The sequence below is a fragment of the Elgaria multicarinata genome, chromosome 11, assembly GCF_023053635.1.
Source record: "Elgaria multicarinata webbii isolate HBS135686 ecotype San Diego chromosome 11, rElgMul1.1.pri, whole genome shotgun sequence".
Classification (NCBI taxonomy): Eukaryota; Metazoa; Chordata; class Lepidosauria; order Squamata; family Anguidae; genus Elgaria; species Elgaria multicarinata.
Window position 1 is genome coordinate 42,563,098 of NC_086181.1, and position 116,952 is coordinate 42,680,049.

At 42.3% G+C, this 116,952-nt stretch overlaps 5 protein-coding genes and 1 gene segment (V, D, J or C); 2 read left to right on the plus strand and 4 right to left on the minus strand.

Moving 5' to 3' along the window:
* Positions 1-7,467: 7,467 nt before the first annotated feature.
* On the minus strand, positions 7,468-14,045 carry LOC134405969 (vomeronasal type-2 receptor 26-like). Its single transcript, XM_063137202.1, has 4 exons — positions 13,245-14,045; positions 10,911-11,132; positions 9,162-9,288; positions 7,468-8,387 (listed from the first exon to the last, which is right to left on the minus strand). Exons 1-4 carry the CDS (start codon positions 14,043-14,045, stop codon positions 7,468-7,470), a joined length of 2,070 nt encoding a protein of 689 aa, XP_062993272.1.
* Positions 14,046-34,632: 20,587 nt separating this feature from the next.
* LOC134405970 (vomeronasal type-2 receptor 26-like) lies at positions 34,633-45,458 on the minus strand. Its single transcript, XM_063137203.1, has 4 exons — positions 45,379-45,458; positions 44,402-44,693; positions 40,453-40,579; positions 34,633-35,534 (listed from the first exon to the last, which is right to left on the minus strand). Exons 1-4 carry the CDS (start codon positions 45,456-45,458, stop codon positions 34,633-34,635), a joined length of 1,401 nt encoding a protein of 466 aa, XP_062993273.1.
* A 21,388-nt stretch (positions 45,459-66,846) lies between these two features.
* Positions 66,847-71,442, minus strand: LOC134405971 (vomeronasal type-2 receptor 26-like). The gene is made up of 4 exons (XM_063137204.1): positions 70,639-71,442; positions 69,569-69,796; positions 68,569-68,695; positions 66,847-67,754 (listed from the first exon to the last, which is right to left on the minus strand). The coding sequence occupies exons 1-4, from the start codon at positions 71,440-71,442 to the stop codon at positions 66,847-66,849; spliced, it is 2,067 nt and encodes a 688-aa protein (XP_062993274.1).
* A 17,728-nt stretch (positions 71,443-89,170) lies between these two features.
* LOC134405972 (vomeronasal type-2 receptor 26-like) lies at positions 89,171-93,764 on the minus strand. The gene is made up of 4 exons (XM_063137205.1): positions 92,961-93,764; positions 91,844-92,071; positions 90,893-91,019; positions 89,171-90,078 (listed from the first exon to the last, which is right to left on the minus strand). The coding sequence occupies exons 1-4, from the start codon at positions 93,762-93,764 to the stop codon at positions 89,171-89,173; spliced, it is 2,067 nt and encodes a 688-aa protein (XP_062993275.1).
* An 11,703-nt stretch (positions 93,765-105,467) lies between these two features.
* LOC134405973 (Ig heavy chain V region 3-like) lies at positions 105,468-105,995 on the plus strand. The segment is given in 2 exon segments: positions 105,468-105,546; positions 105,634-105,995. Coding segments are annotated over 2 exon segments (405 nt in total).
* A 1,481-nt stretch (positions 105,996-107,476) lies between these two features.
* On the plus strand, positions 107,477-114,552 carry LOC134405974 (uncharacterized). Its single transcript, XM_063137207.1, has 4 exons — positions 107,477-107,516; positions 107,795-108,108; positions 113,968-114,085; positions 114,173-114,552. The coding sequence occupies exons 1-4, from the start codon at positions 107,477-107,479 to the stop codon at positions 114,550-114,552; spliced, it is 852 nt and encodes a 283-aa protein (XP_062993277.1).
* Positions 114,553-116,952: the final 2,400 nt, after the last annotated feature.

The following is a 116,952-nucleotide window of genomic DNA, read 5'->3' on the forward strand; positions in this document are numbered from 1 at the left end:
TATTATATTATTGTTATTATTATTCTGATGACCCAACACTAGGGTGACCATATGAAAAGGAGGAAAGGGCTCCTGTATCTTTAACAGTTGCATTGAAAACGAAATTTCAGCAAGTGTCATTTGTATATATGGGGAACCTGGTGAAATTTCCTCTTCATCACACCAGTTAAAGCTGCAGGTGCCCTGCCCTCTTTTAAATCTGGTCTCTTTAGTATAGCTCCTGCACCTTTAACTGTTGTGATGAAGAGGGAATTTCACCAGGTTCTCCATATATACAAATGACATCTGCTCAAATTCCCTTTTCTATGCAACTGTTAAAGATACAGGAGCCCTGTCCTCCTTTTCATATGGTCACCCTACCCAGCACAGTGACCATTGCTTGCCACCAGAAAATGTAACTCAATTCACAACTCATTTAGGAATAAAATGAGGAGAGGGAGAGAGAAGCTGTTACAGTGAACTTGTGTTCAAATGCCTCAGCAATGCATTCCTTCGGTGTCCTCATGCAACCCACAATCTTTCACACTCAAGTTGTGGGCATGCATGCACACCCAGCCAATTTGCAATGTGGGGATGACAATATGATCATAACTACAATGGAAAAAAAAACATTGTTCCGGAAATCAATTTCCGCATATTACAGTTGGAGAACCAGTTGGTGTGGAACATGAGAAGGATGGTACTGTTGCCCTGATGTCCTTCTTGTGGGTTTCCCACAGGTAGATGATTGATTCCTGTGTAAACAGAATGCAGGACTAGATGGGTCTTTGGTCTGATCCAGCATGACTCTTAAACACTGAGTCTGCTATGGCTCCATTAGCGAACACCCAGCAGACAACTCTTTCTTTCTTTAATGAACAACAACCATCATATGGAATGATCTGTATTAAGGCCATTGCACAGGGACTGCTGTTTGCTACAATTTGAACAAATAGCCTTCATTCTATTAATATTTATAAGACTAAGGGATTATAATGTTGGGATGAAATCCAACGTTTTTACCACCTCTACGATAAACTATAGAAGGGCTCTTATGTAATAATAATAGTACTACTGGTGGTAGTAGTAGCAATAACAACAACGTGCTCCACACAAATGCTCTTTGAGAATTGTATTTCCTGCTAAAATATTGTGTCCAATGCTAGTGTAATGTAAGCCTCACTCATTTTAAAGGGTCTGCTGAAAGTAAGACTAACAACCTTTGAAATTCAATGGTGCCAAAGTTCCCATGACATGAGAAGGGGAGGGGGAAAGAACCCCTTACATTGGAAGATCAAAGCCTGGTTCCTGAGAAGGGTGTTTCTTGAAGGAAATGTCATGGAAGATAAAAAGGACCTGTGAGGAGATCCCACCAATGAGAAGTCCCCCTGGCTGAAACCATTCATGTGGCACAGGGAGGGGATCAATTTTAGGGCAAGTCTTTCTCCCTGCTTTGCATTCCGTTAGAGGAAGTAGAAGCAGCAGCGTCCTCAACATCATCACCATTTGAGGCAAGAACTTTTCTCTGGAAAGCTGAGTCTTATTGCTGGTATGAGCTTCATCTAAGCAAGCAACAGTAGATGGCAGCCAGCTCTGCCAATACACTACATAAAGGGAAGAGTTGTCTTTATCATATTATTATCTGTTGACATCCATCTTCAACAACAAGAACAAATGGCTTGAATGATTTACAAGTTGAAAAGGGGGGGAGGGGCATTGTAAGAGTTCGACCTGATGAGGTCCTGCCCTACCTCTTGCTCCTCATCCCAGTTCTAAGTGACATGAGTGGAGGGTTTATAATAGCTTTCCAACTTACTTCATATAATTGCAGGGGAGATAATTACCTCTGCAAAGTTTGAGCTCCAAGAGGCACCAAAGTAAACATGTTCCCCTCTTCCGCCACTTTGTGAGGCTACAAGTGAAAAATGGTTTCAAGGGGGTAACCATGAGTAAATATGAGTCAGAGAGCAAAGCCCTGGTGGGAGATAGGGGACTATTATTATTATTATTATTATTATTATTATTTATTTATATAGCACCATCAATGTACATGGTGCTGTACAGAGTAAAACAGTAAATAGCAAGACCCTGCCGACATCTTTGGCCTAAAACTAGCAATTATCCATTTGAACTGCTTCTCTTTTGCTTCTAGTATGATCATTATAGCAGTAATTCTTCCTTCCTTCCTTCCTTTTCCTTCCTTCCTTCCTCTTTGCTGGCAATAAGTTTATTGATTCCTGTAACATCATGTTTTGCCCCCTATGGGGGTGGAGGCGGGGATTCCAACCAGGAATTCTGCACGGGGGGGGGGGGGAGTATAACCTCCCAATGCCACAGTCCTGGTTTGAACTGCTCTCCCCAACCCCACTCCTACATTTAGTTATTTATTTGCAATATTTATATTATACCAGTGTGGTATAGTGGCTAAAATGTTGGACTGGGAGTCGGGAGATCTGGGTTCTAGTCCCCACACAGCCATGGAAATCCACTGGGTGACTTTGGGCCAGTCACAGACTCTCATGCAAACCTACCTCACAGGGTTGTTGTTGTGAGGATAAAATGGAGAGGAGGAGGATTATGTATGCCACCTTGGGTTCCTTGGAGAAAAAGAGGTGGTATATAAATGTAAATATACTGCTCCCCTTTCAAATTTCAGAGTGGTGTACAAGATAAGATAAGATAAAAAGATAATAAAAGAACTTAAAATAGTTTTTTTTAAAAAAATCAAAATGAAAAGTGAACCGTGAACCGTGGCTGGTCATTAAGGAAAGGCTTCCTGCAACAATCATGTTTTCAGGAGGCACAAAACGAATACAATGTTGGCGCCTGCCTGACCTCCAGAGGCAGGGAATTCCATAGGATGGGGGCCACCAAACTGAAGGCTCTTCCCCTGGTGGACTCCAATCAGGTAATAGGTCTATGTGGAACCACGTGGAAATGCCCTCAGATGACCTCAGTGACTGGGCAGGTTGGTAGGGGAGAAGGTGCTCTCTTAGGCATCCTGGTCTCAAGTTGTTTAGTTTTTTGTACACTAGTACAAGAACCTTAAACCTGGCCCGGTAGCGAATAGGCAGCCAGTGCAGTTCCCTCAGCAGAGGAGTTACATGCTGGAAACAGGCAGCTCTGGACAGTAGCCGAACTGCAGTATTCTGCACTAGCTCCAGCTTCCGGAGCAGCTTCAAGGGCAGCCCCATATAGAGCACATTGCAGTAATCCAATCTTGAGGATTGAGCCTATACCACCATGGCAAAGGTATCCCTGTCCAGGAGAGGCTGTAGCTGGTGAACCACTTGAACCTTGAGCAACAGAGATGGACCTAAGAGTACCCCCAAACTACAAACCTGATCTTCAAAATCAAAGATTTTGATTTTGTATTGATTTTGTTTTGTAGTTCTCAAGTGTTCTGGAAGAGTGTTCCAGGCGTTGTATTGTATTGTTTATGTACTTAGGATTCATACTTTCAAATGGGACTGGAAGTAAACTCTTCTAATTTTATACCTTGTATCTGTCCATACCTCATGAGCATTTTATGCAAGGAGTAAAACAGGCTGTTATTTGTAACAGCATTTTATCAGCTACTGACAACAAAAGAAACTGGGGAAAATGTTTTGTCTGACACTCAGTTTGTTGGTCTTTAACATTGGGGAAATATATAATTAAAGGCCTACTATAGAGGTCCATCTTTAGAAATAATATTTGCACATGGAAACGTTTTAATATTCACATTCACTTGATAGTGATTCCTGTATATTTTCCAAATTGTGATAGTGTTGACTTTTGAATGTTTACTTTTAAACCACCCCCATATGTCTCATAATGGTTCTATTCTAGAGATGTTGCACAATCTGAATTTAGTCAAATTTCGTGTTTTTTTTAAAATGCCCTTAGTCTCACCTACCTCTCATAGAACATTTTTAGAATGTCTTTAAGGATGTTTTTAACAATGAATTCAGTTTTATGTATTTTATCATTTATTGTTGTTCCCCGCCTCGATCAGAGAGGTGGGTAAGAAATAAAATTATTATTATTATTATTATTATTATTATTATTATTATTATTATTATTATTATTCCAAATAACAAAGAGCTCTCACCATGTCACTCCACTTCTGAAATCTCTTCATTGGCTTCCAATTCACTCCAGAATCCAATATAAACTTCTCCTGCTGACCTTCAAAGCTCTTCACGGTCTAGCTCCCGCCTATCTCTCCTCTCTCATCTCACACTATCGCCCCGCTCGTGCTCTCAGCTCCTCTGATGCCATGCTTCTCGCCTGCCAAAGGACCTCCACTTCCCTTACACGGCTTCGTCCTTTTTCTTCTGCTGCCCCTTACGCCTGGAACGCTCTTCCAGAACACTTGAGAACTACAAACTCAATCACTGCTTTTAAAACTCAGCTAAAAACTTTTCTTTTCCCTATAGCCTTCAAATATTGAGTTTGTTCTGACTCTATACTGTTAGCTTCACCCTACCCAGTGCCTGTTTACACTTCCCTGTGCCTGTTTGCATTCTCCTTCCCTCTTTATTGTTTACTACAACTTATTAGATTGTAAGCCTATGCGGCAGGATCTTGCTATTTACTGTGTAATCTGTACAGCACCATGTACATTGATGGTGCTATATAAATAAATTATTATTATTATTATTATTATTATTATTATTATTATTATTATATTTATTTGTATTCCACCTTTTGCCCAATGCTGGGCCTCAAGGCAGCCTTACAAAGTTTAAAATATACATGGGAGGGGGAGGGAAACAAAACCATAAACAGTTAAAAAAATACACAACAAAATTATAAGACATTAACATAGGTGGAGGGCTGGATTATTCTCCAAAGGCCTGCTGGAACAAACAAGATTTAGCCTGCTTCCGAAAGCCCATCAAGGAGGGATCCAGCCTAGCTTCCCCAGGAAGAGAGTTCCAGAGCACCGGAGCAGCCACCAAGAAGGCCCTTTATTACAAATTTATTACAGTCTAAGGCCCTTTCTACACCTAAAGTTTATCCCAGGAAAATCTAGGGACCCTCCCTGCCTGCTCCCAGGATCCCCTGTGTGTCATTTCAATGCACAGGGATGATCCCAGGGAAAAAGGCAGGTGTAGAAACAGCCAAAGTAGCATGCACAAGGCTGAGAAAGTGATTGGGTTCAGCCAAGTCAATGTGATCTCTCTTGGAGCATCCTGTGACTCATATGAACAATTATTTGTAATCAGACTGAGTTCAGAAGATGTGGGAGGAGAGGCTCTGGTTCTTTACCATGACAATTTATTCAGCTTCTTAGAAGGGAGTTCCCTGAAGGAAACTTCATTAAACATATTCGTGATCTGAGAAGACATCCCACCAATGAGGAGGCCACCAAGCTAGTACCACTCCTGTGGAACTGGGAAGGGCTCATTTGTGGGGCATTTCATAGTATCTCCTTCCCACACCATAAGTTTCAGAAGAAACAGAAAGTCCAGGAGCCACAGCTTCCTGATGGTAATGTTTCTCTCTAGACACGCTCTCCTGTCTTCATCCACAGGCTATATTAGATGGTACTGGACCACACTATTACACCTCTAAATATAACTGCCTTACTTTGGGCATCAATGACATTTCGTTTAGTGTAGGAAGCATACATACTGAGTACTGGTTGAGACTGCAAACACTCTAATTTCAAGTTTGGGTGTTTAGATGGAAAAGGGGAAATGGTCAGCAATGAATCTGAGAGATCCGTGCCCCTAATCCAAGCTCTCAATGGGAAAAAAATATGCATTTCTAACCACTTTCAGGCTTGCTTGTTTATTACTTTATGGGAAAGCCTTTGGAGGTTTGACCCGGTGAATAGATTATAGTTATTTGAATAATTCAATGGGGAGCTTGCTAGTTCTTCAGCACTGCCTTGGTGCTGGATTTCATAGCAAACATATTGGGGTCCCCCCCCCATATCTGACCAAGAGCCCCCTCTGCTTCAGGTGTCACAAAGTGCCGGATAGTTAAAGTATCCACATAGCAGGCAAACAGCAAAAGGAAAACGGGGACATGAACTTGCACTAATCTAAATCCTGGAGTTGAAGTCACTGGCAAACTCCAGTTTTCTCAAGGGAATGTGAGTAAGAGGCGAGGATAAACCTTGATATTTTCTTAAGCGATGAATAACATCTGGTCTCAGACGTAAATGTTGTGTTACCATCACGTGTAAACAATTATCACAGGTCAGCAAATGTTTCAGTAGGAAATTACCCAGAAACATAGACATGATCATCAGTTTTCTTTACAAAAGAAGGATTTCTATGAAAATGATAGGGTTTGTTTAACTTGAGAGTCAGGTTATACAAGAAGGACCAAATGTCTAATTGCCCAAAGACCTTGATATGTTCAGGACCATGTCTTTTACTGGTCAGGTAATAACAAGTTCCAGATTTTAGCTAAAATGTTTATTTTCCTTTTCTTTTACACAACAACTAATAAGTTCCTGGGGGATGATCATCAAGTATGGTCAAATTTGTTTATTATTGGAGTGGAATACATAAGTTTGCAAAATTCACTGAACATATAATACACTGGGTTTTCTTTCAATGAGGGTTTCCCTCTGGAATGTGGTTGTCTGATGCAGAAACATCAAAACACAGTGAATCTGTATGGCTGACCTGCAATGTCACTGGTTTTTGTGCTGGTTACTAATGGAGCTGGATTTGCCAGCCACCAAATAAAGAGCTGGAATAGGTAGCGGGGATACTACAGTAGTTCCCGCTTTTATACTAAGTATGGCTCAGCCTTCCAGAACAGGATCTCTATCTCTGATGATGCTTTGCAACAGTGAATGTTATCTCCAGCTGAGCTCCCTGACAGCTGCAGATACAGCCACATATTACTGTGCCAGGGGAACACAGTGACACATGAAAAGTAGAAGTAAATATACTTTAAATGAACAATTAGTTGATCTGTGAGCTCTCCCTCCAAAGCACAGCTCTAATATCACTCAAACAGGAATATGCCGTTTTATACTAATTCTTTTAAAAATCTTAGAATACTAGAGTTGGAAGGGGCCTAAAAGGCCATTGAATCCAACCCCCTGCTCAATGCAGGAATCCACCTTAAAGCATGCCTGACAGATGGCTGTCCAGCTGCCTCTTAAATGCCTCTCATGTGGAAGAGCCCACTACCTCCCAAGGTCATTGGTTCTATTGTCATACTACTCTAAAAGTCAGAATTTTTTTCCTGATGTCCAGCCAGAATCTGGCTTCCTGGAACTTGAGCACACCATCCTGTGTCCTGCACTCTGGGATGATCAAGAAGAGATCCTGGCTCTCCTCAGTGGGGTCACTCATTTGCACATTTTTAATTTATTTACTTATTTTGTTAATTTCCATACCTTCCAATAGCTCAAGCTCTTTGGGCTGTTCACAACACAAAACAATTCAGTGGACAGGATTGGCAGGAATGCTGTCCTGATCCAGCTAATAGAATGGGCCTACTCCCTCCCTTCCAGAAGACAAATAAACGTAATCAGATTTTTAGATTTCTGTAGTTTTTCCTCCTTATTAGCTGCTCTTTGTTGTTCAAGTCAGGCTTAATCAGAATAATATAGCATTTTGGGGGAAAGATACATCCAAGTATCCCAGCACTTGAGGCTAAGATAGAGAAGATCTCCACAGCTACCATGTATTTCCCCTTGGTGCTCAGGTAGGTGGGAACAAAAGACAACCAAACGCTGCAAAACACCAGCATGCTGAAGGTGATGAACTTGGCTTCATTAAAACTGTCCGGCAACTTCCTAGCAAGGAAAGCCACGGAGAAGCTGATGATGGCCAGAAGTCCCATATAGCCCAGAACAAAATAAAACATGATGACAGACCCTTCGTTGCATTCAGCGATGGCCTCTACAGTCACTGAATGCATGTCAAAATCTGGGAATGGGGAAGAGGTTGCCAGCCACACACAACAAATACCTGTTTGGATAAGAGCACATGAAAGAACGATGGAGTTGGACAGTCTTTTTCCCACCCACTTCCTCATGCTGGACCCAGGATGGGTGGCCATGAAAGCCACAACCACCGTGATGGTCTTAGCCATCACAGAAGAAACAGCCACTGAAAAGATGATGCCAAAAGTTGGTTGTCGTAGAAGGCAGGTCACTTTCCCCGGTTGTCCAAGGAATAGCAAGGAAGAGAGGAAGCAGAGCAGGAGGGAGATGAGGAGAATATAGGTGAGGTCCCGGTTGTTGGCTTTGACTATGGGAGTATCTTTGTGCTTAATAAAAATTCCCAGCACCAATGCTGTGCTGAGGGCAAAAAAAATAGCAACTGAGGCTAAAGCACTCCCTAAAGCTTCTACATAGGACAGAAAAATTATAGTTTTTGAAATACATTGATCGTGGTTCTTGTTTGGATACTGATCATCTCCACATTTGAAGCAGTCATCCGTATCTGGGTGGGAAAAAGGGAAGAGGTTTCATTTCACTTGAAATGTACATGTTCATCAGGGGCAATGCCATTACTGCCTTTGAGGTTGGGATTGGCTCATGTTAACTGTTACCTTCTGAGTTCCCTTTGTGGATTCGACCTTGTTAAAGGCACTATAAACTATGGTGTAGTTTATCCCTGTTACTCATTACAGCAGTAATTGTATTAGTTGGATTCAATGTTTATCTTCTAAACTGGGTTTAACACATTTGAAACTCGTTTAAAATCATATATCATATTATGTACATTTTTTTATATCACCTTTCACAGATAGAAGAACATTCGTGAACCTTTCCTTTGCCATTCCTACACTTGCGCTATCTATCTGTACTCTACATTTGTAGCCTGGCCTTCCTTCCACTTCCTATATGTGTCCCCACCCCTTTTTTTTTCCAGGTCATCTCTAAACTTTTTGTGGAGCCACATTGATTCAGGCACAATGGCAAGCCAAATTTCAACAAACCACACCATGGCTTTGCAGTACATGTGAACCAGGACTGAGATATTTATGGCACCTTTTGGAATTTCTCGTTTCCCAATTCTGTCAACAGGTAAAAACAATACATCTATGCATACTGACATTATTTCATTTCTAGAGATCTGCTTCCCTGAAATCATCATTAGGGTGATACAGACCACTGCCTGGCTAAAAGGATACATGAAAATCAAAATAAATTAATACATCCTAAGTAATCAGCTGTATAAAAGCTGTATGCTGGGATGCATCATGTCACCTACCCTTTTGGTATGAAATCTTCCCTTCTGGGCATGTAACGCAATCATAGCAGCAGAATTTTTCCCCTTCCTTACTTTTTTTCTGTTTTCCAGCCTGGCAGGAAGCAGTACACACAGAGAGGGGACACACCTGTCCATGAGCAGGGAAAGATTTGTGTTGTTTGTTTGTTTTTAAGTCAATGGATTTAGGAAAAAAGAACAGGTGATAATTTGAGAGTTATGGATGGAGGACCTGGTGCATTCAGAATTTTACCAGTATTTTCCTGAGCATACCAGGTATTATTTATTTATTTATTTGAAACATTTATATCCCACCCTATATCATAAAGATCTCAGAGTGGCATACAGATAAAAACATACAGTATAAAACAATAAATATACACAGTTAAAAAATTAAACCATGATCCAAGTTAAAACAATATATCATTTTGTTTGTATCGTTTTTGGAGTCAATTGCTTGTCTCAGGCTAATTCAGAAAAATAGAATTGTTCTACTCAGCTGAGTGCTTCATTCCATACAAAATGGAATGGCGAACTAAAAGCAAATAATCCAGTTCATAGACCAATTTTCGTCCACAGTTCCAAGTTATCTGGCTTCTTCAGTGTCCTAAGAAACTTTAACCAGACCTAGTAAACATTTTTGTGAACCGCCCAGAGAGCTCCGGCTATTGGGCAGTATAGAAATGTAATAAATAAATAAATAAATAAATAAATAAATAAATAAATAAATAAATAAAAATACTATTTTCCAGTTCTCAAAAAAACACATCTAATTGTTTTCAAATGATGTGGAAAAATGCAGATAATTGGCACTTCAATTTTATATTTCTATGACTGTGTTCAGATGACATGCTAAGCCAGGGTGGTTAAGCATTTTGAGCTAAAGATTATGGCCATACTAGGGTGACCAACTGTCAGGATTTCCCGGGATTTGTCCTGGTTTTTGTTCTTCCCATGGTGTCAGGGGGGATTTTCTATAATTTTCAATAATGTCCTGGAATGACACACCTTCCTCTTTAAGGCTGCCATTAGCATGGCAGGAGGGAATGACATGCTTTCTTGAGGCACATCATTCCCCCACCCCGAGCTCCAATTGAGGTCTTAAAGGGGAAAGTGGGTCATTCCTGGACATTATAGAAAAGGCCCCAATTGGAGTGGATGGTGGTGATGCAGAATGAAATCCTTTCCCCTCCTCCACTCCAATCGGGTTCTTTAAGGTGGCGGGGGAATAACGTACTTTCTGCAAGACTCAGAAAGCTGCTTCCCAACACACACACTAGGTGTCCTCTTTTTTGGTTTCCCAAATATGGTCACCCTAGGCCATACGAACTATTCCTAAATATGGTGGCTATATAACCATGGTTTAAACACCCTAACTAACATTTGCTGCAAATGGGTTAGTGGCCCAACCATGGCTTAGGCTTTAGCTAGACCTAAGATTTGTCCCGGGATCGTCCCAGGGTCATCCCTGTTCATGTAAATGACACACAGGATATCCTGGGGGCATGCAGGGATGACCCCGGGACAATAAACCTTAGGTCTAGCTAGTGTGTTCTCTAAAGAGGCCTTGTTTTAAATATGACACCAACTTGGTGCAGGAATAATTTCAGAGCCATGTACATTGATGGTGCTATATAAATGAATAATAATAATAATAATAATAATAATAATAATAATAATAATAATAATAGAGCCCAACCTGCCCCCACCCACCACCCCACTGCCATGACAAGTTCAATTTATAATCCACACCTGTTTAAAACGCCTGTTCCACACAATCATATAATCAGCAATGAAGAATCCTTGTCCTTCACTTGCATCCAACCTTCCAATTTTCACTTTTTGGAAAGATTTGTTTGGAAACATAACCATGTTCATTATATCAAATCCAGCTGCCATTTCTCCGTTTTCATTAAAGGACACTGTTTCTCCAGCTGAGTTGTTAAATGAAATGCCTTGAAGAAATGGGTGGAGCTAGTTGAAAGGGAAAAGGAAGGGGGAACTCTCTATTTTTGAGACTCCATGCCTAAATATAAACATACAGTTCCCTGCTAATCCAGTTTTATCCAAGTTCAGCTGGCAAACACACAGCATGAGAATGCATTGCTCACCGTGTTATTTTAATGTTTGATGCATAATTAAATTAATTTGTTTTTATAAGTTTTTTAAAAATAATATCCTTTAGTTAAAGTATTTCCAAGGCAATTTACATCGGATCATATTGTACTTTATTTTAAATGGTTTTTAAAAGTATTTTTACACCACACTCTTCAAGTGGCTCACATAAAATCAATATGATTTTATTGACTCAGCCACAGAGTCTAAATGACCTGACATAAATGGGAAACGGCATGAGGAAACTCAGGCAACATTTCTTAAAGTTAGACTTATCAGTCAATAGCAGAGAACATAAAAATGAAGCAATTAAAATGATCACAGCAACAGAGAATATATATATTAGAAATTAAAAACATGAAGGGGTTAAAAGGTCTTCACCTTCAGGCTAAACAAAATTAATCAAGTGAACTTCCCTGGCGGGAACTGCCTAATATTGTACTCTTTGAGTGCAATCCGATGCATGTTATTAAGTGGAGGAAATTAAATGCTGAGAGTTGTAGGCCTTTTTTTCTGTCTAGACATATGTAGGACTTAACCCTTAGATGGAAAGAGATTAGACAAAGTCAATGAGTATAAGGCAGTTGCTAGATGAGGCCTTAGTGCGTTGTGTGAGGCCCAGTCTCCCTCCTGTGCATCCAGATGATGCACAGGGGATTCTGGGGTCAGGCCGGGCTAAGACCTCCCTTCACCCGGGATAAGTGGATTCGCTTATGGACCGGCTTTTCCGCAGCCCCAGCCTGAGGCCGGGGCTGCAGAAACTCTAGTGACTTCCATGGCTTTTCCCGGCTGCTCGCTTACTTGCGAGTAGCTGGGAGATGCCACGGACTGGGCGCAGCGCTCCATAGGACTGCTGTGCCCATCAGGCCAGGGCGAAATCATGGGGGGGAAATGGGGGCCGGGGGAAAGACCAACCCGGCAGGAGAGAGGGGGGAGAAGAGCGGGCATGGGCATGGGCATCGGGGACGGGGGGCAGTGGGAGAAGAGCGGGCATGGGCATGGGCATCGGGGATGGGGGCAGGGGGAGAAGAGCGGGCACGGGCACGGGCATTGGGGATGGGCAGAGAAGAGCGGGCATGGGCACGGGCCTGGCAAGTGGGGGCGGGAAGAAGAATGGGCATGGGCCTGGCAAGCGTGGGGGAGAAGATCGGGGACGGGCCTGGCGGACGGGGGGAGGACGGGCGAGCGAGCGGGCAGGGGGGGCATCAGGCAATGTTGGGGGGAAGCAGGGGCAGGGGAAGCAGGGGGGCCTTTATTTTTTTAAAAAAAATCTTAACTGGTGGGGCGGTGGCGCTCCTGCGCACATGGCCCTTTAACTTGAAAAAAAATGGCGGATGCGACGGGGCTTTCCCTTGCCCCGTCCCGTCTTACGTGTGGAAAGGGGCAATGGCGTGCACTAGCTGTAGCACACCATCGCCCCGACTCCCGGCCGGATTATCGGGTAGGTCTAGCAAGGCCCTAAGTCTATCAAAGGCTAAGAACATAAGAAGGGCCGTGTTGGATCAGACCAAGGGGCCATCAAATTCAGCATTCTATACACCCAGTGGACAACCAGCTGCCCACAGGAAACTCACAAGCAGGACATAAGTGCAAATCATCATGATGGCAATACGTTACCTCGACTATCAGAAGTGATATGACTATGTACACCAGTTTCTGGCGAACTGGAGTGAAAGCACGCTATCGCCTGCTATCACTGATGCTGCTTAAACTTCTAGTAACAGAGCAGAAACAGTGAACACCCCCAAAATGTGAAGCTGTGTCCTTTAGAGGGAATGAACCCCTGGGCAAAACATGTTGATTAGCACCTCCCTGGACAGACCACTCAGCAACCCAACTGGCCAACAGTACTTTCATCTTGTTGGAATAGAGCTTGGATTCACTTATTTTTATAGGAGAAAGTTGGGTGTTGTGGCAACTTGTACAAGAAATATTCATGAAAAGAAAACCATTTAATTATGAAGACATTACCTGCCAGGGCTGGAGATCTTGAAGTTCAAATCTCTTGCCATTCATTACTGCTCTGTGTTTGGATCTAGATGAATACATGGTCTGTAAAGCATGTGCCACAGCATAGACGGCATTATAGATACTGTAACTGTGGCCAGTCATGCGCATTTCAAAAACAGCTCCAGGAAGAGTATCCAGCTTCTCCTCCCCAGTACATGAGTTATCAACTTTTGCTGGAACCTTAGGATTTGGAAATGAACAGTTGAATGCCTGCTCCCAGAAGTCCTTGACAAAACCATCTCCTTGTATACTGTAAAATCTCAAATTCTGAAGATATGCCTGGAACTCTGGAGGTTCATTTGAATGAACAGCAAAGAAAATTGTTCCCTCAAATATTTCAAAATCCCAACCCTGTATCATACCAGTTACTGCAAAATCAATCTGGGCTGTCATGACCCATACCTTTCCAACAGATGTGTTTTCCCTATATTCAGGATCTGCTATAACAATTAAAGCGATAAGCCACATAACAGTCATAGTTTCTCCATAGACAACACATGTTCTAGCTTTCTCATCCATGAAAGGCAGATAAATACGTTGGGCCTTAATACTAAGTTCATCAATGGCATGAAAATGGCCTTGGTTTGGGATTCTTTCTATGAAAGCTGAACAAATTCGGTTCTTCGAAAGCAGTGATTCCATGACCTGCAAGAAATGATCTCCACTGCCATCATCCACAACCAGGAGCCCAACCCAGGTCCATCCAAAATGACGAAGTAACCAAATAATCCCCATATATTGAAGGTTTTCATTTGTGACCATGCGATAAAAGGAAGGGAACTGTGTTACCCCACTCTCTTCAGGGGCAAATGAGCCATATGTAAGCTAAAAGGAAATGTACACATATTATAGAGATACATTAAGAATGAATGTATGACTGTAAATTTATTTGGTGAGGTAACATCCACCATCAGTTAAAAGTAGTGTACTAAATGTCAAGACCTAACGTTTGAAATGTGGTTGCAGTCTCTGGGGATCAGTTATGGGCAATAATTTCCTAGATATCCCTGAGTCTACCCTGAGTTTTCTGATCTTCTAACACTCTGAACCTGTTATCCATTTATATATATTTGGCTATATTTATGATTCATGAATTTCTACTCCCCCATGAAAAAATCTTACCTGTGGAATCTTGTAGAGACTTAAGATGTCCGCCATGTGGAAGGAGATATCAGAAGCAACTCCCCCGATAATAGACATTAGATTTTTCAGGGTGCCACATGCATAGTTGGGGACAAAGGTCTGTGATTTAAAAAGCAGATCGAGTGTTGTTTGATATATCATCCTCTCATCGTAGTAGCTGTCATAGATGTGGAAACCAAGTGTGATATTTGCCAAGATTTTGAGATCCTTGTTGACTTTATTTACTGCGAACACCAAGGCCAAGGTATGCTGGTAGAACTTTGTCACCATGCTGCAAATAGAGTTTTACACTTCTTTCACAATTGCAAGTATTATCTCATTTAAAAATTGCATCTGGCACTGTATAAATTCAGCACATTTTTTTAAAAAAAATGGTGGTGAGGTGTCACCTTCCAAAATTGGGGAGGGGGACCTCTCATTACAAGAGGAAAAGATCTTGATAGATGTTAAACGTTACTTTTGGGGGGGGGAATCATTACTGAATGAGAAAGAGGGGTGGCTTAAGCCAAACTGCATGGGAGTTTTCTGTGTTTAAGGTCCTGGTTACTAAAGTAACATAACCCTTGAAGGAAGGAAGGAAGGAAGGAAGGAAGGAAGGAAGGAGGGAAGGAAGGAAGGAAGGAAGGAAGGACACAAGTTTACTGCTTACATTATGTGATAATTCAGGTGAGCAGTTTTTGCATTTTTTCCCTGTTTTTTTGGTACATGAGGAAAATGTGTGCCTAAACACTTCTAGTGTTTCAATCATAGATCTCACTTGACTTTTCAGAAATAATTTCACAATTATAAGTAACATTGAGATGTGGGACAGTCAGAAGCAATGTTTCATTTCACTATTTCTCTTAAACAATTAGCAGATGTTTTGTGATTTCAGGCACTTAAAGCACTTCACATTTATTGTCTCAGTAATGTTTTGAGGGAATCATAATCATAATAATGGAAAAACAGGTGTGGACACCTTCATGAAAGTGCAAAACTCATCTATAACAGAACACAGGTAGATCAACGTCTGCCAGAAACTGACATCATTTTGAGCATTATCCTGATGACACAACTCAGTGACCGTTGCTTGCCACCAGAAAATGTAACTTAAATCCGCAACTCATTTAGAAATAGAATGAGTAGACAGAGAGAAGCTTTTACAGTGAACTTGTCTTCAAATGACTTGTCTTCAAATGCCTCCCTCGGTGTCCTCATGCAACCCACAATTTTTCACTCTCAAGTTGTGTGCATACATGAACACCCAGCCCATGTGCAATGTGGGGATGATGATATGATCGTAAATACAATGAGAAATCATTGTTCTGGTAAACAATTTCCACATATTACAAATGGGAAACCGGTTGGTGTGGAACATGAGCAGGAGTATGCTGTTGTCCTCATGTCCTTCTTGTGGGTTTTCCACAGGTAGGTGATTGGTTCCTGTGTAAACAGCATACAGGACTAGATGGGCCTTTGGTCTGATCCAGCATGACTCTTAAACACTGAGTCTGCTATGGCTTCATTAGCCAACCCACAGCACAGAACACAAAACCCATGCCAACCAGATCATTGTGGTCACTATGGAAAGATCTGTATTAAGGTTATTGTACATGGACTGCTGTTTGCTACAGTTTGGACAAATAGCCTTCATTTTATTAATATTTATAAGATTCACGGTTTATAATGTTGGGATGAAATTCAACATTTTTACCACATCTACCATAAACTACAGAAGTGCTTTTTAATAATAAAGATAATAATAATAATAATAATAATAATAATAATAACAACAATAATAGAAGTACTAGTAGTAGCAACAACAACGTGCCCCACACAAATGCTCTTTGAGAATTGTATTTCCTGCTAAAATATTATGTCCAATGCTAGTGTAATGTAAGCCTCACTGATTTTAAAGGGTCTACTCAAAGTAAGACTAACAACCTTTGAAATTCAAAGGTGCCAAAGTTCCCATGACATGAGAAGGGGGAGGGAATCCCTTACATTGGAAGATCAAAGCCTGGTTCCTGAGAAGGGTGTTCCTTGAAGGAAATGTCATAGAAGATAAAAAGGACCTGTGAGGAGATCCCACCAATGAGAAGCCCCCCTGGCTGAAACCATTCATGTGGCACAGGGAGGGGATCAATTTTAGGGCAAGTCTTTCTCCCTGCTTTGCATGCCATGAGAGGAAGTAGAAGCAGCAGCGTCCTCAACATCATCACCATTTGAGGCAAGAACTTTTCTCTGGAAAGCAGGGTCTTATTGCTGGTATGAGCTTCATCTAAGCAAGCAACAGTAGATGGCAGCCAGCTCTGCCAGGACACTACATAAAGAGAAGAGTTGTCTTTATCATATTATTATCTGTTGACATCCATCATCAACAACAAGAACAAATGGCTTGATTGATTTACAAGTCGAAAGGGGGGGGGGGCACTATAAGAGTTCAACCTGGCCAAGCCCTGCCCTACCTCTTGCTCCTCATCCCAGTTCTCAGTGATATGAGTGGAGGGTTTATAATCACTTTCCAACTTGCTTGTGGGTTGTCATGCAGAATCTGTTACTTTAGATAATTGCAGGGGAGATAATTACCTCTGCAAAGTTTGAGCTCCATGTGGCACCACAGCAACCATGTTCCAAACTGAGTAAACAGGAAATAATGAGCTAGGCCCTAGGGGGTGGGGAGGTGGAACTAGATAGACAGAATATTGATAGACAGAAGATCGATAGACAGAGGATCGAACTCTTCTCAATCCTCCCACAGTGCAGGACACGGAATAACGGGCTCAAGATAAAGGAAGCCAGAGTCCAGCTGGACATCAGGAAAAACTTCCTGACTGTTAGAGCAGTATGCCAATGGAATCAGTTACCTAGGGAGGTTGTGGGCTCTCCCACACTAGAGGCCTTCAAGAGGCAGCTGGACAACCATCTGTCAGGGATGCTTTAGGGTGGATTCCTGCATTGAGCAGGGGGTTGGACTCGATGGCCTTGTAGGCCCCTTCCAGCTCTGCTATTCTATGATTCTATGATTCTAAGACATTGTTGGCTTAAAACTAGTAGTTATCCATTTGAACTGCTTCTCCTTTGCCTCCATTATAATAATGATGATAACAGTAACTCTTCCTTCCTTTATTTCTTTCTCTTTGCTGGCTATTACTTTATTGGTTCCTGTACCATCATGTTTTGCCCCCTATGGGGGTGGGGATTTCAACCAGGAATTCTGCATGGGGGGAAAGTGTTAACCCCCCACCCCAATGCCACAGTCATGATTTGAACTGCTCTCCCCATCCCCACTCCCAAGTACATGTCAAGGTCAAAAAAATCAATGATATTTACATTGTATTGTTAATTCTGCACTTTCAAATGAAATAGGCTGTTATCTGTAACAGGATTTTGCTCCAAAAAGTATCCTAATGCTATGATTTATTTACTTATTTTCCTCTCTGAAGTGCAGCTGCTCCTCATGGGATCAAAAATTATGAAGCCTGGAGAAATTCCCCAGTTTGACATAGGCAGACTAATTTTCTGATAGCATTGAATCTTACACTTTTAGCTGGGTCTAAAGCCCTTCTAGAAAAGCCTGGAATTACAGATGGGTGAATACTCCTTCTTCCCATCCATGCCACACACCACTCACCTGATCCACCTGTCCACCCCTGCCTGCCTCATGTTGTGAGCTGCCAGGCAGTCTGCAGCTCACAACATGAGGTGTGCAGCATCCTATTCCCTTGCTGAGCTGCTGTTTTGGCAGGGAAAATGGTGGCTGGACCTTTTCATAAAGGTCAAAACATGTGGGAGAAGCCCTGGAGGTTGACCATGTACTGTAAAAGACCTGCAAACTTCTGTGAGTAAACAAGCATGTTTGTGCAATAAAAGCCTCATGTAGAAATGATCTCTCTGTGTATGTTTTTGTGCATTTCATTTATTAAATTTCTATACAGCTGAATAGCCAAAGTTCACTGAGTGATTTGCAAAGATAGTGTGACAGTAAAATTGCACATTTCCCCATGGACGCTGCTTAATTTTTTTCTATGAAAGCACAGGTCTCTCACCATTTGCCCACTTGAAGATGCTAGCATTTAACTTTGTATGGTTGCAAATGTATTAAGCATTTGCTATGTGTGGGATGCTTTCGAAACACAGGAGCCAGGCACAAAGGAAACATTTCTAAGGGAATATAGAGGACCATGGGTTGCCCTTTCTTCTTGAGCCTTTGTACATAATGGTTGGTGCACACAATAAACATGGGGCTGGAGCTTAGTGTGACAGTGAATTTATGCATTTTCTCCATTTACACTGGTGGCTCAGCTGCTTTAATGTGTCCCAAAAATCCACCAGGCCATGGAGTTTATTAATTTTCAATGTATGGTCCTCCATAACCTGGGCTTTCATTCCTCAGCCTAATGTATTTGTATTATTCAGCCCATTTTGGATTGAGAAACTCTTGCCAGATTCCTGCCCTTTGATGATTCCACTCCTCTTATGAACATACTTCAATTTTGTTCAACCCTCCTCTCTCTTTCTCCCTCTCTGTATTGTGTGTGTGTGTGTGTGTGTTTCTTTGTTTCTTTCATCCCAGTCTATCCAACACAATATTGTAGTGAACCTGGCTCTTCCAGCATAAAATACAGAGCTGACAAAGTTACTCAGGTTAACTGGTGGAGAGTTGGAGAACCAACAGCACCTCAATCGGAATTACGTAGATAATTTATACTTCATCTTATCATAACATCTTTGCTCCTCAACTCCTTAGACTGTTATCTAGTTAACAAAGAAATAGGAGAAAACCACACAGATAATTTAATACTTTTGACTTAATACTTTTAATAGTTGCTGCCTGTTGTTCAACTTGGGTCTCAGCAGGATAATGTAGCATTTAGGAGAAAAGATGCAAACCAATAATCCAGCACTGGAGCACAGGATGGAGAAGATCTCCACAGCCACCATGTATTTTCCTCTTGTGCTCAAGTAAGTTGGAATGAAGGAGACCCACACACTACAGAACACCAACATGCTGAAAGTAATGAACTTGGCTTCATTGAAACTGTCAGGTAACTTACGGGCCAAGTGTGTGGCCCGTAAGTTTTACGTGTGTGAAATTCCCTCTTCATCAAAACAGTTAAAGCTACACTAGCTATAGTAGAGTGGCGAGATACAAAAGAGGGCAGGGATTCTGCAGCTTTAACTGTGTTGATGAAGAGAGAATGTCACCCTCTTCAATTGACAACTGCTGAAATTCCCTTTTCTACATTACAGTTAAAGATACAGGAGCCCTGTCCTCCTTTTCATATGGTCACCCTACAGGTGACCACCTGCCCACAAAATCTGGGACAGGAAAGGTGCCCTCCCTGCCCAGGACTTCTTAGCTAAAATCTGGAGATCCTCTAGATGTCAAGGGCTGATCAATGTGAATGACCCCAAATAGGAAGTTTGAGAACCTGAGTTTGAAGGATATGGATCTTGTGTTTGTTTTTGTTTTGAAGAAAAGAGAAAAGAGCATGCCTTATGTACTCTCCCACGTAACTGCCCTCAAAGGTAGGAAAATAGGACAGGCCTCTCTTGCAAACTGATGTCACTACAAATGTCCTGATGACTGCCCCACCCCAGTGGCATCATGTAGAAGATAAAAACATGAGGGGCAGAGTAGATCCTTGTGGCTCCACCTAGTGAGAGAGTGCCTTCTCCCCTATCAACCAGCTCAGTCCCTGACATCATCTGAAGGCATGCTCCCGGTGGTTCCACCTGGACCTACAGTCCTATTGGAGTCCACCAGGAGAAAAGCCTTCAGTTTGTTGGAACCTTCCTATGGAATTCTCTGCCTCTGGAGTTCAGGCAGGCACCAACTTTGTATTCCTTCTGGCATTTCCTGTTAATCCTGTTGTTCCAGGAAGATTTCCCTTAATGATCAGCTGCGGAGGGTTTTGTACTATGTTTCTTTTTAAAAAAAATGTATTCTAATTAGGGGTGTGATCCGCTCCGATTAGGAGCGTAGAAGCAGTAGCGGATTGGCCTGCTCCGCCTTACCCAGAGGCAGAGTAGGAGCGGACCACGGACCCCTAGAAGCAAGGCGAAGAGAAGCGACCATTTTTCGGAGCTCCTAGTTCAGGCGGAGCGCTCCGGTCGCCATCTTGAAAACATTTCGCCATAGGATTGCATTGCGGCAAATAATCGCGGATAACTACGTTCTTTTTGAAGCTATCATTCTGGAAATTCTTGTGCTCAGAGAGTCGTGGATGGGGGTCATTTTGAGACCACTCTCACCTCTCTGCGTCGTGCGGGTCGTGTGCTATATTGTTTTGAAAATCGGGTCAACTGCACGGCTCAAACGGCGTTTTCGGCTTTTCGCCCATAGGATTGCATTGAGGGAAAGACTCGGGCATAACTGGGTTGGTTTTTAAGCTATCGTTCTGAAAATTCTTGTGCACAGAGAGTCGTGGATGGGGGTCATTTTGAGACTACTCTCAACTTTCTGCGTCGTGCGGGTCGCGCGCTAGAAGTTTTTTAAAAATCGGTGGGAAAAATACCTTTTTCAAAGGGCTGAGGGGCAGAGTCAGCTCCCGGTCATGATCACATGATCCCAAAGTTAGAGGAGGGCATAGGCAAAACGGGTAACTTGGGATTCTGGGAAACTTCTCTTTCTTCATCTGAACGGGCTTTTCCCAGTGTTTTTTAACACAGTAGCCCCACCAAATGCACAAACACAACCTGAAATCATATACTAAGCCAAGAATAAGAGATAGAAACACAGCACTGCTCCCCACCCTAACTTTGGGGAACAACTGAAAAGATGTGGTGCAAGGGGATGAGCTCCCCTAGGGCATCTCATCGTGGACGTGCCCCCACTCTCTCCTGCACTGGAAGGCCATTAGAGCCTTCCAAAGAGAGTAAAACGGTGGAGCAATGCCTATCATGAGTCGAAGTGAGCGTTTACTTCTTAGTGGTGGAGCGATGCCTGTTATGAGTTGAAGTGAGCGTTTACTTCTTAATCTCAGAGCTGTTGGTGGCTGTCTTGAGTTGAACTGGCAGCTGCTTCCCCCTCCCCCGGGCACGTCCCCCTATTGCTGGTAAAAGACAGATATAGCCTTTTTTTAAAAAATCTTCTTGCTGTTTATTGAGCAACACTGCTGCTTTTAATTCCACCCCTCCTTTGTTTATTTATTGATTTATTCCATTTTATATGCATTACTGTCTTATCCTTGGCTCACTTCCTTATGCCCCCAGAAATGCCAGCTGCATGCCTGCCTGCCTTCCCTCCCTCCTCCCCTGCCCACCTCGCAGGGATGTTGTGTGTGTGTGGCTTTGACTCAGGGGAGAAGTCCTTCCTGCGCTCACTTGGAGTTTTGGAAGTTCCAAATTTTGCAGGTTTAAGCCCCGCCAAAAAACAGGGGATGATGGGACTGCCTTGAGTCTCGGCGTGCGTATGTATCCCTGGATAAGCTGTCATGGTGGTGAGTTTGAGGGGTTTTTTTAACGTGCAAAATTGACGGAGCTATGGAAAGGGGTGTTGAATTTTCATAAATTCCCCCAAAATCAGGGGATGATGGGACTGCCTTGAGTCTCGGCGTCCGTATGTATCCCTGGATAAGCTTTCATGGTGGCGTTGAGGTTTCTAACGTGCAAATTGACGGAGCTATGGAAAGGGGTGTGGGGTGCCCGATTTTCAAAAATTCCCCAAAAATCAGGGGATGATGGGATTGCTTTGAAACTTGGCGTGCGTGTGTATACCCCCATGAGGTGTCATGGTGCCAAATGTGAGGTTTCTAACTTGAACAGAAAAAAAGTTGTATAATTTTTTAGCTTTCAATACAAGCCTATGGGGGGGGCAACGGAGCTCCGGATCCGGATCCGGAGCTCCGAGCGGAGCAGAGCGGAAGTGGGCGGAGCGGGGGCGGGGCGGAGCAGCCCGATCCGGGAAATGGCGGATCTGCAAGTGAAGCGGAGCGGGGGGGTCCGTGCACACCCCTAATTCTAATATGTTTTTCTTTTGTTTTTATTATTTCATTCTTTTTGTTCACCACTCTGAAATTCTTTGATGGGGAGCAGCGTATCCATATTATTAATTAATTAATTAATTAATTAATTAAATAACCCTCAGCATATGTTGAATAGCATGGGAAATGTATTAAAGACCTAAGGGACCCCATAATACAATGTGTAACACCACATGTTCTCTAGATCCCTACCAATCATGCCTTAATGGAGGTAAGCATTGGGAAATTGAGTAATTATTCAGGGTAGGTGAGAGAGTTAAAGTAGCCTATGTTCAGAAAAAAAGGAACAATTTTTTTAAAAGTCTGGGAATATTAAAAATGAAAGAAGAAAGTTGTCTAGCATTGGAATCCTATAACTCTTAAATGGGGAGTAAGGCCAACTGAATTCAGGGAACTTACTTTTGAGTATCACATAGTACTCTGTTAACCAAAATGATAAACATGGTAAATAAATCTGAATTAGTACAGAAAAGAGAATAATCACAAAATGCTGAACCCATCGATCAGAAATAAGAAACAACATATTGAAATATTAGTGTGGCAGAGTTTATTGAGAGTATTGTCTATACTTTTTAAGAAACCCAAAGTTCTCAAAGGCATGAAATGCATAATCAATCCGCATATAGGTAATTACATACAGATGCATCTGTATTACTTAGTCCAACATTTCAGGTGAAAGGAAGGTGGTGATCTTGACAGGAGTATAACACATTTTCTTTTGTAGCTGTAGGAATCAATGTTAACAATCCACCAGGCCATAGAGATTGTTATTTTTCAATGTAGGGCACTGCGTAAACTAGGCTATCAATCCTCATCATAAGACATTTCTATTACTCAGGGGGTTTTTTGCATTGTGAACCTCTTGCCAGATTCCTGCTCTTTGATAGTGCTACTCCACCTTTCAACATACTTCAATTCTGTTGGAGAACCAGCAGCACCTCGATGGGAATTATGTAGACACACAGATCATTTAATACTTCCGTCTCATTAGTTGTACTCTGTCATTCAACTCGGGTCTCAGAAGGATAATGTAGCATTTAGGGGAAAAGATGCAAACTAATAATCCAGCAGTGGAGCACAAGATGGAGAAGATCTCCACAGCCACCATGTATTTTCCTCTTGTGCTCAAGTAAGTTGGAATGAAGGAGACCCACACACTACAAAACACCAACATGCTGAAAGTAATGAACTTGGCTTCATTGAAACTGTCAGGTAACTTTCGGGCCAAGAAAGCCACAATGAAGCTGGTGATGGCCAAGAGACCCATGTAGCCAAAGACACAATAAAACAGGACAACTGACCCTTCATTACATTGCACAATAATGTCTTCAGTTCCTGAATGCATGTCTACATCAGGGAATGGGGGAGAGGTTGCCAGCCACAGGGTGCAAATGTTTGCTTGGAAAAGAGAGCCAGAAAGGACAATAAAGTTGGCCAATCCTTTTCCTACCCATTTTCTCATCTTGGATCCTGGCCTGGTAGCCACGAAAGCTACAACCACAGTGATGGTTTTGGCCAACACAGAAGAAACAGCCACTGAAAAGATGAGGCCAAAAGTTGGTTGTTGGAGAAGGCAGGTGACTCTTCCTGGCTGGCCAAGGAATAGCAAAGAAGAAATGAAAGAAAGCAGGAGAGAGATGAGGAGAGTGTAAGTGAGGTCTCGGTTGTTGGCTTTGACGATGGGGGTGTCGCTGTGCATAATAAAAGTTCCAAGCACCCAGGCTGTGATCAGAGAAAATGAAATAGCAACTGAAGTTAAACTGACCCCTAAAGGTTCTTCATAAGATAGAAAAGTTATAGCCTTAGGAATGCATTGATCTTTGTTCTTGCTTGCATATTGATGATCTGGACATTTGATACATTCATCCATGTCTAAAAAATGGGAAGAGTCACCATATCAGTACCATTTGAACTTATGGACCATTCTGACTCTTTCTCCCAGTCAAATCTTGTTGTGTATGTTAATTTCAGACATCTTGTTCCAAACGTACGGATTAACATGTGAAAATGCATTTTAATATTCCTTCGCTTATGCTAATCCTTCCACTACTGCTCAAGCATAAGAGTACATTTATTGGATCCCAAAGATCCACAGTGTGTTTGTGGCTCCAGTATGAATAATAATAATAATAATAATAATAATAATAATAATAATAATAATAATAATACTATAGGTACGGAAGCTTCTGTTTGCCATAAAGGATTAAATTTTACTAATCTTACTTGCGGGCCAATACTGGTACTGCAATTGAGCCTACTATCAGTTTTATATTACTAGCTTGTACTATTCTTCTGATTGTGGTGTGATGGAGTATGGATATGCTATTATGTTATTATGTTAATATGTTATTTTGCCACTTTTATTTGTTTGCGAATGGCCTAGTTGGCTAACAAGCAATAAAGATTCATTCATTCATTCATTCATTCAATACTATAGTGTATGTTTAGGATGTTTATGGAAAACTATTCACCTTTTTTCTGTTGCTATTCCCCACAACTAGTGAGATTTGCCAAAGCAAAGCAGGCACAGTCATTGAGCTGAGGGGAAATTATATATTGCACCGAACATGTATTCACTAAGGGTGTGCACTACACACCAGAAAGATCTGGTAACTGTGAACATCCATAGAGCATTCAATCTTCCAGAGTGGCTGCTTTCAAACCCATCAAATTATTTCTGAGAGGAGGCAAACCCAGTCAGGGCTACTAAGGTCTCTGAAATTATCCAACTGTTTTTTCAGGCATCAGTGGGGTGGGTGGGTGAGAGAGAGAGCATGTGTGTGTGTCTCAATTGAATATCTCAATATTTGGAAGATGCTGAGTGGGGTGAGGGGTAGTTTTGATATTGACATCTGTGGCTTACCAATTTATTCTGACAACTGTGGCTTGCCAATTGATATTGACAACTGTGGCTTACCAATTAGGAATTGCCACAGCACTGTCTGTGACTGTGTTCTCCTTTACCACAGTATTTGGGGGGAGCTGGAAACACTAACTGGCTGCAGGTTCTGGCCATGGGGGCGGGGAGCATGTTTCTGCTTGGACTCATAGAAGTCAAACACCTACAGTGTGAAAGTACTGCTGGTCTGACTGAGATTGTGAGTGAGTGAGTAAGCTGCTTCACCTCAGGCAGGCAGGCTCTTCCTTTCAGTTAAATTACTACTCCTATTGGTTGGCTGGGCTTCCAGTGCAGGGGGGTGGGCTCTGTCCAATAGTTTTGGAGGGCTCCAGGTTGGAGAAGGCTGGAGTAGAATTGGACACATTTTCTCTGTTTTATGGGCAAGCGAGAATGAATGGACCTATGAACATAGGTTAATAGTTGTTGCTATTATCCATTCATATTCATTGACTCTGTTACTGAGCACATCATCAGAGACCTTTTAGTATTGCCCTAGTGCCTTGTCTCTATGTCCCTGCACCCCCGGAAGACTGAGGATCAGGTAGGATGAACAACATGCCATTTCTACATGCTGAGCTCTAATCCAAAGAATCAGCATGAGGAACTCTCACCTGGTATTCCAGGTATACATTCAAGTGTGTGACCTCCAGTACATTTTATACTTTTTATACTGTATTTTGTAATTGTGCTTTTAACCTGTTGGTTGTTTTATTGTGGTTTTAATTTTTGTGAACCGCCCAGAGAGCTTCGGCTATTGGGCGGTATAAAAATGTAATAAATAAATAAATAAATAAATAAATTTCCAATCACCTAATCACTAACTTAATCAAGCAGCTTATGGTACCTCCTGAATTGGCCAAGACAAAGTCCTGCGGAGAAAATAATTCCATACATCAGACATTGGCTGCGTTCAGAAGGCACCTTAAACCATGGCTTTAACCACAGTAGTTTAGCCAGAAAGTCAGGCCATGTTCAGAAGACACCCTAAACCATGGCTTTAATCAAGGGGACTAGGGCCATAGCTAGACCTAAGGTTTATCCTGGGATCATCCAGATTCGCCCCTGCCTGAGCACTGGATCCCCTGTGGGTCACCTAGATGAACAGGTTTGACCCCTGGACGATCCAGGGATAAACCTTAGGTCTAGCTATGGCATAAGGGTGGGGGTGGAGAGTACTATTTAACCAACCGATTTTGTCTGAAATCTTCCCCTCAGGGCATGAAACACAATCATAGCAGCAAAACGTCTCCCCTTCCTTTCTTTTCTTCTCATTACCAGGTTGGCAGTATGGATTGCAGAGAGAAAGTGGAACCACCTATGCAGATAAATGAAAGGAGTCATGTTAGGACAGTTCTATGAATATAGGTTTGTGTCTTTCCATTTCTCAAATCACAACTATGGTAAACATTGAGAGGCATTTGGCGATGTCATGTTGCATCGAGGTGGGAGGGTTCCCCAAGCATAGCACAAACCATCCATACCTGGTTGAAACTTCTGTGCCACACAATAAGGCCCTCATTAAAGATGAACTGTTTTCCTTCTGGAACATTGGGATCCACCCTTCCAACTTTTACTCTCTGGAAAGAGTTGTTTGGAAATGTGACCAAATTCATGATGTCAAATCCACCTATCATTTCTCTTTTGTAATTAAAGGACAGTGTTTCTCCAGCTGAGTTGTTAAATGAAATGCCCTGAAGAAATGAATGGAGCTTATTGAAAGAGAGAAGGGCACAAAGAGAATTATGAGAATTATATTTAATCTTTCCTTACTGGTATTGTTCATGTAGTTTCATATGGCAAAACATCACTCTGAACATCAAGACCTAAATTACTATCACAGTTCAATCATATAAATAAATTTAAGCCCACAACACATCAATGAGAATAATAAATTTCATTCATCAGTTATACTTGGAGAACAAACCTAGATGAATTCTGTCTATGTATGACAGAACTCAATGTCATATCCTAGGGGCCTACAAGGCCATCAGTTGAACTCGATGACCTTGTAGCCCCCTTCCAACTCTGCTAATCTCTGCTATTCTCTCTCTCTCTCTCTCTCCCTCTCTCCTATTTATCTCTTCATGGAATTAAAACATTCTTTTGTGGAGAAATTACCTGCCAAGGCTGCATATGTTGAGGGTCAAGTATTTTACCCATCACTGTTGCTCTGTGGTTGGATCTGAATGAGATCAGGGCATGCAAAGCATGAGCCACAGCATAGACAGCATTATAGATGCTGTAGCTGTGGCCAGTCATTGGGATCTCAAACTGAGGCCCAGGAAGATTCTCCAGTTTCTCCTCTCCAGTACACAACTCGTCAACCTGTTTTATCATTCCTGGATTTGGGAATGAACAGCCAAATGCTTGTTCCCAGAAGTCCTTGAGAAATCCATCTCCTTGAGTCCAATAAGGTTTTATCATGTGAAGAAAGTCTCCGAATTCAAGAAGGTCTGTCGTGTGAATTGCAAAAGAAAGGGCACCTTGGAACATCTCAAGATCCCAATCCCTTTGAAAGCCTGTTAATATAAAATCCATCTGGGTTGTAGTAATCCACACCTTTCTCAGTGACGAATTTTCCTGATTTAAAGGATCTCTTACAAACATAAGCATTCTCAGCCATGCAATTGTCAAAGATTCTCCATAGATGATAACTGTAGTGTCATTATTATTTGTGAAAGATACAGAAAGTTTTGAAATTATTTCCAAAACTTCCCTGAACTTATCCAGATGGGCTAATTGTGGGATTACTCGTCTGAAAGCTAAGCAGATTCCATTTTTCAAAAACAATGACTCCAGAGCCTGTGAGAAATATTCACCACTGTTATTATCTACAGCAAGGATCCCAACCCATGTCCATCCAAAATGTTGAAGTATCCAGATTATCCCAGCATACTGGATGTCATCATTTGGGACCATGTGGTAAATGGAAGTGGTCTGTATTGTGCCTCTCCCCTCTGGGGCACTTGAGCTGTATGTGAGCTAAATGGAGATGTTTTAGAGATGAGTTTGAATAAATCAAGTCTCAATGTGTACATGCTCATTGATGCAACTGGCATTTTTTAAAGTCTTAAGACATGGGGCTCATCAACACCAAGCAGGATACTCCACTATGAAAGCAGCATGAAAGTGGTATTTAAATAGCAACAGCCACACTGCTGCTTTATAGCGGTATTGAAGTGCACTTACAACTGTTGGGGCCCGTGACACATACCATATACTGCTTACATACCACTTTCATAGTGTTATATCTTTCTTGGGGTAAATGCGTCATGGCCCCCAACAATTGTCAGTCCACTTCAGTATAACTATTAAGCAATAGTTTAGACATTGCAGTGTACTTTAATGTCACTGCAGTGTTTACACAGTAGTGTGGCTCCTGCCTTTTATATACAACTTTCATACTGCTATCATAGTGGAATATCCTGCTTGGTGTAGATGAGCAGTTTCAAATGGCGCATGGTACAAACTCCTTCCTGAAACTCAATAGATATTTTCTCTGTTTTGTGTGTGAATATCAACAAAACAGAACTGGGGGGGGGGGGGAGAAAACATTGTGAAAACGAAAACAATAACAGCCATAAATTTACGTATATAGGGCTACCTTCATTTTCAGTCATGTATACCATTCATTAAAAAGTGGAGAGTGAGTTATAAACAGGTTTCTAGAAAAGCAGACAAGATAGCCAAGTTTTTATCCACTTGCAAGTTATAATATATATTAATATAATATAATAACTATTCAAAAGTTGATAGTGTTATTAGTTCCTCGACCCATTGTGTTATTGGATGGTGTGGATTTGTCCTTCCGATATGATTGTGTAAGTCTTTTAGCTGTCATAAGGACTCTGAAGATCCATCTGTGGTGACCAGGTGTTAACTTCCAAGAAGCTGGTAGGTAATTTAGGAGGACAGGCACATTGTTCCATATTATAGATGATTCAGTACAAAGTTCACCTTTATTATAACCTCCTCCCCAAAAGGGGCAACCATGGGACATTGCCAAAACATATGAGTTAAAGAAGCATTAGATGCATTACATCTCCAACAATTGTGCAAGTTAGACAAAAACTTATTGAAAAGGCCTTGTGGAGTCCAATAAATCTGAAACATTTTTTTTTATTTTTTTGGCTGAATAAGGCGTAACCTGAGATCCATAGAAGCTTCAGATACAGATGCTAGGGCAACTGTCCATCATTTAGGAAAGACAGGGCATTCCAATTCTCTATTCCAACCCAGTCTTAAACTTTGGGTATCATTTTTACTTACTGCTACTAAATACTTAGAGATAGATAGATAGATAGATAGATAGATAGATAGATAGATAGATAGATAGATAGATAGGTCGGTCGGTCATGGATCAACATGTCAGTTCAGCTGCTGAAAGTGTTTCTAACAGTGCTGGAGGCTCCAAAGCTGTAAAAGAAGCTGGACCAAACCTAGATTCCAGCAGTTGCAAGTGTTGACATTGATCTATAAGCAGGTAAATTATATTTAACACACAAGTCTGAAAAGGAGAAATCATCTGAGCCTATTAATTGATCCAAGTAAAAATCATCTTATCCATCCACGTCCTCCACAGAAATGCTTTCCTTCCAATTCTTAAATATGGATTTCCCCATATAGTCAATTTTGCATGAGAGAATGGATCAAAATATAATTCATGTGATATGATGTGCCACATCTCTCTGACAGGCAAAATTGTAAGAGGGGGGTTACTTGTTCTGAAATGGCAAGAACCAAATGCTATCCATTTGGGAAGAGGTTCTAACCATAATTTTTCCAGAACTGACCATGGTAGCAGTTCTGAGGGAGCAGAAGGAGTAAAAAAAACTTCGTACAAGCCAATAGGTAAGCCCGATGGTACAAAGCTAGGTCTGGAAAACCAAACCCAGCTTCTTTAATTGGAAGCTGCATCTTTTTAAAAGACATTCAAGGTGGGGAAGAACCCCAGAAGAATTACAAAACAAAGCTTTACATTGTTGAAAGTATTTGCCAGGTATAAGTAAAGGAATGAGGTATGCGGTTCATCTTAAGTGTGTTGACTTTACCCCACAGACTCAACTTTCATGGTGCCCATCTTTCTATATCTTGTGTAATTTCACTAATCAGTTTATTTAAGTTTATTCTGATCCATTGAGATATATCTCTTGGAATCAGTATTCCCAGATATGTATTAAATCAGGGCACCTAATAGGAAATAGATATTGATCTTGCTAAGCTGGTTTTTAATTGTTTCAATCTCATGAAAACCACCCAGAGAGCTTCTGCTATGAGGTTTTAAGGAAATCATCATCATCATCATCATTATCATCATCATCATCATCATCATCATCTGAATAGGGGCCAATTATTTTCATATTGTTCATAAATGATCTGGAATTAAGGAGTGAGCAGTGAAGTGTCCAGGCTTGCCAATGATATCAAATTATTTAGGGTGGTGAGGGATAAAAAAGTTGGGTTGTGAGTAGCTCTAAAAGTATGGTAACCATATGAAAAGGAGGACAGGGCTCCGGTATCTTTAACGGTTGCATAGAAAAGGGAATTTCAGCAGGAGTCATTTGTATGACTGAACAAGGAAGTGATCTTGGGATCGTGGTTGACAGCTCAGTGAAAATATTGATCGACCCAGTGTGTGGCTGCTTTAAAAAAAAAGCAAACTCCATATTTCACAGAATTAGGAAAGGAATTGTGAATAAAACTGCAGAGATCATACAATCTATGATGCAGCCGACACTGCCCCAACAAAAACACAAGAGTACACTTCTGAAGTCCCATAGTCTCCAGCAAAATTCTTCTAACATTCTTGCTTCTGGGGAAAAAGAATTAATACAGGGATCTGAACACTGGAACATTCTTAAAGCAATTGAAACATGCTGATAAAATATTCCGAGTAATTGGAGAGGTTAGAATTGTCAGTCACAAAACTTCACCTTCTCCTCACCCTCACTGCCCTCCCCCAATCTGTTCCTTCTATCGTGGACTTGGGCCAAAATGTATCAAATTTTGCAGACACACTAGCTATATCTTTGTGTCCCTCTGAATCAGTATCAATTCATCCTACTTCAGAGGAGCCCCACTTTGACTTGGACACATACACACAGACACCCTACCTGTGGAATCTTGTAGAAACCCAAGAGATCTTCCATACGAGAAGAAGTTACAGAACCAAGTCCCCCAATGACAGCGATCAGCTTTTTCTGGGTGTCACATGTGTAGTTGGGGACAAATCGATGTGATTTGAAGAGCAAGTCCAGAGTGGTACGATAGGTGATCCTTTCATCATAGTAGCTGTCATAGATGTGGAACCCAAGTGTGTCATTGGGCAAGATCAGGGGATCCTGGTTGATCTCCTTCACAGCAAATGCCAAGGCCAGGGCGTGCTGGTAGAATTTTGTCACCATGCTGCCGACAGAGTTAATTTTCAACTTCAAAAGGACATTCTACAATGCCTGAAATAATTCTATTGTAATACCAATAATTTCTGTCTCTACCTGATTTATCATTATTATTATTCTGCCAAGTAAAGAGAGAGACAGAGAGAGATAAAATTTGATCAATATTTTCAGAGCACTACCAGAATTGAATGGAATTTACCAGAATCATTTCGCCCTGCAAGAACCTGTAGGTGCAGATCATTGCTATTTGGCAGAATGTAATTAAATTTATCAGAGTGCTACCCTGTTATGGGAGAATTAAGTCTTCCAAATTTCAGATGAATGAATAGATACACATGAATAGGTGCAATACCAGTAATTCCTATCTCTAACTGATTTAGATTGTATGACGTTATCATCATCATCATCAAAGTTTATTATTAATTTTTTTTATCTAGTAAACACTTCTATAGACCAAATACAATTTATTGTGTATCAGAATGAAAACCTTTAGATCTAGGGATGTTTTGAAGGGCTTGACCTTCAGGCCAGATTCCTGGGCATGTCGACCATGCTCCTTCCCACCAATACATCCCAGAGATTGGCAGGTGATGATTGCAAATAAATAAACAAAACAAAATTATAAATCCACAGTTATTTGTGATCCATGGGGGAAGAGAACACGCACTTACTCTATAATATTAAACACCTTTAGAGAAGGGTGATCCTTGAAGAATTCTTCACTGAACACGTAATTCATTTGGGAAGTCATCCCGCCAATAAGGAGGCCACCTGGCTGAAACCACTCATGAGGAATAGAGAAGGAATCACTTGTAGGGCATTTCAAACTATGTACTTTGCAGGTGATGGCAGGCAGCTGAAACAAGGTCAGCAATATCCTCAGCATCTGGGTAACAAAACCTCTCCGTAGACCAATTCTCCAATTATCATCCAGGTGAGCTCCCTGACTTAACAAGTCACATTGGTTGGGGGGGGGAGAGAGAGATGGAGGGGGTGTCAGAAACATCAGACAGATCTTTTTCTGTTTCTCGCCTCTATTCCCATCTCTTTTAGGCACTAGGGTTTACTCATAACCATTTTCAGGCTTTTTTGTTTATTGCTCCTTCTGGGAAACCCTTGGAGCTTTGTCCAGGTGAGCAAATTACTGTGATTTGAATAACGCCAAGGAGTAACAATTAGTTATTCAGAGGTTTTGCCTTCATTGTGTCTATTCATAGCAAGCGTATTCCTCCCTCCTCCCATGTCTGGACTCCAGTCATGTCTGCTCCTTGTGATGCAATAAATGGCAAGTGGTTGAACTATTCCCATAGGAAGCAAACAGTTGGGCTCAGCGATGATTGGGATGCAGAACTTTACTGGATCCTGAAATCAGGCCTTTTGTGACAATGGCCGTGTCTACACCAGCCATTCATTCGGGGATTATATCAAAGTTGTCCCTACCGGGCCACAAGACATTTACCTACTACCAAGGTGATCCCAGGGTGACCACCCAGTTATTCAGGAATATTGCTGACTGGATTTGTAGCAGCTTAACCGGCTCCCTCACTACAATCCTAAAGTCCGCAGCTGCTTTGACACCCAACCTTTGCAAAGCTCTTGCTGTTTAGTGTGAGTTCCTGAGACAGCAAACAGCCAATCCACTGTCATCACCGAGTGTTTCTTTTTTTCTTCTTTTTTTACACAAACCAATCAATGTGCAGGACCACTTTGTGACCACATGGAGAGTGTTCAACCTGTTCTTCATGGGGTTGCCCTCCCTCTGAAGGAGCAGGTTCATAGCTTGGGGGTTCTCCTAGAACCATGTCTATCACTTGAAGCCCAGGTGGCCTCAGTGGCATGGAGTGCCTTCTACCAACTTCGGTTGGTGGCCAAGCTACACCCCTATTTGGACAAGGATAACCTAGCTTCAGTTGTCCACGCACTTCGTAACCTCCAAATTAGATTACTGCAATGCACTCTACGTGGGGCTGCCTTTGAAGATGGTTCGGAAGCTGCAGCTTGTGCAAAATGCAGCATCCGGATTGATTACCGGAACCAGAAGTTTGAACATATAAGACCATTTCTGGCCCGCTTGCATTGGCTGCCTATACATTTCCAAGCCCAATTCAAAGTGCTGGTTTTAACCTATAAAGCCTTTCATGGCTTGGGACCATCATACCTGATGGAACGCCTCTCCCAACATGAACCTACCTGTACACTACCCTCAACGTCTAAGTGCCCACTCCGAAAGAAGCTTGGAGGAAGGCAACAAGGGAGAGGGCCTTTTCAGTGGTGGTCCCCCAATTTTGGAATAATCTCCCTGAAGAGGTTCGCCTGGCACCAACATTGTTACCTTTTCAGTGGCAGCTCAAGACTTTTCTCTTCTCCCAGACAGTTAACAACATATTATGAGTTTTTAACGTACCCCAAAATAGTTGTTTTAAATGGATATTGTGGCTTTTATGCTTTTGTTGGTTTTAAATTTTTATATATTTGTTTTTAATGCTCACTGTTTTTAACTTTTGTAAACCACCAAGAGAGCTTCAGCAATATCCTGTTTGGTCTAGATGAGGCCATTGTAAAGAAATGTGAACATAAGTACAGGAAATAGAATTATGACAAAATGCTGAATAGATGTCTACCCATTGAACAGAAATATGAAACAAAATGTTGAAATAGCAGTGAGGCAGAGTTTATTGAGAGTGTTGTCTTGACTTTTTAAGAAACCCAAATCCCCGAAGGGTGCAAAATACATAATCCATTAGAATATAGGAAATTTCATACATATGTATCTAGTTAACAAAGTAATAGGGGGGGAAACCACACAGTTCATTTTTGCATTGTGAACCTCTTGCCAAATTCTTGCTCTTTGATAATGCTACTCCACCTATGAACATACTTCAATTCTGTTGGAGAACCAGCAGCACCTCGATGGGAATTATGTAGGTAATCAAACAGATCATTTAATACTTCCGTCTCATTAGTTGTACTCTGTCATTCAACTCAGGTCTCAGAAGGATAATGTAGCACTTAGGGGAAAAGATGCAAACCAATAATCCAGCACTGGAGCACAAGATGGAGAAGATCTCCACAGCCACCATGTATTTTCCTCTTGTGCTCAAGTAAGTTGGAATGAAGGAGATCCACACACTACAGAACACCAACATGCTGAAAGTAATGAACTTGGCTTCATTGAAACTGTCAGGTAACTTTCGGGCCAAGAAAGCCACAATGAAGCTGGTGATGGCCAAGAGGCCCATGTAGCCAAAGACACAATAAAACAGGACAACTGACCCTTCATTACATTGGAGAATGATTTCTTCAATTCCTGACTGCATGTCTACATCAGGGAATGGAGGAAAGGATGCCAGCCACACGATGCAAATGGTTGCTTGAGAAAGAGAGCAAGAAAGGACAAGAAAGTTGGCCAATCCTTTTCCTACCCACTTTCTCATGTTGGATCCTGGCCTGGTAGCCACGAAAGCTACAACCACAGTGATGGTTTTGGCCAACACAGAAGAAACAGCCACTGAAAAGATGAGGCCAAAAGTTGGTTGTCGGAGAAGGCAGGTGACTCTTCCTGGTTGGCCAAGGAATAGCAAAGAAGAGATGAAAGAAAGCAGGAGGGAGATGAGGAGAGTGTAAGTGAGGTCTCGGTTGTTGGCTTTGACGATGGGGGTGTCACTGTGCATAATAAAAGTTCCAAGCACCCAGGCTGTGATCAGAGAGAATAAAATAGCAACCAAAGTTAAACTGACCCCTAAAGATTCTTCATAAGATAGAAACGTAATAGCCTTAGGAATGCATTGAACTTGGTTCTTGCTTGCATATTGATGATCTGGACATTTGAAACAGTCATCCACATCTAAAAAATGGAAAGAGTCCCCATATTAGTATCACTTCAACTTATGGACCAGTCTCACCTTTCCTCCCAATCAGATCTTGTTGTGTATGCTAAGTTCAGCCATCTGGTTCCAAACATATGGATTACCATGTGAAAATGCATTTTAATATTCCTTCCATTATACTTATACTTACCACTACTGTTCAGGCTTGAGAGTATATTTCTTGGGTCCCAAAGAGCCACAGTGTCTGTGTGCCTCCAGTATCACAAAAATAAAAAATGTGGCTTTATTGTAGACTAGCCAATATGCTCGGTGTTGCTTGGATCCATGAATAATGTTTCTAACATTTATTTGATGAAGAATAAATAATATTTTTTCTACAACTTATTCATCTTTAGGTTCGTTGCTTCTTTTTAGTTTGGTTGACTTAGGGCCTTGCTAGACGAGGCCTTAGCGCGCTTTGTGGGCCGGTTTCCCTGCTGTGCGTCCAGATGACGCACAGGGGAATCCGGCACCAGGCCGCACTGAGGCCTCCTTTAACGCGCCATAAGCAAAGTCGCTTATGGCGCGCCTTTTTCACAGCCCCGGCCTCAGGCTGGGGCTGAGAAACGTCTAGGAAGGTCCGTGGCTTTTTGCGGCTACTCGCTTACTCGTGAGTAGCCACGAAAAGCCACGGATCTGGCACAGCGCTCATACGAGCGCTGTGCCCATCGTGCCGGGGGGGTGATCCAGGGGGGAGATGGGGGAGGGAAGGCCGGACCGGCAGGAGAGGGGATGGCGGAGGGCGACGAATGGGAGACAGAGAGGGAGGACGGGGGCGACGAACAGGAGACGGCGAGGGAGGACGGGGGCGACGAACAGGAGATGGCGAGGGAGGATGGGGGCGATGAACGGGAGACGGCGAGGGAGGACGGGGCGACGAACAGGAGACGGCGAGGGAGGACGGGGGGGTGATGAACAGGAGACGGCGAGGGAGGACGGGGGTGATGAACAGGAGACAGCGAGGGAGGACAGGGGGCGACGAACGGGAAACGGCGAGGGAGGACGGGGGGTGACGAACGGGAGATGGCGATGGAGGACGGATGGGGGGGGTTAACTAAAAAAAACCTTACCTTCTCCGGAGTCTTCGGGCCGCACGTGGCCCCTTTAAACTAAAAAAAAAAAAGGCGGACGCTGCAGGGCTTGCGTCATCCCTGCGCGTCCGGCGTCTGGAAGCTGAGGCGGCACGCGCTAACGTTCGCACGCCGTGGCCCCGCCTCCCTGCCGGCTTATCCCGGCAGGTCTAGCAAAGCCCTTAGTAAATTGTTTTGTTAGAATAAATTGGAAATTGTGGAAATAAGAAATGTATTTTAAATCAGAGTTTCATGATAAACAAAAAAAAGTTTTATCTGAAATGCTAACACTTCCCATCATGCCTTGACTGGAGCAGCTGTCTAAAAACTTCAAAAACAATCAGGACACACAACACCCTTTCTACCAGCTGAAAAAGAAGCAAACCTTAGAATATGTTTTCAAAGTATACCCAGTATTGCCCAGATATCTAAATAACCTATAGTAAGGAAGTGGATCTCAGTGGATGCAGGGAACTGTTGTATGCATGTGCTCTAAAGTTCTTATTATGAAATAAAGGAAAGCACCCAGAACATAGAATACTTTACTATATGATATCTACATTCAACAGATTTTGGCAAGGCCACTGGTGACTTGTGCCTTTTATGTGATATTCCTGTGCCCTGAAGACACACCCTGGCACCTTTTAATTTTACTCTTTTTTTAGTTAAATAGTCAAGCCACCACCTGATGGTGCTGGTGGCATTATGCCACTGCTATGGAGCCACATAGCGGATAAAGCAATTTTCAATATGTTCTGCTCAAGAAATTTGATTTATGGATTGTAGGGTGACCACATGAAAAGGAGGACAGGGCTCCTGTATCTTTAAGAGTTGTATTGAAAAGGGAATTTCAGGAGGTGTCATTTGTATATATGGAGAACCTGGTGAAATTCCTTCTTCATCATAACAGTTAAAGCTGCAGGTGCCCTGCCCTCTTTTAAGTCTGGTCACTCTAGTATAGCTCCTGCACCTTTAACTGTTGTGATGAAGAGGGGATTTCACCAGGTTCTCCATATATACAAATGACACCTCCTGAAATTCCCTTTTCAATACAACTGTTAAAGATACAGGAGCCCTGTCCTCCTTTTCATATGGTCACCCTAATGGATTGCCCTGAAGGAATAATAGCAGTTTATACTGGTCATGGACCATGAGTCATAGTTTGGTGGCAAGAGAAGACTCATGAGAGTACCCTAAGATGTATGTAGATATATGTCTGCCTGGTGCACACATCTTACTGTGCAGCCTGGTACTAAGCCTCTGAGTTAACATTAAAACAAATTGAATTCATTTCTTTTCCCCCCATCTCTTAGCCTCATGACACCCCTGCAAGGTAAGCTGGTCCTAGCCCTGTGAGGTAACTTTAAAACAAATTCAATTAGCTTAGTTCATGTCTCCAGGCACTCTCCCTTCAGGCCCAGGATGGCGATCGACTTCCAGATGATGGCTGCCAAAGCCTGATAAATCTTCCCTCCCACCTGGGAGTTGTAGGCATAAGCCTAAGTCCCTGAATAACATGTTACTCTTTGAACACTGTCTGAGACGTGGTGTGGAGAGCCGGCCATCTTAGTTGTGGCACCCTGCTTATGGATTTCTTTTTCCCTGGCAGGCTTGCCTAGTGACTGCATTTATGGCTTTTCAGTTCCAAGTGATATCATCATCTTCATCCAAAGCCTGCACTGAAGCCCCCTACCTTCCCCCCTTTATCGGCTCTGTTTCTGGGCATGCACAGAGTGCCTCCCCTTCCTCTCTCCTTCTTAAGGGCAAAGCCTATGCACTTGCTTCCCCCAGATTCTGAGAAAACAGTGATATCAGGTCAGGGTGCCTTTGAGCATGTCCAGAGTTTGGCCTCTGAAAGACATGCTGTTGTATCTAGTTATGATTTAAAAAAACACACATGGCAGGACGAACCACAAATGGATGCAGCTCATTTATGCGGGTTGTTTCCTTTTATGTGGAATTGGGTTGACTGCTCAAGACTGACTTTAGGAATCACAATGGCCACCAAAGGCCAGTAAATCTGGCCTCCCACCCAAGGCATGCTGGGAGTTGTAGGCATAAACCTAGGTTTTTATTAAATTCCTTAAAAATACTTCAAACCCCAAAATTCATGTTTTTAGAATTTTTCTGATCCATGTACATGAAGACCTGTCTCGGTGAAAAGTATTAAGGCAGTACCACACGTGGAAGTGGGTAAACACTTCCGGACATACACAACACACACATACTTTCCGCTTTATAGATAGAGATCATACTTCAGGATGTTCATGGAAACCTGTTTCCCTTTTACTGTATATCTCTACCCCACGACGAGTGAGATTTGCCAAAGCCAAGCAGAGACGGTGTTGGAGCACAGAGAAATACCTACATTGCACTGAACATGTATTCACCCTATATGTACACTCGTTCCAATGGTCATTTTGATCCATCACTCCTTTCTCCAACATCCTAGTTAGCAGCAGTACATTTTTGAGCAATTATTCAAGAAATTTATTTTTACCACAGTTTGTTAATCAAGGAGCTTCAATACAGAAACAGCTGTATAAAGATCACACTATTCTGTCACATGTTCATTATTGATAATGAATGGTTTTTGAAGGGCCTCTCTATGAACTTATGTAGACTCCATTACATGTGAATCACTGTGGAAACATAGAGATCAATAAACTGTGTTCAGTGCACTGAAATTATACATGCATTGAACATTATGTTTTCACATATACGAGGGAATTTGGAGAAATCCCTTTAGGGGTGAAGATTGATGGTTTTTCCTATGCTCTCTCCCCAAGTCTTCAGTACTGTGTGGTACTGCCTTGTCTCTAAGTCCCTGCACCCCCGGAAGGCTGAGGATCAGGTAGGATGAACAACGTGCCATTTCTACATGCTGAGCTCTAATCCAAAGTATCAGTATGAGGAACTCTCACCTGGTATATCAGGTATACATTAAAGTGTGACACCTCCAGGACATGCAAATTCAATTCCCATCACCTAATCACTAACTTAATCAAGCAGCAGAAGGTACCTCCCGAATTGGGCAATCCAAAGTCTCGAGGAGGAAATAATTCCATACATCAGACATTGCAACTACAGATAAGCACATTAACACTGACTATTGAACCTAAAAGAGAACATTAGTTGTAATAGCACAGTTCTCAGAAAATGGAGCAGTTTTCCAACGGGTAATCTGGCGGTGAGGAGAGACACCCTCCAAAAGTCAGAGTGGAGACTCAGCGGAGCTCCACCCCAAATTTCAGAGATAAGCAGACACCCTCTGCACACCTTTACTATGTCAAAATATCTTCACTGAAATTAAACATTCTTTTGTGGAGAGTTTACCTGCCAAGACTGCATATCTTGAAAGTCAACCATTTGACCATTTTACTCTGCGGCTTGATCTGGATGAGATCATGGCATGCAAAGCATAATCCACAACACAGAGAGCATCACAGATTTCGTAACTGGGTCTAGTCAAGACCATCTCGGACTGAGGCCCAGCAAGATGCTCCAGCCTCTCCTCTCCAGGACACATTCCATCCACCTTTCTCACCACCCCTGGATCAGGGAATAAACGGTCAAATGCTTACTCCCAGAAGTACCTGAGAAATAATTCTCCTTGAGTCCAGGAAGACTTCAACCCTTCTCTCCAGGATCATCAAGGTCGTGATTGAAACCTGAGTTGCATGTGCTTACCACGAGAAAATAGAGAAAGATACCACGCACCACTCCACCCTGTGTGCTTTAACTGAGGTTTTGTCTGGCCCTCAATAAAAGTCCCAGTCAAAACTGAATGACTTGGGGTGGGGGTGGAGAGTACCATTTAACCTACCGATTTTGTCTGAAATCTTCCCCTCAGGGCATGGAACACAACCATAGCAGCAAAACGGCTCCCCTTCCCTTTTTTTCTTCTCATTCCCTGGCTGGCAGTATGGACTGCAGAGAGAAAGTGGAACCACCTATGCAGATAAATGAAAGCAGTTATGTTAGGAGAAATGTACACATTTGGGTTTGTGTCATTCCATTTCTCAAAACACAACTATGGTAAACATTGAGAGGAATGTGGCGATGTCATGTTGCATCGAGGTGGGAGGGTTCCCCAAGCCTACTACGCAATCCATACCTGGTTAAAACTTGTGTGCCACACAATAAGACCCTCATTAAAGATGAATTGTTTTCCTTCAGGAACACTGAGATCCACCCTTCCAACTTTTACTCTCTCGAAGGAGTTGTTTGGAAATGTGACCAAGTTCATGATGTCAAAACCACCTATCATTTCTCGTTCATAATTAAAGGACACTGTTTCTCCAGCTGAGTTGTTAAATGAAATACCTTGAAGAAATGAGTGGAGCTTATTGAAAGAGAAAAGGGTGCAAAGAGAATTATGTGGTAAATAAAACACATTTAATCTTTCTTTATTGGTGTTGTTCATGTAGCTTCATCTGACAAAACATCACTCTGAAAATCAGGGCCAAAATTATTATCCCAGTTCAATCATATGAAGAAAGGTAAACCCACAACACATCAGTGAGTATACAACTTCATTTGTCAGTTAAACTAGGAGAAGACACCTAGATGAATTTTGGCTATGTATTTATCTCTTTACTGAATTAAACCATTCTTTTGTGGAGAAATTACCTGCCAAGGCTGCATATGTTGAGGGTCAAGTATTTTACCCATCACTGTTGCTCTGCGGTTGGATCTGAATGAGATCAGGGCATGCAAAGCATGAGCCACAGCATAGACAGCATTATAGATGCTGTAGCTGTGGCCAGTCATTGGGATCTCAAACTGAGGCCCAGGAAGATTTTCCAGCTTCTCCTCTCCAGTACACATCCCGTCAACCTTTTTTTTCATTCCTGGATTTGGGAATGAACAGCCAAATGCTTGTTCCCAGAAGTCCTTGAGAAATCCATCTCCTTGAGTCCGATAAGGTTTTATCATGTGCAGAAAGTCTCTGAATTCAAGAAGGTCTGTTGCGTGAATTGTAAAAGAAAGGGCACCTTGGAACATCTCAAGATCCCAATCCCTTTGAAAGCCTGTTAATATAAAATCCATCTGGGTTGTAGTAATCCACACCTTTCTCAATGATGAGTTTTCCTGATTTGCAGGATCTCTTACTAACATAAGAGTTCTCAGCCATGCAATTGTCAAAGATTCTCCATAGATGATAACTGTAGTGACATTATTATTTGTGAATGATATCGAAACTTTTGAAATCATTTCCAAAAGTTCACCGAATTTATCCAGACGGGCTAATTGTGAGATTACTCGTGTGAAAGCTAAACAGATTCCATTTTTTGAGAGCAATGACTCCAGAGCCTGTGAGAAATATTCACCACTGTTATTATCTACAGCAAGGATCCCAACCCATGTCCATCCAAAATGTTGAAGTATCCAGATTAGTCCAGCATACTGGATGTTATCATTTGGGACCATTCGGTAAATGGAAGTGGTCTGTATTGTGTTACTCCACTCTGGGACACTTGAGCTGTATGTGAGCTAAATGGAGATGTTTTAGAGATGAGTTTGAATAAGTCAAGTCTCAATGTGTACATGCTCATTGATGCAATTGGCATTTGTTAAAGTCTTAAGACATGGGGCTCATCAACACCAAGCAGAATATACCATTATAAAAGCAGCGTGAAAATGGTATTTAAATGGCAGCTGCCACAGTATTGCTTTATAGCAGTATTGAAGTGCATCGACAACTGTTGGGGCCCGTTGACACATACCATAAACCGCTTGCATACCACTTTCAAAGTGTTATTTCCTGCTTGGCGTAGATGTGTCATGGGCTCCAACAGTTCTCAGTGCACTTCAGTACCACTATAAAGCAGTAGTGTGTTTCCTGCCTTTTATATACTGCTTTCATACCGCTTTCACAATGGAATACCCTGCTTGGTGTAGATGAGCCCACATTCTTGAAAATGATAAATACTCATCGTCTGAGCCTATTAATTAATCCAAAGTTAAAAATAAAAATCTTATCCATTCTTGTCCCCCACAGAAATGCTTTCTCCAATTCTTAAATTTGGATTTCCCCATGTAGTCAATTTTGAATGAGAGAATGGATCAAACTATAATTCATGTGATATGATGTGCCACATCTCTCTGGCAGCCAAAATTGTAAGAAGGGGGTTACTTATTCTGATATGGCAAGAACCAAATGCTATCCATTTGGGAAGAGGTTCTAACCATAATTTTTCCAGAACTGACCATGGTAGCAGTTCTGAGGGAGCAGAAGGAGTAAAAAAAACTTCATACAAGCCAATAGGTAAGCCCGATGGTACAAAGCTAGGTCTGAAAAACCAAACCCAGCTTCTTTAATTGGAAGCTGCATCTTTTTAAAAGACATTCAAGGTGGGGAAGAACCCCAGAAGAATTACAAAACAAAGCTTTACATTGTTGAAAGTATTTGCCAGGTATAAGTAAAGGAATGAGGTATACAGTTCATCTTAAGTGTGTTGACTTTACCCCACAGACTCAACTTTCATGGTGCCCATCTTTCTATATCTTGTGTAATTTCACTAAACAGTTTATTTAAGTTTATTCTAATCCATTGAGATATATCTCTTGGAATCAGTATTCACAGATATGTATTAAATCAGGGCACCTAATAAGAAATAGATATTGATCTTGCTAAGCTGATTTTTAATTGTTTCAATCTCATGAAAACCACCCAGAGAGCTTCTGCTATGAGGTTTTAAGGAAATCATCATCATCATCATCATCATCATCATCATCATCTGAATAGGGGCCAATTATTTTCATATTGTTCATAAATGATCTGGAATTAAAGAGTGAGCAGTGAAGTGTCCAGGCTTGCCAATGATATCAAATTATTTAGGGTGGTGAGGGATAAAAAAAGTTGAGTTGTGAGTAGCTCTAAAAGTATGGTGACCATATGAAAAGGAGGACAGGGCTCCTGTATCTTTAACAGTTGCATAGAAAAGGGAATTTCAGCAGGAGTCATTTGTATATATGAAGAACCTGGTGAAATTTCCTCTTCATCACCACAGTTAAAGCTGTAGGTGCCCTTCCCTCTTTTTAATCTGGTCACTCTAGTATAGCTCCTGCATCTTTAACTGTTGTGATGAAGAGTGTATTTCACCAGGTTTTCCATATATACAAATGAGACCTGCTGAAATTCCCTTTTGTATGCAACTGCTATTTATTTATTTATTTATTTAATTAATTACATTTATATACCGCCCCACAGCCGAAGCTCTCCGGGCGGTTTACAACAGTTAAAAATAGTAAACATTAAAAGTATACAATTTTTTTTTTAAAAAAAAGACTGCTTTAAAAAAAAGCAAACTCCATATTCCACAGAATTAGGAAAGGAATTGTGAATAAAACTGCAGAGATCATACAATCTATGATGCAGCCAACACTGCCCCAACCAAAACACAAGACTACACTACTGAAGTCCCATAGTCTCCAGCAAAATTCTTCTAACATTCTTGCTTCTGGGAAAAAGAATTAATACAGGGATCTGAACACTGGAACATTCTTAAAGCAATTGAAACATGCTGATAAAATATTCAGAGTAATTGGAGAGGTTAGAACTGTCAGTCACAAAACTACACCACCTCTTCTCCCTCACTGCCCTCCCCCAATCTGTTCCTTCTATCGTGGACTCTAGGCTGAAATGTATCAAATTTTGCAGACACACTAGCTCTATCTTTGTGTCCCTCTGAATCCATGAATCAGTTTCAATTCATCCTACTTCAGAGGAGCCCCACTTTGACTTGGACACACGCACACAGACACCCTACCTGTGGAATCTTGTAGAAACCCAAGAGATCTTCCATACGAGAAGAAGTTACAGAACCAAGTCCCCCAATGACAGCTATCAGCTTTTTCTGGGTGTCACATGTGTAGTTGGGGACAAATCGATGTGATTTGAAGAGCAGGTCCAGAGTGGTACGATAGGTGATCCTTTCATCATAGTAGCTGTCATAGATGTGGAACCCAAGTGTGTCATTGGGCAAGATCAGGGGATCCTGGTTGATCTCATTCACAGCAAATGCCAAGGCCAGGGCGTGCTGGTAGAATTTTGTCACCATGCTGCCAACAGAGTTAATTTTCACCTTCAAGAGGACATTCTACAATGCCTGAATTAATTCTACTGCAATACCAATAATTTCTGTCTCTATCTGATTTATTATTATTATTATTATTATTAATCTACCAAGTAATGAGAGAAACAGAGAGAGATAAAATTTGATCAATATTTTCAGAGCACTACCAGAATTGGATGGAATTTACCAGAATCATTTCGCCCTGCAAGAACCTGTAGGTGCAGCTCATTGCTATTTGGCAGAATGTAATTAAATTTGTCAGAGTGCTACCCTGTTATGGGAGAATTAAGTCTTCCAAATTTCAGATGAATGAATAGATACACATGAATAGGTGCAATACCAGTAATTCCTGTCTCTAACTGATTTAGATTGTATGACGTTATCATCGTCATTGTCATCATCATAGTTTATTATTGATTTTTTTTTATCTAGTAAACACTTCTATAGACCAAATACAATTTATTGTGTATCAGAATGAAAACCTTTAGATCTAGGGATGTTTTGAAGGGCTTGACCTTCAGGCCAGATTCCTGGGCACGTCAGGCCATGCTCCTTCCCACCAATACATCCCAGAGATTGGCAGGTGATGATTGCAAATAAATAAACAAAACGAAATAATATATAAATCCACAGTCATTTGCAATCCACGGGGGAAGAGAACACGCACTTACTCTATAATATCGAACACCTTTAGAGAAGGGTGATCCTTGAAAAATTGTTCACTGATCACGTAATTCATTTGGGAAGTCATCCCGCCAATAAGGAGGCCACCTGGCTGAAACCACTCATGAGGAATAGAGAAGGAATCACTTGTAGGGCATTTCATACTATGTACTTTGCAGGGGATGGCAGGCAGCTGAAACAAGGTCAGCAGTATCCACAGCATCCAGGTAACAAAACCTCTATGTAGATCGATTCTCCAATTCTCATCCAGGTGAGCTCCCTGACATAACAAGTCACATTGGTTGGGGGAGGAAGAGAGAGAGGGAAGGTTTACTTATAACTACTTTCAGGCTTGTTTGTTTCATGCTCAATACGACCTTGTGGGAAACCCTTGGAGCTTTGTCCAGGTGAGAAGATTACTGTGATTTGAATAATGCCAAGGAGTAACAATTAGTTATTCATTGCTTTTGTCTTCATTGTCTCTATTCACAGCAAGTGTATTGCTTCCTGCCCCCATTTCTGAACTCCAGTCATGTTTGCTCCTTGTGATGCAATAAATGGCAAGTAGTTGAACTATTCCCAAAGGGAGCAAACACCAAACAAGTAGTTGGGCTCAGCGATGATTGGGATGCAGAACTTTACTAGATCCTGAAATCAGGCCATTTGTGACAATGGCCGTGTCTACACCAGCCATTCTTTCAAGGATTATATTAAAGTTTTCCCTACTGAGCCACATGGCGTTTACCTACTCCCAAGGTGATCTCAGGGTGACCACTAAGTTGTTCAGGAATATTGCTGACTGGATTTGTAGCAGGTTTTTGTTGGGTTGTGTTTATACTCTTTCCTCACCCGAGAGGAAGGAGTCAGTGGATTCAAGGTTACTCCCTCACGCTGCTGTAAAGATAAGTTCTTACACCAAGTAGGTTAAAAGGAGTATAGCTTTACTTTTTCAGTATTGGCAATAGAACAACATACAATTCATTTCATTGCATATTCAGATTGCATTCTTCTTCCTTTCTTCTGAGAACTTTTAAACAATCTTTCCTACCAGCAATTAGTCTCTGGGAATTTCAGTTTTCAGACCTTTTGCTTTGAAGCTTTCCTCCTGTGCCAGCCAAACAAGTGGTATCAGCAACCTTCCTTCCAACTCCTTTTCTGCATCAATGTTCCTTTCATCAATTCTTTTCTTCCTTCCGACCCCTTCCTTCCAACTGTTTAAGACACTCCTTTTTTAAACTGTTAGCAAACTGACATCAATTAACTCAGGTGTTTCTTGCCTTCATTACGACACCTGCCTAATTTGCTGCTGCTTTTCTCTACTTTCAATCTTTAACTACACCCATTCTTTGTAAAATATACATTTGATTATTTAAACAATTTCAAAATATCAACAGTTTTCTGGCTCCCTCGCTACAATCCTGAAGTACGCAGCTGATGTGACACACAAACACCCTTTGCAAAGCTCTTGCTGTTTAGTGTGAGTTCCTGACATAGCAAACAGCCAATCCGCTGTCATCGCTGAGTGTTTCTTTTTTTTACACAAACCTATCAATGTGCAGGACAACATTCTGACTGGATGCAGGGTGTTCAACCTGTTTTGGATGGGGTTGCCCTCCCTCTGAAGGAGCAGGTTCATAGCTTGGGGGTTCTCCTAGAACCATGTCTGTCACTTGAAGCCCAGGTGGCCTCTGTGGCACGGAGTGTCTTCTACCAGCTTCAGTTGGTGACCCAACTACGCCCCTATCTGGACAGGGATAACCTGGCTTCAGTTGTCTACGCTCTGGTAACCTCCAAATTAGATTACTGAAATGTGCTCTAGGTGGGGCTGCCTTTGAAGATGGCTCAGAAGCTGCAGCTTATGCAAAATGCAGCAGCCAGATTGATAACCAAAACCAGAAAGTTCGGACATATAAGACCGACTCTGGCCCACTTGCATTGGCTGCCTATATGTTTCCGAGCCCAATTCAAGGTGCTGGTTTTGACCGATAAAGCCCTACATGGCTTGGGACTGCAATACCTGATGGAACGCCTCTCCCAACATAAGCCTACCCGTACACTACCCTCAACATCGAAGGTCCTCCTCCGAGTGCCTACTCTGAAGGAAGCTCGGAGGAAGGCAACAAGGGAGAGGGTCTTTTCAGTGGTGGCCCCCCAATTTTGGAATGATTTCCCTGACGAGGCTCACCTTGCACCAACATTGTTATCTTTTCGGTGCCAGCTCAAGATTTTTCTCTTCTCCAGGCAGTTAACAACATATGTTGAGCTTTTAACTGACCCCAGAATAGTTGTTTTAAATTGATATTGTTGTTTTTATGTTTTTGTTGGTTTTAAATTTTTGTATATTTGTTTTTAATGCTCACTCTGACTTAACAAGTAGGCATGTGCTCCGCTCCGATTAGGAGGGGAGAAGCAGTAGCGGATTGGCCTGCTCCGCCTTACCCAGAGGTTAAGATTGATGGCTTTTCCTATGCTCTCTCCCCCAGTCTTCATTTCACTTCCCGCTGTGATGCCAACTCAATTTGCAGTGGTTTGGGCCGGTTCATGGATTTTCTGGGAATTTAGTGCATTTGAGTCAGGGGAGGTTCTGCAATTTGTGCAAATTTCTGAGCAATTTGGGCAAATTCCTGCCAAACTTGCACAATCACAGTGAATACACATGGTTTGCACATCTGTCTTGCAAAACTTCAGTCAGACTAGACACATGGTCTCTGTTTTATGGTAAGTAAAATGAATGGACCTATGAACATAGGTTAATATTTGTTGCTATTGTTATTCTTTAACGAATCCAGATTGACTTTGCTGAAATGTAAAGCTTTTAAATTTCAAAAGGAAACTATGAAGTAGCCATTATACAGCAAGCGAAGTGTCACGTACGCGAGAGTGTCTCCTTGGCGTCTCCTTGTATCTGTCTTATCTAACAAAACAAGAGCCTCGGCTCCAGTGCAAGTTAGCTTACAGTAGAGCAAGGGATTGTTTAACAAGATTAGCTATGCTCCGACGTTACGTTCTGATTGGTTAATGCTGCTACTGGGCACTGCCCCTTGCGGGCTTCAAATGCTGTACTGAATTCCCTGTTTCTCTGTCTGACTGCTCGCCTTTCAAGAGACTCAGATCTTGATTATAATCCATAAAGCACTTTTGAACCCTCTGTCGCTGGAAGTGTGGAGTCATGCTTAGGGGCTGATTGGATCTCATCCCTACGGTGAAGAACCATTTATCTAACACTATTATCCATTCACATCCATTGATTCTGTTATTGAGGAGCTCATCATTACTGTATTTTTAGTACAAGTTAAAGGAAGCCAGATTCCAGCTGGACATCAGGAAAAACTTCCTGACTGTTAGAGCAGTGCGACAATGGAATCCGTTACCTAGGGAGGTTGTGGGCTCTCCCACACTAGAGGCCTTCAAGAGGCAGCTGGACAAGCATCTGTCGGGGATGCTTTAGGGTGGATTCCTGCATTGAGCAGGGGGTTGGACTCGATGGCCTTGTAGGCCCCTTCCAACTCTGCTATTCTATGATTCTATGATTCTACTGCCCTAGTGCCTTGTCTCTAAGTCCCTGCATCCCCGGAAGGCTGAGGATCAGGTAGGATGAACAACATGCCATTTCTACATGCTGAGCTCTAATCCAATGTATCAGCATGAGGAACTCTCACCTGGTATTCCAGGTATACATTAAAGTAAATGCAAACTCAATTCCAATCACCAAATCACTAACTTAATCAAGCAGCTGAAGGTACCTTCCGAATTGGGCAATCCAAAGTCCTGAGGAGGAAATAATTCCATACATCAGGCATTGCTACAACAGATAAGCACATTAACAGTGACTGTTGAACCTAAAAGAGAACATTAGTTATAATAGCACAGTTCTCAGAAAACGGAGGTGGCCCAGTTGTGTCCCTATCTGGACAAGGATAATCTGGCTTCAGTTGTCTATGCTCTAGTAACCTACAGGTTAGATTACTGCAATGCACTCTATGTGGGGCTGCCGTTTGTACAAATTGTGGTTGCTAGATTGATCATGGGGACTAGAAGGTTTGAACAGATAATTCTGACTCTGGTCCACTTGCATTGGCTGCCTGTATGGGCTCATCTACACCAAGCAGAATATTCCACTATGAAAGTGGTATGATATATAAAAGGCAGGAGCCACACTACTGCTTTATGGCAGTATTGAAGTGCATTGAGTGTTATATCCTGCATGGTGTAGATGTGTCATGGGCCCCAACAGTGTTCTCTTTTCCCAGGCATTTAGAAATATGGTTTGAGCTTTACTGATCCCGGTTATGTTTTAGGTTCGGCTGACAGCTTAAAGTTTTTTAGAGTTGTGGTTTTGTGTGTGTGTGTGTGTGTGTTGCATGTTCTTTATTGTTTTTAATGTTGTATGTCATTTTAATTGTTTTATTCTCATTTAAACCACCCAGAGAGCTTTGGCTATGGGATGGTACAGAAAATAAATCTTCATCATCATTGTCACCATCATCTGTAGAGGGGCCATGTTTTTCAACTCATTCATAAATTATCTGGAATTAGATCTGAACTATTTTGTGGGAGATAAACTAAGCAATGAGCCACATTGAAGTACGAACATTGTTTTTCCCTTGCTTTTAGCTCTTTACTTTGTTTTTACTCAGTGTTAAATTTCTAAGACTATTTATTATTATCTTATATTTTGTATTTTCATACATTGTTGTAAACCACCTACAGAACATCATCTATGGGGCAGTATAGAAATCCAATAAAAGCAATAAATAAATAAATAGAAAATGACATTGCTATCTGAGTTATTGAGTGGTGTAACCATTATGTTTTTACCATTGGAGCTAAGAAGCTGATCTGTATAACCTGATATTATTATTATTATTATTATTATTATTATTATTATTATTATTATTATTATTATTATATAATATAAAAGACACTGTTACTAGTGTTTCTGTACAAGCTTTCAAATATGGAGCAACATGGCAGGCCTCAACAAACCCTTTACCTTCCCAACCACAAAATGCAGGAAAAGAAAAACCAAAATCATTCATTTATTACTTTTCCTTATTATTTGAGCCCTGCTGTTCAACTCTGGCCTCAGCAAAATGATGAAGCATTTAGGGAAAAAGATACAAGCCAGTAACCCAGCACTAGACAATAGGATGCAGAAGATCTCCACAGCCACCACGCCTTTTCCTCGTGAGCTAAGGTACGCTGGAACAAAGGAGACCCACACACTACAAAACACCAACATACTGAAGGTAATCAACTTGGCTTCATTAAAACTATCTGGTAATTTCCGGGTGACGAATGCCACAATGAAGCTGATGATGGCTAAGAGGCCCATGTAGCTCAGGACACAGTAAAACATGGCAATGGAGCCTTCATTACATTGGATAATGATTTCTTCAGTTCCTGAGTGCAGGTCGAACTGAGGGAATGGAGGAAAGGTTGAAAGCCACACAATACAAATATTGGTTTGAATAAGGGAACACCAAATGAGAATGGAATAAGTCAGTCTTTTCCCCACCCATTTCTTCTTTCTAGACCCTGGCTTTGTGGCTAGGAATGCTAGAGTCACAATGCTGCTTTTTGCCAAGACACAAGAAACGGCCACTGAGAAGATGATGCCAAAAGTTGGTTGTCGGAGAGGACAAGTCACTTTCCCAGGTTGGCCAAGAAATAGTAGAGAAGAGAGGAAACAGAGCAGGAGGGAGATGAGGAGGATGTAGGTGAGGTCCCGGTTATTGGCTTTGACTATGGGGGTACCTTTGTGCTTAATAAAAATTCCTAACACCGAAGCTGTGATCATGGATAATGAAACAGCAACAAAGGCTAAAGTGATCCCTAAAAGTTCGTCATAAGAGAGAAATGTGACATTTTTCTGGATGCATCTATCTCTGCTCTGGCTTGGATATTGATCTTCTGGGCATGTGAAGCAATCATCCATATCTATCAGATAGAAAGAGATCAAATGTCAGTGCCAATTCAAGTGTCACAAACTGGCCGCTTTCACTTTGTCTTCCATTGGGAGACATATGAATAGACTTCAAACAAGTATGTTTAACTCTCCATCCTATCTAAATCTCTTTGCCATCATTCCATCTTTGTGAACCACCCAGAGAGCTTCAGCTATTGGGTGGTATAGAAATGCAATAAATAAATAAATAAATCTTGTGTGACCTCTCCCTCCATTCCCATTCCACTGCTGTCTCAATGGTGTTAACCACTTGAGCTGCTTACACAACTTAAATGCTTTTCTTTAATGGATATTTCTTTTAAAAAAAATTAACCAAAGCTTTATATTAATCAATCTTTCCATATTTTCAAGTCAAATACATACTTTTTATCTAAGCCTTGGTTTGTGCTTTTTAGCTAATTTCTCTCCCATCTAGTCACATAGTCAGACCCACTCACATCGTGTACCATGACTGTACAGATGTCAGTATTGTACAGGATTACACCTGCATGTATGTGTGTGCATATAACTATAGATATGTGGCAAGAATTCTTATAACTATGAACACATGAATAAATGGGTTCATTCATTCATTTCCCACATTTAAAAATATATATATGCTTAACCTGGCTAGCAAAATTATGTGCAAACCATGACAAACACCACTTGTAAATGGTCATCTGACAACAGCATGCCTGGTTGCGGGGGGGAATGGAACAATACATAACCTGCATACCTGTCTCATTTGAAATTTTTCCTTTGGGACATGGAACACAATCATAACAGCAAAACATTTCCCCTTCCTTCACTTTCTTCTGATTTCCAAGATGGCAGTATTCATTACATAAAGAAATGGGGACAACCTATCCAGAGACAAGAAATGTGTTTAAATAGGAGAATAAGGTTGCAGATGTGTTTCCAAGCAGGATGGAAAAGAAACGCATTGTTCCCTTCCTAGCACCTGATAAGCCCTGTGAGCTGGAGGAGGAACCAGAGTGCTGGGGAAAGTGTGAAAGCAGGCAGCAAAGCAGACAGGGAGTTATAGAATCGTAGGATCATACAATAGCAGAGTAGGAAGGAGCCTATAAGGCCATTGAGTCCAACGGCCTGCTCAATGCAGGAGGTTGGACTCGTTGACCTTATAGGCCTCTTTCAACTCTACTGGTGGCAACCCTAATGGCACTTTTCCCAAGGCCTGCACAAACCTGGCAGTGCCACTTGTTTTAGGTACACCAACCTTATTTTCAAATCTGATAAGTCATCTTGCAGTCAGGCCAGGCAGCAAAGGAAATGCTATGCTTTCAACTGACCCATCTGATAAAATCCTTCATGAAAAGTCAAAAATATGCACCTGGTTAAAACCGCTGTGCCACAGAATCATCTCTTCATTAATTATTAATTCCTTCCCTACAGGAGCACTGGGATCCACCCTTCCAACTTTCACTCTCTGGAAGGATTTGTTCGGAAATGTGACCAGATTTGTGATGTCAAATCCACCTTCAATTTCTCTTCTGTCATTAAAGGACACTGTTTCTCCAGCTGAGTTGTTAAATGAAATTCCTTGAAGAAATGGGTGCAGCTAATTGAAAGAGAAGAAGCATACAGAGCTTGAAGAGAGGAAAATAATTTGGGGGATAACAATATAATAGAGACTTTGGGCTCATCTACACCAAGCAGGATATTCTATTATGAAAGTGGTATGAAAGCGGTACATAAAAGGCAGGAGCCACACTACTGCTTGATAGCGGTATTGAAGTGCATTGACAACTGTTGGGGCCCATTGACAAATTGCATATACCATTTTCATACCACTCTCATAGTGTTATATCCTGCTTGTTGTAGATGTGTCATGGGCCCAACAGTTGTCAATGCACTTCAGCACCACTATAAAGCAGTAGTGTGGCTCCTGCCTTTTCTATACCGCCTTCATATCACTTTCATAGTGGAATATCCTGCTTGGTGTTGATGAGCTCTTTGTTTTACCTTACTTATATTGTTTATGGCCTAATCTACACCAAGCAGGATATTGCACTATGAAAGTGACATGAAAGCAGTATATAAAAGGCAGGAGACACACTACTGTTTTATAGAGGTATTGAAGTGCACTGACAACTGTGGGACCCATTGACACATACCATATACCGCTTTCATGCTGCAATATCCTGTTTTGTGTGGCTCCTGCCTTATATGCCGCTTTCATAATGCAATATCCTCCTTGGCATAGATTAAGCCTATGGTCTGATCTACACCAAGCAGGATATTCCACTATGAAAGCAGTATGAAAGTGGTATATAAAAGGCAGGAGCCACACTACTGCTTTGTAGCAGTATTGAAGTGCACTATAGGATCTACACTACTGCCTTATATAGCAGTATTGAAGTGCACTGACAACTGTTGGGGCCCCTTGGAACATAGCATATACCACTTTCATAGTGCAATATCCTGCTTGGTGTAGAGTAGGCCTATGTCTCTCCATCAAACAAAGAGTAAGTCAGAACTTTGGAATTTAAAATTATTTTCAGGTTCCAGTTCAAGAAAGAAATGTAAACACAAAGAATTGTGCCCACAACTAAGATCTCTGCATCAGGTATTGGTGCAGAAAAAAATGCTGTTTGTAGTCTCACCTTGAACTAACATGCTCACAAAAAGAAAGAATGAAGTGTTGAGACACTACCTGCCAAGGCTCCATATCTTGAAAGTCAACCATTTTACTCCTTGCCATTGCTCTGTGCCTGGATCTAGATGAGAACATGGCATGCAAAGCATGAGCCACAGCATAGACTGCATTGTAGACACTGTAGCTGTGGCCAGTCATGAGCATCTCAAAATGAGTTGCAGGAAGACTCTCCAGCCTCTCCTCCATAGTACATGTCCTATCAACATTTTCCAGCCCCCCTGGATCAGGAAATGTACAGTCAAATGCTTGCTCCCAGAAGTCCTTGAGAAAGCCATCCCTCTTGGTCCAATAAGGCTTTAGCATATGAAGAAAGTCTCTGAAGGCTAGAAGATCCATTGAGTGAATGGTAAATGCTATGGCACCTTGGAATAACTCAAGATCCCATCCTTTCTGAGTGCCCAATAATGTGAAATCCATTTGGGTTGTCGTAATCCACACCTTTCTAAATTGTGACTTGTTCTTATTTTCAGGATCTCTGGGTAATATAAGTGTACTTATCCATGAAGTTGTCAAGGGTTTTCCATAGATGATAAATGTATTGACTTTATTATATGTGAATGTTATTGAAATTTTTGAGAGTGTATTAAATAGTTCAGAAAACTTGTCTATTTGGACTAGTTGTGGGATTGTTTGTGTGAAGGCTGAACAGATTCCATTCTGGGTAAGCAATGGCTTCAGAGACTGTAGGAAATATTCCCCACTGTTACTATCAACAGCAAGGATTCCAACCCATGTCCATCCAAAATGCTGAAGTAACTGGATAATCCCAGTGTATTGAAGGGCTTCATTTGGGACCATGTGGTAAAAGGACTTGATCTGTATCATGTTTCTCTCCTCTGGAGTAATTGAGCCATATGTGATCTAAATGGAAATCAAATATTTTGAAATTGATTAGAATGAATGGTGACCGTTTGCCATGATAGTCATGCCTTGCCGGGGGGCGGGGGGGATACTACAGCTTATAGTTTTTTGGAAAACAACAGCAACATCAAATAATTGTTTTGAAATTTGGCAGTGTAGGAGAAAGTTTTGAGAAAATTGTATAGATTCCCATATATTAATTTTGCATGTATGAGTTTTTATTTGTCCTTCATCTACAAAAAAAATAGCTCTAGAAATTTAATCTATTAAGTATAAAATTATTCCAAAATCCATGTTTTATTGGGCCAATTTAAATGGGAATGTACAATGTCACCAAATATTGATTGGTAACTTGGATCAATATAAAATGTGTCTTTTATTTATTATTTGGACACGTCTTGCTTTAATTCTGCCTTCTACTGAACTTTTCCAAATCACTCTGATTCTGTATTAGCTTTGGTATTCAGCTGAATCCAGTGCATACCCCTAATGAAGCAAACTAAATGGAATAAATTCTCTGACATACAGATTGATTGATTGATTACATTTTTATACCACCTAATAGCCGAAGCTCTCTGGGCAGTTCACAAAAATTAAAACCATAATAAAACAACCAACAATTTAAAATCACAAATACAAAATACAGTATGAAAAGCACAACCAGGATAAAACCACGCAGCAAAAATTAATATAAGATTAAAATACAGAGTTAGAACAGTAAAATTTAATTTTAAGTTAAAATTAAGTGTTAAAATACTGAGAGAATAAAAAGGTCTTCAGCTGGCGACGAAAGGAGTACAGTGTAGGTGCTACCCTGTTTCCCCGAAAGTAAGACATCCCCCGAAAATAAGACCTACTTCCAGTTTTGCCTCTCGCTGTAATATAAGGCATCCCCCCGAAAATAAGACCTTTTTTTTTGTTCAACAATAAATGTGTACCGTATTCTTCTTCATGGAAAAATAAGACATCCCCTGAAAATAAGACCTAGCACATCTTTGGCAGCAAAAATTAATATAAGACATTGTCTTATTTTCGGGGAAACACGGTAGGCGGACCTCTCTGGGGAGCTCATTCCACAGCCGGGGTGCCACAGCAGAGAAAGCCCTCCTCCTAGTAGCCACCTGCTTCACTTCCTTTGGCAGAGGCTCACAGAGAAGAGCCCCTGTAGATGATCTTAAGGTCCAGGCAGGTACATATGGGAGGAGGCATTCCTTTAAATAACCTGGCCCCAAACCATTTAGGGCTTTGAATGTCAATACCAGTATTTTGAACTGGGCCCGGACCTGGACTGGCAGCCAATGAAGTTGTAAAAGGACTGGCATAATATGGTCTCGCCGGCCAGTCCCTGTTAGTAAATGGGCTGCCCTGTTTTGTACCAGCTGAAGTTTCCGGACCGTTTTCAAAGGCAGCCCCATGTATAATGCATTGCAGTAATCCAAACAAGAGGTTATCAGAGCATGGATAACTGTAGCTAGGCTATCTCTGTCCAGATAAGTGTGTAGTTGGTATATCAACCTAAGCTGATAAAAGGTGCTCGTTGCCACTAAGTTTACCTGTGCCTCAAGTGACAGTTCTGGATGCAAGAGCACCCCCAAACTACGGACCCGATCCTTTAGGGAGAGTGCAACCCCGTCCAGGACAGGGCAAACATCACCTCGCCGGACAGATGAACCACCCACTAACAGTACCTCTGTCTTGTCTGGATTGAGTCTCAATTTATTAGCCCTCATCCAGTCCATTATCATGCCCAGGCACTGGTTCAGAACAGCCACTGCCTCACCTGGGTTTGATGAAAAGGAAAGGTGGAGCTGCGTATCATCCGCATATTGATAACACCTCAGTCCACATCTCCGGATGACCTCCCCCAGTGGCTTCATGTATATGTTGAACAGCATAGGGGATAAAATATAGCCCTGTGGAACCCCATGGCTTAGGAGCCATGTCACAGAGCAATAATCCCCCAGCACCACCTTCTGGAATCGGCCATCCAAGTAGGAGTGGAACCACTGCAACGCAGTACCTCCAACTCCCAGCTCAGACAACCTATCCAGAAGGATACCATGGTCGATGGTATTGAAAGCCACTGAGAGGTCCAGGAGAACCAACAGGGTCGCACTCCCCCTGTCTCTCTCCCGGCAGAGGTCATCCCACAGGGCGACCAAGGCAGTTTCCATTCCAAAACCAGGCCTGAAAACCGATTGAAATGGATCTAGATAATTCGTTTCATTCAAGAGTGCCTGGAGTTGTCCTGCAACCACCCGCTCAATCACCTTGTGCAATCACATGAGATGGTGTGTCCAGTGGAATTTCCTCATGCTCTCAAATCATAATTCCATTTCTGAAATGGATTTTTTTTTTGTTCCTCCAGGCATACCATTCCCTCCCTTTGAACCATGAAATCACTCACAGTGACAGAGACACAAAAAGAAGACTAATTTCCTTATTCCCCTACCTGTGGAATCTTGTAGAAACCTAAAATATCTGCCATACAAGAAGATGTATCAGAGACAAATCCCCCAATGATGGCTATGAGTTTTTTCTCAGTGTCACATTTGTAGTTAGGGACAAACCAATGTGATTTGAAGAGCAGGTCCAGAGTGGTCCAATAGGTCATTCTTTCATCATAGTAGCTGTCATAGATGTGGAACCCGAGAGATATATTAGTCAAGGTCTCGGGATCCTGGTTAATCTCATTCACAGCAAATGCCAAGGCCAGGGCGTGCTGGTATAATTTTGTCACCATGCTGCCGACAGAGTTAATTTACAACTTCAAAAGGAAATTCTACAATAGCTGAGTTAATTCTGTAGCAATACAAGTAAGAGCTTATTTTTTGTTTTTGTTTTTAGTGGTACAATAGAGCATCCTTTAATTGTGGTAGCTGTCATAGATGTGAAACCCAAAAGTGATTTTCAGCAAGATCTGGAAATTCTTGTTAATCTCATTCGCAGCAAACACCAAGCTTGGATATTTGGTAGAATTTTGTTACCACATTTTAAACAGAAATATTTTACTTTTTCAAACTGCTGGTAGATCCAGGCCCGTTTACGTAATCCCAGTCCCAGCCATGCTAATTGAAATTGGAATTGGTAATGAAGTCATACAATACAGCCAATGTAAGGCTCTGCCCAATATATTCTCGCAAGTATATATTTTTGTCATGAAGCAGCAGCCACCACAGTTATTGCAATGTCATCATTGTGTTTTGTTTTGTTTTGAAAAAAAAAAATTTTTTTTTACAATACATGAATTTAATATATATAACAATACTGGTTATTTCTATCTCTACCTGATTTAGATTGTAAGCAACTTCTTTTACTCGTTAATGATTTTTTTTTCCAAGCTGATAATCAGTTCGCCATTTACTACACAAATAATGTAGAATACATTCAAATACTTCCATTTGGATTCTGCATAGTCTACTATTCTACAGACACACACACACACGCACAAACACTGAAACAGTGAAGGAGAGAGGGTGAAAAGGGAGAAAGACTGCTTTATTTGTTAAGCTAATGGACCTAAGATTGCACAGAAATATTGGGGGTGGGATTAGTTTGGCTCACATTTGAATGCAAACCTACCTAATTTTGAACTTTCACACCAGAACAAAAGCCATAACTTGGTTATCCTTTTTTGAATTTTACGTTGACATTCTTCCATCACAACTGCATGCAAATAATGTTTATTTTATTATTATTATTATTATTATTAAACTTTATTGCATATTAGCCGCATGGGCCATTCGCAAACAGATGAGACAATAACATACCCGCCGCGAGCTTGCCACTAGCCAGCAAAAGTGCTACAAAAAAGAAAGTTAATAGGATAACAGTAATCCAGGTTATAATTATAATGTTAACCAACATATAATATTGGTTATTGGAGTTTAATCGTTTGAGTCAATCAATAGTTTCCGGACCTCCATCTCCCGGTATACAAACTTGGCAGTCCTAAATGATGTATCATAGTCTGTACCAACCAAAAGTATTTGAACTACACCTTTAGATGACATGAAGTTAAACCTGGGAATTAAAGGCTCAAGGTAATGTTTCCTCAGCTCCGGATACCTTGGGCACTCAACTAGGAGATGAATCATATCCTCAGCTTTAGGGCAGCCTGCTGGGCAATCTACATTGGCGCTAGGGTGGTTTTTATAGCGCGCCTTCACCTCCATCAGCTGGAGTGAATTTAACCTGCCCCGAGTAAATAGCCATCTCAGCTCTTGTGGCATTCCAGAAGTTAAATATAGGGGAGCCTTTCCCAGAGCAGTAATGATACTTTTATAGTGCCCATTTGAGCGGCTCACTTCGACCGCTGCCATAGATGTCTGAATATCACAGTCATACAGCCTTCTAGAAATCTTATCCTAATGTTTATATTAATGTCGATGCAACAAAGATAGTCTGCTAAGTATCCTGGTCTCAATTTGTCCTGGTCCCAACATAACTGTGCAGGTGACTTGATACATGCAGCCAGTGCAGTTCTTTTAACACAGATGTTATGTGAGCATAGCTTCTGCATTCCGCTCTTGCTGCAGGTTCTCAATCACACACAAGGGCAGCGCTACATAATACTACATAGAGTGTGTCATAGTAGTTTATTCATGAAGTTGCCAGTGCATGGATCACCATGGCTAGGTTATTTCTATTCAAGAAATGGGTGAAGTTTCATCAAAAGCATAAATGTTCTATCATTTTTCTCCATTCAAACTTGTGTTTTGTTTTTGTTTCTTTGCAGATAGTATAAAATGTTTTCACTTGAATCACCTTAATTTTCCCTAGATCCTCTCCAGTGGATGTACCACACACAGATTGCATGCACCTACTCTTATGAAAACTCACTGCAATTTGGAAAAAAGAATTGCTTTCCCCATAATCCAAACTAGAAAGCTTTCCATAAAGGAGAAAATAAAAGGTCATTTTTATTGTTAAATTAGTAGCATTCACAGTGATTGGGCTAAGACTAGATCTTTGAGCATCTTGTCACCCCTATAAGCAATTCTTTATGAGCTGGCTAAAGTTCAGAGGGTGCAACATGGAAGAAATCCATACATAGGAATCTCAAACCGCTTCTGAGAAGGATGCTCCATAAATAATATTTCATCAAAACCATAAACGATCTGAGAAGCCATTCCACCAATGACAAGGCCACCAGGTTGGTACCACTCATGTGGAACAGGGAAGGGAGCAGTCCAGGGACATTTCATAGTATCTGTTTTGTGCACCATGGTTGGTAGCAGAATTTGGAACACCAAAAGCAATGACATCCTGGCAGCAATGCTTCTCTCTAGACAGGCTCTGGTGTGTTCATCCACAAGAACTGCCAGAGGTAAACAGGATACATTGGATAGCATCTCACTCTGCCAATACGTATCCTAAGAGAAATTTATCCGCCATACATTCAGCCTCAACGGGGATACAAATGAATGTCTTGAATAACAGCTGAGTAGGTCAATATTTTGAGTCTGAGTGTTAAGACAAAAAAAAAATGTGTAGGATGTCAGAAATGAAAGAGACAGAGCCCTGCCTATCCCTTGCCCTCACTCTGAGAACACCATGTTATGGGGGTTACTTATAGTCGCTTTCAGGCTTACTTGTTTATTGCTTTCTACTGCCTTTTGGAAAGCCTTTGGACCTTTCTGCATGTGAGATAATTATACTTATTTGAATAATTCCAAGGGGAAATAATTCGTTCTTCAGCATTTTGTTGCAGTGAGTGGAGGCAAGCAATAATGACACGACACAAAGAATTGGGTTTAAATAGGGCCACATTTATTAAGTGATCTACAAGGGGGAAATCCTAAAAGGAGGGCATCCTGCATAAGGCCATTTAGAAGGCCTGTGTCAGGTTCTGTCCTGCAGCACCACCTGGTGGCCACAGTGCACCTTGCCGGCCGCAGAGTAGTTGGAGGATCCAGGCTCATATCATCAAGCCCTCACAGGTGGGCTGATGCAGACCAGCTGGGAGCAGCCAGGAAAGGGCTATATAAGAACTGCATTTCCACTCCAGCTTTGCCACAGCAACATGGTCTCCTGTGCCTGTTGCAGCCTGTTTCTGACATCCTGCAATTCCAGACCTTGCCTTGCTTGACCTTCTGTTTCTCCTGACCATGCCATTTGCCTCTGGCCCTGCCTGAACTCTGTTTGCCTCTGGACTCCCAAACTTGCTTGCCTCTGGCCCTGCCTGGACTCCGGTTGCTGGTTCAACCACCATCCATCCCAGTCCTGGTGTTCCTGCTCTGAGGCCTTGCCACCCATGCCCTGGACCCTGACAGCCTGTTCCTAAATTGTGTGAGCCATTTACTATCCATGGGTTAGTGCCTGGCACTTCATCATCCCATAGGCTTACTCCTTTTGGGGTAGGGAGTAGAGCTCTGCACGGACCCCCGAATCCAATCTGGATCCCAATCTGCAACTTCTGGATTGGGTCTGATCTGCCCTGCACTGTGGTTCACTCCACTCTGTGGTGGGGCTCCAGATCTGGATCGGAGCTCCTTGTTTCCCCCTCCCATAGACTTGCATTAAAATCAAATGCCTATAACTGTTTTACTTTTAAAGTTAGAAACCTCAAAATTGGAACCATGAGGACTTATCCATGTATCCACATTCATGGCCAGTTTGAAGCAAATCTGAGCATCCAGTGATTTTGGTGAATATGTAAAAATCCACCAACCCATTTTCAGAAATGCCAATATCTCCATCATTTTTCCAGATACAAACTTTAAAATGGGCACCATCTCAGCTTCAACCTAGATCCACATTCATGCCACGTTTCAAGGAAATCCAAGCATGCCCTGATTTTTAGCGATTTTTAAAACTTTTTAACCCTCCACCCTAACCCCAATTAACAAACCTTTCTACATCTCCATCACTTTTAATGTGAGAAATCTCAAAATCAGCACCATGAGAGCTTATCCACGTATCCACATTTATGGGCAGTTTGGATCAAATCTGAGCATCCACTGATTTTAAGGGAATATTTCAAAATCCCGCACCCCATTTTCAAAAATGCAAATAGCTCTGACATTTTTTACAGATACAACTGGGCAGCAATGCCTTTTTCATTATGAGGAATGACTAATATTAATAATGTATTTCTTATTTGGGGAAATGGTTGCTGTTGCTGCCCCCCCTCCTCCAGTTTCCTACCCCCTTGTCCATCTTTGTATGTAACCCTGCCCCCTCTGGATCTGTGACAATTTGAGGCTGGGTGACGTCCCCTGCGGCCAGAACTCGCATGGGGGATCAGGAGCGTGTGCCCCTGGCAATGTATTCCCAACAGGGCAGGGAGTACTGAGGGAGTATGTGGGTTGCTGTTTGGCCAGTATATGGCCACTGTCTGCCCTCTCCCCAAAGCCTGGCCTGGTGGGTGCCATGAACTGTAACCACAGGTCCTAGTCCCTGACATCCCACTCTAAGGAGTGATCAAAAGCAGGCATTCTGCGAAAGGACTCGTCGTATGTGAGCCACGCTCCGCCCTCATACGTGGTCTCTACTCAATATATTAAGTCAAGGTACTTGATGTGTATGTATCTCCTCTTTGGGAAACATTGTTGTATTGATCCCATCCATATCAGGAAGCCTGGGAGCCGGTTGGCCCATTTCTGGGCCACCTTCCTTCTCCTCAATCTCTCAGCCTCTTTACCCCCATTTTTATCTTTTTCATTGCTCTCCAGTTCCCTGAAGAGCAAGGAAAAAACATCTATATATTCACCTCACAAAATCTCTTCCTTTGTAGTGGGCAATAGGTGATAACCCAGTGGGGATGAGGTGCTTCCTTTAGATATGGCATGTCTATACACCCCTGCATGTGGGTCTTTGATTCTGTTCCCTGGCTCAAGGGCTTTTGCCACTGACAAGCCTTTAGGACCTTGCCAGACTGCTGCACAGACCACTCCTACTGTATGTTGCTGACCTGACATATCCCTTGGGGCCTGTAGTGGGCTTACTGCATCACCGGCATTGTTGGGGCAGCTTCTGCTGCTGCCCCTGTAGTCTCCTTGGGTTGTGACTGTGATGGCTCAGCCTGAGGGACAGGTGGTGTATTGCCCCCATATGGGCATCCCCTGGGCACTGGAATTGTCCCCAGGTGGGGTGTAAGTAACCTGGGGTATCTGTACCTGCTGCTGAACACCCACTGGTGTGATACTTGTTTGTGCTTGTGGCATTGCCTGAGAAGCACGGATACTACCCCCATGGTGTAAATGGACCCACATACTGTAAAGGAATTGGTGGATTACCTACTCTTCCTTCACCCTGCCCCTGAGACGTACCTTGACCGATGTTGGCTATGAGGGGGACTGATGTTGGATTTGTTGCAGGGGCGCTTCAGCTCTGTGATGCATCATCTGCTGGCATGGTGTCTGGGGTATTTTGTTCCAATCCTGGGCATTGTTGCTGGTCCGACATACTGCTGGAGGAGGCCTCTACAGCATCTAAACTTAGCAGAGAGAGACTGCCATACTAGGTTATCCTGTACTTGTTTCCTTGTTTGGTGTCTGCCTCTGCCCCTTTTTGCCTGTTGAATTGGGGTGGGTACATGCCACCTGTCAGTGTCTTTGAAATGTACACATTTTTCCAAGCATGTTTGAGTGCATCATTTTTCAAAAGTATGCATTCTTAATGAACATTTTTCCCAGATGTGCAATTCCCTTCTCTTCCCATTGGTTTTATCTTGAGATTTTATTAGAATGCACATCTTGGAAGGGACATTAGAATGCACATCTTCTTTTGCATACTGCCATGTGCATTGGTGGTGCAATATTAATAAAGTAATGGGGGGAAGAAGAAGAAGAAGAAGAAGAAGAAGAAGAAGAAGAAGAAGAAGAAGAAGAAGAAGAAGAAGAAGAAGAAGAAGAAGAAGGAGTGTACAATTATCAAATTCATTTGTTTCCTTTGTGAATCTTTTCACAAACTTTAGTATCTATCTCTCTATCCATCCGCTGAGCACCTTGTGGCACCATTATGGTGATTGCTAATTCCTGAGGCACCTGGTGGGGTTCGATTGGGGGCCCAAGCTTGAAGGATGACCATCAGCTCAGGCACAGCCCCAACTGGAGTCCACAGGCACCTGCACTTGCCCAACTCAGTGTGTGCCAAGACAGGCAAACATGGCAGTCCCCATTGCTCCAATAAGCTGACTTGGACTTTTCCATAAACTACGATTTTGTGCGAGAGGGGAGGTGTAAAGTGACCCATTTATGAAAAATACAAACAAAAATGATCTACACACACACACACACACACACACATATATATATATATATATGTTGTCCTAGTCCTCCAAAGCATTCAACGGCAGTTTGGACTATACCAGATTTAAAGTTCAGGCAGGTTATGTGTGGGTCTTTTCCTTTCCTTTTCGTTTGTTAGAATTGATTCCAGTGAAATTTGACATTGTGGGTGGATGAATAGGAAGGAGAACTATCAGTTTATCTATTTCTTCCTTTACATATTCTGAGTGGAGGGAAGCATTTACAGAATTATATGTCTGAGCAGTAGTTATGCACATATTCTGATGCACACGTTCTGATGTTTCACTGGCTTCCTGTATGTGGAGTCCCACAAAGAGAGGACACAATATAAAAAGTTCTGAACTTTTTGTAAACTGCCTTGGTTGATTCCAAAAAAGGCAGTTTAGAAGTACAATCACTCAGTCAAACAAGAAAACAGTATGACTATAGCCCTAAGCATCCTGGCTTGGAAGTACCGTTGATCTTAGTGGAACTTCTTTCTGAGTAACATACTTAAGACTGGACATAAACCACACCGACAGTCTTGCTTAACATATATAGTTTTAAATGTCCATTCTGAAAAAAAAAAGCTATGTTCTGATGTTGGGAGAATTTACCATTTATCCCTATTCCCTGTTTTCTGTTCTTTAGCTAGTTGCTGATCTATAAGAGACCCTTTCCTCTAACTCTATGACTGCTAGATTTGCTCAAGCGTCTTTGGTGAAGGACTTCATTAAAACCTTTTCAAGGATATCCAACAACCTCTTTGCTAACCCAAGTATGTTCCTTCACCTAGAAGAACATGTGGCAGATCACTGCAACTCTCACACCATTGCTACAACATTCATCAGTAGAAATAAGGCATTTTGGGGATTTGAATAAATGGATTTATAATCATCATCATCATCATCATCATCCTCTAAGTGATTGCTCATGAAAGTGCAGCTGCAACTCTGTGTAGTAATATCTCCTAGTCAATTAGGAAGGGCTGGTGTAGGTTTGTGCTCTATGAAAAAATAGGTCTATCTAAATCACTATAAGTAAACCAGTTGTCTATAGTTGGATTAAAATCTTCTAACCATCTAAACACAACAAGGAAATTTTGAAAACTAAATAAAAATACAAATGAAAGTCAAACATATTCCCCGAAGAGGGAGAGGAAAGGAACTAATGGGAGAAATTATGCTAATTTTATACTTCAAGGTAAGTATCAAAATAAAACTAAACTAAACTAAATAGGGGAAATGGAGCCCAGTAAATCAATAATCCAGCAGGAGTGAGTGCTTAAGCCTACTGAGCACTTGCGTAAAGGTCTCAATAACTGAGCTCATTAAATAAATGGATGATTAGAGCTATAGGAAAAATTATTATGAACGAAGCGTCACTCATTATGCAATCACATGTTGTAGTCTACATTTTATTCACGCAAATGCAAGTTTTGTTAAATACAGTGGTGGCCAAAATTGTGGACACTTTTTGAAATTTTCATGATTTTCCAATTTGCTTGCTTAAAGAAAATGTTTCGTTTCGTGAAGTTCAAATGTTTATATATCAATTGAAAGACCTGATTCACATAAGACAACAATCCTGCTTCTTTTCCTGGGTCTCCAATCAACTCTTTTCTTTGGTGCCATGGCTCTATTTATTTATTTATTTATTTAAGGATTTTTATGCCGCCATTCAGCCAAAAAAGGCTCTCATGGCGGCTTACAAAAGTATTTCTTGACAGTCCCTGCCCACAGGCTTACAATCTAAAAGACATGACACAAAAGGAAAGGGGATTGGGAGGGAGGAGGAGGAGGGGGGAAAGGAAAGCAAATTCAGGCACTACAATCTTAGTTGGAAAGTTCAGCAGTTACAGTTGACAGCAGGAGGGAGGGGGCTCTCAGCTGGAGCTGGACCCAGGCACGGTGGAGAGGTGCCCGGCTGCTGCTTCCTCCCTCACTGGTGGCCTCTGCAGAGACAGTTGGTAGCAGGAGTATGATGTACTTATGTACACTTTTAATTTGAGATATACTTTCAGTATTCACACAACCTCCAATTGCACTTCACTTACAGAACAAACAGCAAAACTCGCTTTTCCCAACTTGAAACATGATGTATCACAGCTACTGCCATGTGATTGGTCCCCAGAATAAAGACTGTGATTGGCCAGTAGGGTTTGCAATTCCAATCCTCTTCTTTGCTCAATCACACCTGTGTTTGCTTTTAGACTAAAGTAAGCATAACCATTTTTGTTCTGTGGATATTTGCATTCTGTTTTTTGTATTGAATTCAGCATTAAACTCTCTTTCAATTGATATATAAACATTTGAAAATCATGAAACAGAACATTTTCTATAAGCATGCAATGTTGCAAAGTTGCAAAACATGAAAATGTCAATGTGTCCACAATTATATAAAGATATATTCTTGTTATTTATTAAAATGTTGGATTCCTGCCCTATCTCACTGAGATCTCAGGACAGCATGCAGATAAGAACAGAGTTGCCAATAAGGAGATCTGAAAGAGCATAGCTAAAAGCATAGAAAAAGCTGGTCAGCCTTAAATGAAAGTGGAGAGGTGTGACATCAAAGAGGGACTTCTGCATGCATGTAGAGATGTCTCTTCCCAGTCCCAACATATGGGAACAGCTTGAGGATATTCAGTGTGAGTGATCATGTGAGATGAATGATGCATTGCTATGCCAGGAAATGTAAGACATACTTATGATTGCTGACTCATTGAAATGTTCAACTGGATTACTTTCAATAAGTGTTAATTTCTAAAATTCTTTCTCCTTAGAACTTGCTCGTTGTTCAGGTGAGGCTTCATCACAATAATATAGCATTTGGGGGAAAAGATACATAACAGTAACCCAGCACTGGAGGCTAAGATAGAGAAGACCTCCACAGCCACCATGTACTTCCCCTTGGTGCTCAGGTAGGTGGGAACAAAAGACAACCAAACACTACAAAACATCAACATGCTGAAAGTGATAAACTTGGCTTCGTTAAAAGTGTCTGGCAACTTCCTGGCAAGGAAAGCCACCGTGAAGCTGATGATGGACAAAAGTCCCATATAGCCCAGAACTAGATAAAACATTGTGACAGATCCTTCATTACATTCTGCTATGAGCTCTTTGGTTAGTGACTGCATGTCAACATCTGGAAATGGGGGAGAAGTCCCTAGCCAAACTACACAAATGCCAGTTTGAATGAGTGTGGAAGACAAGACGGTGGAGTTGGCCAGTCTTTTCCCCAGCCATTTCCTCATCCTGGAACCTGGTTTGATGGCCATGAAAGCTACCACCACTGTGATGGTTTTGGCCAACACACAAGAAACAGCCAGAGAGAAGATGATGCCAAACGCAGGTTGCCGGAGAAAGCAGGTCACCTTCTTAGGTCGTCCAAGGAAGAGCAAAGAAGAGAGGAAGCAGAGCAGGAGGGAGATGAGGAGAGTGTAGGTGAGGTCCCGGTTGTTGGCTTTGACTAAGGGTGTATGTTTGTGCTTAATAAATGTTCTAAGCACCAAAAGTGTAACAAGGGACAAAAAAATGTTCACTGAAACCAAGCTGATCCCTAAAGGTTCTTGGAAAGATAGAAAGCTTATAATTTTGGGAACACATCGATCTCTGTCCTTGTTTGGATATTGGTCTTCTGGGCATTTGAAACAATCATCCATATCTGAAAAACAGAAGCAGTTTCCATCTTAGTACAAGATTACATAGGGCTGATTGATTCTCAGTACTGTCGTTGATATGGGAGCAGGGCAGCAGCAACTCAACCTGCTGCCACCACCACCCAAATATTGGAGGTTTGCCTAATGTGGGGGAAGGGACAAAAGTGAGCAAAATTTAGTTCCCTCTTTCACAGTACTCTTCAGCCATGGTATCGGTGCGAAAAATGGCCACAATGGGGGTGGGGGGGGAGGTAGGAAAATCAGAAGATTTGGTTGGAGAATCAGCTAGCCTTAAAAATGAAGTAGTCAACATTCCCCCCTTTGATAGTGAAGGTTTTCCTACCCCTTTAAGTCACTGCATGGGTCTTCTTAGCATTCTGACCCCGTTGCCTTTGTAAATATGGGCAGAATCATTGTGTGCCATTATATTAAATCATTGTATTACAGTGGCAATTGGCCTAATCTTCTTCCTCATTTTCCTGATTCACTACTGAACTCTGGTATAATTTTAATGGGACTGGATGATACAGATTACCAGTTTACCAATTATTGCTGGCAAACTGTGGTATGTTATAAGTTATGAAGGAGTATTTGGTCCATTACATCACCATGTATTCAGTGTCATTATGTACTTTGTCACAAAGTGGCATTGGAATGAGTCATATCTTGGTGGATTCAGAACATTCCAGTTTACTCATTAGATGACCCCAGATTGAATTGTAGCACAGCAGAGTCAGAAGTTTTCAGCTGTTGTTCTGGTCTTGTTTGTCTGGCTTCCTGAGTAGTTTTCCCTCTAGGCCTTCCATGATAACCACCTACCTTTCTGGTTTGAAATCTTCCCTTCAGGACATGGAGAACACTCATAGCAGCAAAATTTCACCCCTTCCTTATTTTTCTTGTGATAACCAGGGTTGCAGAAGTCATTACACAAAGAAACGGGCAGGACCTAACATCAAATATTAGAGAAACAATACATTACAACAGAAACAATAAGCATCTCTTTTACTATTTTTATTATCAGCTGATCTACTAAGAAAACAATGACATGGAATAATAAACATCATGGCACATGGAATAGAAGTGCTTATGATACCCATTAAACTTGGGTATTCAAAAAAAAATGTCCTGGGCTCAGAATTCTTTCATTCTTACCGTATGTCATTTGCACGAGGCAACAATTGGTGGTTCTCAGTGATTTTGCAACAACAAACAAACAAAACAAATAAAACCAAGTCTATCCAACAAGACCGAAGTCTGCCCACCCTTGTCTTGCTCCATGAAGGAAGGGATGGCTACTACCAATGGGCCCTTCAAACATGGTGAGTAATAAATTAATGCCATACATTTCAACCCAGACCTATCAAGGTTTAACCAAAACATGGGAAAATGTCACCAAGGCCTTAGCTAGACCTAAGGATTATCCCAGGCAAATAGAGGGGTCATTCCTGCCTGCTCCCAGGATCCACTGTGTGTCATTTAGATGCACAGGGATTATTCTGGGACAATCCCGGGATGTAGGACAGTGTCTAGCAATGGCCATAGTTATATTTGTACAGGAAACACAAGTTGGTTTTGAACTGTTTGCAGGAGTAATGATAGTTAGCTTCCCAAACTGGTGTTTTTAAGGAACTTAATAAACACTGAAAGATCCAAGAGTTGCCTATCTGAATAATACACACCCTGTTATTACCCATCAGGCCAAGTATTTTTCATTTGAGAATAGTCTGGCCAGGCTAAGAAGCAAAGCAGCAAAAGGAGATTTCTGGCTCTCAGACGAATCCAAAGATTACTATTCTTAGTGTACACCCAGAAACCAGACCTGCTTAAAATGTCTGTGCCACAAAATCACATCTTCATTAATGATGTATTTTCTTCCTTCAAGAGCACTGGGATCCACTCTTCCAACTTTCACTCTCTGGAAGGAGTTGTTTGGGAATGTGACCATGTTTGTGATGTCAAATCCACCTTCAATCTCCCTCTTATCATTGAAGGATACTGTTTCTCCCACTGAGTTGTTGAATGAAAGGCCTTGAAGAAATGAGTGGAGCTAATTGAAAGGGGAACAGAAGCAACAGGATAACATATTGAATTCTTAGAGTTCCCATTTCCAATTGTCGTTCTGTGTGGTTGTCCTTTAATTTAAACCCATCCTGTATAAACTGCAATTTCATGCCTAGTGGTTGAACTCTGAATATGTACAATTATACATGGGAGAGAAGATTGATTTCTCATATGAATGAAAGCCTTAGGACACCACTCCCCTCCATAAAAGAACAGCAAGATCAAGGCTATAGGATACTCAGAGATCTGCAGGAGCCATGGACTATTGCAATGAATGTGCAAAAAGAAATAAAGGAAAATAGAAGGTGAAGGGGAAAATGTGTAAAGAATCCCAAAGATATTATTTATTGCATTTGTATACCGTCCCATAGCCAAAGCTTTCTGGGTGGTTCCCATAAGATAAAACACTTAAAAACAATATAAAAAGATTAAAAACCACAAAAACAAGTAAAATAGACATACAGACCCAGGGTCATTTCATATTGCTAAATGCCTGGGAAAAGAGAAAAGTCTTGACCTGGCACCGAAAAGATGGCAATGTTGGCACCAATGTTGGCATCAGGGAGATTCTTACACAGTTGGGGGACCACCACAGAGAAGGCCCTCTCTCTTGTTGCCACCCCCCGAGCTTCCCTTGGAGTAGGCACCCAGAGGAGGACCTTAGATGTTGAACATAATGTTCAGGTAGGTTCATGTTGGGAAAGGCATTCCGTCAGGTATTGTGGTCCCAAGCCGTGTAAGCCTTTATAGATATATTAAAATTAAAATCCAAACTGAATTTTGCCCCATTTTGAGAAAACAAATAGTATTTCTTTGTTGAGACATTACCTTCCATGGCTTGAAATTGAGCAGTTTGAGTCTTTTACTTCCCACTGTTCCTCTGTGTTTCAGTCCAGAGGAGTGCATGGCATGCAGAGCATGTGCCACAACATAGACAGCATTGTAGATACTGTAGCTGTGGCCACTTGTGCGCATTTCAAAAACAGCTGAAGGAAGGCTTTCTAGCTCCTCCAGCCCAGTGCAGGTTCTGCTACCACTTGTTAAGCCATTGGAATTTGGAACTTTACATTTGAATGCCTTCCCCCAGAAGTACTTGCTAAATCCATCTCCTTGTGCCAATGAAGGTTTTATTATATGAAGGAATTTCTCAAACTCTGGAAGCTCATTTGTGTGAATCATGAAGGATAAGGCACCTTGGAAAGCTTCCATATTTGAACCATGTTGTACTTCCATTAATGCAAACTCTATCTGGGCTGTCATAATCCACACCTTTCCAAAAGTCATGCTTTCCATATCATTAGAATCTTCTACAGGTATTAAATTGTTCAGCCATTGAAGGGTTAAAGTGTCTCCATAGAGTAGAAATGTATTGGCTTTGCTCTCTGTGAATTGTTTGTGAAACTCTGAAATCAGTCTGGCAATTGCATTCCAGGTGTTCTCGAGACGTTGTTTTTGTGGCATTCTTTGTGTGAAGGCTGAACAGATCTTTTCCTTAGAAAGCAAGGGCTCCAAGGCTTCTAGAAAATGGTCCCCACTGTCATCGTCCACAGCAATTAGCCCAACCCACATCCAACCAAAATGCTTAAGCAATTTAATAATCCCTATGTGCTGACTGGCTTCATTCGGGGCCATCTGGTAAAAGGCAGGGAACTGCATTGTATCTCTCTCCATTGGGGCAAATGAGCCATAGGTGAGCTAAAGCAAAAGGTAAAGGTGTGGTAGAGGTGGGTCTGTTGGCCTGCCTGAGTATGCATGCTTGGCTATGCAATTAATATTTGTCCTCACACTCTGGAATAAAGACTTAAGGCCATATGTAGAATGAATAAATAACCATGTTTATTGGAACTGTTTGTTGTGTATTTGTTCAGTCGCTTCCTACTCTTCGTGACTTCATGGACCAGCCCATGCCAGAGATTTCTGTCGGCCGTTGCCACCCCTAGCTCCCCCAAGGTCAAGTCCGTAGTAGCATTTTGACCATCTTCCGACCTGGGAGTCCCATCCGATGGTATAACGACATATCTCTGGTTGTACTGATCCATTTAGTTTTCATGGCAAGAATACTGGGGTGGGTTGCCATTACCTTCCGCAGGGATCATATTTAGTCTGACCTCTCTACCATGACCTTCCCGTCTTGGTTGTTCCTTCACGGTTTAGCTCATGGCATCCTTGAGGTGCTCAAGCTCCAGCACAAAGACAAGGTAACGATCTCCTTTGCTGGAGTTCTGCTCATTTCAAATCACTACAGTTCCAATGATTTGAAATGAGCAGAACTTTCCTAAAATGCACTGCATTCCCAAATCCAACGGTGTGAGCTTCTTGAACACTTAACATGAGAGCTACTACCCAGGGAACCCAGGGTACTTTGACTCTCTACTTTAACAAGGTCAAGAACACCTAGAGCGGATCTACACATGAGTGGATAAACCACTTATAAACATTTTAATGGTGTTTTCTGTCTTATTCTGCCACATGACGCTTCGCTTTTACCGTCTTATTGCTTACCCTTCCTGTTGTATTATTTTATGATGTTATTCTTATAAGTCGTAGTATGATCTGTTATGTGCCCGACTGTATCATTCCTAATAGTTCTTTCTTTTTTATTTTTTAAAAGCCAATCAGCTTCCTAGGGGCGTGTTCCTTTTCTTTCCGTGCCCAAAGTTGCAGCCGTTTTTTCAGTCTCGCCTTGTGTTCCTCTTTGCAGCCACAACCTCCCTCCCCCTTCCATGTATGGGCATTGTTCTATATGTGTTTACTCAGAAGTAAGACTTTCTCTGTTCAATGGGCTTTCCTCAAAGGTAAGCCAGCATGTGATGTTAGCAGTTGGAATCAATGGGATTTACTTTTCAGTAAGGGAAAGGGCATACCTGTAGTTCATGGACTTGAAAATGCAAGCAAGCAGGGAGGGAGACTCCAGGCAGGGTTAGTGGATTTACTTTACTCAAAACTAAATCCCATTGATTTCAACTGCTAACATCACATGCTGCCCCTTGGTCTGTGCTTAGGAAAAGGGTGCAGAAAGAGAAGAAATCTTTCCAGCCCCCCTTCTCTCGGTTTCTCTCCCCTCCAAGCACAGACCAAGGGGCAGCAGCTCATATTAGCAGTTGAAATCAATGGGATTTACTTTTGAGGAAATCCCATTGATCCCTCCCTCCCTCCCTCCATGGCTTCAGCTTAGGAAAAGCTCCCAGGTGTGGAAAGAGGGAAAATCTTTCCTCCACCACCCTATCTCTAGGAGGAGGGACAATGGAAGAAAAGAGGAAGTGGGAGGAAAAATAAGCAGATGGGGACTTGAGTAAACAACGATAAAAAATACATTGTGTGGCCCAGATCAGCAGATATCTACGGACAACACAACGGTAAGAAACGTATTAATAAATACTGTATATGTGCCCGGGGACATTTAAGAGAGCCTTTTTGGCTGAGGTGCGGGATAAAAATACTCAAAATAATAAATATCTGTGTAGATACGCTCCTAGTCAAAAAGAACTGACTGGCCAGTCCATGTTTTCCTTCTTGTTTACCTAAAGGTTTTCCAAGAGTGTACCTGCAAGCTTTCCTTCAACCCAGCAGGGGAACAAGCTCAGGCAAAGCTTTATGGTAGCACCTTTTCCATATCACTTCTGGCTAGGTAGCTGTGGTCAATGGTTGGGAAAGTGGACCTTCCTAATCAAGCTGCCTCAGCATGCCCATCAGCTCTGGATGCCCAGCCAGAATCTACCAGATGTAGTGGCCAATAAGTTAAAGCAAATCAGCCAAATGACAATTACACACCTCTAACTCCCCCCCTCCCCGCGAAAAGCATTCTCAATGGTCATTTCTAGCAACGACCCCTTAAATTTTACTGCTCAGCCTCAACCAACACCACCAGTGGTGTTGGAGTGGCTAATCCAACACCATTCGATCCTTATGGTGGTGTTGGGGTGGGGAGAGAGATGCCAATGTGGCAAAACACAGAAGTAAAGGAGCGGAGCTTCTATTTTCAGAGAGGCTATATGATTCTTCCCGAAATACACAGCATCTCAGTGTCTGCGGATCATTTGATCCTGTGTTTCACCCTAGAAAGGGCTGGACAAGTACGAATCCGCCTCCTGCAAGCTACATGTTTGGCAGCCTACATTGAAGTTAGGTACTTCTAGACACAGCATGGTCTTAGGGATAGGGATGTCGTGGGTTCCCAACTGAGTCTGGGAGTCCGACAGACTTGCCTACATACCCCTGTCAATGAAAATGTCAACTATGAGTGTGGCTGGGGAAAAGCAGACAAACTCCATCGGAGGCAGAAGTAGAAAAAGAATTGAAAATAAAACTGCTAGTATCATACTGCCTTTTTACAAATCTACAGTGTGACCACACTTAGAATACTGCATGGCTCTTCTTATTTTAATTCCCTCCAGGTGTTTGGAGGACATTCGTGGACCCATGCTCTGAGTGCCCACGTGGTCCAATAAATGCTAATCAGCCATCCGCCTCCATTGTGCACCACAATGGAGGCTCAGGAAATTATGCATTTCCCCCATTGAGTTTTGTGAACTGCCCAGAATGGTATTGGGTGGTACAGAAATGTAATCAATCAATCAATTATGCAAAAGTAAAGGTGTGGATGCAGATGGTGGTCTAACGTCCACTTGAGCCAGGAGTGGAACTTGCATAAAGGAGCCGGTTCCTCAGCTCTAGGAACTTTTTATCCTGGTTTTATCCTGGTTTTGATACTGTATTTTGTATTTGTGTTTTTAACCTGTTGGTAGTTTTATTATGGTTTTAATTTTTGTGAACCGCCCAGAGAGCTTCTGCTATTGTGAGGTATAAAAATGTAATAAATAGATAGATAGATAGATAGATAGATAGATAGATAGATAGATAGATAAATAAACTTTACCAATGCTTGGCTCACTGTTACAAGCTGAGCCAAGTCCATCAAAGGAATCCATTGGTTCCCGAAAGGATCCAGATTTCCCTGAGATGGACAAAACTACTCAGTATATGCTGAGAAATAGTTGAGATTGGATGCAGACTATGCATGCACCCAACACTTCTAATTATTTTCAGAATGAACAATGAACAGAAGTGTCGTTCATTAGGTAGCCATCCAGTCTCTCAGGTTCTTCATAGTTGGGTATAATGAACACATGGGCTTCAACCACCAACTCAACTAATTATGAATTTCATCACCACCACTAATCAAAACCCAGATCACCATGCACAGATCTCACCTGTAGGATCTTGTACAGACATAAGATGTCTCCCATGTGGAATGTAATATCAGAACCAAGCAACCTCACCTCCCCCCAATGACAGTGATTAGGTCATTCTGGGTGCCACATACATGCTTTGAAGAGCAAGTTCAGAACAGTATGTTAAAAACATAAGGGTCCATCTAGTCCAGCACTCTGTTCACACAGTGGCCAACCAGCTGTTGGCCAGGGACCAACAAAGCAGGACATTGTGCAACAGCACCCTCCCACCCATGTTCTCCAGCAACTGGTCCACACAGACTTACTGCCTCAAATACTGGAGATACCACACAACTATCAGGGCTAGTAGCTGTTGATAACCTTCACCTCCAGGAATTTATCTAACCCCCTTTTAAAGCCATCCAGATTGGTGGCCATCACTACATCCTGTGGTAGTGAGTTCCATAATTGAACTATGCAATGTGTGAAGAAGTCCTTCCTCTTATTTGTGCTGAATCTCTGACCAATCAGCTTCATGGGTTGACTTCGGGTTCCAGTATTTTCAGAGAGGGAGAAAAATGCTTGGAGAGATCCCTTTGGAGCTCTTCACAATCCTTTTGTGTTTTAACAACCTTAAATAATTTGGTGTCGTTGGCAAACTTGGCCAATTCACTGATCACTCCTAATTCCAGTTCATTTATGAACAAGTTGAAAACAGTTCGTCCCAATACCGATCCCTGTGGAACCCTCTGTTTACTTCCCCCCATGTTCTTCATGTCATAAAAGCTGTCATAAATGTGATACCCGACTGTGACATTAGGCAAGATCTTGGGATCCTTGTTAATTTCATTTGTGGCAAAGGCAAGAGAAAATGGTATTACATATGCAATTTGTGAAGAAAAACAACAAAACCCACATACTCATGTTTAAACCTGACCTGTGGGATCTTGTAGAGATGGAGGATCTCTGCCATGTGAAACGAAACATCGGAGCCAAGCCCTCCGATAACAGAGATTAAAGTCTTCCTGGCACCACATGTGTAATTGGGGATCATTCTCTGTGCTTTGAAGAGCAAGTCCAGAACACTGTGGTAGGTCATCTTTACATCGTAGTAGCTGTCATAAATGTGGTACCCAAGTGTGACATTAGGCAAGACCTTGGGATCCAAGTTGATTTCATTTGTGGCAAATGTCAAGGCCAGGAGGTGCTGGTAGAGCTTTGTTACCATGCTGCAATTAATGGTTCATACTCTTTATTGTATCATTTGGTTGTTTTAAACTGTTTTCATTAGCTGAGTAAAATGGCATGCTTTCCCCCTCCTTTGTCCCTGAAGGTTTCAGGCTTAATTCATGGTGTTATCTCCTCTCCGCATTATATGGATAATGCATTAAAACACTGACAGTTGAGAGGCAGCTACATACATAGGAGAGGGGAAATGGGGTGCTGCAACATGAGGTTTTTAATGCACAATCACCTTGCCTCATTGGGCTCATCTACACCAAGCAGAATATTCCACTATGAACATACTGCGTTCATACCACATGAAATCGTTATATAAAAGGCGGGAGCCGCACTACTGCTTCATAGCAGTATTGAAGTGCACTGACAACTGTAGGCACCCATGCCACATACCATAAAATACTTTCAAACCACTGTTATATCCTGCTTTGTGTAGATGTGTCATGGTCCCCAACAGTTGTCAGAGCACTTCAATACCACTATAAAACAGTAGTGTGTCTCCTGGCTTTTATATACCACTTTCATACCGTTTACATAGTGCAATATCTTGCTTGGTGTAGATGAGCTTTCTGTCAGACCTTTATGAGGGAGAGTCCAGATGAAGTCATCATCCACTTGAAATCCTTCCTTCAATATCTTCCCATCCATTCTTGCATCTTTATTCTCACTATGGTAAGAATAGTGTTAAGGGAGGGAAGATAGAGTAGCTGGACAATGCTTGGACCCCCACCCACCCCATCCTCATGCCACCTTCATTATTTCTCTCCAAACCTTCAGTTCTGAATTTGGACAACTTCACAGCAAATAAATGAAGATATGGAAATGTCTCAAGATCTTTATCACTACCTCATAGATAGAGACACATATCATGGCACAATGTAATGTCACAGTCCGCAGGACAAATATTACCATTCTGTGGGGTCATCTACCCCAAACAGGATATTCCACTATGGAAGCAGTATGAAAGCAGTACATAAAAGGTAGAAGCCACTCTACTGTTTTAAAGTAGTACTAGGGGCCCATAAGACATATACGATATACCACTTTCATACTGCTTTTATAGTGTTATATCCGTCTTGGTGTAGATGTGTCGTGGGCCCCAATAGTTGTCAGTGCACTTCTGTACCACTATAAAGCAGTAGTGTGGCTCCTGCCTTTTATATACTGCTTTCATACTGCTTTCATAGCGGAATATCCTGTTTGGTGTAGATAAGCCCTTTATTGCTCTAGAAATAGATCTGCCTGTCCTTCAGGACTTGGCACCCACAGCTTCACACTCATACAAGGTTAAAGACATAGGCCAAAGAAACACAGTTTGCAATTACACTAACATTGCAGATTTTTCAATCACATTGAATGGTGTTTTCTCTCTGCCTGATTGCAACATCCTCTCTCCATTACTAATATTGCAAAGGATTTTAGATGCAGCTAAGCACACAAAATCCAAGCAACGGGGGTGTGGGGGGAGAGAAAGGGAGGGAGGGGAGAAAGGGGGGAGGGGATTTTTTTACCTTGAAATTTCAGTGATATGACATGAAGGATGTTCCTTGAAAGGAAATTTGGGAGAAATGCTAGGGAGCTGAGAAGTAATCCCACCGATGAGGAGATCCCCTGGCTTGTATGATTCATGTAGACTGTGGAGGCCATCATTCATGCGGCAGTTCATACTAGGCACTTGGCATACCCCATGGGGCCAGAGAAGGAGCAGCATCAGTAATTGCAACATTCTCCCAAGACACAGATTCACCTTTGGCTGCAGCATCAGTCAGAGTTTAACAGGCTGTCTTGGATGGTGGCTTAGTCTGCCCATAACCATCAAAAGGGAAACTCAGCCTCCCATCTCTTTGACATCAGCAAGGATAAAAAGTACCAGCAGAGACAGTCTATACATGAAAATGAAACTGGTCATAGCAGTGGGAATGAAATTGTATCGGATATCAAACTGCCATAGCTTCACCCAACTCTTGCCCGTTTTGACGGTTCTCGATGCCACAGAATGGTTTTATAATCTTTTCCAAATTCCCTTATTGATTGTTTTCTAATGCCCTCTAAAAATGCCCTTAAGCATGGCACGAGTTCACCTATTACAATGATTTAGTTAATTACAGGTTGAGATAATTCTGCTCAGGGCCAATTTCTGCTCTGCGCACATTGATACCAAAATTGTTTGTCAGATCGGACTACAATTCTCCCCTGCTCTTTAGCTCAGTATTCCGTGACCTGGTGGTGTGTATGTGTGTGTGGCTAGAATATCCAACCTCCCCTGTTGTGAATGATGGGGATTGTAGTCCAGAATACATGGTGTATACCATGTGGGACAGGCTGCCTATGGAATGTCTTCTAATTCTCCCTCTGCAGGAGATTGAGTTGAATAGAAGATGGGTTCAACAGATAGGTTCCATATTACCATTGTCCATGTTTCCACCAACAGGGAAATCAGACCCTAAAACAAAGCCATCAGGTTGGCAGAATAGACTGTGAAATACTAAATCCTGATATGAAGCTACTTGACTCCCAGCAGTTTTCTCAAAGAGATGAGAGCCAAGAATTTATGCAAGGGTCAAGAGGAGAGATAACCCATGATAGTACCTTTAGTTGTACCCAGGATTTGGGGCAACTTGCAAGGGTACTTTGTTCTACTTCAAGGCAAAGAACACTCTGGCCTTAGCTAGACCTAAGGATTATCCCAGGCAAATGGAGCGGTCATCCCTGCCTGCTCCCGGGATCCCCTGTGTGTCATTTGGATGCACAGGGATGACCCCGGGATGACCCCAGGATATAGGCCTGGTTTAGCTATGCCCCCAGTGGGAAGCCTGGGAGAGTTGTTTGGAGGAGAGATCATTGGGCTTGAGGACATTAAGGTCTGAATGATAGAAAGATATTTAACATTAATGTATGGGGCAAGGGGTGGTGAGTTAAAATGCTTCTTTTAAAACAAATGCATTTTTAGTGAGCAAACATCTGTCTATGGAAAGTCTTCTAATGCTCCCTCTGCAGGAGATTTAGAAGAATAGCAAAAACCATTTCGCTGTCTATATGGGGAACATGGGTGGGAGCACCCATGTCCTGCTTGTGAGTCCCTGGTTTTATTTATTTATTTATTTATTACATTTCTATACCGCCCAATAGCCGGAGCTCTCTGGGCGGTTCACAAAACCGGAGTTCACAAAACTCTGGTTGACAGCTGGTTGATGTCTTTGTGAACAGAATAGAGTGCTGGGCTAGATGGACCCTTGGTCTGATCCAGCATGGGTCTTCTTATGTTCTTACACTGTGAGTTGCATATTTCAAGAAGGAATGTGGAAGCAAACTTTAAAAACTTCTAACAACCTCTTTATATTTGATAGATTACTGGAGGAAGGAGTCATGTAAATCATGCTTCATGTACATTTGCATGGAGGCCTTACAAATTTAGGATTCTCATTTTCTCCCAAGTTGTAGTCTGGGGTATTTTGTAGACAGGTGGGGTATAAATTGAATTAATCATCATCATTGTCATCATCTTTTTATTGTCATTATGAAGTTCTTGCTGCTCTTGTTTTCTTTGATGGCTGTTTCAAACTGTAAGGAGATGTTCTGTGGAAGGTTCAAACATATTGGCTTGGATAATCCACAGATTATGGGATGTACTGTATTCATTATAATGTTATTCCATCTCCAGGGGCTGTCTCAGAAATTCAGCTGATATCATATGGCCCAGGAATGATGAAACCTGGACAGAATCTCAGACTGGTCTGTAAAGTTACAGATTTCTCTGTCTGCACTCAGCATTACGCTTGGGACAGGTTCCATCACCATCTTGGGAAGGGCCTAAAATGGATTGTGGAAGTATACCACTATACTGGGAGCAAATTCTATTCCCCTCCTCTAAAGAGTCGTACAACCATTATCGGATATACCTTGACAGCTGCTGACTTGGCTGTGTATTTCTGTGTCCTGAATAGCTATAATATTAACAGGGGACAGTGATTTCCACCTATACAAATACTAAAAGCAACAAGTAAACCCCATGGGTTGGATCCAGACATAGGCCTAATCCACTCCAAGCAGGGTATTACACTATGAAAATGGTATGAAAGGCAGGAGCCACACTACTGCTTTACAGCACTACTGTAGTGTACTAACAACTGCTGGGGCCCACATACCATATACCGCTTTCAAACTGCTTTCACAGTGCTATATCCTGCTTGGTGTGGATTTGGCCTTAGTCTTGCTTAGAGCAGACCCACTGAAATCCATGAGACAAATTAGTTATGACCAACCTAAGTCCTACTGATCTCAATGGATCTACTTTAATTATAACTAGGCCTGGATCCAACTCCAAATCTAGAAAATGCTGCTAGGGATAGAATCAACATATGCTGTGTTATTTTGAAAAGAAAATAGTAATCAGACAAAGGTGAGCCCCTGCCAACTAAAGTGAGGCAGGTGGCTACTAGAAGGAGGGCTTTCTCCGCTGTGGCACCCCGGTTGTGGAATGAGCTCCCCAGAGAGGTCCGCCTGGTGCCTACACTGTACTGCTTTCATCGCCAGCTGAAGAACTTTTTATTCTCTCAGTATTTTAACAATTAATTTTAACTTAAATTTAAATTTTACTCTTCTAACTCTGTATTTTAATCTTATATCAATTTTGCTGCGTGGTTTTATCCTGGTTGTGCTTTTTATACTGTATTTTGTAATTGTGCTTTTAACATGTTTGTTGTTTTATTATGGTTTTAACTTTTGTGAACCACCCAGAGAGCTTCGGCTATTGGGTGGTATAAAAATGTAATAAATAAATAAATTAATAGATAAAGTACTCAATAGGATGAGATGTACATCACTGGCCCCATGGAAAAGCAATAATTTATTAATGCTATTTGCTTCCTTACTTTATTTCAGGGCCACATAAAAGGAGCTGTCTCCTTTTTAACTTCACAACTACTGTAGAAAGTAGGTCAGGCTGATAAACATGGGGTCCTTTGACCCCAAACTATGGAATGTTCCCTCAAGAATTATGCTTTGCCCCCATGTTCACAGCCTTTAGAAATGATGTAAATATGCATTTTTTAAGTTAGTCTTCTACAAAGTGAGCCCTACAGAGTTCATGATCATTCATTCCTGCACAGAGTGAACTTGCTTTATTTCTTATAAAACGTAAGCTGACAGGGCTAATACAAAAACACTTTTGTTATACATTTATGCTCTGGGCCCAAACTGTCCACCAGCCGCCGCCCCCCCCCAAACATGCCTAAGCAGATCCCTGAAGATTTCAGTATTAACTGTTTTGCGTATTTTTTCCATAGCCATACGGTCGCTGCCATCTCGCCAGTTGAACCTGGGGAGCACATAGGACCATGTTATCAATACGCCTGGCCAGGGCCACCAAATGATCTGGAAACTGGCAATCGCTTGAAGAATGACAGCTTTGCCTTTTAACTAGGGGTGTGCACGGACCCCCCACTCCGCTTCATTTTAAGATCTGCCATTTTCGGATCAGCCCGCTCCACCCCACCCCCACTCCGCCTGTGCCCACTCCGCTCCGCTCGGAGCTCCGGATCCGGATCGGAGCTCCGGTCCCCCCCCATAGGGGGGGTTACCGGGCCCTGCCGCCATCACTGCCCATGCGGCAATGGCAGCAGAGCCCGGTAAGGAGGAGGGGGGCCTTACCTGCCTCCATCCGTGGTCCGTCGCTGTCTTCAATTGACCACAGGCTCAATTGGAGACGCTGACGGACTGCGGACGGAGGCAGGTAAGGGAGAGGAGGGCAGGGGGGTTACCGGGCCCTGCCGCCATCGCCGCCCATGCGGTGATGGCGGCAGAGCCCGGTAAAGGACCAAGGGGGAGGGGGCCTTACCTGCCTCCGTCCGCGATCCGTCGCCATCTTCAATTGAGCCCGTGGTTCCACCAGGAAGTCTGGGCCGTGCGGCCCAGACTTCCTGCTGGAACCACGGGCTCAATTGGAGATGCTGATGGACCGCGGACGGAGACAGGTAAGGGAGAGGAGGGCAGGGGGCATTACCGGGCCCTGCTGCTGTCGCCGCATGGGCGACAGCGACAGCGGCAGGGCCCAGTAAACCCCACTTAACTTTCCGGCGGAGCTCCAGATCGAGGTGAAGGATCCGCCTTCACCTCGATCCTCTTCGCCACGCTCTGCCGGCCCCCCAATCCTCTTCGCCTCCGCCTTAAGGGCAGGCGAAGCCCCCCGCTCCGCTACTGCTTCTCCAGTCCGATTAGAGCACATCCCTACTTTTAACAGCCAAGCATGAAACAAAATATTTTGTCACATGCAATGTAATGTAAAGACCCACACCAATGCCATGAGTTGTGGGAAGACAGTGTATTAATGACTTGGACTGTAGCCTGGTTGTCACACCAGAAATGTACCACAGTGTTGGCAAGTTCACTCTCCCAAATGTGTGCAGCCACATAGATGGGGGGGAAATTCCTAAATGTCAACTCTCTGAGTATGACTGAAGATTGCCACTCCATGGGCCACCCATGTCACCCAATGTGTCTGAATGGATTTGCATCTTGGCCTTGAGTAGTAAGTCCTATCTCTAGAAGGAGACACCATTATACTCCTTTAAAGAATTGAGCCAGATTTCTAAATCTTCCTGCATGTCCCTTGTCACTCGAACCCGGTGGTGAGGGCGGTTCAAGCCTTTCATTGCATTGCAGAGGCAATGCAAGAAAGCTCGAAATGGGGCTATGACGCGACAGGTGAAGTTGAGGTGGCCAATGACCTCCGGCAACAGTCAAAACGTCACCTTCTTGGATTGACTCAAAGCTGTTAACTTGTCTACCAGGGCATGCAGCTTATCTGGAGGCAGCCAACTGGATTGTTTCTGAGAATCAAGTTCAATTCCCAGGGATGTGATAGTACTAAGTGGGCCTTCTGTCTTCTCATACACCAGATGAACACCCAGCTCCCTTTTTAAGGCTTGAAATTCCTGCATTAAATGCAAGCACTGATTGCTGGCTGCTGGGCCTGAAAATACAACATCATCCAAATAATGTATTGAGTTGTTTGATCCGGTTCTCTTTTGAAATGCCCATTCCAAGAAGGAGCTGAATTTTTCAAACATGGTGCTTGAGACAGAGAAGCCCATAGTGAGTGCTTTATCTATGTAGTACTGGAGTTCAAAATAAAAAACCTAGTAAGTAGGGCTGTGCACGGACCCCCCAATCTGCTCTGGATCCCAATCCACACCTTCCAGATTGGTTCCGCTCCTTCCCACGCTGATCCACCTATGGTCCACTCCACTCCATAGCGGGGCTCCAGATCCAGATCGGAGCTTCGTGTTTCCCCCCCCCCCATAGACTTGCATTGAAAATCTAATGCCTATAACTTTTTTACTTTTAAAATTAGAAACATCCAAATCAGCACCATGACGTCTTATCCATCTATCCACATTCATGGCCAGTTTGAAGCAAATCCGAGCATCCAGTGATTTTTGGTGTATATGTCAAAATCCACTACCCCATTTTCAGAAATGCAAATATCTCTATCATTTTTCTAGATACAAACTTTAAAACTGGCACCATCCCAGCTTCCACCTAGATCCATATTCATACCAAGTTTCAAGGAAATCTGAACATGCCCTGATTTTAGCAATTTTTAAACTGTTTAAACCCTCAACCCTAAGCCCAATTAACAAACATTTCTACATCTCTGTCACTTTTAAAGTTAGAAACCTCAAAATTGGCACCATGAGATCTTATCCATGTATCCACATTCATGGGCAGTTTGGATCAAATCCAAGCTTCCAGTGATTTTTGGCGAATATGTAAAAAAAAACCACCCCATTTTCTGAAATGCATCTATCTCCAGGACGTAGTAAAACAAAGGACAGTACTTGCCCATAGGGAACCATATTTGCCAATAGGAATCCATTGCAAACGCTTACCCATAGGGAAACATAAGACAATTCTCCCCTATAGATTGCTATGGGCAAGCGCTTTGCAATGGATCCCTAGGGGCAAGTAGGGTTTCTCTATGGACAATTCTGTCCTATAGACTGCTATGGGTAAGCACTTTGCAATGGATTCCTATGGGCAAGTATAGTTTCCCTATGGGCAAGTACTGTGCTTTGTTTTAGTACATCCCTCTATCTCAGGGATTTTGTGAGCTACAGACAGCTAATTGGGCTTCTAAATAAATAGATTCCTACTCATGGCCATTTGAAAGGAAATCCCAACATGCCATTGTGGGGAATATTTAAAGATAAACCTAAATAAGAATCTTCAACACTTCAAAAATTAACAAGGAACTTCGACAGGGTGGGCAGAGCAGCAATGCAGCTGCCTTTTCATCACCAGGAAGAACTAATGCCCTGAGTCAAAGCAAAACACACACAAACCAGCCCTGTGAGGCAGGCACAGAAGAGGAGAGGCAGTAGCAGGAGGCAGCAGCTATGCCCTGGCCTGAAACACTGGGAGCAAGCATGCAAGAGGCTTGTTGCGTTGATCCACACAGCCCATCTACATCTCCCAAGCACCAGGAGGGCAGAGAGGCAGGGAGAGAGGTCACACACACACACACACACACACACACACACACACTGTGCCATATGTCTATGGGGTAGTAAGATCCCAAAAGGCAGCAGATCCCAATACCCCACAATGACAGCACCCTGGTGGAGGTGGGCATGCCGCAGACATTTCTGGGGGCACAAGTAAGTGAACCAAGGATTGTTTCCACTTTCCAGGCCATCAAAGCCAGTAACGCAAACCAGCCCTGTGAGGCGGGAACAGCACAGAGAGATGCCTTTTGCATCCCATAACTAATAGGGGGCTAGGAGGATAAGAGTAAACCTTTGTCTTCCTTGCTTCAGAGTTGATTGACTGTACTGTGATCACAGTGATTAGTAAACAATAATAATAATAATGTTAATAATAGCAGTACTAGTAATATTAATACTAATAATAATCACAACAACAATAAGAACTTGAACCACAATGAAAGCCTACCTGACTTCACTGAAGAGGGAAAGCCAGGAGAGCTTTGGCTAAGGGGTGGTATATACATTTAATAAATACATAAATAAATACATAAATAAATACATAAATAAATACATAAACAAACACAGGAGGAGTGGAATTAAAAGAAGCAGTGTTGCTAAATCTAGGAATAATCACAACAACAAGAATTAAAAAAAGGCTTTGTCTGACTTTATTACCAGTAAGGGGAAAATGGACATGCCCAGAGGGACAGGGGATTCAGTCATTTGAACGGTCCTATCTAGGTACGTGCATTTGAGAAGCTACATTATACTTCAACTCGTGTTACCCATTGGCTTCTACACTGGGTACCCTTTGGAGGGTTCTGATGACCCCACCCCCAAGGCAGGGCAGTGTGCACTGGGCATGTCCACATGCCGTATGGACATCATCCCTTTGCACCACATGTATTCAGTTGTTCTCCAAGGTTATGGTGGGTACCTTGCTGTGGTGTGTTGCCTATCTGTTATTGTACTTAGTATATGATTTAATGTTGTGTGTGAGAGTTTACTGGGCTACTGCTTCAAAAGAATGAAAAAAGTCCGATCAAAAGACAAATAAATCAAACTTACTAGTATCCCAAGTTACTAAGTATCCTGTTTTGCTTATCCCCACTCCAACATTGGGATTGGAGGATGCTTCACATCAGGTGATCACTTCTTATCACGTTTGGGAGTTGAATCTGCCTACCATCACTTCAAAAAAACATTACCCCTTCCCGCTTTTACCCATTCTAAAGAAATTAATAGCAAGCAAACCAAATGACAAAAACTTTTGAAAATCGGCACAAAGGACTCCCAAAGATCATTAACCAAAGTAAGTTTCAAGGATGTAGCTTGAAAAACTAAAAACTTATACGGGCGTAGTTCACGTCATGCAATCCTATGGGGGGAAAGTTCCAAAATGGCAGGCGGATTGCTCTGCTACAAGTGGGGCGCTCTGCTCTGTTGTCGCTCCACTGACTTCCCAAACCAATCCACCTCTGACTTTACCAGAGGTGGATCAGGCCACTCCGCTATCGCTTCTCTGAAGCGAAGCGAAGAGGACCACAGGCCTACTAGTAGTTCAAAGTCTGCTTGATTGATGGGCAAAATGCGAAATGTGGACTTCATGTCACATTTTCCCATCAATGCACCAGGGCCATTTCTATGAACCATCGCTACCGTGGAGTTGAATGACGCATAATGGACAAAACTCAAATGTTCAGGGATGTAATCGATAATTGACTCCCCTTTAGGAAAAGACAGGTTGTGTATTAACCTAAATTCCCCAGGGGTCTTTTGGGAAACAATGCCTAATAAAGAGACTTGCAGATTGTCCATGGGAGGCGTGCTGTACGGGCCAACTACTCTGCCAGTGGCGATTTCTTTATTATTATTCTCTGTACAAGATGGTTCAAAGAGTGAATAGAAGGTTAATTCTAATGGAAGGAGGCCTTCCTGGGACCTTGGAAAGGAATGTGAAAGCCTTCCCTAAAGCCCATTTCCAAATATATGGCATCCTGTCGCTTCGGGTAATGAGCCAGTAGGCATTTTAAGAAGCTAATTTAATGGGCTGGGGCCCTTTCGGAGGTGGCTGCTGTTGCTGCCCCCCCCCCCCCCGTTTCCTACTTCCTTGTCCATCTCTGTATGCGCCCCGGCCCCCTCTGGATCTGTGACAATTTGAGGCTGCGTGAGGTCCCCCGCAGATAGGGCATTCAAGCCAGAACTTGCATGGGGATCAGGAGCATGTGCTCCGTCACTCTATTCCCAACAGGGCAGGTGATGTTGAACCCTCTGCCCCGCATTTCCCCTGAGGTTATATGCGGGTTGCTGTTTGGCCAGTATATATGGCCACTGTCTGCCCTCTCTCCAAAGCCTGGCCTGGTGGGTGCCATGAACTGTAACCACAGGTCCTAGTCCCTGACATCCCACTCTAAGGAGTGATCAAAAGCAGGCTTTATGCGAAAGGACTCGTCGTATGTGAGCCATGCTCCGCCCTCATACTCGGTGTATGCTCATTATATTAAGTCGAGGTACTTGATGAGTATGTATCCCCTCTCTGGGAAACATTTTTGTATTGTTCCCATACATATCAGAAAGCCTGGGAGCCAGTTGGCCCAATCCAGTGAAATTTGACGTTGTGGGTGGATGAATAGGAAGGAGAACTATCAGTTTATCTATTTCTTCCTTTACATATTTTGAGTGGAGGGAAGCATTTACAGAATTATATATCTGGGCAGTAGTTATGCACATATTCTGTTGCACATGTTCTGATGTTTCATTGGCTTCCTGTATGTGGAGTCTCTCAAAGGGAGGACACAATATAAAATGTTCTGAACTTTTTGTAAACTGCCTTGGTTGATTCTAAAAAAGGCAGTTTAGTAGTACAATCACTCAGTCAAACAAGAAAACATTATGACTATAACCCTAAGCATCCTGGTTTGGAAGTACTGTTGATCTTAGTGGAACTTCTTTCTGAGTAACATACTTAAGGCTGGACATAAACCACACCAACAGTCTTGCTTAACATATATAGTTTTAAATGCCCATTCTGAAAAAATGCTATGTTCTGATGTTGGGAGAATTTACCATTTATACCTGTTCCCTTTTTTCTGTTCTTTAACTAGTTGCTAATCTATAAGAGACCCTTTCCTCTACCTCTTATGACTGCTAGATTTTCTCAGGCAACTTTGGTGAGGGACTTTGTTAAAACCTTTTCAACAACCCTTTTGCAAACCAAACTGTGTTCCTTCACCTGGAAGAACATGTGGCAGATCACTGTAAATCTTACATTGTTGCTACAACATTCATACATCTTAAGTAATGAACAGTAGAAATAAGGCAGTTTTTGAATTTGAGTAAATAGATTTTAATAATAATAATAATAATCCAAGTGATTGCTCATGAAAGTGCAGCTGCTACTTTGTGTAGTAATATCTCCTAGTCTATTCGGAAGGGATGGTATAGGTTTGTGAAAAAATAGGTCTATCTAAGTCACTATAAGCAAAGCACTATAAGAGTGGTAGCCAAAATTGTGGACACTTTTTGAAATTTTCGTGTTTTGCAACTTTGCTTGCTTATAGAAAATGTTCTGTTCCACGAAATTCAAATGTTTATATATCAATTGAAAGACCTGATTCACATAATACAACAATCCTCCTTCTTTTCCTGGGTGTCCAATCAACTCTTTTCTTTGGTGCCATGGCTCTATTTATGATGTACGTACATATACTTTTAATTTGAGAAATACTTTCAATATTCACACAACCTCCAATTGCACTTCAGTTACAGAACAAACAGCAAAAATGACATTCCCCAACTTGAAACATGATATATTGCAGCTACTGCCATGTGATTAGTCCCCAGAATAAAGACTGTGATTGGCCAGTAGGGTTTGCAATTCCAATCCACTTCTTCATTCATTCACAACTGTGTTTGCTTTTAGACTAAAGTAAGCATAACTTTTTTTTTTGTACTGTGGATATTTGCATTCTGTTTTTTGTATTGAATTCAGCATTAAATTCTCTTTCAATTGATATATAAACATTTGAAAATCATGAAACAGAACATTTTCTATAAGCATACAAACTTGCAAAACATGAAAATTTCAAAAAGTGTCCCAATTGTGGCCACCACTATATATATATATATATATATATATATATATATATATTCTTGTTATTTATTAAAATGTTGAATTCCTGCCCTATATCACTGAGATCTCAGTGATATAGGGCAGAGTTGCCAATAAGGATATCTGAGAGAGCAGCGCTAAAGGCATAGAAAAAGCTGGTCAGCCTTAAATGAAAGTGGAGAGGTGTGACATCAAAGAGGGACTTCTTCTGCATCCATGTAGAAATGTCTCTTCCCAGTCCCAACCTTTGGGCACAGCTTGAGGATATGGCCACCCCCTTTCAGTGTGAATGATCATGAAAGCTGTAAGTCCTCTACCTCCATCCCACAGTAGAAACAGAAATGGCCAGTATGTTAATTTCTAAAATTCTTTCTCCTTAGAACTTGCTCGTTGTTCAGGTGAGGCTTCATCACAATAATATAGCATTTGGGGGAAAAGATACATAACAGTAACCCAGCACTGGAGGCTAAGATAGAGAAGATCTCCACAGCCACCATGTACTTCCCCTTGGTGCTCAGGTAGGTGGGAACAAAAGACAACCAAACACTACAAAACAACAACATGCTGAAAGTGATAAACTTGGCTTCGTTAAAAGTGTCTGGCAACTTCCTGGCAAGGAAAGCCACCGTGAAGCTGATGATGGACAAAAGTCCCATATAGCCCAGAACTAGATAAAACATTGTGACAGATCCTTCATTACATTCTGCTATGAGCTCTTTGGTTAGTGACTGCATGTCAACATCTGGAAATGGGGGAGAAGTCCCTAGCCAAACTACACAAATGCCAGTTTGAATGAGTGTGGAAGACAAGACGGTGGAGTTGGCCAGTCTTTTCCCCAGCCATTTCCTCATCCTGGAACCTGGTTTGGTGGCCATGAAAGCTACCACCACTGTGATGGTTTTGGCCAACACACAAGAAACAGCCACAGAGAAGATGATGCCAAACGCAGGTTGCCGGAGAAAGCAGGTCACCTTCTTAGGTCGTCCAAGAAAGAGCAAAGAAGAGAGGAAGCAGAGCAGGAGAGAGATGAGGAGAGTGTAGGTGAGGTCCCGGTTGTTGGCTTTGACTAGGGGTGTATGTTTGTGCTTAATAAATGTTCCAAGCACCAAAAGTGTAATGAGGGAGAAAAAAATGTTCACTGAAACCAAGCTGATCCCTAATGTTTCTTGGAAAGATAGAAAGCTTATAATTTTGGGAACACATCGATCTCTATCCTTGTTTGGATATTGGTCTTCTGGACATTTGAAACAATCATCCATATCTGAAAAACAGAAGCAGTTTCCATCTTAGTACAAGATTACATAGGGCTGATTGATTCTCAGTACTGTCTTTGATATGGGAGCAGGGCAGCAGCAACTCAATCTGCTGCCACCACCACCCAAATATTGGAGGTTTGCCTAATGTGGGGGAAGGGACAAAAGTGAGCAAAATTTAGTTCCCTCTTTCACAGTATTCTTCAGCCATGGTATCGGTGCGAAAAATGGCCACAATGGGGGTGGGGGAGGAGGTAGGAAAATCAGAAGATTTGGTTGGAGAATCAGCTAGCCTTAAAAATGAAGTAGTCAACATTCCCCCCTTTGATAGTGAAGGTTTTCCTACCCCTTTAAGTCACTGCAGGGGTCTTCTTAGCATTCTGACCCCATTGCCTTTGTAAATATGGGCAGAATCATTGTGTGCCATTATATTAAATCATTGTATTACAGTGGCAATTGGCCTAATCTTCTTCCTCACTTTCCCGATCCACTACTGAACTCTGGTTTAATTTTAATGGGACTGGATGATACAGATTACCAGTTTACCAATTATTGCTGGCAAACTGTGGTATATTACAAATTATGAAGCAATATTTGGTGCATTACATCACCATGTATTCAGTGTCATTATGTACTTCGTCACAAAGTGGCATTGGAGTGAGTTATATCTTGGTGGATTCAGAACATTCCAGTTTACTCACTAGATGACAGGAGACTGCATTGTAGCACAGTGGAGTCAGAAGTTTTCAGCTGTTGTTCTGGTCTTGTTTGTCTGACTTCCTGAGTAGTTTCCCCTCTAGGCCTTCCATGATAACCACCTACCTTTTTGGTTCGAAATCTTCCCTTCAGGACATGGAGAACATTCATAGCAGCAAAATTTCACCCCTTCCTTATTTTTCTTGTGATAACCAGGGTTGCAGAAGTCATTACACAAAGAAACGGGCAGGACCTAACATCAAATATGAGAGGACTTTACAACAGAAACAATAAGCATCCCTTTTACTATTTTTATTATCAGCTGATCTACTAAGAAAAAAATGTAAATGGAATAATGAACGTCATGCATATGGAAGTAACATTTTGTGCATGCGAAACTACTGCTAGTACTTTCCATAGCATGATGGGTTCAATGTTTGCCAATTATTGCTTAGCTGAAGAAAATGAGAGTGGTGAAAGAAAATTAACTGCTCAGCCCAGCACTACTGGAGTGGGCAGTAGATAGAACGGGATCTCCTGAGGGATCTGAGTGCTTATGATACCCATTAAACTTGTGTATTCAAAAAACTGTCCTGGGCTCAGAATTCTTTCATTCTTACTGTATGTCATTTGCACAAGGCAACAATTGCTGGTTCTCAGTGATTTTGCAACAACAAACACACAAAACAAATAAAACCAAGTCTATCCAACAAGACTGAAGTCTGCCCACCCTTGTCTTGCTCCATGAAGGAAGGGATGGCTACTACCAATGGGCCATCCCAAAGGAAAAATATGACCAAGTTAGATTTGTACGGGAAACATAAGTTGGTTTTGAAATGGTTGCAGGAGTAAAGACAGTTAGCTTCCTAAACTGGTGTTTTTAAGGAACTTAATAAACACTGAAAGGTCCAAGAGATACCTATCTGAATAATACACAACCTGTTATTACCCATCAGCCCAAGTATTTTCCAATTGAGAATAGTCTGGCCAGGTTAAAAAGCAAAGCAGCAAAGAGAGATTTCTGGCTCTCCATCTAATACAAAGATTACTGATCTTAGTGTACCCCAGAAACCAGACCTGCTTAAAATGTCTGTGCCACAAAATCACATCTTCATTAATGATGTATTTTCTTCCTTCAAGAGCACTGGGATCCACTCTTCCAACTTTCACTCTCTGGAAGGAGTTGTTTGGGAATGTGACCATGTTTGTGATGTCAAATCCACCTTCAATCTCCCTCTTATCATTGAAGGATACTGTTTCTCCCACTGAGTTGTTGAATGAAAGGCCTTGAAGAAATGAGTGGAGCTAATTGAAAGAGGAACAGATAACATATTGAAGTGTTAGAGTTCCCATTTCTAATTGTCGTTCTGTGTGGATGCCCTTTTATGTCCTTTAATTTAGACCCATCCTGTATAAACTGCAATTTCAAGCCTAGTGGTTGAACTCTGAATATCTACAATTATAAATGGGAGAGAAGATTGATTTCTCATATGAATGAAAGCCTTATGACACCACTCCCCTCCATAAAAGAACAGCAAGATCAAGGCTATAGGATACTCAGAGATCTACAGGAGCCATGGACTATTGCAATGAATGTGCAAAAAGAAATAAAGGAAAATAGAACGTGAAGGGGAAAATGTGTAAAGAATCCCAAAGATATTATTTATTGCATTGGTATACCGTCCCATAGCCAAAGCTTTCTGGGTGGTTCCCATATGATAAAACACTTAAAAACAATATAAAAAGATTAAAAACCACAAAAACAAGTAAAATACACATACAGACCCAGGGTCATTTCATATTGCTAAATGCCTGGGAAAAGAGAAAAGTCTTGACCTGGCACCGAAAAGATGGCAATGTTGGCACCAATGTTGGCATAAGGGAGATTCTTACACATTTGGGGGACCACCACAATTATAAATGGGAGAGAAGATTGATTTCTCATATGAATGAAAGCCTTATGACACCACTCCCCTCCATAAAAGAACAGCAAGATCAAGGCTATAGGATACTCAGAGATCTGCATGAGCCATGGACTATTTCAGTGAATGTGCAAAATGAAATAAAGGAAAATAGAAGGTGAAGGCCGAGAAGGGGAAAATGTGTAAAAAATCCTAAAAATATATTAAAAATCAAAAACTGAATTTTGCCCCATCTTGAGAAAACAAATAGTATTTCTTTGTTGAGACGTTACCTTCCATGGCTTGAAATCGAGCAGTTTGAGTCTTTTACTTCCCACCGTTCCTCTGTGTTTCAATCCAGAGGAGTGCATGGCATGCAGAGCATGTGCTACGGCATAGACAGCATTGTAGACACTGAAGCTGTGGCCACTTGTGCGCATTTCAAAAACAGTTGCAGGAAGGCTTTCTAGCTCCTCCACCCCAGTGCATGGTCTGCTGCCCTGTGTTAAGCCATTGGAATCTGGAAATGTACATTCGAATGCTTGCTGCCATACTTCCTTGATAAATCCATCTCCTTGTGCCAATGAAGGTTTTATTATATGAAGGAATTTCTCAAACTCTGGAAGCTCATTTGTGTGAATCATGAAGGATAAGGCACCTTGGAAAGTTTCCATATCTGAACCATGTTGTTCTTGCCTTAATGCAAACTCTATCTGGGCTGTCATAATCCACACCTTTCCAAAAGTCATGCTTTCCATATCATTAGAATCTTCTACAGGTATTAAATTGTTCAGCCATTGAAGGGTTAAAGTGTCTCCATAGAGTAGAAATGTATTGGCTTTGCTCTCTGTGAATTGTTTGTAAAACTCTGAAATCAGTCTGGCAATTGCATTCCAGGTGTTCTCGAGACGTTGTTTTTGTGGCATTCTTTGTGTGAAGGCTGAACAGATCTTTTCCTTAGAAAGCAAGGGCTCCAAGGCTTCTAGAAAATGGTCCCCACTGTCATCGTCCACAGCAATCAGCCCAACCCACATCCAACCAAAATGCTTAAGCAATTTAATAATCCCTATGTGCTGACTGGCTTCATTCGGGGCCATCCGGTAAAAGGCAGGGAACTGCATTGTATCTCTCTCCATTGGGGCAAATGAGCCATAGGTGAGCTAAAGCAAAAGGTAAATGTGTGGTAGAGATGGGTCTGTTGGCCTGCCTGAATATGCATGCTTGGCTATGCAATTAATACTTGTCAGATCTGATTCGGAAGGGTCCAAACCATCCTGATCTGCTTTGGATACCTGGCTAAGATCCGAGGCAGTGCACAGCCCTAGTTTGGGGGACATTCATGGACCCATGCTCTGAGTGCCCATGAGGTCCAATAAATGCTCATCAGCCAGCTGCCTCCATTGTGCACCACAATACAGGTGTCAGGTTCTTTCCCACAGCACCACCTGGTGGCCGCGGTGCACCTTGCCGGCCGCGGAGTAGTTGCAGGGCCCAGGCTCATATCATCAAGCACTCACAGGTGGACTGATGCAAACCAGCTGAGAGCAGCCGGGGTAAGGCTATGTAAGAACTTCATTTCCACTCCAGCCTTTGCCACAGCAACACATTCTCCTGTGCCTGCTGTAGCCCGTTTCTGACTTCCTGAAATTCCAGACCTTGCCTTGATTGACCTTCTGCTTCACCTGACCATGCCTTTTGCCTCTGGCCCTGCTTGAACCCTGTCGCTCCTGGACTCTGAACCCTGTTCATCTCTGGACCACGCCCTTTGCCTCCTGCCCTGCTTGGACTCTGTTTGCTTTGGACTCCAAACCCTGCTTGCCTCTGGACCTTGCCTTTCACCTCCAGCCCTGCTTGGACTCTGTTGCCAGTTCCACCGCCGTCCATCCCAGCCCCAGTGTTCCTGCGCTGAGGCTTTGCTGCCCACGCCCCAGACCCTGACAGGAGGCTCCAGAAGTTATGCATTTCCCCCATTGATTTTTGTAAACTGCCCAGAGTCCTTCGACTATTGGGTGGTATAGAAACGCTATCAATCAATCAATCAATCAAGAGCAGCCATGAAGGGCCCATTTTTTTAAAAGTAAAGGTGTGAATGCATATTGCAGTCTGACATCCACTTGCTGGCTTGACCCAGGAGTGGAACTTGCATAAAGGAGCCAGTTCCATGCGGTAGCAGTGGGATGTTGTTGTAGTTGTTTTTGCCCAAGGTGGTGGTGGGGATTTCAGCCACTGCCATCCTCTATTTTGTGCAGAAAAAAATGTTTCTTGTTACCATGGCTTGGCTCACTGGTACAAGCTGAGCCAAGTCCATCAAAGGAATCCATTGGTTCCAGAAAGGGTCCAGATTTCCCTGAGATGGACAAAACTACTCAGTATATGCGGAGAAATAGTTGAGATTGGATGCAGACTATGCATGCACCCAACACTTCTAATCATTTTCAGAATGAACAATGAACAGAAGTGTCGTTCATTAGGTAGCCATCCAGTCTCTCAGGCTCTTCGTAGTTGGGTATAATGAACACATGGGCTTCAACCACCAACCCAACTAATTATGAATTTCATCACCACCACTAAACACAACCCAGATCACCATGCACAGATCTCACCTGTAGGATCTTGTACAGACATAAGTCTCCCATGTGGAATGAAACGTCAGAACCAACCAACCTCGCCGCCCCCCATGACAGTGATTAGATCATTCTGGGTGCCCCATACATGCTTCGAAGAGCAAAGAACAGTATGTTAAAAACCTACGAACTTAAGAAGTGCTATGCTGGATCAGACCAAGAGTCCATCTAGTCCAGCACTGTCTTCACACAGTGGCCAACCAACTTTTGGCCATGGACCAACATGCTGCAACAGCACCCTCCCACCCATGTAACCAGCAACTGGTGCACCCAGGCTTACTGCCTCAAATACTGGAGATAGCACACAACCATCAGGGCTAGTAGCCCTTGATAGCCTTTGCCTCCAGGAATTTATCCAAACCCTTTTAAAGCCATCCAAATTGGTAGCCATCACTACATCCAGTGGTAGTGAGTTCCAGAATTTAACTATACACTGTGTGAAAAACTACTTCGTTTTATTTGCCCTGAATTTCCCACCAATCAGCTTCATGTGATGACTTCAGGTACCAGTATTTTGAGAGAGGGAGAAAAATGTCTCCCTATCCACATTCTCCCCACCATGCATAATTTTGTACACCTCTATCATGTCTCCCCTTAACCACGTTTTTTCCAAGCTAAACAATCCCAGTTGATGTAACCGTTCCTCATAGGGGAGATGCCCAAGTCCCTTATACATTTTAGTTACCCTTTTCTGCACTTTTTCCAGCTCTATAATAGCCTTTTTTCGGTATGGGGACCAGAACTGCATACAGTATTGTAAGTGTGGTCACACCATAGATTTGTATAAAGGCAGTATGATACTGGCTGTTTTATTCTCAATTCCTTTTCTTATAATGTCTAACATGGAGTTTGCCTTCTTTCCACCACAATCCCGAGATCTCTTTCTTGTTCAGTCACTAACAGCTCAGATCCCATTAGGTTATACTTGAAGTTGGGGGGTTTTGCCCCCAACTTTCATCACCTTACACTTGCTTACATTGAACCGCATCTACTCTCCCAGCTTGGAGAGATCCCTTTGGAGCTCTTCACAATCCCTTTGTGTTTTAACAACCTTAAATAATTTGGTGTCGTCGGCAAACTTGGCCACTTCACTGATCACTCCTAATTCCAGTTCATTTATGAACAAGTTAAAAAGAATTGGTCCCAATACCGATCCCTGTGGGACCTCACTGTTTACTTCCCCCCATGTTCTTCATGTCATAAAAGCTGTCATAAATGTGATACCCAACTGTGATATTAGGCAAGAATTTGGGATCCTTGTTAATTTCATCTGTGGCAAAGGCAAGAGAAAAAGGTATTACGTATGCAATTTGTGAGGAGGGAAAACACCCATATCCTCTTGTTTAAACCTGACCTGTGGGATCTTGTAGAGATGGAGGATCTCTGCCATGTGAAACGAAACATCAGCGCCAAGTCCTCCGATAACAGAGATTAAAGTCTTCCCGGTGTCACATGTGTAATTGGGGATCAATCTCTGTGCTTTGAAGAGCAAGTCCAGAACACTGTGGTAGGTCATCTTTGCATCACAGTAGCTGTCATAAATGTGGTACCCAAGTGTGACATTAGGCAAGACCTTGGGATCCAAGTTGATTTCATTTGTGGCAAATGTCAAGGCCAGGAGGTGCTGGTAGAGCTTTGTAATCAAGCTGCAATTAATGGTTCATACTCTTTATTGTATCGTTTGGTTGTTTTAAACTGTTTTCATTAGCTGAGTAAAATGGCATGCTTTCCCCCTCCTTTGTCCCTGAAGGTTTCAGGCTTAATTCATGGTGTTATCTCCTCTCCGCATTATATGGATAATGCATTAAAACACTGACAATTGAGAGGCAGCAACATACATAGGAGAGGGGAAATGGGGTGCTGCAACATGAGGCTTTTAATGCACAATCACCCTACCTCATTGGGCGCATCTACACCAAGCAGGATATTCCACTATGAACATACTGCTTTCATACCACATGAAAGCAGTATATAAAAGGCGGGAGCCGCACTACTGCTTCATAGCAGTATTGAAGTGCACTGACAACTGTAGGGGCCCATGACACTTACCATAAAACACTTTCAAACCACTGTTATATCCTGCTTGGTGCAGATGTGTCAATGGGCCCCAACAGTTGTCAGAGCACTTCAATACCACTATAATACAGTAGTGTGTCTCCTGGCTTTTATATACCACTTTCATACAGCTTTCATAGTGCAATATCTTGCTTGGTGTAGATGAGCTTTCTGTCAGACCTTTATGAGGGAGAATCCAGATGATGTCATCATCCAGTTGTAATCCTTCCTCCATATTTTCCCATCCATTCTTGCATCCTTATTCTTAAAACTAAGAACAGTGTTAAGGAAGGGAAGATGGAGTAGCTGGACAATGCTTGGATGCCCACGCACCCGAACTTCATGCCACCTTCATTATTTCTCTCCAAACCTTCAGTTCTGAATTTGGACAACTTCACAGAAAATAAACGAAGATATGGAAATGTCTTAAGATCTTTATCACTACCTCATAGATAGAGACACATGCTATGGCACAATATAATGTTACAGTTCATGGGATAAGTATTACCATTCTGTGGGGTCCTCTACACCAAACAGGATATTCCACTATGAAAGCAGTAGATAAAAGGCAGGAGCCACATTACTGCTTTATAGTGGTACTGAAGTTCACTGACAACTGTTGGGGCCCATGACACATACCATATACCGCTTTCATACTGCTTTTATAGTTTTATATCCTGCTTGGTGTAGATGTGTCATGGGCCCCAACAGTTATCAGTGCACTTCAGTACCACTAAAAAGCAGTACCGTGGCTCCTGCCTTTTATATACTGCTTTCATAGTGGAATATCTTGCTTGGTGTAGATCTGTCTGTCCTTCAGGACTTCAAATCCACAGCTTCACACTCATGCAAGGTTAAAGATATAGGTCAATGAAATGCAGTTTGCAATTGCACTAACATTGCAGAATTTTCAATCACATTGAATGGTGTTATCTGTCTGCCCTTTTGCACCATCCTCTCCCCATTACTAATATTGCATAGGATTTTAGATGCAGCTAAGCACACAAAATTCAAGCAATGAGGGTGGGGGGGGGAGAAAGGGAGGGAGGGGAGTTCTTAACCTTGAATATTCAATGATACGATGTGAAGGAAGTTCCTTGAAAGGAAATTTGAGAGAAATGCTACTGAGCTGAGAAGTAATCCCACCGATGAGGAGATCCCCTGGCTTGTATGATTCATGTAGACTGTGGAGGCCATCATTCATGCGGCAGTTCATACTAGGCATTTGACATACCCCATGAGGCCAGAGAAGGAGCAGCATCAGTAATTGCAACATTCTCCCAAGACACTGATTCACCTTTGGCTGCAGCATCAGTCGGAGTTTAACAGGTTGTCTTGGATGGTGGCTGAGTCTGCCCATAACCATCAAAAGGGAAACTCAGCCTCCCATCTCTTTGACATCAGCAAGGATAGAAGTACCAGCAGAGACAGTCTATACATGAATATGAAACTTGTCATAGCAGTGGGAATGAAATTGTATCAGATATCAAACTGCCATAGCTTCACCCAACTCTTGCCCATTATGACAATTCTCAATGCCACAGAATGGTTTTATAATCTTTTCCAGATTCCCTTATTGTTTTCTAATGCCCTCTAAAAACGCCCTTAAGCATGGCCCAAGTTCACCTATTACAATGATTTAGTTAATTACAGGTTGAGATAATTCTGCTCAGGGCCAATTTCTGCTCTGCGCACATTGATAGCAAAATTGTTTGTCAGATCTGGCTACAAGTCTCCCATGGTCCTTAGCTCAGTATTCCCAGACCTGGTGCTCTCTAGGTGTGTGTGGCTAGAATATCCAACTTCCCCAGTTGTGAATGATGGGGATTGTAGTTTAGAATATATGGAGTATACCAGGTTGGGACAGGCTGCCTACAGAATGTCTTCTAATTCTCCCTTTGCAGGAGATTGAGTTGAATAGAAGATGGGTTCAACAGATAGGTTCCATATTACCATTGTCCATGTTTCCACCAACAGGGAAGTCAGACCCTAAAACAAAGCCATCAGGTTGGCAGAATAGACTGTGAAATACTAAATCCTGATATGAAGCTACTTGACTCCCTGCAGTTTTATCAAAGGGATGAAAGCCAAGAATTTATGAAAGGGTCAAGAGGAGAGATAACCCATGACAGTACCGCCCAGAGAGCTCTGGCTATTGGGCGGTATAGAAATGTAATAAATAAATAAATAAATAAATAAATACCTTTAGTTGCACCCAGGATTTGGGGCAACTTGCAAGGGTACTGTGTTCTACTTCAAAGCAAAGAACACTCTGGCCTTAGCTAGACCTAAGGATTATCCCAGGCAAATGGAGCGGTCGTCCCTGCCTGATCCCGGGATCCCCTGTGTGTCATTTGGATGCACAGGGATGACCCCAGGATATAGGCCTGGTCTAGCTATGGCCCCAGTGGGAGGCCTGGGAGAGTTGTTTGGAGGAGAGATCATTGGGCTTGAGGACATTAAGGTCTGAATGATAGAAAGATATTTAACATTAATGTATGGGACAAGGGGTGGTGAGTTAAAATGCTTCTTTTAAAACAAATGCATTTTTAGTGATCAAACATCTGTCTATGGAAAGTCTTCTAATGCTCCCTCTGCAGGAGATTTAGAAGAATAGCAAAAACCATTTCGCTGTCTATATGGGAAACATGGGTGGGAGCACCCATGTCCTGCTTGTGAGTCCCTGGTTGACAGCTGGTTGATGTCTTTGTGAACAGAATAGAGTGCTGGGCTAGATGGACCCTTGGTCTGATCCAGCATGGGTCTTCTTATGTTCTTACTCTGTGAGTTGCATATTTCAAGAAGGAAAGTGGAAGCAAACTTTAAAAGCTTCTAACAACCTCTTTGTATTTGATAGGTTACTGGAGGAAGGACTCATGTAAATCATCCTTCATATACATTTGCATAGAAGCCTTACAAATTTAGGATTCTCATTTTCTCCCAAGTTGTAGTATAGGGTATTTTGTAGACAGGTGGGGTATAAATTGAATTAATCATCATCATTGTCATCATCTTTTTATTGTCATTATGAAGTTCTTGCTGCTCTTGTTTTCTTTGATGGCTGTTCCAAACTGTAAGGAGATGTTCTGTGGAAGGTTGAAACATATTGGCTTGGATAATCCACAGATCATGGGATGTACTGTATTCATTCTAATGTTCTTTCATCTCCAGGGGCCGTCTCAGACATTCAGCTGATATCATCTGGCCCAGGAATGATCAAACCTGGGCAGAATCTCAGACTTGTCTGTAAAGTGACAGGTTTCTCCATCTCTACTCAGCATTATGCTTGGGACTGGTTCCGACACCATCCTGGGAAGGGCCTAGAATGGATTGCAGAAGTGTACCACTATACTGGGAGCAAATTCTATTCCCCTCCTCTAAAGAGTCGTACAACCATTACTGAATATACTTCAGCGAATGAGTACTCCCTGCAGCTGAACTCCTTGACAGCTGCTGACACGGCTGTGTATTTCTGTGTCCGGAATAGCTATAATATTAACAGGGCACAGTGATTTCCACCTATACAAATACTAACTGCAACAAGTAAACCCCATGGGTTGGATCCAGACTTCAGCCTAATCCACACCAAGCAGGGTATTTCACTATGAAAATGGTATGGAAGTGGTATATAAAAGGCTAGTAGCCACTGAGGGCCTTTTCCTCCAGGAATTTATCCAAACCCCTTTCAAAGCCATTCAAAATGGTGGCCATCACTACATCTTGTGGTAGTGAGTTCCATAATTTAACTATGCGCTGTGTGAAGAAGTCCTTCCTTTTATTTGCCCTGAACTCTCTCTTCTGGGTATCTGCCTATCATTTTATTGTAAGCCTCCTAGAGAGAAGATTCCATAAAGAATTTCTTCCACTGCCAATCTACTGCATTTTTTATTTCTATTTCATTTTTTTCCAAATATAAGAACATCTTCCCATTTTATGTCATAGAACTATCACATTTGAACCCATAATTGCTGCCACATTTCTCCCCACAGAAATAGTGAATATGGCTTGCTGTTTCCCAAACCATGTCCATTGTATATAACCAAAGAGATTATCAGGGGCCGGGGCGTGGGCAGCAAGGCCTCAGCACAGGAACACCAGGGCCAGGATGGACAGCGATGGAACTGGCAACAGAGTCCAGGCAGGGCTAGAGGCAAAGACAAGGTGCAGGAGCAAGCAGGGTTCAGCATTCAAAGGCAAAACAGAGTCCAAGCAGGGCAAAAGGCATGGTCCATAGACCAGCAGGGTTCAAGCCGGGCCATAGGTCTGGACACCAGGAATGGGCTACAGAAGGCACAGGAGACCATGTTGCTGTGGCAAAGGCTGGAGTGGAAATGCCTTTCTTATATAGCCCTTTCCTGGCTGCTCCCAGCTGGTCTGCATCAGCTCATGTGGTGCTGCTGATATGGGCCTGGGTCCTGCAGCTACTCTGCAGCTGGCAAAGTGCACTATGGCCACCAGGTGGTGCTGCAGGACAGATCCTGACAGAGACAGAAGTTGCCAAAGGCCTTTTTATCCAAAGTGGTATGTAAATGTAGGGGCTGCATCCTGTTTAAATCAGGCCAACCCTCTCCTTACTCCAGTGCCACCCAGAGATACATCTCCATTGTGCCTGTGACCAATTTCTTTTCAATCCCTCTCAAAGCAAAGGATGTTTTGGCTTCACTTTATTCTCTTCTTAGCAGCCTTCAAAGGTATTTTTCTGCTTTCAACGGAGAAGGAATGATGAATTCCAGGGATCAAAATGCAGAAGATCTCTATATTTTGTCTTTTGTTTCAGGTGCCCCATCACAGATCCATCTGGTGGAGTCTGGAGGAGACATTAAAAGGCCTGGACAGGCCCTCCGCCTAAACTGTCAAGCCTCTGGCTTCAGCTATACCAGCTACTATATGAGCTGGATCAGACAAGCCCCTGGAAAGGGTTGCGCGAATGCACGCCTACACCTCAAGTGATCTTTTCTACTCAGAAAAGTGCGGGGACGATTCACCATTTCTAGGGACAATTCAAAGAGCCAGTCGTATTTGCAAATGAACAACCTGAAAGCTGAGGACACTGGGATGTATTTCTGTGCGAGAGGGACACATTGAGGGGAAGTGAAACTGAAGTGGGACAAAAACTCTCCTTTGCTCACACCAGCTCCCAAAGCTGATTCATTAGCTATATATGACAGTGGGGGAGAAGTTAGAAAAAAACAGAAACAGCAAGTATGCCTGTACTTAGTTTAAGTCCCTAGACCTATTTAGGCATTTTTTAAAAAAATGTATTTATGAAGGGGACAGAACTTAAATAAAATAAATAAGATGTTTTAATCATGTGTGTTGTTGTTTATTCGTTCAGTCGCTTCCGACTCTTCGTGACTTCATGGACCAGCCCACGCCAGAGCTTTCTGTCGGCCGTTGCCACCCATAGCTCCCCCAAGGTCAAGTCTGTCACCTCCAGAATCTCATCCATCCATCTTGCCCTTGGTCGGCCCCTCTTCCTTTTGCCTTCCCCTTTCCCTAGCATCAGCCTCTTCTCCAGGGTGTCCTGTCTTCTCATTATGTGGCCAAAGTACTTCAGTTTTGCCTTTAATACCATTCCCTCAAGTGAGCAGTCTGGCTTTATTTCCTGGAGTATGGGCTGGTTTGATCTTCTTGCAGTCCAAGGCACTCTCAGAATTTTCCTCCAACAATCACATGTGGTATGTTTTTCATCACTTTTTAACATGTATTTTATATCATGTTTTTATACTGTTTGTTTTACACTTTGAATGGTTTTAGTTTTTGTGAACCACAAGGGAGCTTCAGCTATTGGGTGGTATTAAAATGCAATAAATAAAATAATAAAATAAAATAAAATAAATAAACTTGAGTGGAAAATCTATCTGGGGATTGTGACCATGGGTATGTCTAGATCTCCTGGCATTCCGGGTGGGAGGGGGGAGGATCTCACGGTATTCTGATCATGAGATCCTCCCCCTCAGTCCACAGGGGCCACGTGACATCCCGGGCATCGCATCCATCATGGCGGCCATTTTTTTTTACAGAAAGAAGAGATGGAGCACATTCACACTCCAGCAAAAATAAAAAGGTTTTTAAAAAACCAATCTATCCCGCTCTCCTCCTCACCCCCAATGGGCACAGAGTGCCTGAAGAACTCCGTGCCCCATGCCCAGTTCTCAGCTCCTCGCGTTTCCTCGCGAGGAGCCGGGATGATATTGGGACGGTCACCCCCAATATCCTGAGACCACGGGAAAAATTGGGATACAAGTGGTGCCGGTTATCCTGGGGAAACGGAGGGATCATCCCTCCCTGCCCTCGGGATCCCCTGTGCATCATGTGGACACACAGGGATGATCCCGGGGTGAACTCCAGGATAAGGCATCATCTAGACATGCCCCATGTTTAGCTAAACACACTTGTCAGAGTGTTGTGGGAAGTGCTGAATTAGGCCCTTGTACTTTATCCCACACCTCTGCCCTCTCATTGAGATATTGGGGAAGGCTATAAGAGGCTGCTGCAATGTTTTTAATGGGCAGACACCGTTGCTTGCACAGGAGGACTGCAGCAGGACAGGAGATTGCGGGTGATGCGACATATTACACACAATAGCTTAATACGATATGGGCAGTAGCTTATTTGACTGATTGTGTGTGGGATAACAGTAGCTCATTTTGACAATAAGCTACTGTGCCTAGCTTATTAAACCATCATGGATTAAAGTAACATCAGAACCTGACCTTACTGTCCTTCCCAGAACTGGCAATGCGGTGTGACCAGAGTTCCCCAGTTATAGTTAGGACTGTAACCACATTCAACAAAACTTACTTCTTTCCTGCCAACTCAATGCAAGAAGGATAGAATTTAAGAACACCCATGACCTGAGATCTGTGGCTCTCTAATACAGAATATTCTTGGAGGAGGGCTAGCCATGAGAGTTAAAGTGGCATAAAGCCAATATCATTTGTAGTGCCAGATAAATCCTAATACACAGCTCTGTTGAGCCTAAAACCTTTAATCCAACCTTAACTAGTTGAGTTAACCAGGAGTATGTCACTAAACCCTCTACTTGCCAACGTATTCCTTCCCATGGGTACAATCAGCTATTGTTCACCATTTCCTAAATCATGTATACTGTGTATGCACTGGGGCTGAGCCCACCTTTCATCCCAGCCAAACATGTTGGCATGTTGAGTGGGGGCAATACCACTCTTGAGATTTGGGACGGGGAGAGAACTTTCAGGTGGAAGACAAAGGGGTGGGAGACCATTCAGGTGAGGATGCATGTCCACATTTGTGTGTTCTTGCATATTCACAAATACATATATGCATCTTTTTGGAAGTGTACATTTGTGCAAGTCCTAATCAATCATAATTGAATAATGTGGAAGTCGCATTCAAATGATCCAGATTTTCTAACACTTAACACATTAGGCATAGAGATGATTCTCCTCATTTCATAACTGGTAACAACGAAAGATGAAATCAGAAGCAGAATGGGGTTCAGAGACTGATACCAATGAAAATGGAGACAGATAAAAAGATATAGGGATACATGGATGGATGGATGAAATAAAATAAAGGCAAATAAACACAAATGAGAGAGAGAGACAGAGAGAGAGAGAGAGACAGACAGAGAGAGAGAGAGAGATCATGAGAAGCAAAATCCCTTCCAATCACTCTAACACAGGGCTCATCTACACCAAGCAGGATATGCCATTGTTAAAAAGAGCATAGGGTTCAGGTTCAGATAATGATTAGAGCTAAATACTCTCTTGTTGGTATATATCAACCATTTTGTTGTAAGATGCCAAACAGAATTTTTCCATTGCCAAGCGACTGCATTTTTATTTCTACTTCAGTTACACAAATACAAGTAAGTCTACCTGTCTCATGTGGTTTTGTTTCACAGATCTACTGAATTTGAACCCATAATTGCTGCCCTATTCCACCCCCATAAAATAGTAGACAGTGGCTTGCCGTCTCCCATGTCCATGGCACATAACCAAAGAGACAGAGGTGGCCACAGGCCCTTTTTTTTATCTACAGTGGTATGTAAATGCAGGGGCAGCTTCCTGTTTAAATCTGTCCTGCCCTCTCCCTGCCAGAGTCACACCCAGAGACACATCCCTGTTGTGCCTGTAACCAATTTCAACCACCCTCAAGGCAAAAAGAGGGGAAATGATGTTTTGGCTTCAATTTATTCTCTTAGTCGCCTTCAAAGGTATTTTTCTGCTTTCAGGAAAGGAGGAATGATACATTTTAGGGGTCAAAATGCAGCAGGTGTCTATATTTTGTCTTTTTGTTTCAGGTGCCCAATCACAGATCCAGCTGGTGGAGTCTGGAGGAGATGTAAAAAAGCCTGGAGAGTCCCTCCGCCTAAACTGTCAAGCCTCCGGGTTCACCTATGCCAGCTACTGGATGAGCTGGGTGAGACAAGCTCCAGGAAAGGGCCTGGAATGGGTTGCCCGTATGCACCCATCTGACTCATCCCACATTTACTACTCAGATAAAGTGAAAGGGCGATTCACCATTTCCAGGGACAATTCAAAGAGCCAGCTGTATCTGCAAATGAACGGCCTGAAAGCTGAGGACACCGCGATGTATTATTGTGCAAGAGACACAGTGAGGGGAAGTGAATCTGAAGTGAGACAAAAACTCTCCTTTGCTTAAACCAGCTTCCAAAGCTGATTCATCAACTATATATGTCGATGGGAAGACGTTAGAAAAATGAAAACAAGTACGTCTGTTCTACGGACTTGAACTGTTTCTTTAGAATGCTCACTCCAGCTGCCCAGGCTGATGTATCAGTTATATATGTCAATGGAAAAAAGTTAGGAAAAAAAGAGAGGGTGCATGTCTACACTAGGTAGGGAATGGGGAGAATCTCGTGATATGCGGATTGTGAGATCCTCCCCTTTTTCCACACGCAGTACACAAAGTCCAGGGAAGAAGGAAGACATCGTGCCCGCCATCTTTTTTAAATTGAAGATGAGTGCATGAGTGCTCCATCAATAAGGTTACATTTTTAAATAATAATAATAATAATAATAATAATAATAATAATAATAATAATAATAATAATAATCCTGCTCCCACCCACCCCACCCCTGATGGACACAGAGCACCTGAAGGGCTCCGTGCCCAATTCCTGGCTCCTCGTGTTTATAAGCAGGCCATAGCTTCATTCTCGTCTGACCACTGTACGCATTTATAGGACGATGACCATAAAAGAAAAAGAAAAATGTCCCGGTTTCAAATAACTCATGATGATGTTCATGTTTGCTACAAATTAAGAGGCCAGAGGCAGTGCATAGTTTATCACAATGGGATCACTAGAACAGAACCCTCTCTTGCGGCTTTCCATCTAACTTTTTTTTGTTTTTTGTTTGTTTTTGTTAGCCTCCAAGAAAGGGGATTCCACAGGAATTTCTTCCCCTTCTGAACTGCTGCATTTTTATTTGTAATACATTTCCCCAAATGTATGTAAGTCTCATAGGTTTTTGTGTCACAGAAGTCATCACTGATGCCCCATTCCTCCCCGCAGAAATGGTGAATATGGCTGGCCGTGTACCAAACAACATCCGCTCTATATAATCAAAGAGACAAAGGCCTCATCTACACCATACAGTCCGCCCCGCACACTCTGGTCCCCTGGGGTGAACTTACTTCAGTCAGCTAAAACTAGGCTGACATCAGTTTCCCAGAGGACCTTTTCTTCTGTTGCCCCCAGATTGTGGAATGGCCTGCCGGAGGAGATTCGTAAAATTAACCCTCTGTGTGATTTTAAGGCAGCTTTAAACACTAGCCTTTTCCAGCAGGCCTATCCACATCAATGTTAAATCAAGAATTTTTAAGATGTATTGATTCCTGTTCTAATGTTGTTCTCCACCTCGATCCAAAGGGAGAGGAGGGTAAGAAATTTATTATTATTATTATTATTATTATTATTATTATTATTATTATTATTATTGCACTATGAAAGCAGTATATAAAAGGCAGGAGCCACACCAAGCAGGATATAGTGGTATGAAAGTGGAATATGGTATATATTTATGTGCCCCAACAATTGTCAGTGCACTTCAATACCACTGTAAAGCAGTCGTGTAGCTTCTGCATACCACTTTCATAGTGCAATATCCTGCTTCATATAGATGAAGCCAGAGGTGGCCAAGGGCCCTTTTATCCAGAATGGTATGTAAATGCAGGGGCCGCATCCTGTTTAAATCAGACCTACCTTCTCCCTGGCGCAGTCACTCCCAGAGACACATCCCCATTGTGCCTGTGGTCAATTTCTGTTCAATCCCTCTCAACGCAAAGAAGGGGAAAGTATGGTTTCGCTTCAATTTATTCTTCTCTTATTAGCAGCCTTCAAAGGTATTTTTCTGCTTTTAGTGAAGGATGAATGATACATTTATGGTTCAATACGCAATAGATGTCTATATTTTGTTTGGTTTTTTTTTTTTTTTCAGGTGCCCAATCACAGATCCAGCTGGTGGAGTCCGGAGGGGATGTGAAAAAGCCTGGAGAGTCCCTCCACCTAACATGTCAAGCCTCCGGGTTCACCTATGCCAGCTATTACATGGGCTGGGTGAGACAAGCTCCTGGAAAGGGCCTGGACTGGGTTGCTTATATGCACCCAACCAGCTCATCCAGTATTTACTACTCGGATAAAGTGAAGGGACGATTCACCATTTCCAGGGACAATTCAAAGAGCCAGCTGTATTTGCAAATGAACGGCCTGAAAGCAGAGGACACTGGAATGTATTATTGTGCAAGATACACAGTGAGGGGAAGTGAATCTGAAGCATGACAAAAACTCTCCTTCGCTCACACCAGCTGCTATTCTTCAGCTATATTTGTCAATGGCAAGAAGTGAAGGGGGAAAGACAGAGGGAGGGAAGGCAAGTATGCCTGTACTACAGACTTAAACTGTTTAATGATAATACCCCAGACCTATTAAGGTATTCTTAAAGAGTATTCATGGCAGGGGCACAATTTGAGTGTGAATGACTGTAGTGTTGAAGTCCTGGATTAGGACTGGTTTTTGTACTTTCCATATTTCTGTACAAGTCTGCAAAACCTGGAAGAAACTGAAGACTCAGCATCAGTCAATCAGCTTAAAGGTCAAGTTTGCAGGTGGACTTTATTGAATTATTGGGATGATGCAAAAGTCTAATTGTCTCATGATTGCCAATTAGTGGTTTCATCATTTGTTCAGGGAAGTGTATATACAGAGAGATTTTGGAGCATTGTAACCAGATTAAAATATTCTCTCTCTGCTGCTGTGAGCCCTGCTGTAACGTGTATCTATGACCAAGTGTGTGAGTATGTTAGTGTAAATTTGTATTGCCATAAACTGTGTATATTTCTATCAGTAAAATACTTTATTTTTGTACCAAACAAAACAGACTCTGTCTTGAAGTTAATTTGGTCTTTGCTGAATTTCATAGTTAAGAACCGCTGTTACTCTGCTAATTCACTGGTATAGTGAATAAAGGGTTTAAAATAATACCCCAAGATGTAGGGGATTTTGATCATGTTTAGCTTATCATACTCAGAGCCTGTTCAGATGACCTTTTTAGTAGGGGTGTGCACGGACCCCCCGCTCCGCTTCACTTGCAGATCCGCCATTTTCCGGATCGGGCCGCTCCGCCCCGCCCCCGCTCCGCCCACTTCCGCTCCGGTCCGCCCGGAGCTCCGGATCCGGATCCGGAGCTCCGTTTCCCCCCCCCCCAGGCTTGCATTGAAAGCTAAAAAATTATACAACTTTTTTTCTGTTCAAGTTAGAAACCTCATGTTTGGCACCATGACACCTCATGGGGATATACACACGCACGCCAAGTTTCAAAGCAATCCCATCATCCCCTGATTTTTGGTGAATTTTTGAAAATCGGGCACCCCACACACAACATCCCTGCGAGGTGGGCAGGGGAGGAGGGAGGGAAGGCAGGCAGGCATGCAGCTGGCATTTCTGGGGGCATAAAGAAGTGAGCCAAGGATAAGCCAGTAATGCATATAAAATGGAATAAATCAATCAATAAACAAAGGAGGGGTGGAATTAAAAGCAGCAGTGTTGCTGAATAAACAGCAAGAAGAATTTTTTTAAAAAGGCTATATCTGTCTTTTACCAGCAATAGGGGGACGTGCCCGGGGGAGGGGGAAGTAGCTGCCAGTTCAAGACACTGACAGCCACCAACAGCTCTGAGAAGAAGTAAAACGCTCACTTGGACTCATAACAGGCATTGCTCCACCACTGAAAAGTGACCATTCACTTCAACTCATGATAGGCATTGCTCCACCGTTTTACTCTCTTTGGAAGGCTCTAATGGCCTTCCAGTGCAGGAGAGAGTGGGGGCACGTCCACGATGAGATGCCCTAGGGGAGCTCATCCCCTTGCACCACATCGATTCAGTTGTTCACCAAGGTTAGGGTGGGGAGCAGTGCTGTGTTTCTATCTCTTATTCTTGGCTTAGTATATGATTTCAGGTTGTGTTTGTGCATTTGGTGGGGCTACTGTGTTAAAAAACACGGGGAAAAGCCCGTTCAGATGAAGAAAGAGAAGTTTCCCAGAATCCCAAGTTACCTGTTTTGCCTATGCCCTCCTCCAACTTTGGGATCATCATGACCGGGAGCTGACTCTGCCCCTCAGCCCTTTGAAAAAGGTATTTTTCCCGCCAATTTTTTAAAAACTTCTAGCCCACGACCCGTACGATGCAGAAAGTTGAGAGTGGTCTCAAAATGACCCCCATCCACGACTCTCTGTGCACAAGAATTTTCAGAACGATAGCTTAAACCCCCCCCCCAGTTATCCCCGATTCTTTCCCTCAATGCAATCCTATGGGCGAAAAGCCGAAAACGCCGTTTGAGCCGCGCGGTTGACCCGATTTTCACAAAAATATAGCACGCGACCCAGACAACGCAGAGAGGTGGGAGTGGTCTAAAAATGACCCCCATCCACGACTCTCTGTGCACAAGAATTTTCAGAATGATAGCTTCAAAAACAACGTAGTTATGCGCGATTATTTGCCGCAATGCAATCCTATGGCGAAATGTTTTCAAGATGGCGACCGGAGCGCTCTGCCTGAACTCGGAGCTCCGAAAAATGGGCGCTTCTCTTCGCCTTGCTTCTAGGGGGTCCGCGGTCCGCTACTCTGCCTCTGGGTAAGGCGGAGCAGGCCAATCCGCTACTGCTTCTACGCTCCTAATCGGAGCGGAGCACATCCCTACTTTTTAGCTAAACTGTAGCATGATCAGTGAACCATGAATTATTGTGTCCTATAACAGCTCACAAGAACAGAGGAGTATCAGAGGTTTACTAAGTCCAGGTGGCCACCTGAATGAACCATGATCACCTGTACTTGGCTCTCATCTCACTTTAGACATATCCTCTTGGTGTTTCACACTGTTCTGAGCCTGAAGTTTTATATTACACTTTTCAGTTCAGGGACTAAGAAAGTTATTTATTTATTTATTCATTTATTTACAATACTGATATACTGCTCCCCATTCAAAATTTCAGAGCGGTGTACAAAAACAACAACAGAATACAACAATTTAAAATAGATTTTAAAAGAAGCAAAATCTACAGTGAACCATGGCTGGTTATTAAGGAAAGGCTTCCTGGAATAAGGATGTTATTAAGGAAAGGCTTCCTGGAAGAAGGATGTTTTCAGGAGGCACCGAAAGGAATACAATGTAGGCACCTGCCTGACCTCCAGAGGAAGGGAATTCTATAGGAGGGGGGCCACCACGCTGAAGGCTCTTCCCCTGGTGGACTCCAATCAGAGGACGTGGAACCTCCAGGAACATGCCTTTGGATGACCTCAGTGACTGGGCAGGTTGGTAGGGGAAAAGGCGCTGTCTCAGGTATCCAGGTCCCAAGTTGTTTAGGGCTTTGTACACAAGTATAAGAATCTTAAACCTGGCCTGGTAGTGAATAGGCAGCCAGTGCAGTTCCTCAGCAGAAGCGTTACTTGCTGAAAAGGGGCAGCTCCAGACAACAGCTGAGCCTTAGCATTCTGCACTAGCTCCAGCTTCTGGAGCAGCTTCAAGGGCAGCTCCACATAGAGCACATTGCAGTAATCCAATCTTGAGGTTACCAATGCCTGTAGCACTGTGGCCAAGCTATCCCTGTCCAGGAGAGGCCGCAGTTGGCGAACCAGTCGAAGCTGGTAAAAGGCACTCCAAGCCGCCTTGGCCACTTGAGCCATGGCAGCTCGAGGAAGAACATCACTCAGACAATTCTAAAGCCTTCCAGCAGTGTTAGCTGAAGTTACATCCTGCCAGCTCCTTTATTGCTTTAGCCGGAGACCGTCTGGCTGACTGGGAGCGGAGATGAATGCCAAATGCAAATCCAAATCATGTGTCCCACTTGCCATTCCTGCTTAAATACGATCACCTTTGAAGCTTCATTTGTTCACTTCACATATTCATCTCTTTATAAAAATAGGCCTCAAAAACTCTCATCCTTCTGCTTTCCAAATGGGGGTAGCAGCGGCATAAAAATATCATAAAATGCTCTGTGTTGTAAGGGAAATGTAGTGTTGATCTGGGATGCTGGTTTGTGAGGATCATTAGAAGACTGTTTGCTTGATAACTGACCATGTACAAGTCCCTCAAGAGGTTGATCCCCTCCAGAGAGTTTACAACTTAAGGGCTGAGGATGCGTTGCCTCTGCTCTCAAACATGTGGAGCAAACAGCACTGCCAGGCAGTGTAGATCCAACATTTTTTTATGTTTTTATGTTTTTAAATTAATTTTTAATATTAAGTCTTTTTAATCCAGTCCTTTTAATCTTTGTAAACCGCCCAGGGAGCTTCGGCTATGAGGCAGTATGCAAATGTAATAAATAAATAAATAAATCTGCACAGATTTCAAAACTATGCCTTTTTCATGTACATTTCTGAAACATGTCCAAGCTGCAGGATGCATTTCTACTTGGTCCATGAAGGAAAGTGCAAGCTCAGAAATGTATTGACTTTGGCCCCAGGTTGCATTCAAATCTGTGTTTAGTTCACAAGGTGCAAAGTGGGTAAATAAAACCTGACCAAATATGAACTGAAATGAATTTCTCATATAGCCCAACCCAAAATAAACCCAGAAATCCTATGGCCCAGTTGGCTATGTGTGAACATAGCTCCTTGCTAGTTTGACCACTGTATACCAATAGAGCACTCTGACCACGAAAGAAAAGACTCCTCTTTCAAATATTTCAAAGTGATTAGTATAGTATAAATTAATAAATTATACAGTGCAGAAGCAGTCTAGGCATATCCCATTGTTAAAAAGAGCAGAAGTAGTACATACATAATCTATCTACATAGAATGATTAAAACTAAATTCAATCTCGTTGTTATCTAGCTACGATTTTGTTGCAAGGCTCCACACAGAATTACTTCCACTGTCAAACTACTGTGGGCTTTTCTACACCTCAGGATTATCCCAGGAAAATGGAGGGATCGTCCCTGCCTGCTCCCAGGATCCACTGTGTGTCATTTGCATGCACAGGGATGATCCCGGGACAATCCCGGGATAAATGGCTGGTGTAGACATGCCCTGTGATTTTATTTCTACTTCACTTACCCAAATATGTCTACCTGTCTCATTTGCTTTTGTTTCACAGATCTACTGCATTTGAACCCATCTTTGCTGCCCTATTCAAATAGACAAATAGTATTAGTTTATTGCAGTCAATAGACCATTCCAGCAAAAAAAATTTTTTTACATATAAGCAAACTGAACATACCATTAGCTATTAAAAATTCAGGCGATCATAGAAGATCTAAAAGAAATGGCCAAGTTCAAAAACTTGGCCACTTGCTCAGTGATTGATTTGTCTATATTACAAAGTAAAAGAGACATTAAAAATTCAGTTGGGTGATCAGGAAAGGATTGTAAGATAGGGTTCAGAAGATCATTTCTAGCCCCTAGATAAAATCTGCAAAACAGTAAAACATGAGATACAGTTTCCACTTCACTATTGTTGCAGGGGCAGCATCTGTTGAATACTGGAATTTTATTAAATCTGCCCTCCAAAAGTTTGGAGGGAAGGACATTAAGTCTGGCTAATGAGAATGCTCTCCTGTATTTAGGAATAGTCAACCAGTGCAGGTAAGGCATCCCATCTTTACAAAAAGAGGCTGATAGTCCTAGGGACAGGGGGGAACATGGGCCCCGTGCAGCACTCTGAAGGACTTGCATATCTATATCAAGCAGCCTCTGTTTCACTACTGATTTCGCATTAGTTAAATCCCTTGATAACAGCATTTGGGGAGATAGGCCTACTAACTTGATTTTACTAGTCATGGCCTTTCACCAAGGGGATTCAAAGTGATCTAACAGAATCTTAGATACTAGAGAATTAGATGGAGGTGCCATCTTACAGCAAAGCCAAAAATGGATAGCATGAATCCAGGCCAGGCAATTAACAGAATTCAGACCAACTTCTAGTTTAAGAGCAGCCATAATTGCTGCCCTATTCCTCCCCCACAAAACAGTAGACAATGGCTTGCCATCTCCCAAACCATGTCCACGGCACATAACCAAAGACACAGAGGTGGCCACAGGCCTTTTTTTATCTACAGTGGTATGTAAATGCAGGGGCAGATTCCTGTTTAAATCTGTCCAGCCCTCTCCCGGCCAGAGTCACACCCAGAGACACATCCCTGTTGTACCTGTAACCAATTTCAACCACCCTCAAGGCAAAAGAGGGGAAAGGATGTTTGGGCTTCAATTTATTCTCTTCTTAGCAGTCTTCAAAGGTACTTATCTGCTTTCAGAGAAGGAGGAATGATATATTTTAGGGGTCAATACGCAACAGATGTCTCTATTTTGACTTTTTGTTTCAGGCGCCCTATCACAGATCCAGCTGGTGGAGTCTGGAGGAGATGTACGAAAGCCTGGACAGTCCCTCCACCTAATCTGTCAAGCCTCTGGGTTCACCTATGCCAGCAGCTACATGGGCTGGATGAGACAAGATCCTGAAAATGGCCTGGACTGGGTTGCGGGTATACACCCAACCACCTCATCTGATGTTTACTACTTGGATACAGTGAAGGGACGATTCACCATTTCTAGGGACAATTCAAAGAGCCAGGTGTATTTGCAAATGAATGGCCTGAAACCAGAGGACACTGGGATGTATTATTGTGCAAGATACACAGTGAGGGGAAGTGAATCTGAAGCAAGACAAAAACTCTCCTTTGCTCACCCCAGCTGCCAAGACTGATTCATCAGCTATATATGCCAATGGGGAAAAAATAGAAAAAAGATTGAAAGCAAGTATGCCTGTACTACAGACGGTTTAATGATAATACCCTAGACCTATTACGGTATTATTAAAGGGTACTCATGGAGGGGGCACAATTTGAGTGTGAACATCAGTATCTGAACCCCAATCAGATATTCCACTATGAAAGTGTTATGAAAGCAGTGTATAAAAGGCAGGAGCCACACTACTGCTTTATAGTGGTACTGAAGTGCACAGACAACTGTTGGGGCCCATGACACCAACCATATACAACTTTCATAGTGTTATATCCTGCTTGGTGTAGATGTGTCATGGGCCGCAATAGTTGTCAGTGCACTTCGTTACCACTATAAATCAGTAGTTTAGATCCTGCCTTTTATATACTGCTTTCATAACACTTTCATAGTGGAATATCTGATTGTTGTAGATGAGCCCATGGTGAAAATCCCCCTAAAGACATTCACGCTCAATTTGCATCCCCACCATGAATACCCTTTAAGAATAACTCCATAGGTCTGGGGAATTATGATTAAACAGTTTTAAGTCTGTAATACAGGCATACTTTCCTTCTCTCTCTCTCTCTCTCTCTCTCTCTCTCATTTTTCCTAACTTCTTGCCTTTGTCATATATAGCTGCTGAATCGGCCTTGGCAGCTGGTGTTTATATTGTATTTTATATTATGGTTTTATACTTTGAATTGTCTGAATTTTGTAAACCACCCAGAGAGCTTCGGCTATTGGGTGGTATAGAAATGCAATCAATCAATCAATCAATCAATCAATCAATACAGGCCTCACAAACTCTCATTCGTCTTCAGGTCTATCCAGTAGAATTTTAGGATGCTTTTAGGATGCTTTTAGGATGTTTTTAACAGTGTATACTATGTTTTTAATCAGTATTTTATATATATTATCCTTGCTGTTGTTGCCTGCCTGGATCCAATCGGAGAGGCAGGTAAGAAATAAATTATTATTATTATTATTATTATTATTATTATTATTATTATTATTATTCCAAATGGGGGCAGCAGTGGCATAAAAATATCATAAAGTGCTATTTGTTTTAAGCAAAATAAAATGTTGATCTGGGATGCTGGTTTGTGGTTTCGAGATTGAGGCTCATTAGCAAGCTGTTTGCTTGATAACTGACAGTGTACAGGTCCCTCAAGATTTGTGTCCCCTCCAGGGACTTTAAAACTTAAGGGCAGAGGATGCATTGCCTCCACTTTCCAATGTGTGGAGCAAAGAGCACGGCTTATTAAGGATGTGCTCTCCACTCCACAAAACTGAGGGTCCCTCAGAGGTCTGTCGGAGGTCCGATCTTTGCATCAGCAAAGTAAAGAATAAAAGGTCTTGTGCAGTTTGGGATGTCTGTCTATGGGTGTGTATGGGTGGGATGGTTTGAGGGTTTTTTTAAAAAAAATAAATATTGTAAAACTTGAGGAATGAAGGGATCTGTTTCCATCTTGGCTTCTGAAATCTCTTCATTGGCTTCCAATTCACTTCAGAATCCAATATAAACTTCTCCTGTTAACCTTCAAAGCTTTTCACGGTCTAGCTCCTTCCTATCTCTCCTCTCTCATCTCACACTATTGCCCCGCTCGTGCTCTTCGCTCCTCTGATGCCATGTTTCTCGCCTGCCCAAGGGTCTCTACTTCCCTTGCTCGGCTTTGTCCATTTTCGTCTGCTGCCCCTTATGCCTGGAACGCTCTTCCAGAACATTTGAGAACTACAAGTTCAACCGCAGCTTTTAAAGCTCAACTAAAAACTTTTCTTTTTCCTAAAGCTTTTAACACTTGATGTTGTGCAGACTTCTACTGTTACTTTCTACTGTTAGTTTTACCCTACCCTGTGCCTCCTTACCCTACCCTGTACCTGTTTGCATTCTCTTCCCCTCCTTATTGTTTTACTATGATTTTATTAGATTGTAAGCCTATGCGGCAGGGTCTTGCTATTTACTGTTTTACTCTGTACAGCACCATGTACATTGATGGTGCTATATAAAATAATAATAATAATAATAATAATAATAATAATAATAATAATAATAATAATAATAGGCGTGGCTAAATCCCAAGTTTCATCTCATTATCTTTAAATATGTTAGCAGTAGTATTATTTTTTAAAAAAATTAAAACTTCAATATTTTTTTAAAAATCCTAAAACTGAAGACAAGAACAGATATGCTTCCAACTTTGCAAGGCTAAAGCCCTGCTTCAGTGCTATCAAGGTGCCAAGTTTCATCTCTTCATCTTTAAAAATGAAAGAGCTATAAATATTTGGATAATTTCAGTGCTATAATAGGGTAGTTATCAAAAAATGGAGCAGTTTTTCAATGGATAATCCATTGGGGTGGAGCAACTGAGATGCCCCCAAAATC

Coding starts and splice junctions, on each gene's coding strand:
- LOC134405972 (XM_063137205.1), bottom strand. CDS start 93,764: ATGGCCCCGAATGAAGCCAGTCAGCACATAGGGATTATTAAATTGCTT. Junction 92,072..92,960: donor TCGATTTCAAGCCATGGAAG/GTAACGTCTCAA, acceptor TCTTTCAATTAG/CTCCACTCATTTCTTCAAGG. Junction 91,020..91,843: donor GGCACAGACATTTTAAGCAG/GTCTGGTTTCTG, acceptor ATTTGATGTTAG/GTCCTGCCCGTTTCTTTGTG.
- LOC134405974 (XM_063137207.1), top strand. CDS start 107,477: ATGAAGCCAGAGGTGGCCAAGGGCCCTTTTATCCAGAATG. Junction 107,517..107,794: donor GGGCCCTTTTATCCAGAATG/GTATGTAAATGC, acceptor TTTTTTTTTCAG/GTGCCCAATCACAGATCCAG. Junction 114,086..114,172: donor CTTCTTAGCAGTCTTCAAAG/GTACTTATCTGC, acceptor TTTTTGTTTCAG/GCGCCCTATCACAGATCCAG.
- LOC134405969 (XM_063137202.1), bottom strand. CDS start 14,045: ATGGTCACAAATGAAAACCTTCAATATATGGGGATTATTTGGTTACTT. Junction 11,133..13,244: donor AAGATCTCCAGCCCTGGCAG/GTAATGTCTTCA, acceptor CCTTTCAACTAG/CTCCACCCATTTCTTCAAGG. Junction 8,388..9,161: donor GAAGATTTCATACCAAAAGG/GTAGGTGACATG, acceptor TTTCCCACCCAG/ATACGGATGACTGCTTCAAA.
- LOC134405971 (XM_063137204.1), bottom strand. CDS start 71,442: ATGGCCCCGAATGAAGCCAGTCAGCACATAGGGATTATTAAATTGCTT. Junction 69,797..70,638: donor TCAATTTCAAGCCATGGAAG/GTAATGTCTCAA, acceptor CCTTTCAATTAG/CTCCACTCATTTCTTCAAGG. Junction 67,755..68,568: donor GAAGATTTCAAACCAGAAAG/GTAGGTGGTTAT, acceptor TCTGTTTTTCAG/ATATGGATGATTGTTTCAAA.
- LOC134405970 (XM_063137203.1), bottom strand. CDS start 45,458: ATGACTTCCCAAATGAATTACGTGATCAGTGAACAATTTTTCAAGGAT. Junction 44,694..45,378: donor AAGGTGTTCGATATTATAGA/GTAAGTGCGTGT, acceptor CTCTGTTGGCAG/CATGGTGACAAAATTCTACC. Junction 35,535..40,452: donor GAAGATTTCAGACAAAATCG/GTAGGTTAAATG, acceptor TCCATTTTTTAG/ATGTGGATGACTGTTTCAAA.